At 56.0% G+C, this 138,805-nt stretch overlaps 2 protein-coding genes across 3 annotated transcripts; both read left to right on the top strand.

Annotated features, from left to right (window-relative positions):
* Window positions 1-21,190: 21,190 nt before the first annotated feature.
* LOC111144274 (POC1 centriolar protein A) lies at window positions 21,191-89,895 on the top strand. The gene is made up of 11 exons (XM_022498507.1): window positions 21,191-21,238; window positions 23,280-23,364; window positions 24,550-24,721; window positions 25,122-25,301; window positions 26,840-26,947; window positions 28,130-28,245; window positions 36,070-36,203; window positions 45,321-45,389; window positions 47,252-47,350; window positions 70,587-70,730; window positions 89,750-89,895. The coding sequence occupies exons 1-11, from the start codon at window positions 21,221-21,223 to the stop codon at window positions 89,846-89,848; spliced, it is 1,224 nt and encodes a 407-aa protein (XP_022354215.1). The 5' UTR covers window positions 21,191-21,220; the 3' UTR covers window positions 89,849-89,895.
* Window positions 89,896-107,165: 17,270 nt separating this feature from the next.
* On the top strand, window positions 107,166-113,191 carry LOC111144273 (dual specificity phosphatase 7). 2 transcript variants are annotated; one of them, XM_022498505.1, is made up of 3 exons: window positions 107,166-107,690; window positions 109,122-109,556; window positions 112,342-113,191. In XM_022498505.1, the coding sequence occupies exons 1-3, from the start codon at window positions 107,174-107,176 to the stop codon at window positions 112,647-112,649; spliced, it is 1,260 nt and encodes a 419-aa protein (XP_022354213.1). In that variant the 5' UTR covers window positions 107,166-107,173; the 3' UTR covers window positions 112,650-113,191. The 2 variants fall into 2 exon arrangements, with proteins under 2 accessions (XP_022354213.1, XP_022354214.1); XM_022498506.1 differs by lacking the exon at window positions 109,122-109,556.
* Window positions 113,192-138,805: the final 25,614 nt, after the last annotated feature.

Raw genomic sequence — 138,805 nt, 5'->3', positions numbered from 1 at the left:
AGGGAGAAGCAGACTCCCTACTGAGCAGGGAGCTGGGCAGGGCTGGATCTCAGGACCCCGAGATCATGAGATCATGACTCAAGCTGAAGGCAGATGTTTAACCAACTGAGCCACCCAGCACCCCTGGACAGTTTTGAAGAGAAGCCAAACCTACAGCCTTTGCTACTGATGCTTTGTGTTGGCCGTGAGCCAGCTGTGCTCCTTGGGGTGGCTGGCAATGAGTGGGAAATCAGCCTTGCAGGATGGCTAGAGATTCTGGAAACAGCTCAGTTCTGCCCTGGAGAGTTGGAAATGTGAGCTCCAGGGTTTATAGTAATAGGGCTTGAGAATTACCACAAGAAATAGAATTTAAGGGTTGGACAGAGTAGGAGGGTCCTGAGATCCCCAACACCTGCTTTATGCTGGCCTGTCCTTTGGAACCCTCTCAGGTTCTGGCCCACCAGGTACAGGCCTGGACTTGGGTTTGTAAAGCCAGCTTTGGAGCAAGGGGTGCGATCTGACCAGCTAGGGGAGAAAGGGGCTAGGTTGGGGCAAAGCCATCAAATGCTCCAGGTTGTGTGTGTGTCGGGTGGGGGGAATTACAGGAAACAGCATCACCCCCCAAAAAACAAACTCTATTCTCCCAGAAAGCCCCAGAGGACCCCTGAACCTAGTCTTCCAGGATAGAACACACAAACTGTGGTCCAGACACGTTCTCTTTGACCCACACGGGGATTTTTAAAAATGTGAATTAGTTGTCAACATTCAACAGTCAGGAGATTGTTAAATTGAAAGATTTCTAACTTCTCTTGAGGGATCAGCAGGCCTAGAGCCCCTGAGCTGGCCCAGGCAGGAAGTGTATTCTCCAGTTCTCTACCAGCCCTCTCATCAGTGAGTCCCTAACCCCAAGGACACGTGATGTCTAAGCAGTGACGTATGTCTGCTCTATAGACAACTGAGTGTGTGTCTTTAGCCCTAACTCACTTTAGAGCTAGGGTGACTAAGAACCAGAGGTGGGAGAGGACTCAAGGTCATATAGCAAGGGAGGTTTGGGCTGTGAGGGAACCCTAGGGTCCTGCTTCTTAGGCCACACACGCTGGGCTCTTCTGCCCTCACAGCTTCTAGATGACAGTCAGAGGCAGGGGTTTGGGGGAAGGATCGGGCTGGCTGTGAGAGGCTTTCTGGAAGGGACTGACCAAGAGGTGGGTTCCCTGATGCTTGTCGTCCTTCATGCCCCACCTGCAGCTCCTGCGTGTGGATCAGGCTGGGACGGGCCCCACAAGGTGATGGGCTGGTGATGGATAGAACAGGCTGAGCCCTTGCCCCTCTGGCCCATGTTGGAGGCAAAGCATGGAGGAGCCTCCTTCCCTGCCCTTCATGGTTGTTGTGGAGACAGATGCCAAGAAAGTAGCTATTTTTGAGGCTATGACCAGTGTGGGCAAGTGTTCTGGGACAGCGAACGGCAAGGAGGGGCACCCACCTTGAAACTGGAGCCTGGTATCCAAGAGATGCCACCTTGAACAAACAGCTAGGCTGAGGGGTGCCCAGTGAAGCGGTGCCTGGAGGCATTTAAAGGCCTGCCCAGCACCCCTTCTGTCCAGACATTGAGGAGCTGGAAGAAAGGCAGAGGGATGGGGAAAGAGTGAGTGAGCCCCAGAGAAGTGGTCCTGGGTGGGCAAGGGTAACTAGGAGAAGGCCAGGGAAGATAATAACACAGTGAACAAGTATGGCAGCAAGAATAGCTCTACTCAATGTTTCGGCCTGGTGCTATGATTATATGGACAACCTCAGGTCCCCTTGGAGCAACCCTACTCCAAGGTCAGTGGAATGATGAGCCCCATACACAGGGCAGTAGCCTGCCCAAGTTCACACAGCCAGCAAGTGGAGAGTGTGGCTCACCTGTTGGCCTTGGACTTTCTGGTCTAGTGCTCCATCCTGAGGAGGATGAGGCAGCTGGGAGGACACTGGGGCTGTGTCAAGGGTCAAGGTCTGAGTGGAAGCTCTTCTCTACTTCTAGGATATGTGTTTGGTTTGGATAGGCAGACAGGAGTGCCAGGCCAAGGAGCCATCCAGCCCAACCTTTAGTGGGAGTCACCTCTTTTCAGGGACCTCTGGGCAGCCAGCCATGGCCTCAGGGTCCTTCCAGAACCCACACGCTGGTGGGACACTACATTCCCTCTCTATCCCCTTCACTTGGGTCAGTGGCTCTGGGCCCAGATGCACCATGGCTCACAGCCTAGCAGAGGCCTCCCGCTGCCCTCCTCTCTCCTTGGGGCACCTGGAAGGAGGAAGGGGGGTCTGGGCTACAGGTTTTCTGTCCCGTACTCCAGAACCTGCCTCCCTTCTGCCTCCTCTCCTAGACTACCTGCCCCTCTGCCTGGCCCTTGGCATGTCTCCACATCTAATTTCCACACATGCCCTTGAAATGGCAATGAGCAGCCCCATTCTTAGGGAGTGGAGTTGGGCTCCTGCCAGTATTAGGCTCCCAGCTCCGTTCTCTATGTGCTCCCTGGCCTTCAGCAGATGGCACAGTCTCTCTGAGCTTCCATTTCCTCCTGCACAAAAAGGCAGTGGTACTTTCTGTGATGGTGGAATGTTATGGGTCCACTTGACCTGGCCATGATAATGGAGGTGGGCCTCATACAATCAGTTGAAGGCCTCAAAGAACAACAACCAGAGTTTCTTGGAGAAGGGCTTTTGCTGCAGGCTGGAACATGGGAACCCTACCTGAGTTTCCGACTTGCCGGCCTGCCCTGCACATTTTGGATTTGTGAGGCTCCGCCATCATCTGAGCCAATTCCTTAAAATGAAATAAATTTCTCTCTTCACGTATCTGTATCTTTCTGGCTCTGTCTCTCCGGGGAAGCCTGATTGATCCAGTGCGTACGCGCAAGGTTGACACAGGGATTCCCTGGGCAGCAGGGATCAGCCTGTGCAACAGCACGCAGTTTGCGTTAACGGGTGGCCACGGATGAGCCTTGGAAAAGTGACTTATCCCAAGTATCAGAGCTGGAGTCAGTGTTTGGGCCAGTCCTGCCTCCTCACTGCTCAGTGTGTTTTTGCCCCGTCACCCTCCTCCTTGCCAAGAACCTTGAGTGGAGGTGCCCAAGGGGCCACCGGTGGCTCCCTCTCTCCAGGGGTTCCCTTGGGGCTGAACAAAAGCCCTCAGGACCGGGTGAGGGAGGTGAGACCAGAGGCACTGTTGGAGCCTGGCTGGGACTAAATTAACAGCTTCTTGTGCAAGACTAGCAGGCTTGTGACATGCCGACATTCACCGGCCCCCAAATTGCTGTGGCCCTGCTGTGGCCTTTGGAGTGGTTGGAGTGAGATCAGCACAGGAGCGATAGCCAAATAACCACCCTTTCTCTTGGGGGAAGGCTCCTTAGCCCTGCCTCCCCCTTGCAAACCTAGCAAGCTAGGACCATTGCAGCATGCACTTGGGGTAGGCAGCACAGGGACCCACGGGGGCCAGCTGGGGAAGGGCAGTGGGTGCCCGGGGCCCTCCTACATCTCATCCTTGCTCACTGTATCCCCAGGAACACAGCCTAGTGTGGCCAGGCCATCTTCCCTTTTCTCAAGAAAAGCCTCACATCCAGATTGTTATGTGAGCACTCAGAATTCTTCTTGTATTTTTAAACAACAAAAACTTATTTGAGTAGGTAATATTTGCATATGACTAAAATGCAAATAGTATGGCCAGGTAAACAAAGAAATTTTCCTCTTCAGGGTCTGTCCCAGACACAGCTACTGTTCCTGAGTTTTCGTGGGTCCTTCCGGAAAGATTCTGCTCATTCATTCAACATTTACCAGTTGATTGCCTGTTATAACTGAGCTCCATTTATAAAACATATTCCTCTTTATTCCTTGTTTTTTGTATTTAACACTATAGCTTGGAGAGGGCCCCATCATGAGCAGAGAGCCTTTTTATGGCTGCATAGCACCCCACTGTCCTGCTGTTCCTAGTTCCCTGGCCTAGCCCCTCACCAGTCCTTTGGTGGTTCCCAGTAGGTTGCCCCTACAAGTTCTTGAACACGCTTCCTTGTATGAGGACGTGGGATATTTAGAAAGGACATCACTAGGTCACAGGTCAAAATCTTTGATTCCAACATTGTTTTCTCCTCTCATGATGAATTGCATGTGTTCTTGTAATAAGCAGCCTCAGACCCTTGATGAAGTGAGATAGCTTTCAGGAACTGGGTGAATAGGTTTATAGATTCAGCAAATACTTACTGTGCACCCACTAGGTTTTAAGACAGAACAAGGCAGATGTAGTCCTATTCCATGGGAAGTTCTGGTGGGGGTAGACTGTATATACATATATATACAACTTACATATATTAATATAAATATATATTCAGTACATATATATTAAATACAAGCCCACACAAACGTGATCGCAGAGTGAGCACTCACATGGGTGGTCTGAGTGACAAGGACAGGGACTGCTTTACTTGGGGGCTTGAGGAGGCCTCTCTGAGAAGGGGATGTTCGAGGTGAGTCCTGGTGGATGAGAAGGAGCCAACCAGGTGATGACTAGAAGTGGAGAAGGCCGGCCTGCAGGATCCATGCTCTTGGCCGCCTCCAGCTCTGGCCAATGCACTTTATAACATGGGAGGTTGGGACCGCCAGCCATCATGCCCAGGACTGAGGTCTGGGTATGTTTCATTATATTACTACTATTATGACAACGATGTGATCAAGGGGGCATGGATGAGAAGTCTCGGGAAGGCAGGCAGCACTCAGACGGGCTCCCTAGACCTTTAAGGACTGGAGGAGGGAGAGTAGGGAAGAGTTAGAAGGCCTCCTGGTCCTTTGAACCCTCCATGAAGTCAGCGTCTGGTGCAGCTGGTGGGAAGGAGCATGACAAGCGGCCAAGGCCACTTGGGCCCAGTGGAGGGGTCCTGAGAGCCAGGCTAGAGATGAACCTTGTTGGATGGGGTTTGGGATTGAGGGACGGCTCTGAAACCTTGGGGCTCAGTCTTAGCTGAGGCAGACCCTGGGCTTCAGGCAGAGTGGCAGTGCCATACCCAGCTGGGGGGCCTGACATTGGAGGGAGGCCACCCATGACATTTACCCAACCTCCAGAGCCCATCCGGCTTGACACAGCCTCTGGGTTGTGACACCCGCTCAGTGCTTCCCCCTAGCCAACGGCTGCCATGCTATCTAGCCCCGAGGTTCCTCTTTTCTGAGCTACTCACATCGAGGTTCGTTGGGATTTTGCCTTTATTGCGCTGACTTGGTGGGATGGGGTGCTTGAGGGGGTCAGCAGAGCTGGTGGCTCACAGGAGTTCCTCAATGAGCATTTGTTGAATGGATGGATGGATGGACGAACAAATGCATGCACGAATGAAGAAATGGAGTGGGTAGATAAACAAGGATTCCCTGTGGACTGGGTGTGAGTGCATGTGTGTGGGTGGGTTCCCATCTCTGAGGCAGTTTGAGGGCAGGTTGTGTCAGCAGAGAGGCAAGTGTGGAAAGCAAGAAGCAGATGGTGGGTCAGCAGATAGCCCAGAATGGGCAGGGGAGTTCTCAAGGTCATTGACCAGGCACCTGTCGGCTTGGGCATTTGCAGGAGCCTGCCCTGGGGAGACCTGTGAGTGCCCACGTCCTGAGCATCCTGCCACCACACTTCCTCTCATCCCGATACAAGCACACACGGACCCTCGAAGGTGTCCACGTGGTCCTCCTTCCGGCCTCCCTCTGTGCTCATCCTGGGTCAGGCCATTTCTGATCCTGACCCTGGTCTATGGACCGTGTCTGTGGCCAGGAGCCCACTGAGCCCCATGGAGCGAAGCTGGGGTGGGGATTGCAGGACAGCCCACAGGGCAGGTGGCCAGTCTTCCCCATCCCAGGCCTTCACCCCTTCTCTTTGTCTTCCCCCTGCTTCCTTCTGGGGCTGGCACATCGGAGGATAGCTGTGGGCCATGCAGCAGGTAGGCTCTCCCTCTACGTCTGGCTAGCTACATTTACAAAATCTGCTTTCCACAGTTGGCTTGTGTCTTTGCTGATAGCTCTGAAGTGACGCATCACGTCGGTGAGTTCTTAGGGCCAAGTTTCTGCTGGAGCAAGCCGCTAGTCACATTTAGAGGGGCACACACTGGATAGCTCTCCAGGGGTCCCAGGCCCACAGGTGTCAGGATTACTGACACCCCCTGCACAGCCACATGCCCAGCCACTCTGATCAGAGGGACAGCAACACACACGCTTGCAGCCTCCGGAGCTGCGAAGTCACGTTGTTACAGGCAGACACCCCAGGATGGCCGCAGGGGACCACTGCCATGACATTGTCATACATGGTGTCGCACATGCGTGGAGTATAGGGTCACAGAGTTGTGCACACTGCTTCATCCTCCTTCCTGCCGCTACCCACCCTCCCCGCAAGGGCTCACTAACTCCCTGGGATGGGGCGTGATGCCCATCCCTACCCCCACCCACATCCCTGATGAAGCCAAAGCTATCATGAGCCCTGACCGTCCCTCCCTCGGCCTGCCTTTTTGGTGGCCCTCCTACTCACAAATCCCCCGATGGCCCTGTGCAACTCCGAAAATTCCCCAACGGAACTGTGTGGCCTAAGGGAGCTCCCTGGGGCGTCATAGGCCGGGCGACAATAACAGTTTCTTCTTTTGGGGCTTCAATTTCTTTACCTGTTTAATGGGAGCATGGACCTGGTGGCTCCAAGTCTTTTCTGGTACTCGTGATAGGGACAGCTATGATCGTGTGGCCCCTCTGGCAATTCCTGAGCCATGGGCTCCTTGGGGCCATCTGGCTCCTGAGCCTCTACTCAAACTTTAAGGCAAATACCTCTCACTAATGACTGGGCCCCCATTGAAGTTTCCTGGGAAACAAAGCAGAGCCCAGCTGCGCATCAGGCCTCACAGGGGTCACTCACGCAGGCCTGATACCTGGCTGTCTGCCAGGACCTGAGGAGGAGGCGCCCAGCTTAGAGCCAAGGGGCCAGTAAGACTGACCTCTGGGGGCTCACCCAAGACTTCTATGAGCAACACGCTGGCAAAAGAACCTTCTAGAAAAGCTGCCGTGTAACTCAGCCATGAGCTCAGGCAGGGTGTCTCAGCACCAGAGACGGTCATTGTTCTGGAGAGGCCAAGTGGCAGCCCCTCTTCCCCTTCTTGTTCCTGATCTTCTCAGACCCCTGGGGTTCTGGGGCAACACAGAAGTCAATATGTCTCCCCAGAGCTCGGGAAAGGCCAGTGGGTTTGGAAATCTCCCAGGTCTGGTAAGGGTCACCACGGAGAGGTTCGTGTACTTTCCAAAGGGCAAGTGTTGAGAGGGCACTGTGTACCAGGCTCAACGCAGGAACCCAGAGAAAATAAACCAAAGTGCACCCTGAGTAGCATCGGTGCAGGACGTTTAACAGTGTTCTCTGGGGGGGGAAAAAATCTGTGGTCAAGTAAGTTAGGAAAGCCTATTATATAATTCAGCGGGGCTAAACGAAGGCAGACTGGTTTCACGCTTGTGGGTTTTGGCAGAGCCCCTGTCAGGCTGTGTGCCGCAACTGGGTTCCGGGGGGTGGGTGGGGAGATGGCTTGGGTCTCCTTTCCACCCTGCTCTCTTCCCCAAGCCTCCGGTGGGGTAGGAGACCTTGAGCAATGAGGCTTGAGGGGCACAAGGATTCCAGATAAAGCAGGGTGCCAAGGAATCTGCATTTCTGCAAGTTCTGCCAGGACATCACGGGGAAAACCACCGATTTTCTCTCAGGGCAACCAGAGGGATCTATTTAAAGCCAAACCCCAGAGGTCCTCCTCTGCTCAAAGCTCTCCTGTGGCTCCCTCTCGCTCAGGAGTAGCCAAGTCCTCACAGAGTCGGTAAGGTCTACCCACCTCGCAGACACCCTCCCTCTGAAGCCGACCCAGCAAATATCCCCACGTGGGGCCCTTGTTGTGGGTGTTCCTTTTGCCCTGTAATGCTCTTTCCCCAGATCTTCCCCAGAGGGGCAACCCTCCCCCACCTTCCTTCTCATCCCCCTCACCCAGCCTGGTACCCCTGCTCTTCCAAGAGACCCCCTGGGAACCACGGTGGTTTCCACAGTGCTGGATGTTGGCTCCATGAGGCCGGGGCCTTGCTGTCTCGTGACTGTTCCCAGCACCGTGCACAGTGCTCAGCAGAGGTTGAGGGCAGGAGGTGTTGGGGGGACTATTAAGTGAATGGAGCCAGAGCAGCTCAGAGCCCCAGCAGGGCTAAAGCTGGGGCCTCCCAGGCCAGGCGGCCCTGGGCAGCAGGGAACTCTTTCGCAGGTGGACTCTGGATGGGGCTCTCTGGTCTGAGGTCAGGACTGGTGCCCAGGGAGGGGCTGGAGAGGTGGACAGAGGTGTCCGGGCTGAGGCTGTGGGGAGTAGCCCTGTGGCAGCCGGGCTCTGTCACTGGCTCCAAGAGTCTTATCAGTATCTATCCTTGGAGTACTCAGTGCTCCTGGTGATTCTTCCCAGAGATCATGGCAGTGCTGATGAACTCTGCTGCCCCCAGTGATCCTGATGAGCTCAGAGGGTGTCCTGTGGCAGAGACCAGAAGGTTCTGAGGAACTGCGGCCAGGTGTGTTCTCCCCGCTGCACCCTCCACTGACTCTGGCTTGGCCTGCAGGTGACCCCAGTGGGCAGCTAGGGGAAGGAGGGTTAGCTGGACCTATTTGACTGACAGGTGCAGAGGAGTTACGGGGAGGGGGTGGGGGAGTGGTAGACCCTCCTCTCACCTCCTCTTCCGTAAGGTGGGGGATGGCTGCCCAGGATTTTCATTGCGGTCCCCGGGGCTGTCTGATTCTGTGTCTTGCCTTCCCTGCAAATCGCCATGCTGGCTGTACCCCTGTGACTCTCTGCCGTCATGCCAAGGCTGTGTTTGGGTGGCCTTGAGTAGCCCCCCTCAAGGACTGTGTGAACTTGCACATGATGTCAGTGGTGGCCTTGTTCAGGAGTCCCAAGGAATTTTCTGACAAGCAAGTCTTTGGCTTTGGGCCTCCTGCCCAGTGAGTTGACATTAGGCCCCGAGCCTTGCTCTGAATGGCTCTGCCTAGCGGATAGACTGAGGGGACTGAGGTCCCTGGGCCACCTGTCCCAGCCTTCCAGGGTGGGTGTCACTCCCTGAGCAGTGTTTTGCTTCCCGGGCACTCATATATGCCCAGGCACACACAAGCGTGCATGTGTGAGTACACGGGTACCCGCAAGGAAAGTCTGCCAGTCTGAGCTCCCACCATCTCCGCCCACCGGCCCCGCTTTTTTAAACCACCCTTTATTGAGAGCCTACTGTGTGCCAGGCCTGTAGTTCAATCCTCACGGCAACCCTATATCCTAAGGTTGTGTTCCCCAAAGGGACATGTTGAAGTCCTAACCACCCCCTTCCTGACCCCATACCTGGGAATGTGACTTTATTTGGAAATAAGGTCTTTGCAAATATAATCATGTCAAATGAGATTGAACTGGATGAGGGTAGGCCCTGATCCCATGCCTAGTGTCCTTGCAAGAAGAGGGAAATTTGGATACGTAGAGAAGACAGCCACTTGAAGAAGGAAGCAGAGAGTGGAGTCATGTGGCCCAACACTGAGGAACTTGGGGGCTGCCAGAAGCCGAAAGGGGCCATGGAGCGTCTTCTGCTAGAGTCTTCAGAAGGAAAGTTGACCATGTCAACGCCTCAGCCTCTGACTTCAGGCCTCCAGAACTACGACGGAATAAATTTTTGTGGTTTTAAGCCACCCAGTTTGTAGTACTTTGTTACAGCAGTGCTAGGAAACTGGTATACCCAGTTTCTGTTACGAACGCCACAGGATCTCCATTACATGAGGAAACAAGGCTCAGAGAGGTTAAGCTCTTGAACACAGTCACATAGCAAGTCAGTATTGTACCTGGGATTAGAACCCAGATCTGCACAGCTCCAGCCTTTCCCTTATGGACCCCAGAACTGTCACCTTCTTCCTTGTCTCCATCCCCTGACCCACTAAAGCACACCACCCCCCAGCCCCTGGGGAGATCCCATGCCCTCCCTGCTGGTGGTCTTCTGTCTTCCTTGTTAGCTACTAGACTGTTTCAGTGTCCCGGCTTCCCCAAGCTCCAGCCCTAACCTCCTTCCTTTTCTCCCCCAGCAGGCTGGCTTCAGGGGCACATCTCTCTATCCCCCCAACCCCCGGGCGCCACAATGGCCTCAGTTCATGTGGGGATTCTGGTTGTCCCACAGCCCAGCGCCCCACTGCTCTTCCTGCCATGTCCCTGTGCTGTCCCGATCTCCCCACAGCTGGACTCATTACTCACTGTTCCCTAGGTCTGAACCACCCAGGCCTCTCCGTTCCCGGACCACTCCCTTTCCTGAAGGGGTTTCTTCGGGGCTGACCCCTGCTGGGACCTCCATGCTCTCTCTTTGCCAAGGACCACTCCCCTGGGTCACTCAGACTCCTGTCTTACCCCAGCTCCTCACCCAATGGCTATCAGACCAACTTGATGAGACCAGCAGTTCCCCTTTCCCCATTCTGTAGTCCCCTGACCCCAGCTCTGTCCTGCAGCTCTTGAATTCCTAAACGTTGCTCAGACAGTAACTGGATACCAGCCCTCCCCAAAAAGGAGTAGCCTGCTGGCCAGTGTCACCCCATGCACATGTCCTTGAGCCCTGGCCCAGTCACCTGTCATACTTAGGGCTTTGTCCAATCTGCCCAGTTAAGTGTCTTCTCTGAGCTCTCGGGCTTCCAGGTTCACAGAGTGGTCCTCCCGAAGGGGAGCACCGACTGTACCCCTCGCCAGCACACCAAGACTCTAGTGTCCCCCACTGCTTATAGGACAGAGGCCAAGTTCCTCTGTGCAGTCTGTGTGGCCTTTCCCACTACTGTCCAGGCTCCCACGGGCAGCAACTTTCAGCCAGAGGAGGCCTGGGTTCTAGCCCTGTTGCTTTCTCTGCGATCAGGCCTTCCTGGGTTCCCGGCCCTACACCTGCTTTGGTCCCCCTGACCCTCTATCCTGGCCCAAGGGTGGAAGTTGCCACAGCCCAAAGCAAGCGCAAGTCTGTTTGGCCTCATTTGGTACAGGTCTGACATGATTTGGCAAATTGAGCCAACCTGGTTGGGAGAGGGAAGGAGGGCAAGGCCAACCTTTGCCCAATGCACTCACCTCTCCTGAACCAGCAGAAGTTTGCACAGAGAGGTCATCGGAGTCCCTGTGTCCATGTGCCCCAGCAGGGCATCAGCACACACACGGGGCAATAGTTCACGTGGGTGCTCTCCCTGGTCCCCACCCCATACACTGACCCCTGTCACACACACAAGCCTGACTTCCTGGCTGGCACCCAAGATCCTGTACTGGGGGCTTTCTTCCCCCAGAAGACCCCAGGCCTGGCCCAGGAGAGCCTGGAAGCTCCAGGCCTCCACCATGATGGTGCCGTAAACCGTGACTCCCTGATCCTCAGGAGGGACGGCCCTGAGGCCAGTTCTGTGTCATATCTAAGAGCACTCCAGTGTGACTGGGCCCCTGTCACCCAGAGCAGTCACTTGCTTCATAACACACCCTTCACTGGCTACTTTCCCTTCTCTGTTTCACTTTCCTTCTCCCTACGCTGTTTCCCAGAATCACCTCCCAAATAAATGAGTTACCCCTGAATCTGTCCTCAGGGTCAGTTTCTGGAAGAATCTACAGTGAAATACGCAGGTGCACACACACGGCCAGCCACACCCAGATGTGCGCACACACAGACACACGCACACACCCTCAGTCACAATGCAGACAAACACACACACAGCTATGCACACACCTGTATCCAGTGCGCTAGAGAGGGGACTAGACTCAACTGACAAGACCTTCCCTCTGGGAGCCATGGAAGTGGAGAATCTGGCCTGAGGGAGTCCGAGCTGCCTGAGTCCTGTGGGGACCTGAGGGAAAGCAGCTGTTTGTTCGTTCTGCTCATGGAAGATAAGGGCATTTGAACCAAGCGTAGAGGGTAGGAGTTGCCCTGAGGGGCTGTACAGGCAGAGGGAACAATGTAGACCCAACACAAGGCTGGGGAGGGTCTGGCCCCTGAGGTGGGGTGGGGTGTGAGGCGAGCCTGGAGCAGGGGAGGGCAGAGACACTGTGGGGAGCCTAGCTTTATTCTGAAGGTGGGGAGCCGTGGAAGGGTTTTATGTGTGGGAGCATAGGCCCAGCCCCAGGGAATACAGACTGCCAAGTGTAATCATCCCGCATCTTCGCCAAACCCCTTCTCGCCCTGCCACAAGGAATAGAAGACAAGCCCCATCCTCTCTGGAACTCAGTATCTCCCCTGCACGGGATGGCTGCTCTGGCCCTGAGCGTGTGACTGACCCATGGGGGTTGAACCTACCCAGAACCCGAGGATGACTCACCACAGGAGGCCTTTGTCCCCTGGGTGGACCTCTGGGCTCCTGGCCGCTGTGGTGGGAGTGGCTGGCCCTCCGTTACATGGTCAACTAGGCAGTGGAGGTGAGTCCTCACCAGTCAGGCCGGTCCCTGCCCACCTCAGCCTGGAGGAGCTGTGGATCTCTTCCAACCCAGCCCTTCTTCTTCTGGGGCCTGCGATGCCATTTCTCTGTGGAAGATCTGCTTGTTCTTCAAGTCCGCTTCCCCACCCGCCTCCTCCTGGAAGCGCCCATCTTGTCAATAGAAGGACACCCCAGGGCTGAGCTGGAACCCCTGGGAGGATACTCATGGACCTTAGCCTGCTTGATGGTTCCTTCCCTCTCTGAGTCCTCTGAGGAGCCAAGCACAAGGGCTATTATACGCCTGACTCTGCATAATGTGGTGATGCCAGAAGAGGGCTAGGCACGCAGCAGGCACTTGACAGATGCTTGTAGAATTGAGTTGCTTGCTTCCCAACCCAATAGAAAGTCCCTCCATGAGTCTGAGCATCACTGGGGGCCTTGAAAGGATTTGCTGGTGAATCACTCAGGCCCAAGTGACCCAAGGACTGAACTGTCAAAGTCTGGGTGACATTTCCCTCTGTCAGGCCAGGGATGAGTGTCCAGCACCCCCTGTGACCAGCAGGGGTGGGGTTCCTGCTCTCTTGGAGCTCATAAACCAGGGGGAGATGCATGAGAAAGCAATGGCACACAAGCCCGAGGGGGATGGAAGCAGGAGAGAGTCAGAAGGCATGTTTCTGAGGAATTACTGTTCAGGTGGAAGCCTGAGGGTCCAGGCCTGAGACAGGCATGATCTCGGGGAAGGGAGGTCGAGCAGAGGGAACAGCCAGTGCAAAGCCCCAGGAGGGTCTGAGCTTGGAGTCTGGGAAGCCAATGTGGCATGACGAGGAGGGGGAGACCAAGGAGGCCTGCCTAGGCGTGCCCCAAGCCCGTTGCCTCGGGGAGTCCGCCCAACCACATATACCCCGCTGAGACCAGAAGGGCTTTAGAAGTCCCCTATGGATGTCTTTACTGGACAATGGGGAAACTGAGGTCCGAGATGGGATCACAGAGCAAGTTAGGGTCAGAGTTGAGACTTGGCTAGTCTTGGGTCCCTGGCCAGAGCATCGGAGATGGGTGAGAGCTCCCCTGGAGGGCAGGGCTGTCCAGAACCCCACTGTGCCCAGGGCTTCTTGGTAAGGTACCAGGACCATCACAGAAGAATTACCCAGACCCATGGAGTCAGGCTCTGTAGCTGGCCTAGGAATAGACATCTAAACCAGCCGCACCCTGGATTCTGGAAACCCTGAGTCCTAGGCCCCAGGAGCAGGCTCACCTCCTTGGATGACCTGCTGAGAGAAGCTTCTACAGCCCACTTCTCACACTGATGGGTGGTGGAGGGGGACAGGAAACCGCAGGACACACTGGGACTTAGTCCTGAGTCTCAGCGTGACTTGCTGTCAACTGGTCCATCCTCAAAATATTAATTTTATATTAAAAGGACATTAAAAGAGAAGTAGACACTAAACTTACTTGCCCATTTACAATAAAACACAAGACAACAAAGGACTTTCTAATGTGGGGTTGGCCACTCTGGGACACTTTGGGTCCCCATCTCTGCTGTTGGGGATCACAGTCTTTTTTTTTGTCCCCCAGAGAGGGAGTGAGGGAGGGGCAGAGAGAGAGGGAGAGAGAGACTCTCAAGTGGACTCACACCCAGCACCAAGCCTGACGCGGGGTTTGATCTCACAACCCTGAGATCCTGACCTGAGCTGAAATCAAGTCAGACACAACTGATGGAGCCACCCAGGCGCCCTGGGAGTGAAAGTCCCGAGGCCCTTTTTAGTTCATCTGAGATCTGAACTATTTCAACATTCTTAGTTTTCCGGTTCTAATCCTCACTTCCCACTTCCTCTGTACCTCAGTTTCTCCACCAGTAAAATGGGCAAAATGCTGTATCGCTCCTGGGGTTGGGGCTAAGACTTCATGTGACATGTGGTGTGGAGTGACTCTGTGGTAAATTAAAGTTGTCAGTTGCTTTCTTGGTCACCCCTTCCCTTGCACCACAATTCAGGATCCCAGGGAGGAGGGAAATCCAATTATCCTCTGATTCTCAGGTGTCTGGCCCCATCTTCTCACTCCAAATGCTCTGGGGTTAGCCAGCAAAGTTCTGCTATGGGGCGTGAGGGGGCTGTGGCTTGCATCTTACTGTCTTGGTCCACATCCCGAGGGTTGGGCTGGTGTCTCCCACCACCCTGCCGGATTTTCCCGCTTCTCCCCCGCAGCTGGGCAGTGGGGCATGGGGACAAAGAGTTACCTTGGCTACTGCGGACTGAGCCTATGTTCCTCACGGCCAGAAGACTGAAGTTTAAGAGGCTCAGTGACTTGCCTAAGACCATGGAGCCAATTCGCAGCCTAAGGCTGTGCTGTCCAGTACCCCGGCCACTAGGTAATACGCCTGTTACATTTAAATTAATGAAAATTAAATACAATTAAAAATTCAGTTGTGTAGGCCCAGGAGCCACATTTCAAGGGTTCGATAGTCACATGTAACCAAGGGCTACTGTATTCGATAGTGTAGTTAGAGAACATTCCCATCATCATAGAAAGTTCTCTCATTCCCTCTGGTTTAGGGTAGTCTTGGCCCAAGGACTCACCTGGGGAGCTCTTAGACACCAGTGCTGGGTCCACCTGCAGAGCTTCTAAACAGCAGCAGGGGCTGAATATTGTTGCTTGGAAGCCCTGTCCGAATTATCTACCAGGAAGGTTCTCAGGTTCAGACCTTTTATGGCATTTGCCACCCACCCCAGTCCCCCTTTAGAGAGCCAAGGCCAATGGGCCTCAGCTTTGTGGGATTTGTTCTATCCCAGCTGGGCTTTTTTGGCCCCTTCTCTTTTTCCTGGACAATGCAAAACCATCCCCCAAGGGGTTGCTTGGGGTTATGGGAGGGAGGACACTGGTCATGCTCATGGGATGTGGGTAGAAAGAATCAGCACACAGAGGCTTCCCCATCTGACTTGAGTGGATGGTATGGTGTGGCCACCAACCAGCTCTGTTTCTTCACACCTCCTGGAAACTGGTTTCAGGTTCATTGACATCACTGCCCCCCAGGAATTGCCATAGCAGCTCTAGACATGCTGTTCACTGTTTGCAATATGGAAGGACAGGCTCAAGGTGGACGTTCACCCAAAGGGACGCCCCAGTGTGGGCTTCTTACCAGAGTGGCCAGTGCTGTTGGATGGAGGAGGAGGGCTGAGGAGGGATAAAGGCTTGGGCTTAGACTCCTCCCTACTTGGGGTTCAGCCTGGTCGTTAGAGAAGTTTGGCCAGCCGGAGCAAGCACACTATTTCCACAGCAGGTATGACCGAGGCCCAGAATTGCCATGGGATTTCCCTCCTACAGACATCACTCCCACAAGAGGAAGTCCTGACATCATAGCCTCATCTATGAGAGGGCCCTTTTGGCTCCTCTCAGCCCTGGGAGGGGACATGTGGTCAGCCCCTTGACCCACTGAGCCCGATCCCCACGATTCTTGTCAATGTGTGTGTGACCTTGTAGTCTAGCCTTACTTCTGAGGCCACCTGCTTTATCCCTGCTTTCCCAATACTCCGCATTCAACCCTGCCACCAGACCTTTGCCTAGTCTGTTCCCTGCCCTGGAATTGTCCTGTGTGTCTGACCCCCCCCCCCCATTAAAGTTCAGGTTTCCCTGTCCCCACAGAGAAGCTTTTCCTGATTACTCTAATCCCTTCCCCTTCTCTCCCACTGAGAACAAGTCCTGTCCTTCAGAGGCTCTGTAACCATCCATGAGCAATCTTGTCATGATTCATTTATTTCACTGGCAAATATTTACTGTGGGCCCACTCTGTCTGGGCCCCATGCTGGGTGCAGGAATATAGTCACATCCTTTCCCTGGAGCTGATGTTCTAAGAGGAGAGAAGATAATGACCCAAGAAGTCCGGTGGGTCAGATGGCAAAGTCACTGGTGAAAAATAAAGCAGTGAGAGGGAAGGAGGGTCAGCATTTTAAGTAGGGTGGCGGGGGAAAACCACAATGAGAAGGTGACATATGAACAAATTCTCGATGGGAGTGCTAGGGTGAGCCAAGTGGACACAGAGACAGTAGCCAGTGCCAAAGTCCTGAGATGGGAGTGTGCCTCGCACGTTCTTATTCCAGGAACAGCAAGAAGGCCAATGTGGCTGCAGCAGAGGCAGCCCAGGGGAGAGAGGTGGGAGCAGAGGCAGAGAGGTATCAGCTAGACGGTTGGAGCAGAGAAGACATGTGACGTGACTGAAGTCAGAGTAAAAAGTCAAATGTGTTAAGTGGCAGCTCCGTATCAAGCTCGTACATTAATTAGTGGCTCATGGAATCTCTCCTCCCCCTGTGGCAGATAGATTATGATTATAATCAAGGACATGGAGACTCAGAGATATGGCCGAGACTCCTGCTAGATCACCCAGCTTAGAGGTGGCGGGGCCTGGGCTTGTCCCAAGATGTGTCTGACACTGGGACAAGCCCTGAGCTGCCATGCTCAGAGTTTCAAGCCCAGGCCACAGTGTGGGGCCAAGTGATAGAACAGATGGGGCTTTCCAGGGGCAGGTTGGATTGGGCTGTGTGGACGGGTGTGATCCCTGCCTTTCCTCCTTCTTTCTCTGCTTCACCCTGAGGTGACATTGGCTCTTGGGAGGGGGTCTGGAAGTGATGAAAGGGGGAGAGTCTCTTGCAGGGGTGCCTACCCATGGGCTGTATACCAGGATAGAAACATTCATGCCACAAGGGGGTTTGAAAAAGCTCTCTTCCAGCTCCTCTCAACATGGAGGTCCTCCCAACATGGAGGCCAACAATGTTGGCTCTTCCAACATTGAGCATACTCATCCCCAATATGAGGGACTTAGATAGAAACGGAGTCCAATCTGATGGAGGTGGCACAGGGTAGGGGCTGCTCAGTCAGAAGGTGGAGGCCCCAATCTTTGTTTATACAGGTTGTGTCAGTGGTGGATCATGGCTTGTCTCCGTGGCATTGGGAGAATGTGGTGTTGCAATTTTTGGAGAATAAATGAGCAAGAACGGGTGGGGCTTCCCCAGCTCTTCTTCCGTGGGTAAGGATAGAAGATAGTGGGATCTGGAAAGACTAAGGAGAATGAGTAAAATCTTCTAGTGCCTGTTACTTTGAGCGAGCTCGACATTTGAAAATCGTTTTACCAAAAGGTTTCCCTAAATTCGGTTTTGTAGATTATGAGCTCCAACAGACCAAGGATATTTCACAGCTAAAATTATACAAACAAAAGAAAAAGACAAAACGAAACCAAAAACACTACCAATAACAGCAAGAAAAGAATTCTAAGTTTAATGGATATATTTTTCTGTATTATTTTTTTCTTCCTTAACTTTTTTTAAAAAAAGATTTTATTTATTTATTTGACAGACAGAGATCACAAGTAGGCAGAGAGGCAGACAGAGAGAGAGGAGGAAGCAGGCTCCCTGCCAGGCTCGATCCCAGGATCCCAGGATCCCAGGATCCCAGGGTCATGACCCGAGCCAAAGGCAGAGGCATTAACCCACTGAGCCACCCAGGCGCCCCTTCCTTAACTTTTTCACTTTAAGTGTTCAGACAGCAGGCAAGAGAATCGCTGAATAAGTTGTGAATGTTGGCGGGAAGACTTGAAAATCATTCTTTGAACAGTGTGGAACAATCTCAGGGCATGTAAATGATACAACACTTGTTTCAAGGAGAATTTCAGTTTCTGAGTTAAATGAGCCTGAACACTTGTAATGTGAAAAAACCAATTCTGTACCAAATCACCGTGAAGATGAGATTAAATGTATCTGTTTCTTCTGTCTGGCCCCAGACTTTCCAGATCCAAAAGAGAGACCCATTCCTCTACACGCCAGCTACCCACCTGTGCCAGCTTCTGAATCTGCTCTGGTTTGGAGACCCATGGAGATACCATCTTAGGTCTCGGGATGTAGTGAGAAATCTCTGGGCCTGGCCAGATCCTAATCAGTGTTGGAGTCTGGCCAAACTGCCCTGTCCAGGGAGGCGACAGCTTCCTGAATATTACAAAACATCCGGTCCAGGTCAGTTCCAGGTTGGGAAGATGCCCAGAACAGGGTAAAAGATCTGAACAAGGACTGCCTGGGTGTTCCAATAGCATAAAGTGAGCAGGGATGGCCCCTGGTGGCCAGGCCCTTAGAATGTCTCCTATTTATCTTCTTTTATTTTTTGTTTTAATTCCAGTATAGTTAACATACAGTGTTACATACAGCAGTTATGAATAGTTAACATACCATGTTACATACAGTGGTGATGTAGAGTTAACATACAGTGTTAGTTTCAGGTGTATGATATCATGATTCAACAATTCTACATGTCGTGCAGTGCTCATCATGGTAAGTGTACTCTCTTAATCCCCTTTACCTATTTCACTCCTCTCCCCACCCACCTTCTCTCGGATAACCATCAGTTTGTTCTCCATATAGTTAAGAATCTTTTTCTTTTCTTTTCTTTTTTTTTTTTTTTTGGTTTGTCTCTTTTTTTCTTTGTTCATTTGTTTTGTTTCTTAAATTCCACATATGAGTGAAATCATATGGTATTTGTCTTTCTCTGTCTGGCTTATTTCATTTAGGATTACACTCTCTAGACCTATCCCATGCTGTTGGAAATGGCAAGATTTCATTCTTTTTTATGGCCAAGGATATATATACACACATCCATACCACATCTTCTTTGTCCATTCATCTACTGATGGATACCTGGGTTGCTTCCATAATTCAGCTTTTGTAAGTAATGCTGCCATAAACAAAGGGAGGCATATATCTTTTTGAGTTAGTGTTTTCCTGTTCTTTGGGTAAATAACTGGTAGTGGAATTATGGGATCACAGGGTAGTTCTGAGGAGGGAACAGAAGGCTGCCTAAGGACAAAGCAAAAGCTGACACCCTCCAACTCCCCCCACCCTCCTGGGTGGGACAAATGTGACATTCTTTAGGAATCTCCCACCCATCTTAATGTTAATACCTTGCTAGAGGGCAAAACGACCTTGGCAATGGCAAGGCCTCTGGTATCTGGTATCTTTGTAGGTCCTTTTTAGCATATGAAAGTTCTCTTGAAACCTCCCTTTTCCTTACTTCACCCTCCCCCCCCCTTGGTACAAAACCTGGCATCCCTCACAACCTGGGGCAGCAGCTCTTCCTGCCCACGGGTCCTGTCCCCGCGCTTTAATAAACCACCATTTTGCACCAAAGATGTCTCAAGAATTCTTTCTTGGTCATCAGCTCCGGACCTCACCCCATCGAACCTCACCTCCTATACTCTAGAACTTCATCAATTCTATTTTTAATTTTTTGAGGAAATGTCATACTGTTTTCCACAGTGGCTGCTCCAGTTTGTCTTCCCACCCACAGGGCATGAGGGTTCTTTTTTCTCTGCAACCTTGCGAGCACTTGTTGTTTCTTGTGTTTTTTATTTTAGCCATTCTGACAGCTCTGAGGTGGTATCTCATCGTGGCTTTAATTTGTATTTCCCTGATGATGAATGATGTTGAGCATCTTTTCACGTGTCTGTTGGCCATCTGGAGGTCTTCTCTGGAGAAATGTCCATGTCTTTTTTTTTTTTTTTTCTTCCATCAGAGAGAGAGAGAGAGCGTGCACAAGCATGGGGAGCCACAGGCAGAGGGAGAAGCAGGCTCCCTGCTGAGTAAGGAGTCAAATGCGGACTCAATCCCAAGACCCCAGGATCATGCCAGGAGCTGAAGGCAGATGCCTAACCAGCTGAGCCGCCCAGGCATCCCAGAAATGTCCATGTCTTCTGCCCATTTTTAATTGGATTATTTTCATTTTTGGTGTTGAGTTGTATAAGCTCCTTATATATTTTGGACACTAACCCTTTAGCAGATAGTCATTTGCAAGTATCTTCTCCCATTCAGTAGGTTGTCTTCTGCCTTAGTTAATTACTTTCTTTGCTGTGTAGCAGCTCTTTAACTGGATGTAGTCCCAATAGTTTAATTTTGCTTTTGGCTCCCTTGCCTTAAGAGACATATCTAGAAATGTCTCCTTTTCTTTTAAACATGTAATTTATAACCACTTCTCAGGGCCGAGGGTTCTGGAGAGGCCCAGACTGCGTCACACTTCTCTGTATTACAAATGGGTAAACTGAGGCCTGGGCAGAGGTATTTCCCCCGAAGGTCACAGGTCACACAAGGAGGCATGACAATAACAGAATAGAACCTAGGTTTCTCCATCCATGGAGAATCCCACGGATGTCATTCCAAGGGACTGGTGTTCTTTTAAATCGACACTTGTTTTAAGTTCGGAGGAGCGGACCATTTAAAGAATCTCCGAGGGGTGACTAATTGGCCCTTAAGGCATTGGGCGACCACCTGATTTCAAGGGCCCTTTAAGAGAACCCCAAAGAACGACTCACGTGTCCTCCACTTCCGGCATCCTTGAGGCCCTTCCTACGCGTGGTTAATCCCGCCCGGCTCTCAAGGTGTCTTGGGAAAAGTAGTTTCACTTTCCTACATACCCTAGGTGGCCGCTATCTTGAAACTGCATTTCCCAGAAGGCTGTGCTCGTGGCCTCGTAAACCGAGCTAGGGGTGGGCGGCGTGAACGCCTCATCCTGCGTTTTATCATTTCTCAGGGGATTAGTGACAGTGGACAGAGATCTTTGGCCGCAACGTCCGTGGGCTGCTGGCCTGGCGGTGCTGTGCGCGGAGGCCGTGGAATTCGCCACACAGCTCTGCTTCCGGCCTGGGGTCAAAAAGCCGACGCGCTGCGTCTCCTTTAATCGCCGTGGGCGGGGCGTGACGACGCGACCCGCGTTGCTATTGGCGGCGGTTGGGGGCGCGGAAACTGAACGGGCCGCAACGGCCGACGCAGCTTTCTCCGGCGTCTTGGGCGCCCCCGGCCCGCCATGGCTGCACCTTCCCCTGTAAGTTCTCGCCGGCGGTGTTTGCCCGGCCTTAGTCTCCCCCCTGGGACTGTGGGCGCCTGGCCCGGGCGATGGCTGCGAGGGGGCGAGTGGGACGCCGGGTTCCAAGCCAGTCTTCTCCAGCCGCTTGACGGTCTGTGCAGGGGTCGCTGGGTCGGGACACATAGTGAGCACCTTCTGCGCGCCAGACCCTTTGCGGACTGCCGCGGCGGACCACCAAGTCCCTGCTCCCTGGATTCGCATCCTAGCTGAGGAGACGCTAGTACTAGTACGTTTCGACTGGAAGTCGGGCCGGAGGCCAGCTCCGGGCCTCGCTGGCCTGAGTCTCACCATCCTGAGCAGTGGGTGGCTGGTAGGGGCTTTTTTGAGCGAACACTTGCTCGGACGGGACAGCTCAGGTCTGCATTGTGTTCTGGGCTGGGCGCCCTGAGTCCCAGGTTCCTCCAGAGGGAAGTACTCCCAAACCCCTCTTTTTGAGAGATTGTGTAAACATGTTTGGTCTTTGGGCTGGATTGAGAGTCAGGAAGATCAGATGGTGCTCTGTAGAGCAGAGGGCCTAGACTTAGGATCCAGCTTTTTGATCCCTATTCTAGCCCTTTCCACAAATCCCTCCCCACTTCTTTCCGTATATAAACCACCTTTGTGGGAGATGAGGAACCATCTAGCCTGGTGGGATGAGGAGGTGGGAAGGGTGTTGGGAGGTCTCAGGAGCCCCCTGGTCAGAGGTGGAACTGAACTTGCCTAGAGGTGGACATTATCTTATTCTTGTTCTCCTAAGAGGTTCAGATGTAGCAGTTGCTGCTCTGTTGGGGGCCCTTTCCCAGCTGCCACTCCGTTTCTTGTTGAAAGGGGGACTGGGGCAGGTGTGTTGGGGGTGGAGCTGGGCACAGGGCCCTGGGGGCCTTTGTTCTGGTTACAGCTCTGTGAGGTGGCAACGGTCTTACTCTGTTCCCAAGGACATTTTTTTTTTTTTTTACCAAGAGGAGGTTTTGCTGGGCTCCATGGTGTGCCCAAAATGCTTCTTTGAGGTTTCTGATATTTAGGGAAGGGGAGATGTTTGCATGGCAGGACTGTAACTCTTCAAGTACTAGGAGAAGCTGCTGTTGGGTGGTAAGAGTCTCTGGAATATTTTCTCCATGTCTTCCTAAGCTGTGTCCTGAACAGCTGCTTCCTTGACCTCAGTAGAGGTCAGGTGCCCCTTGGGTCACTGACCCTTGGGGCCTGTCCAGGCTGACCTTTGGGTTCAGTGGCCCACACTGGCTGCCAGTGAGATTGAAAGTGCAGAATCTGATTCCCGAAATGGGAGTTGCTGAAAGGCCCCCCATTTCTTCTTCATTCTCTTCGAAAAATTGCTTTGTTGAAATACTCACATGTCCTAAAATTCACCTTTTTTTTTTTTTTAAGATTTTATTTATTTATATGACAGAGACCGTGAGAGAGGGAACACAAGCAGGGGGAGTGGGAGAGGGAGAAGCAGGCTTCCCGCGGAGCAGGGAGCCTGACATGGGGCTCGATCCTAGGACCTTGGGATCATGACCTGAGCCAAAGGCAGATGTTCAACCACTGAGCCACCCAGGTGGCCCAGATTTTTATTATTTTATTTTATTATTTTTTAAAGATTTTCTTTATTCATTTGAGAGGGGGAGAGGCAGGCAGAGGATGGGGAGTAGCAGACTCCCAGCTGAGCAGAGAGCTGGACATGGGGCTCTATCCCAGGACCTGGAGATCATGACCTGAGCCGAAGGCAGACGCTCAACCATCTGAGCCACCCACGCGCCCCACGATAGATTTTTATATATTGATTTTGCAACTTTGCTTAACTGGTTTATTAGCTCTATTAGTTTTTTAGCTATATGTTAGTTATAGTTATTTAGCTATATAAAAATAGTTATTTAGCTATATAAAAATCCTAAGGATTTTTATATATAGGATCATGCCTTGAGCATTTTTGTACCCTCCTGGCTGTTTGGAAGAGTCTTGACCCCTGGGGAAGCCCCTTCTTCATTCAAGTTTCACACATTTGACCCTGGCTTTCCAACAGGAGGACCCCTCCCTGGAGAGGCATTTTAAGGGCCACCGAGATGCAGTTACCTCTTTGGACTTCAGTCTCAACACGAAGCAGTTGGGTAAGAGGAGGCATCTTTTCCTAGGCACTAGGTTATGAGCTGAGAGGGCGGAGTCTGTAGCTGGGAGGTGTGGTGTGAGGGGAGTAGGACACCGTGAGGACCCAGTTGGTTTGTCTAGACCTGCATCTGGCTTCAGCTGGCCACTCTCTGAGTGCTGGGCTCTGTGGCTCTGTGAACTGCATTCTGCATGCAGAAGTGTGAGACTCAGAGAGTCTGGGGGCCTTGCCAAGGGCATGTAGCCTTGGGAGGGGGGCCCAGGGTCTGGGCTTTTTACTGCATATACCCCAGCCATCTCTTGGGTCTGGCTGGTGGAATGGCCCTAAACAATGGCTCCTTTTCCTTGGGTCCTCAAGTCTGTTGTCCACAGCAGTTGGGGGCATCCAGTGAGAAGGGCGAAGAGCAGAGCCACGTACTCCCTACCCTTGTGCAGCAGCTGAGTACTCCGGCTTCTTGGTCGCTTGGAGGTTCCTATGCAGCCATCATGGCTGCCGTTTTGTTGTTTCTTTTTTTTAGTGCATTTTTTTTTTCTTTTTAAGATTTTACTTATTTATTTATTTGAGAGCGCAAAAGAGCACGGGTGTGCACGCGCGCACAAGTGGAGGGGAAGGAAAGAGGGAGAGGGAGAAGCAGATTCCCAGCTAAGAAGGGAGTCCAGGACCCTGGGATCGTGACCTGAGTTGAAGGCAGGCACTTAACGACTGAGTCACCCAGATGCCCCTGCTTTCTTCTATGGACAAGGCTCCCCCTTCATCCCATGGTCAGGGTCCCCTGCCAGAGGCTGTTGGTCACTATAGATGAAGAACAAACGAAGTCATTTGATCTATCTTGGGGAATCTCTAGGTTTCTGATTAACTTGGCCCCTCTCAATGGTAAAAGGCCATTGGATTGGGCTGGGAGGACTTGCTGTTTAGTACCCTTAGGGTGTGACTATGGGGGACCCCACGGGGGATGAGTTTTGACAGAGGCCTGCTGGGTTGCAGCCTTGGGCTGGCATGTGAAGGGCATCTCTTGGCTTCGCTCCCCTGTGGGCCTGCTGCTCGGAGAGCTGACAGCCCATCGATGCTCCAAACCCAAGCTTAGCAGTCGCTGGAAGTGTGGTCTGTCTCCTGTCCCCTCACCTCATCGTCCTGCTCAGAGGCTCAAGGCCCACCAGAGCTGAGGGTCACAGCATCCCTCCTTCCTCAGCCAGTGGCTCCATGGACTCATGCCTCATGGTCTGGCACATGAAGCCCCAGTCACGCGCCTACCGCTTTGCGGGCCACAAGGACGCTGTCACCTGTGTGAACTTCTCCCCTTCGGGACACCTGCTGGCCTCAGGCTCCCGAGACAAGACCGTCCGGATCTGGATACCCAATGTGTGAGTTACAGGCTTGGAAGGGCTTATCTGAGCCTGGGGCCCTGGTGCCAGAGCTGTCCCCACTCAGGTCCCACCCTGGCTCTGGACTTGTCTCAGTGGGACATCTGCCCGACTTCTGAAGAGGGGCTGTCAGAAGCTGGGGCTCCGGTTGGGGCCCTCCTCGTCGGGTCAGGAGAGGGATTCGGGGCTTGCTGCTTCCATCCCGGCAGGGCTCCCATCTGATGCTGCTCATGCATGGCAAGGTGGGTGGTGCTTCTGGCCTTCCTTGTTGGGGGGCTGGGGCGACTGGCCTGCGCTGATGTCGGGAGGGGCCCCTGTCAGGCGGGGAGAGCATCAATGTGCTCACGGGCCCTCTGGTCACTGCTCTGGGTTTCCTGAGTCGAAGTACTCGTCCCCGCAGCAAAGGCGAGTCTACCGTGTTTCGTGCCCACACGGCCACAGTGAGGAGTGTCCACTTCTGCAGCGACGGCCAGTCTTTCGTGACGGCCTCCGATGACAAAACGGTGAAGGTGTGGTCAACTCATCGCCAGAAATTCCTGTTCTCCCTGAGCCAGCACATCAACTGGGTCCGCTGTGCCAGGTGAGCCTCGTCCTGGCCCAGGTCCCTCGGAGGGACCCGGGCCTTGAAGGGCCCTGAGGTGCTGCTGGGTGCCAGTGTAGCATGACCTTGGGCACACTAGCTCCTCTTTCATATTCCCGAGCCTCAGTTTCCTTATGGGTGAAATGGGAGCAGAGAAGTTGTCATATTGTGAATTGTCAAGGAGCTTCTAGCTCACACGTGGCAAGTAAGTGAGTTCATTGCCAGCCACGACTGAGCGCCTCACATCTGGGCTGATGTGGCTGGAAGCACATCAGCAGGGGCTGTTTTGGAGCAAGAGCGACAAGGTGTTGTCGCTTCTACCTCACTACGATTTCTTTTCTTTTCTTTTTTTTTTAAAGATTTTATTTATTTATTTGACAGAGAGAGATCACAAGTAGGCAGAGAGGCAGGCAGAGAGAGGGGAAGGGAAGCAGGCTCCCCGCCGAGCAGAGAGCCCGATGTGGGGCTCGATCCCAGGACCCTGAGATGATGACCTGAGCCGAAGGCAGAGGCTTTAACCCACTGAGCCACCCAGGTGCCCCCTCACTACGATTTCTTTTCCTTTTTCACGGCAGTTCTGCAGGCTACATGGTGTCATTCCCACTTTGTGGATGAGGACAGCGAGGCTCAGGACAGTGCAGTATCTTGCCCCTGGGCGCTCGCTGGGTTAGTGGCAGAGCTGGGATTTGAACCTGTGGTCTACCACTCAGAAGTTGATTTTGCTTGAGCTGCTGGGTGGGGGTCGAGGCTTCTGAGGAGGCTGGTCTGGAGGCTGGCTCTCCCTTTGCTGTGGTGGGGCAGTGCTGTGGGGATGGGGGCCAAGTGACCCAGAGGACATTTCAGGGGCCAAGGATCGTGGATGTAAATGTGCCTGCTTTTAGCTATTCTGATCCTTTCTCTGGAGATCTCCGTGCTCCAGAGGAAGAGGTTGGGAGGGCTGGGGACGCTGGGAAACAAAGGAAGTCGGAGATCGGGGCCTATTACAGTGTTCTTCTGGAGACCCCACGCAAGTTACTTGTTCTTAGGGCACCTGTGTCCTGGGAAGTCCCTGATTGCTCCGAGAGGCCTCACCATTGGGCTCCTGAGAATAGGAGGGGCCAGGCCAGCAAACAAGTATGGAACCTACACCAGCCTTCGTGGGTGGGTCCCTAGGACTTCCACACACTTTTGTCGTGAGATGGTGCTCCGAGTCAAAAGTGAATTCAGGGGACCTGGGAATAGGATAACGATGCTGATGGTGGCTTTGGGACACCTTCATGTTAATAGCATCAGCCATCAGCACACACTTTGCCACATGCCATGTGCAGTGCTGGGGGCCTCGTGTGAGCAACGCTGCTCCCTGCTCCCCACGAGGTAGGTCCCATTCTTACCCATCTCTCAGAGGGAAAGCCGCTTGCCCGGGATTGCTCAGGACCGGAGCAGGGCGCATTGCTTTGGCTGGTTCTGGAATCAGGTGGTGGGCAGGGCAGGAAGGTGGCTGTGGAGGACAGCGTGCCACGCCCACAGTGGTGGTGTGACTTGTGCCCTGCCTGGTTCAGGTTCTCCCCCGACGGGAGGCTTATCGTGTCTGCCAGCGATGACAAGACTGTCAAGCTATGGGACAAGACGAGCCGGGAGTGTGTCCACTCTTACTGTGAGCACGGCAGGTAAGTCACTGGACGCTGTTGTCCTCCTGCAGGTGTTCAGGAAGAGCATGGACCTAGGGACAAAGGGGCCCCAGTGGCCTTATTTGGGGCCACGTTTCTGCCCCTCTCTGTCTCTGGATTCTTTCCTCTGTGAGCAGGAGGTTCAGCCTCATCCCCATCCCCATAAATATGGGGGGCTAACTTCAAGGCATGTGATGCTTAGGGCCGCTCTTTTCCCTTCACTTCCCAGTTCTCACACTGGCGACTTGTCTCTCTCAAAGAAGGTGACCCCAGACCTCTCCACATCACATTAGTATGTTACTTACCCATGGTGATGGTTTTATCAATGACAGGCTTGTCAGGTTCTTGTAAGTTCTTGGTGGTGGTTCCCATTGTGCCACATCATCAGGAGAGGCAGGGGCCTGCACTGGAGCTGGACCTCCCCTGTTCTGGTCTCCTTGATGAACCCCCAGCTTCTGCCCTCCTCCAGTAGGCAGCTGGGAGCCCAGGGCCAAGCTCCTCTGGAGAGCCAGCCACGATGCCAGCCTGGGTGTCACGTGGGCATACTGGGGGACTGTGGCCTATCTCCTGGAGATAGGTCAACCAGCGGCCTTGGGGTCCTGCTGGCCCTTTGGGGCTGGGCCACAGTGGGCAGGGCCTGTCCTGCCTCCTGCTTTGATGAGGGCTCCAGCTCTGACTCAGAACACCCGGAGTCATCAGCTGATCTCTGGGCTGAGGACCACTTTCTCTGTTTGTATTTAAAGATTTTATTTATTTATTTGACAGACAGAGATCACAAGTAGGTGGAGAGGCAGGCAGAGAGAGAGAGAGGAGGAAGCAGGCTCCCCGCGGAGCAGAGAGCCCGATGTGGGGCTCGATCCCAGGACCCTGGGATCATGACCTGAGCCGAAGGCAGAGGCTTTAATCCACTGAGCCACCCAGGCGCCCTCTCTGTTTGTATTTAGAAGTGGCTGCTGGGATTTGCTCCCTGGTGAGTCCACGTCTGGTACCTGCTAGCTACTGTTCTCACCCTCTCCTTGCTATCTCTTGGCCCCCGTAAAGAAACAGGGCAAAAGGGAGGTCTTCTGTGTTTGGGGAACAGTCTGAGCAGATGTGCATGGTTAGGAAAGGACTGGATGTCTGGGGGTCTGTTCAGAGCCCGGATGGTCCTTCTCTAGCCTGTGGCGGCCCCTGTCTTTGCAGCTTTGTCACTTCCGTGGACTTCCACCCCAGTGGCACATGCATCGCCGCCGCCGGCATGGACAACACGGTGAAGGTGTGGGACGTGCGGACGCACCGGCTCTTACAGCACTATCAGCGTGAGTGGCCGTGCGCTGCCGTGGCAGGGCTGGGTGGGAGCAGGTGGCGGGCTTGTCACTCTGGTGCTGAAGCGGCCCCGAGGATGGCCCCGGTCAGTGGGGAAGAGCCCTGGGCCTGCTGGGATCTCTTGTGGTCAGTAGTCTGTGTCGTGGCCATGCTGGCTCGGAACACTGGCCTGGAGGTGGATCGTGGCACTAGCTGGTGTCCCCCAAGCCGTCTGGGAATCTTACACATGCTGCAGGGCGAAACGAGGAGCTTGCGGGGTATGTCTGGCCAGGGCCTTGCTCAAGGGCCACTTCTCAGGGGCTGCCTGTGCTACTGGCCTAAGGCGAAGGGGGCAGGTCTGTCAAAAGAAGTCAGTGTTTATGCGATCTTGGCCACCTCTGGCCTCATGGTGTCCTCCATAGATACAGAGCCATGAACCAGATGGAGGGTCCACTTAGGCTAGAGACCAGGCTCAGGAGGCAGCCCCGGGTCTGTGTGCCCTGATCCAGCGGTAGCCCTTGGGAGGCAGAGTGGCAGGCAGTCAACATGGGCCGCATCAGGCTCCAGCTGGGGGGTGGGGGAGGGACAGATTTGGTATGATTAGGATGAGCTAGCCGAGGGTACTGGAGTATGGAACTGTCTTGAGAGCAGGTGTGACTGGGCAGGGCCCTGAGCCACCTCAGTTGTGGGGATGGAGCCAGGGAAGGAAGCTGGCGAGGTCCATGGGAGGAACTGGGAGTTGTGCAAGGGGCAAAATGGTGGGTGGGCCCGTGGGCCTGGGCTGAGACTGGGGAGGGGTAGAGCTGGAGTTGTTTGAGGACCTGTGGTCCTTGACTTGGGACTAAGTTTATTTTTTTTTTTTTAATTTTTATTTATTTTTATTTTATTTATTTGACAGACAGAGATCACAAGTAGGCAGAGAGGCAGGCAGAGAGGAGGAAGCAGGCTCCCTGCCGAGCAGAGAGCCCGATGCTGGGCTTGATCCCAGGACCCTGGGATCATGACCTGAGCCAAAGGCAGAGGCTTAACCCGCTGAGCCACCCAGGCACCCTTGGGACTAAGTTTAAAGTCCACGGGCTATGTTCCAGAATTCACACCTGAAAATGGGGAGGATGTATCTGGACAAAGGTGTGGGACTTGGGGTTCAGAGCTCTCCTTTCTACCTGCTCTGAGCCCTTCTTAGCTGATTCTCAGATGTTGAGGATGGCACTTTCTTGAGGTAACCGAGGTGAGAAGATCTTCCAAGAAGAGGGAGAGGCTCCTGGTCTTAAAAAGCACGTGGTGGAGGGTGGGCTCTGCAGCCAGTCTCTGCATTCCTAGCTTCGTGATGTTAGGCAGGTCACTTGACTCCTCTGGGTCCCCTGGGACAGTGATGGGGTCTCCCTTGCAGATGGTGTTTGTAGGGTAACAAGGTGGTCTGGAACCAGGTGCTGTGTTCATGATGCCCGAGTTGCCAAGTCTGGGTCCTGGAAATCCCGGAGTAGGGAGTCTGGCCTGCACTGCCCTACACCACCACCAGGTGGCAGGGGCTAGCCGCATAACTGGTTCCTTCCTCAGCAGAGCCCAGTGTTTGTTACAGCCTCTGTCCCAGATGGAGCTTCCAAAACAGAGCAGCTGTGCGTCTGCCCTCTACTTGGAGACCACAAGTCTCCTTCCCCTCCTTCAGGCTTTAGAGGCCTCTCTTCTGCTCTGGGCCAGGCCTGGGTTAGAGAATGGGCACATCTGCATGGTTAACTAGGGGATGGTTGGCGGGTGTGGAGGAGTGCTGGGCCGGAAGGCGCTCCTGAGTGTGGGGTCAGGAGAGATGGGAAGGGAAGGTGACGAGGCACTGCAGGTTGGGAGTATAGGCTCTTTCCTATCTGTAACTGGGGTGGTAATAATACCTTATGGGGTTTGTGAAGCTCTGTTGGGGGAATCCACGTGAGTCCTGGAAATGTGGTTTGTAACACAGAAGTATTTTTCTTTTAATTTTTTGTTTAATTTTTTTTCACCACGTAAGTCTTGACACTGAGGGGAGAGGATGTCTAGGCGACCCTGGGAGGGTCCAGCTTCACCTCTGATGGATCAGGAGCATGAGTCTGGGTTTGTAGAATACACCAGCGGGTACCCATTGGGGAGGACCTTGAATGCCGTACTCTGGCCTGTGGTCCCAAAGATGCAGTCTGGCTGGCCGTGCTGGGACTGGTCCCATTGCTCGAGGAGTGAAGGTCTGTCTGGGAGGACAGCAGTGCTGGGAGGTCTGCATGGGCGGCGGGGGGGCAGTTGATGCATCTGGGTGACTGGTGGGTGGGCCGCTTGCACCCAGTGTCTGAGTGAGGGCCGGGTATGTGAATGGGGCGGGGATTGGGCCCAGAGGGATAGGTTTTGGAGATTGACTGGAGTCAGGAGGTCATGCTGTGGGTTGAGCAGCCAGCTGGGCCCAGGAATCGGGGGGCTTGGGAAGGGCTGAGGCCATATCCTGGGTCCCTGCGATTGAGGGGCTGCAGAATGGAAGGTCCACAAAGCAGCCAGAGTGAGGGGTAGGAGCCCTCTCTCCCAGAATGGGAGGGCTGAAGGGGCAGAGCCAGAGGCACGAAGGAGCACAGCGTCTCCTGAAGAGTGTGATTGGGAGGAGGAGTGATGTAAGGCAGTCGAGGAGGGTGCCGGGTGCTGGAGAGCGGTCCCTGGAGTTCTTGAGGGGGCAGTCTTGGCAGTGGGTGGGCCTGGGAGGTCAGTGACTGGCAGGGCGGGGGAGGTGGTGGGAGGGCTCAGGTGGTACCAGGAGCCAAGTCCTGAGGGGACCCGAGGTGCGTGAGGCTAACAGGCTCTGCAGAGAGATTTCAGTGTTTTTTTTTTTGCTGTTGTCCTTTGCTCCTGTGACAGAGCCACCAGTGTCTTGTTCCTAAGCCACCCCAGTATGGATCAGATGCCTTGGGTGGCTTGGAATACCCCAGCATTTCCTCAGCTCCCTGCCCAGTGCATGGTGCATGGGGCAGCAAACTCATTCCACTGGCTCTAAGCTCACCCTCTAGGGCTCCAGGAGAGCCTGGTGGATCTGAGGACAATTTCTGGGGGTCGGAGCCCTCACCTTTCTGCTGCTTGAGGGCATGGCTAGGTCTGCTTAGGTCCAGCGGCTTCCCTTAAGGGCTCCATGGCCGAACTTTCTTCCTGTGAGGCTCCCCCTCGCCCCTTCATAGCAGCTGCTCCCTCATCCTTAGAGGACCTGGGGCTCTGTTTGGAGGCTGGCTCCCGAGAAGGACTTCTGGCACTCTGGTAGCACATGCCTGAACTCTTTTTGGTTCCCAACCCCTGGAAGAATGTTTTTAAGGCTGCTGTGACATCTCATGTCTCTCTTGGTGACTCTGGATGAGTACCTGGCGTTCCTGGGTGGGCTTGGGGCACGTGAGGTTGTCGGGCTTTTCTGAGACCCTTTGATTCCTGGTACTGTGTGTGGTCAGCAAGCCCAGCCTGCCCATGTCCAGCTGCCCCATGGTCGCATGCATCACAGAGGACACTTCCTGTCCCGTGCTGGGTCTTCAGGACTTAATTCGGGCAACAGCAGGCAGCTGGCACCATTTGTCTCAGGCAAGGAGTTTTTGGCTCTAGCCTGTCACTGTGGGGAGCGGTTCTGGTTTCCCAATTCAGCAAGGAGACAGTGAGGCTGCTGGAGCCCTGGGGGTGCCAGGCCCCACGGAGGTGGGTTCAGCTCCATATGCTCTGAGCCCACATTAAGGCTGTTCAGACATCTGAGCAGCAACCCCCATCCGGAACTCATAATGCGGTTTGTGGCTCACAAGCACGTGCGGGTCCGCTGTCCAGTGATGGGCTGGGGGCGGGGGGTAGGCGAACAGGACAGGGCTACTCCCCATTTCATAGATGGGCAGTTTGAGGCTTGCCCATGGTCCCGCAGCTGGGAAGCTGGGGATCTGAATCTCCAACGGAAGGCCTCTGAGTGTAGCGACCACATGCTGCCTTCCTTACACCATGTTGAATCTCGTGATTTGCTTCCTGAGGTCCCTGGGAGGCCATGGCTCGGCCTTCTCCCGACATTCTAGTTAGAGCTCAGAGTCCCAGGTTCTCTGTCCCCTGGTTCCTACCACACCCCTCCACCCTACCCCAGATGTGGTCTTGGAGGGTGTTCAGGGGGCTGTGCAGTCAGTGGGGCGGGCCTGTATTCTTTGCTTGACATTTGGAGACCAAAAGCGTTGGTCAGGAGGGCAGAGCACTGTCCCACATAACCTGGCCTTCCCACATGGCATCCCTAAGTGGGCATTTATGGGACATTCACACGGAGGCAGGTTTTGAGCACCCTTCCCTGCTGGTATCAGAGCACTGTCATTGTGTGACTCCGTGGCCCCTGGAAACCCAAGGTCGCTGGTGACGCCAGTGGCACGTTGTGAGAAGCTGCCCCAGGTGAAGCGAGCCGAGCCCTTTGTGAGGGTGGTGGACTGGGCTTTGGCCTGGTGTGGCCTGCCTTACAAAGCTACCTCCTTACAAAGCTGCATCCTGGGTAGCTTTGTGTGGGTGCCTGGGACTTCTCCGGGCCCCCTGGTCCATCTGGAGCCCACTGGGGAGTGGGCTGGGTTTGCGGAGGGCTTGTACATGCAGCGCTGTGTGGGCAGCGTGGATTGTGGGTACCTAGGACTCTCCTTAGGCCACGTGCTGCCCATAAGCGATGGCCAGTTCCCGGTGCATAGGGTCAGGGTCTGCAACGGCCTCCGTCCCACCCTCTCTGGGCTCCTGGTGATGTGTAGAATCTTGATGTTGGCGTGTCTCTGACCGTGGGTTGGAATGTCTTCCCTGGGGCACACCGCCCCCCACCCCGGTCACTTGACACTGATCGCTGCATTGGAAGCAAGGAGAGGGCCTGGAAGCTTTGAGCTTGATCAGAAGTGGATTGTTTTGGACAGTCACTGCTTGGGACTTTATGGCGGGAGCCTCCCTGGGGGACTGTTGTGCGGGGCTAATTGTTCGGATGAGGCCTCCTTAGAATGTGTCTCCCACCTCCGTGGAGCGGGAAGGGCTGCCCCAGGCTGGCGGGGCGGTGGGAGAGGGAGGAGCATGGGGAGGGCCAGGCAGTGGGTCCTGGTATCTAATACATCCTCATCCCCCAGGCTGAATGCTCTTCTGGAGTAAATGGTTCCAGGTGTTTTCATCCCAGCAAGGAGGGCTTTGATATTCCTGCTGTTTAAAATGGAGCAGGACTTCTGGTGCCCGTCTCTGGGGGAGATTCCCTCTGTGGGGTAGACCTGTCCAGCTGGGAGGCCCTGCATGGTATCCACATCCCGACCAGCCGCCCTGGCAGTGCGGGGAAGCCCTGGACTCCGTGAGCTCGCCCTCCCCTGATCCACACCCTCCTGCTCCCACTGCTGCTCTGCCAGCTTTGCCTCAGCTGGGGTGGGGTGGCGTTCATTCCAGGACAGGCTGCCAGGGGCCACAGAAATGAGGATAGCGTGTCCTTCTCCAGGCGCAGGGAGGTAGACGTGCCAGGAGCAACATTTGAAGGGGTCCTGGGGAGGTAGAGGTGGGGCAGGCTTCCTCGCAGAGCTGTCCCGCTGGGGGGCTGAGGGGTTGAGGGTGGCGGGGCTCCCCTCCTCCCACCCCACGTCACTGCCAGCGTGAAGCAGCAATCTGGCGAGCATCAGTGGCCGCTCGGGAGTGCAGGGCCCTAGCTCTTAGCTTGTAGACGCCTGACCTAGAGGGCTGGTGGGAGGGTGCTGAGCCAGACTGGGCTCCTGCCTCCCTGGGCATGACTCACTCTTTGGGGGGAGGGAAAGATTCACTTTTTATCATTCACCCAGTTGTGTAATCACAGTGACTGTATTCTGATGGTTAAAAAAAAATCTGGGACACCTGGATGGCTCAGTCGGTTAAGTGTCTGCCTTCGGCTCCGGTCATGATCCTAGGGTCCTGGGATCGAGCCCCACATTGGGCTCCCTGCTTGGCGGGCAGCCTGCTTCTCTCTCTCCCTCTGCCTTCCCGCCCTGCTATGCACACACACGTGTTCTCTCTCTCTCCCAAATTAAAAAAAAAAAATCTGGAAGTATACAGAATAAATGAGAAATCCCATATTCCTGTCCTCCGCAGAGGACTCTATAGAAGGTCTCTATTTGGAGTTCTGTCCACTTCCCTCTGCATGTGCGTGTCCCCTTCCACATGTGGGTACTGGCACTCACATTCTGTGTTACGAACGTTCTTTCTGCTTCTGCTTGTGGCTGGCTCCTGCCTGTTCAGTTCCCGATGGGGTCAGCTGGGGCTGAATTCTTTGGCTCTCCATGCCCCAAGTCTTGGCAAACACTGAGAACCCTGACCTCGCCCACCCCCGACAGCCTCAAGTGTGGGGAGTGCCGCAGGCTGAGGGCTCTGTCCTCTGTTTCTGTGGAGCCCCTGTCAGTGCCTCTGCAGCCTGGCTCGCAGAGCTCTGGTGCCTGGAGAGTACTCAGACGGAAACACTGTGTTATGTAAAGCCCTGGCTGTCTCCCCTAAGTGTGCTTGGGAACTTGTACCCACGCTCCCCAGGCATGCTGGCACATTAGCTGGGCTGGTGTCTGGGGGGGCTCCCTGTATCCCTGTGGGCTCTGCGGACGGCCGACCTGTGGTGGGTGTGTTTCTGGCCTAACCCTTGTTGTTGCAACCTCCCAGGGCCAGGCTGAGGGGCTGGTTTTAGAATTTGTCTTTCTGTTTGTAGCAGTTCTGATTCGGCAGGCCACGGATGTCTCACCCTCACTGGGGTCCCCGACCTGGCCCACGGATGAAGGCACTGAGGTCTTCTTAAAGCAACTTCTTTAAGAAGGTGTAAGGTAGCCGGTCCTCACGTTGTCGTCCCCACATGGCCTGCCTGGGTCCAGCTCACCAGCTGCTTTCTGAGTCCTGCTCAGTGTTAGGTGCTGAGCCGGGAGGCCAGGACCTGACACAGCCCCTGCCTGATAGAGCACATAATCTCATGGGGGACCAGGCCACGAGTCAAAGAGCTACACTGAAACGTGAAAGACTGCGGTGAAGAGTGCACCCACCAGAGCCTCATGCTGCTTCGGGGGGACAATTCAAGGGGGTGGCTCTGATGAGATCGGGAGGCTTCCTGGAGGAGGTGACTGAGCAGTGAGCTTCAAGGTCAGGGCTGGAGGTGGGCAAGAGTCTCTCAGCTCTCTGTGGAACAGCTGGGGAGCTGACCGGCTGGGGTGGCTGGATTGCGCAGAGTGAGGGTCCCCAGGATGGAGGGGATCAGGCCGGGCCACTGGGGGAAAGAGTCACACAGATGAGGGGGAGCTATGGAGTGGGTAAAGCGGCAGGACCTGGAAGCTGTGGGTGACAGCCAGGGCAGCAGAGAGGCCCATCAGGGACAGAGGCCTCATGGGCAGGCCCCTTCCCACTGCGCCCCAACCCGTGGGTGCTGAGGTAGAGCAGGAGAAGCGGACACAGCATGTTAACGTGCTTGCTCAGGGTCCTACGGTGAGGGACAGTGGGGAGGCCGGATCGGAAGCCAGGCCTGACTGGCTCCGGAGTGTGCGTCTCACCATCTGCCCGCCTGCCCCGAACCCCCATTCGGTTTCCCCTAAGTAGTGGTCAGAGAGACAGAGTGGACGCTACATTTGAGCACTCTGTTCTACTCCAGCTCAACTGCTCCATGCGCTGAGGACAGGCATCAGGAGACACAGGACAGGCGGGAGCCCATGTGACAAGGGCGCGGGCAAGTCCTCTACCTCTCCCAGGGACTGTTGTGGGGCTCCCCTTGTCATCAGAGCTGTGGCCACCCTGGCCTGGTCCTGAGCTAAGCCTCGGCCTGCCCCAGTCGCCCATCTTCAGGCTCTGGCTGCATACCCGGGCCTCCTGCCAGCACCTGACTGACGTCCCCCCTCTAGTGCACAGCGCAGCGGTGAATGCCCTCTCCTTCCACCCGTCCGGAAACTACCTGCTCACCGCCTCCAGCGACTCAACCCTGAAGATTCTGGACCTCATGGAGGGCCGACTGCTCTACACACTCCACGGGCATCAGGTGAGGGCATCAGCCTGGTGCTCGGTGGTGTGGAGGGAGGCAGAGGTGCCATCTCGAGGCCCATGTGGGTCTAGGGAGTGGCCCTTCTCTTGGCACCCCCGCTGGGGATGGTTTCTGTGGTCCCCTCACAGCCTGGGCAGTGGGGTAAGATGCAGAAACAGGTTCACCCCTCACAGGACGTATGACCTCTGGCAGAAGTGCTGGGGCTGGTACTATAGCTGAGAAGGGAGTCCAGGGGTTAATTTTGGGGGTGGGAGAGGCATCTGGACATGGTCATACTTCCCCCAGGGGGCTGCATGGAATCTGTCCCTCAGTGACCTCCAGTGTCCCTTGGGTCCAACATTTGAATAGAGGCCTGGAACCCCTGCCCTGAATGGGGGTCTCTTGGGGGTTCTCCAGACACGATGCCTTTGGAGACAGAAACCACAGGTGTCTCTCTGGCAGGTGCTAAGGGAGGAAATCTTCGTGTGTGTGTGTGTGTGTGTGTGTGTGTGTGTGTGTGTGTGTGTGTGTTTGTGTGTGTTTGCGAATTCCTGGAATTGAATGGAGGGAGCAGAGACCTTTTCTCGGAGTGACTTTTACCAGTGTAGCCAGTGGCCTGGACTCTGTGGGCGGCCACTGACCAGCACTAGCCCCTGTGGGCAGGCCATGGAGAGGTGGGCCATTTGCAGTGCCCAGTCAGGAAGTGTGGCTGAGCAGAGCAGTCACTGGAATGTCTCCAGTTGGGACATAACTGCTACCACCAAAGGGGGCAGGGAGTGCGGAGACCAGAGCTTTCTTTTAGTTCATCCCTTTCTCCACCTGTGAGAGGGAGGCAGGCAAAGAGGAGAGCAGGGATGGACTCTTGAGGGCTGAGGGAGGCCTGCTGTGCTCACGCATCTCGTGCTGGCAGCAAGGTGTGAGGCGTCTAGGCTGGGGCTCTGGTTTCTCCTGCCCTCTGAGTCAGCCATGTGGACCATTGACCATGGCTTGGGGAGGGGGCGGGGAGTGTGGGCCTTTTCTTCTGCTCTCTTGGGACTTGGAAGGCTGCCTGCTCCCCTCAGCCCATGGTGACCACTTGTGCTCCCTGTCACATGTCTGGAGTGCAGGACCGGCGGTCCCCTCCCCGCAGTGGCCGGCCCATCTAGGTGTAGTATCTGGCCTCCGGGCAACTGCTGGGAAGCCACCCTGTCAGCCCTTTGGCAAATCGGTTGTTCAGACTCATGTGTAACCGGTTTGGGCTCTTCAATAACCAGGAGGACATTTTAAAACCACATGAATTGTGCTCTCCCCTCCAACTCCCCACAGAAAGAAAAAGCAATATCCAGAAACATCACGCAAACAGAGGCATGCCAAGTGATCACCTAGGGCTTTTGGGATGTGTGCGTGTGCGTGTGCGTGTGTGTGTGAGAGTGTGTGAGGGTTCTCTTTTAAACTGTTGACTCACCTCTCAGCCTAATAAGCCTTAAATGTGGTGTCTAGAATGCCAGTGCCATGTTCAGGCACAGCATTGAGCACGTAAAGGAAACCTGTTGACGTTCTCCTGGAGAAGTGACACAGGGAACGAGGGAAACTGCGCAGTGGTTTGTTGGCTGTGGAACCTGGAGATGTGGGAACTAGGCTAAGGGACAGCTGGCAGTTCATACAGCCCCGTGCGGGCGTGTTGTCCTCTTGGGCTCCCTGCTTGTGCAGTCCGCTCCCTGGCCCGTCTCTCTGGGGAGCTGTGCACCTGGACTCTTCGGGGACTTGAGCATTCATGTTCTGTTCCAGGAGGTGGCTGAGTGCCCCATCAGGCCCAGGTAGCACCAGCCACTTCCTGAAGCATGGGAGCAACCCCAGGGCTCCCGAGTGGATCATCGGTGCCTTGGGTTTCTGTCCTGCAGGTGAAGACGGTGGATTTGAAACTACTTCCGATCCCGGTGGGGGCAGCCGAGGCCCAGGGAGCGGTTTGGAACTGTAGGGGTGCACGCAGCTTCAGGTGGCAGGGCGAGGACTGGTGTTCAGGTCTCCGCGGTTCCCACCCTACTCACTTGCCTCACACATCTGGCTTTTAGCTGTCGAGTTGTGATTTCGCTCTTGTTTTGCGATTCCCAGTCGGTGTAGGAGGCCAGCAGGCTTTGTGACCACTTGTGTTCCAGCCTTGCCTGTGGCGTGACCTCATTCTGGTCCAGCAGGAGGGAACCCCGTGAAACTTAGGTTGGGACTTGGCAGCCCTCCTTGGGACAGTCCCCAGGCATGGGAGGGAAGAGCTGTGGGAGGGAAGGCTAGTGAATTGTTCTGCCAAGTGGAACGCACCTCCTCGTGCTTCTAGTTCCACACCTGCGAGAAGGGACAGCCCAGGCTCAGGGTCAGGCCTGCCGAGAGGAGCCAGCTGCAGGGGGCTAAGGCCGGCGGGAGGCAGTCCTTAGCCGGGAGGGCGCTCTGGGTGTATGCCAGGAAGTGTCTCTCTGTCCCCGTGTGAGGGCCAGGCCTGAGCCAGCCCCTTTGGGGGAACAGTGAGGGAGGGTCAGGGAGGAGAAGGAGGCTCAGGGCAGGCAGTGCTGTGGGGCTGACACTCTGACCTGGGTTGAGGCTAGAAGTCTGATAGGCCATTTCATGGTCTCCTAAAGGCACAAGGGCACCGGGATGGAGGTGCTTGCCAAGTGCCAAAACTAAGGTCAGGATCACCTGAGACAGCCCGGGTCTCCCATGCTGCACTGAGGGCAGCTCGTCAGCCCAGGAGTCTGGCCTCAGCAGCAGTTTGCTGGTTGCTGTCTAGCACACAGTTGGCCATAGCGCCCATCGGCCCATGTGAAGCTGGCTCCCTTTGTGGGGTCAGGGGTGGATGTCAATCCTAAGTTCATTGTGGGCCTCAAGGATTCTGGTGTTTCTCTCCTGCAGTCCTGGCCTTGGGACTCTGAGCTTCGAAGGCTCATTCAGGGGAGGTAGCCGGGGACTGAGAGAGGCTTCTGCCCCATGGGAGCTCGATGCCACTTTGGCTGTCCCCCAGGAATGGTTCCTTGGCTGCTGCTAGGGCCCATGGGGGCTCTTCAGAGGCTGCTGCCACATGAGTGTCTTCGAGTGATTGAGCACCGGGTGCTGGGCCGAGAGCTGGGCAGGCCCTTTGCTCTCTGCAGCCCGGGGGTCCCAGGCCCTCAGCAGCTCTGCTGCTCCAGCTGTGAGGGCTCTCGGCAGTGAGGAGGCAGCTGATGGGGCTGGTGGGACAGGCTGAGGGGAGCCCTCTACCTCAGCCGATCTGCCCTCCCCAGGTGGAGGGTGGACGCAGTAGGGAGGGCACTGGCAGCCTGGATGGGGCACATTGCCTTCTTTCCTCCACCCTTGTCCCCAGGAATACCAGGGCAGTTTCTCTCAGTGGACTGAGCTAGTAAAGAGCCTGCACCAGTCTCCTTTGCCAGCATCTTTGAGGAGAGTGCTAGGAGCCATTCTGGGGGGCGGGGCACAGCCTTGTCTGACAGGTGATGGTGCCCAGCTTTTTTAAGGAAATACCCCCATATCTCCAGGAACAAACAGCTTGTACCCACCCATTTCTGGTTTCGAAAAGCCACGGCTACTCTCCCACCTAGTTCAGCCGAAAAGCCTGAGCCTCAGGAGGCGGGAAGAAGGCTTTCAAGGTCACACCATTCCAGCTTCGCCTCTTACCCCGGGACATTGGGCAGGACCTTGAGCTCTTCCTTATTTGTAAGAACTGCTGCGTCTGCCTCATAACAGGGGAGCATGTGTCTACACTCCCCAGCACCTGGCATGGTAGGTTTTTACAGATACTGGTCCTTTTCCACTTTAGGTTTTAGGAAAGATCCCAGGCTGCTCTAGGTGAGCGCTCGTTAAAAGGCCATTGAACGTTTCTGTTATGGGCATGGTCCTGGCAGCCCGTGTGGGCAGTCCTCTGTAGGAAAAGGAGTCGCTGGTAGGGGTCTCTGATGGGCCCGGCCCATAGCCACCAGCCCTGCCCTCTCGGGGCTGGGGAGTGCCTGTTTCCCTTCCCTCCATCACCCACAGGGTCTTTCAGGGGTTTATCTAGCTCTTCGTTTTGTTTGGGCTTGTCCTCATCTCCCCTAAAACACCCTCTTGCTTTGGCTTCTCTTTGGCCACACAGCTCCTGATACCTGTCCTTGTGCAGGCTGTCTGCCTCAACGCACTTGTCCTGGCTGGTTGCTCTGAGTAGGTGTGGCCTGTTAGTGCCTTGGTCCACAGGTCTGCCTGCTGGGCCCTTTAGTAGTCCCGCCCATCAGGCTGTCTTTTCTAGGGCCTGCCTCCCAGAGGATGGGCCAGGTATATTGGCAGGAGGCTGGCCGGGGTGCCATTGCCCTCTCGGAGGCTCCAGAGGGTCTCACTCTAGGGTCAGCCATGGCGGTGACCAGTTAAGCAGAAGGAAGATGGGTCCCTGCTTCTTGTTGGATCCAGTGCAGACTTCAGGATGTCAGAATACAGGGGTCTCCTCTGGCATCCCTCACCTTGCAGCAGGGGAGAGCAAGAGAAGGAAGAGCTTTCCCACTGAGCACAGCTGTTGTACTGCAGCCCCATGCCCCGCGCGAGGCCCCCGTGTGGCAAGTGTGGGGGCAGTGTGCTAGAAATGCAGATTTATTTTTCTGTATTTTCTGAAACATAATCTCGAGCCATGCTCATTTGGTTTAAGTCCCCAGAGCTATTTGGGAGAGGATGGTGGGCGGGACGTGGGTGGGAGTTAAATCTGGCGTTTCTGGCTAGGCAGTTGGCATTCGTGCTGCTGCGGAGTGACTGAGCTGCACGGGGACCACTGGGCACGTGGTTCCGTGCACCCCAGCTGGCTCGAGGGCCTAGAACCCCAACCCAGGGCTGCTGTCCACACCTGGGGCTGTGCTCTGAGGCTTGGTGCTTGTGAAATCACAGGCTCAGGGTATGGGGTCCACCAAGGTCACTGGGAGCTTGGGCCATGCCAGAACCGAGGCTGGGGCTGGGGAAGTGGCATTAAGGGGGGTGCAGGGTTGAGGAGGAGAGGGGGCAGTGTGACAGAGTGGCCTGGAGCACGTGGGCTGCCCCTCAGGCGGCTCCAGGTGGAAGGAAGCTCTCAGAAAGTGCCCTGCCCCCTTTGTTTCTTCCAGTGCTCTGTGGCCCTGGTGTAATCATTTCACTCTGGAGAATTACTTTTATGCCTGGGAGGCTCAGACCCAGTTTGGATAGTTGGGCACCTCCGGGGAGGGGTGAGAGCACATCAAGAGGGAGAACGGCTCATTTACTTCAACTTGTGTAAGCCGACAGGTCAGCCTGGCCTTCTGTTCCCTGCCAGCAGCCCAGGGTTGAGGATTGGGAACCCGCATCCTTGGCCAAGGTCAGGAGAGAGCCTCAGCATTCCTGACCCCCAGCTCCTCCCAGAGGCCACTCCTTGTCCACAGGGTCACTACTCATACAGAAGAGTTAGCCACGGCAGGTGTCAGCGAGCGAGTGCAGGAGCGTCCCTGTTGTGGGGGTTGTGGAAGGAGCAGCCTGGGCGCATCAGAGACCAGAGCTCCCACGCCAGGGGCTTCTCAGGCCTCCTTGGTCTCCATATCTTTGTTGGATGGTCACTTTTCTACCTCTGACTTGAGACATGTGGTGTGACATTCCTGTTTGTTTGCTGGTGGCCAGTGAAAAACATTTAAAAAGCCTTGGGAGGTGGTGGTGGGTGGGTTACTGTGCTGGGTCTTCGGCAGCATAGCTGTTGTGGGCACCGTGGTCAAAGTTTCAAGTGCACAGGGGCCTCGGGGAGTCAGGTGGAAGGGCGTGAGGAGAGTGGAAGGGCCTGGACAAGCTACAAGGGCTGGAGAGGGAGAATCAGTAGGACCTATGGGATCTAAACACTGTGGGTTCCTTTGTTTTGCCTTTTTTTTTTTTTTCCCTTAAACTTTCTTGATTGATGCTTGATGCTTTGCCATGCGAGAGCAAAGAAAGCAGATTTTGTGGGTCCCTTGGGTTTGGAGGTTGTCAAGGCAGAGATAGTATGTGTTAAAGTGACTGGGTGGGAGGCCAGGCTGTGTCCTGTGCTTGTGACGACCGAGCAGAATCATCTCACCGAAGCCTGACTGGCCAGATCTGGAGAGGGAGGGAAGGATCTGGTTGGACCTGTGAGGGGTCTCTGCCAGTAGATGTGGCCTGCAGGCGGATGGGGACCAGGACGTCAGGCAGGTGGGCACCTCCGGAAATCAGAGCACATTGCTGAAGTCTCAGCCAAGAGCTCAGAGTCACGCTCGGGGGTCACTGCAGAGGCCCCTCTTGCCTCTGGTGCAGAGACCACTCCGCGACATCCCTGGCCCGAGCCAGTGAACTAATGCACCGAGAGTGACTAACTGAAAAGAGTAAGCCACCCTGAAGGCAGAACGATCTCAGAGAACGGCAATCCCATCTGATCTTGTCAGTGATAAAAGGGACCCCCCCACCCCAAGCCATGGTGGTTTGGAAGCTAGAATGCCCGCCTAAATGATTGCTGGGCTGAAAGAGAATCACAGTGGAAACACCGTCTGGAGGTGGCTGCCAGTCAGAGTACTGCATGTTGTAAACTTTGGGGGTGTAGCTAAAGTAGTAAATCGGAGGCACACGTGTAGCCTTAAATGAGTTGATTCAAAACTGAGAAAGATTGGAAAAAATCGAATCAAGAGCTCCATGCCGAAAGTCAACGAAAGATCCTGAAGGTAAGATGAGACCCTCTGGAGCTTGTGGTGAGGAGCAGTGAGCAGGCTGATGGGGCTGGAGCACCAGTGAGGGCAGGAAGCGGTGCAGGGTGGGGGGGTCTGGCGAGGTCAGTGGGGACGGGGGTTGTCTGGGCCCTGGAAGGGGTGGGATGAAGATTGTCAGTGGTGGAGAAGCCCGGGCTGTGTTCCAGTCCCTGCTGGCTCTGGCCCATGGCAGAGCTCTCTTTGTGGGCCTCAAACAGGCGAGAGCCTCCGTGGAAGGGTGTTCCCTCTGGGAACGGCAAGGTACAGGAGCCAAGCATCCTCTGGGTAAATGGGCATTACCGGGGAGGACTGGGGTCCCGCCGCTACTGCTTGCCTGCTGCTGGCACCAGCCCAGGAGTGTCTGGGCATTTGGACTCTGGGGAAACCTCCAGCACCTGCTCTCTGGTCCCAGCCCCCCACCAAGCCGCAGGCTGCTGGCTGCCTTCTTCAGGGGTGCTGCTACTGCTGGCCTCCGGCATCTTGTCCCCAACTTGGCATCTGGTGGTTGAGTGACAGCAGGAAAGGAGACTGATGAGTATTTGTTTGGTTCCTTAGTTGCTGTGACCTCGTGGAAACTGGCTATTCCTCCATGAGTTCCAGGCAGGCAAGAGCCTGGCTCCTTTGACACTCCCGTGCCCTGGTTTCCTTCTCTTTTCCCTCTCCCCTCTTTGTTTTTCCTCAGAATGAAAATAGTTTTGTTGTTTTGTTTTTATATTAACATAGCAACGCCACATACTCATTGTTTAAGAATTCAAAGTTTGGGAAATTACAGGATTTCCAAGAATCAAGTAAGAGTCATCTGAAATTTTCTCCCCCCACCACCCCAGAAGTCCTGTTCACCCTTGGGGGTTGCCACCCTGAAAGAGTATCTCAGGGATGCTCGAGCTGCCCCCTCCCCCTCCTGCACTCAGCCCCGCCCTGGCAGCCCGTGATTCCTTGCTGCTGGCATTTTGCACCGTTCTCAGTTATACAGATGGATCTCCTTTGTCCTACTGGATGGCCAGGTAGGGCTCCCTGGCTGCATTGATCCCCGGGTGCTTGGAGCCCCACCTGTGAGAGAAGGCAGGGAGAGGCGCAGGGGGAAGGGGCAGGACCTTTCAGGCCTTGGTCTCCCTTCTGGGACATGTCACCTGTAGGGAGGGGTCAGCATGCAAACCATCCTCCGAAGATTAAGTGGGTTAGTGCACAGCAGTGGTAAATGGCCCCGTACTACCTTCTTCCTCAGCACCCTCATTATGGGTATCTTGGAGAGGAGGAGCCATGGGTAGATTCAGGAAGTGGAAGAATGTTCCGTCCTGCTGAGGATGCTTGGGCCCGGGGGGTGGCTTTCCACCTGCCTGTCCTCTCTGGGCAGGCAGAAGCCCACAGATTCCTGTTTTAGCCCATAACTTGTCTGGTCTTTTCTGGTATCGAGTGGAAGGTGCATCCTAGTGTTGCCCATGGCCAGAGGCACCCACTTGGGCAGCTGGGTCTCTTGCTGCTCCCTGCTCTGGTCTGGAAGAACAGAGGTGGCCTTTGTGACGGGGGCCATGCTGTCGTCAGTTAGGAGAGAAGCTCTTTTTTCTGGTTTTGCTTGAGAGATGCCAGGTACTAGCAGACGGACTGTTTGGCTAGGAGGGATTGGTGGCTCACCGTGTCGTGTAAACAGACTCGCTTCGGGCATCTTTCTGCTGTGGATGTCAGGCGTGTGGGAAAGAGCCTTCCCCCTTTCCCAGGAGACCACGCCCTGCTCCTCCAAGCCTGGATGTGCTCCTGGGCCCTCCAGTGCTGCCGGCGCTGGTCTGGCATCCCCCTTCCCACAGTCATCCAGACCTTCAGCCCCGGGGAAGCCAGAGTGGGCCTTTCTCTCTCCAGGGTCCTAACATAAGGCAGGTGACGTGCATTTTAGGGGGATGTATCTTGTCGCTCCTGTGCTCAGGCACATTTGATAATCCCTTCCCCAGCCCCCTTCCTGCCCTGCTCTGGCCTCCTGTGTCCCCTGGACTCCCTGACAGCACCCTGCTTCTGCTCATCGGCTCCTGCTTGGGGCCATGCGCTTCTCTGCTCGGCTGTAGGGCGGTGTGGGGGAGAAGCACGGCCCTAGGCCAGGAGGACCAGGTTCTGGAGCCAGTGCTAGGCCCGGGATGAGTCAGGGCACCTCTCTGACCTCCAGCTCGCCCTCGGGAAGTGGGGACAGTGATGTCAACCTAGCAGAGCTGTCAGTGTGCACTGTCCTGCTCACTCCTCCCTGCCCACCATGACCCTGTGGCCTGGCCTTGTGCTGTCAGCGGTGCTTGGGAACAGAGGACTCAACCTTGATGCTCGAGGCTGAGCTCCGACAGGTGCCTCTGCGAAAGCTTGGGGAGGACTAGGGGCTCCATGAGGCCCAGCCCTCGGTCCTCCCGCTGCTCTTGTTCATGAGCTCGTTTTCTTCCTGTGCTTTTAGAAGCTAGAGTGACCTTTGGTGTTTGTTCTTTTCTGTTTGTTCTGATAGGGCCCAGCCACCACTGTTGCCTTTTCAAGAACGGGGGAGTATTTTGCTTCTGGAGGTTCTGATGAACAAGTAAGTAAAGGACAGTGTGAGCAACGTTGGCTTATACTTACAGAAGGGCACAGGAGGTCAAGGTGCCTTGAGGATGGACCAGTTCTTGCCAGCTTCCTTGGTGGCTTTGAGTGACCATGAAGGCTAAAACTTGGGCTGAGGTGCTCAGACCCGGGGTGCTCCACTTAGGAGCTCTTTAAGGGGCCCCATTTTCCAACTGTTTGGCTGCAGGGGGAAGACACGTGTGAGGAGGTCCTGTCCCATTTTGTCACCCTTTGTGCCGAGGCTTTCCGCCTGTCAGCCCTGGTGCCTCCTGCCCAGAATGTTCCTTCATTTGGTGCTGGGCCTCACAGCTCTGACTGCTCAGACCAGGAAAGTCCCATTGGCCTCCCAGCAAGCCCCAGCCCCAGCCCCATGGACAGATTCAGGTTGTCTGCCAGGAAAGCAGAAGGTGGTTGGAGGCTTTGGTGGCATGGCCTGGATAAGAGACCGTGGGCGTCTTCCCTTCCCAGCACCAGCTCCTGTGCTAACCAAACGAGGGAGAAGGAAGGCCCAGGGGACCCCTGAGCTGTCCCCGAGTGTGGAGGCCTGGCTCATTGCTTAAACAAGGGAAAAGTCGTACAGTAAGGTCACACTATAAATAGTCCTGGTAAAAGAAAGTCACAGGATACAAGAGGCGGCCTAGTAGAAAGTAGGGCTTCTGCCCACTCTGGCCCCTCCTCCTCAGGCCGTCCCTGTGAGCAGCTCCCTGGCTGCCTTCTGAAAGTCAACTCCCGAGAGCCTTTGCGGAGAGACATGCGAATCTGTCCCCCTCCCTGGAGTGTAGTCAGCAGCTGGACCAGTCCCTATAAACAGGGTGGGAGGGGGTGCTAATTCTGTTTGTAAACAGGAGGAGGAACAAAGGCCTCAGTGCCTGTCAGTCAGGGGGCAGTAAGCGGTGGGCTGCCCTGGGAGTGGGGTGCGGCCTCCCACAGAACAGTGCTTGTGGCTGCTTTGCAAGCAGGGAGGCCTCTCAGGTGTGGTGAGCTCGCATCTGACGAGGATTCAGGACTCTCTGGGGCCTCTGCTGAGCACCAGCCACACTCCGTAGCTCCTGACACATTGTAAGTGACCCTGGTGCAGGGTAGCCACCTGGGGCTGACACCTTCTAGCAGAAGCTCTCTTGCTCCCCAGCAGGGCCATTTTCCAGCCTTTTGCTGGGGGAGCCTCAAGACGCGACGCTCCTTCAAGCGGAGTGGGGAGTGATGGGTGTGTTACCCACGGCTCCTGGGCTACCAGTGTCTGCTGAGCTGTCTCCTGTGAGGTTGGAAGTAACATCATCCCGTCTTCACGGATGAGGAACCGGAGGCACAGAGAGGTTGAGTGCCTTGCCTGGAGCCACACAGTAAAGGGTGGACCCAGGAATTTAACCGCAGTCGTCTGGTGTACCTTAAGGCCAGGCCGCGGCCCTTGGGAGCGTCTGTTTTGTGGGGAGAGAGACAATAAACGAGGACTAGAGACAGAGAAATTGAATAATTGTTGAGTCTGATGCTATGAAAGAAATCACTAGAGGGCTATGATAAACATTAGCAGGAGACCAGGATAGTCTCTCAGAAGATGCTGCTGAAGCAAGCGCTATAGCACAAGCAGCTAGCAACGCTGATGCTGGGACACTCTAGGAAGGGACAACAAAGGGCAAAGGCCTAGGGACAGCATGCAGTAAGCCCACACGGTGGCCCATCCAAAAAGTCTGGGAGGTGGGGCAGGTCCCAGAGTTGAGCGGGGCTGTCAGGTGGGGACTGTCTTGCAACTTTGGCTGGGGTGGGGGGTGGGGTCACCTCTGGGCTCATTTCTTCCATGAAGTAGGGCTGGTGTGATGTCTGTGTGCTTGTTGCTCTCTGCAGGTGATGGTCTGGAAGAGTAACTTTGATGTTGTGGATTATGGAGAAGTCCTAAAAGTGCACAGGCCCCCAGCCCCACTAGCCACATCCTCTGGGAATCTGGTAAGTGGCTCAGCAGGCATGTCCCGAGCCCTGAAACTCTGGTGGGTCATGGTGAGCAGCAAATCATACTTTGGCACTTGCTGCACTTTGTTTCAAATCTAGAATGTACAAACAAGACATGAGGACCACTGGGTGCGAGGTCCTGTGCTGTCTGGTGGGGGGAGTGTTTGCATGGCTCAGGCTACTAATGGTTGAGGAGAGGGAGGACCTGTCCCATGCCCGAACCTTGGGCCGAGGACCCACTGGAGAGTTCCTAGAGGGCGTGGGGCCTGAGCCACAGCTGGGACGGATGGGAAAGGCCCAGCCTTGTTGCTTTCACTTCCCTTTTTTTTTTTAAACCATGGAAAGGAAGTTCCTCAGCCACAAACCGTTTTTAGTATCTTTGTCAGTAAAAGGGCATTTAGTGTTCCTGAATTAAAATAGTTAGCAGCAATTTTTGACAGATACTTTTGGGGAAAATTTGATAACTGACATGATCTCATTGAATAAGGTTGCATTCCGCTGTGGCTGAAGTAAGTTGTCAAGCCAAGGGTGTGGAGCCCTGAGGGTTTTAAGCCCTAGTGGCCGCAGGGTGTTTAAATCTCTCCCTCCCGAACCCTGGAGGCAGTGTAGCCTCTCCCACCCACGGAAACCAGCCTGAACAACAGGAAACGGCTTGCCCAAGGCCCCCAGCAAGTCAAGGCTGGCCCAGAATAGAACCAGGAAGCCTCTGAGTCCATCCTGGGCTTGCCTTGGCTCCAGCAGAGGGATCCCCCACCCCAGCCTGAGACGACACACACGCGCGCGCACACACACCCATTCTGTGTGTTGGAGCTACTTCTAGGAATAGGCCGGGTTGAGATTTAAAGCTTTTCTTTCGAGGGTGGCCCTGGGCTGGGAGGTTTTGTTCTCTCTCGACATTTGTTAACGAGTAGCCGATTCTCAGCTTTGGGGTTTGGTGGGGATGACTGGGTTGCATTGCGGCCTGCTTGCTCCTGTTTGGTCTTCTGCCTAGAAAGGCATTTCTCAAACTGCAGGACTGGGATCCTGTGGGGTGAGGACCCTCTCCCCTCTAGCTCCCCCATCCCTCTCCCCTCTAGTTCCCCCATGTACTGGGCATTCAGTGAGCCGAGCCCATGCTGGGCGGGTCAAGTTACTACTCTCATTCTCAGATGAGATGCCTGGGGCTTAGTCACCTGCCGGGATGCCTGGACCTGGGGGCTCACCACACTGGCCCCTCTGAGCAAGGCTGACCGAGCTAGAAACTGTAGGTGGCACAGGGCTGCCCAGCAGCTCGCCCCCATCCCAGGAGAGGGCACGGCCACCTGCCTCTTGGGAATGGTTAGTAATCAGCAGCAAGGGGAGAATCCCATATTCTTCTTGTGGTTATTGGGCAAGTGGCTTGGACAAGCTGCCTCTTGTCCCTTCAGTCTTGCTCAGATAAGGGGCATGGAGCATCCTTGCGCCCCAGAGCTGTGGGGCTTAATACTCTAGCACGAAGGCCTTCAGCGTAGGGGAAGCCAGCAGGACAGGGCAGTGTTTGGCAAGGATGGGAGACTAGCTCACCGGTACTCAGGAAAACCATGTGTTCCCATACTGCCTGCTGGCCCACGACGGAGCTATGGCCACAGTTCCCCTGGACATCACCACGTGGTGCTTACACAGGGGAAGGGTTATGGGCTCTGGGTCAGAGAACTGGGTCTGAATCCTGGCCGTGTGGTCCCAGACGAAGCACCCATTCTTCCCACACCTCTATTTCTACAGCGGGACCTGAGTACTCCCGCAGGCAGGCTCTGAGGCCCCCATGTGGGACATAGGTGAACTTTACTAATCCACACAGCGACAGGACTTATGAGTCCTAAAATTGTTGTTTATGGCTTTTCCTTTATTTGTCACAAGCACCTTTGCGACACCGAGGCAGTGTATGGGCCCTCATCCAGACAAACACCCATGCCCAAGGGTACACACCATGTGGAGTACACGTCTAGGGGTGTCTCTGATCTCAGGACTCCCAGGCCAAGAGGAGGGCTAAGGGGTTTTTGGTTGGTTTGTTCTGTTTTATGTACATGACATAAGATTTCCCTTTTGACCCATTTGAAGCATGCAGTTGAATGGCGGGAAGAGCATTCACCCTGTTGTACAGCCATCACCACTGTCACCCACAGTTTTTCCAGCCCCTGCCGCCCAGGAGAGCCCGTTGGCCCAGTCCTACCCCGCGGTTAGGTTTGCCCCTGTGGTGGGAAGGGAAGCTGACAAGTACAGTCTCACCTTTCCTGCCCCAGGGCTTCCCTGGCACTGAGTTGTTGACCAATCCCATGGATGGCCAGACTGTCACCACTCCCGCGGGGAGCCCAGGTCATCTGCAGCCACATGCCAGGCACTGGTGCACCCGATGAGCTCCCGCCCCTCCCGCGGACCCCACCCTGGCCCTATGAAGGCTGCAGCGGGGGCTGTCCTGGGCCTTGCAGGATGCTCAGCGGCTCCTAGACCTCTCCCCGCTGGCTGCCGGTAGCATCGCCCCACCCTTTGTTGTGACAGCCCCAGATGTCTTCAAACATTGACAGATCGCTTGGGTGGGGGGCAGGATGGCCCACCCGCTGAGAATCGCTACCCTAACTCCTGCCTCAGGAGTGATCCCAGAAAGGCAGTGAATGCAACAGCAGGAGGGTAGGAATCAGGTGGGTCGGGGGCATCTCTGTGGCAGAAACAGCACGGCCACTGTGCGGAGGGTGGTCTGCCCCGAGCACGATGACTCTGGAGCTCCTGCCCCTGCTTGATTGGGCCAGATTTGGGCTTCACCGGGCAGCCATGGCTCAGGTCTCTAGACTCTCTCTAACAGAAGTCTATTTTATAGAAATGTCGTTTCAGCCTGTCAGACTTTGGAATCTTCCAGAGGTGACGGTAAACAACAAAAAAAAGACCTTTAGCAACTCGTTTTTTTTTTTTTACTTACCATTGGAGTGCGTTCTTGCCCTTCCTGCCTGCCGGCTTCCCTGGCCCTGAGATAGTAACCGGTGAGTGGTTTGGTGGCTGGCCAGGGTGGCCTGGTTCAGCCCATGCCCCAGGCGCTCTTGAACCTTATGACCCCCTCCCCCTCCAGCTCTGTCTCTCCCCAGAGCCTAGGGCCCTAAAGCTGCCCGACACACACCTGGGCATTTGAGGATCTTAGGGAGCCAGCAGGCCAGATACTGTGTGTGTCACGGAGGATGGCATTCTAAAGCCGGAGGGCAGCCTCCCCCTCCCCGCCCCCGGTGGACTATGGCCAGGGCAGCCCTGTGAGCTTGTGACAGCCCCTGTGCCCTGGAAAGCCCCCTGCCCTGGACCCCTGCTCGGACTGTAGCATTCAGCTCTCTCTCTTGGAATTGAAGGCCATCCTTGAGCTCACTCTGAACAGAGAGCTCTGTTCGCTGCCAGAGCTATTTTCAACCTCTGGTTGAAATTCACAGCTTATTTTTAGGCACATTTCATGTTGAAAAGCACAAGCCATTTCCCAGCCCTTCAGAATGAGAATAATGGGTTCCATTTTCCCTCTATTCCTGGCTGAGTTGTGGAGGAGAGAGTTTAAGGCTGTGGCTGGGAGCTTTCTCTGCTTGGAAGGCTGCAGAGGAAGGGCTCCAGCCCAATGGCTGAGCTGGGGGCGGCCGGGAAGCTCCGTGTTCTGCCCTGTGACACGCCGCAAGGCCGGAGGGAGGTCGGGAGGGCTGCTTGCGGGCGGATGAGCACTTCCCAGAGGGGCACGTGTGGGGGCAGGGGGTGGGCCCTGCCAGTCTTAGGTAGCAGGTTCTCCTGCTGCTGTTTCAAGGGTCTGGTGCTCACCTCTGTCCTGAGCTGTAGTCCCCGGCCTTCTCTGTTCTCTTGGCACTCAGCCACTCAGGTTCTAGCTCCTCTTAGCTCCCTCCTGCCAGCCCATGAGGCATCAGGGTCACTGTGTCTTGGCTGACTTTGGATTTGGCCCCTGCTCCCCCAAGCCCAGCTGCCATAGGACTGATTTCTGCCTCAACCACAGAAGCATTTTTAAAACCATTTTTAACAGCAAAGATGCATTTGTTCCGATTTACTCTTCTTGCCTTTCCTCCACAAACACCTGAGAGCCTATTATGTAATTGCAAAGGAAGGTTGTGCCGCGCGGGGTGGGAGGGGAAGAGCGCAGAATTCCAGGTAATTCAGGAAAACTGAAAACCACTTCCTGCATTTTCGGGCTTGGCTGCCCTCCAGTTCAGACAGTAACCTTGAATTTTGGGGCCCCTCAACCTCAGATGGGAGGACGCCAGGCCTTCCTTCATGAGATTTCACGAGGTGGTGCATGCCAGGCAGCCACCTGGAACCGTGCCTGGCACATGGCAAGTACTCACCAAGCTTTAGCTGTTTTTAAAATGTTCCTCTTCCTTCCTCTGTCAGACCGAGAGCAGGATGAGCCCCCTGCCCAGTCGGGCTGATTGTGTGTTCCCCACTTGCCGAGCGGGGTGACAACATGCAGCAGAGGGAGCGATTCTGACAGAGATAATTTTTGATGTTGACTGCTCTCTGCAGGTCGCCTTTGTGAGGTCCAGTGAGGGTTTTAGACCCTTGCAGGAATCAGTTCTGCTTCCTGATGAGAGCCCCAAGTCCTCTGTGCTCCCAGATCCAAAAAGCCAGTCCATAAGGTGAATGGAAACAGGCTTCTTTTCTTCCACCCCATCCCCATGACTCCTCAAAGCAAAGTGGCTGCCCATGGCCCCCCGCCCCCATCCAGGTCCTCAGTGCTAGAGCTGTCCCCAGGAGGAGGTGGCAAGGTTGGCCAAGAATGCTTGACCCGAGGGCTCAGCGTTCCCTGAGGATGGCCTGTTTCTTCTTTCTAGTTTCTCTGTTCTGAGGGTGAAGCCCCAGCTGCCTCCTACACCCATGCTTCCACTTTCTGTTTTGGGGTGCTACCACGGGTGGGGCTTGATGTAGGGGTTCTTGGGCTCGATTCCAGTCTTGGCACTGCCTCTTACCCCATGCTGAAGATCTGAGGCTCCTGGGTTCTCACCCCAGGCATCTAGCCTAAGGAGTCAGAGTTGAGGTAGAGGACGGGGTCCATTTCTACCTGCTTTGTGGAATTCCCTCTGTATGGAACATGGAGGACTGGGGTCTCTTGCTGAGAACGTAGATTTCTGGCTGGCATTTGCTTTCAGTAGTGGGGAGAGGTATGCATTTGAGGGGATGCTTGGCAGACAAGGCATTGTGGGTGTTTATGGCAAGAATGAAGTCCGGATTTATGTGTCTTAGAAGGGAACCTCGCCTTTCTCCAGCTGACCCTGGTTCTGGCTCTGAATTTCCTAGGACTAGTTAGTAAAAAGGGCTCTAGTCAGCAGGTGAGTAGGGACAGGCCCAGGCACTTACGCGTCTTGGAAGAGGGTTGATTTTCTGGGGTCCAGACTCCTGACAGCCTGTAACCACTTGGTTGGCGGTTTAAGAGCTGTACTGCCCCTGTTTGCTGATCCAAGAGGAAGCTGGAGCCTAGCCTGACATGTTAAGTCTCTCCTGTAACCTCAGGCAGTCCATATTGCTTCTCTGTACTCGGATTTCCTCTCACCAGCCTACGGTGCATCCTTCGGGCATTCTCCATTTTCCCGGCTCACTGCATAAAAAGCTTCTCCTGCTGGCGTGGGGGTAGGGTGGCCACAGCGGCCTTTGCTGATTCTGGGCAGCAGCAGGCCCCAGACAAGAGGCCTCACTTCACACTCTGGTTGCATTTTCCTCACCTTTACTGGCGCGGAAGTCATGGAAAGTGCTCTGGGCTTCTTAGTTTCAGCGGGAAGACAGAGGAGAATAGAAACAAAGAAGATTCTGTATTTGTTACCAAGCTACAATTCTTTCTTTTTTTTTTTTTAAGATTTTATTTATTTGACACACAGAGAGAGAAATCACAAGCAGGCAGAGAGGCAGGCAGAGAGAGAGAGGAGGAAACAGGCTCCCTGCTCAGCAGAGAGCCCAATGTGGGGCTCGATCCCAGGACCCTGAGATCATGACCTGAGCCGAAGGCAGAGGCTTTAACCCACTGAGCCACCCAGGCGCCCCCCAAGCTACAATTCTTAAAGAGAGTTCCTGCTGGAGGCCGAGCATCCTTGCACAGTGGCTGGGGAGGGTAACTGGACTGTGCCCGGTCTAGGAGAACCAAAGATTCCGATGTTCCCTGCAGAGGGGCACCTTGGGCCTGGGGACCAGCATGGGGGGGTTGGACCCTTCCCTCAGGCTCTGACCTGTTGCATCTGCTCCTGGGAAGCAGGCCAGATCCCCTCTCCTTTTCCTTCCAGAGGCCACAACTGAGTTTCCTGGGAGGTGGGTCAGGGCTGCAGCCAGGCGCATGTTCAATAACGACTGTGTTTACTGGAAGGAGGAAGTTGCCTTTGGCAGCGCAGTGAGGAGACAGGCCTTTGACCAATTCACGTGGATTGCGATAAGCCTCTTGCTGTGGCTCTCAAACCTCCGTGTGCTTCCGAATCACCCCGAGGGCTTGTTAAACATAGCTTGCCTCATCCCGAGTTTCTGACTTGGTAAGGAATTTGCAATTTCTAGGTCATGTCGATGGTTCCGGGACCCACTCTAAGAGTCGCTAGTCTACTAGACAACAGTCTAGCCAGTTGTGACAATGGCTTCCTGAGCAGGGATGTAGCGGGAAGAAGAAAGTCTCTGACCATCTTGGGAACTTTCCATGGTTCATGGGGACTATAGTTTGGGAGAAGCATTTGGAGAACTGGTGTCCGTTTCAGCCCAATTTGGAGAATCGTAGTCCTCCTCTTTCCAAGAGAGGAAAAGTGCTATAATGGCTTTAGTTCTAATCTCTGTCTAGTGGTAAAAGAAATCCCGGTGCTTCCCTGTGGGCTCTTTAAACCTAGAGGCACCCACTGGGCTCTACAGATGGCTGGTTTTATTACCAACCAGGATGCACTAAGGGGGAGGATGGTACCCAGGGCAGCCCTCCATGGGCCTCTGCCGCCGGTCTTCCTGTCTCGGCTCCTGTTCTGTCCATTAGTGCTGCTGCACCAGTCCAGTGACCTGTTCTTAAACCCACATTCTGTGGTCACCTGCCTATTATCCTCAGTGCCGCTCCCTCCTGTGCCTGCGCAAGTGTGTACCTCCATCATCCCCCCTCCTCCAGAGCCTGCGGGGCCTCTAGGGAAGCCAGCAGGTGAGAGTCTCTGGCCCCTGAGCTTGAGATGACCTGGGTGCTGGTGGCTCAACATCTCAGGCCTCAGGTCAAGGAGGAAGTGGAGAAGTGCCTCCAGGTATTAGGAGCAGGAGCAAGTCCCAAAACAGCGGTAACAGCAGTGGCAGTGAGAGGATGGGGCTGTAGGATGGGACTTGGCTGTACACCCTTCTCAGAGTAGCCCCTTGGAGTGGTACTTTCCTGCCACTGGAAAATTCTCATCTGTTCTCCACTGTTCCATCTCAACAGTTCTCTACCTGTTCCAGGTAGGTCACTATATAGAGAAGAGTGGCGTGATTCTTAGAAAGGAAAGCCTATTTAATGACTTAAGCCAACAGCAGACATGTTCTCAGAAACCCCAGGCAAGGCATGGTAAGACATTCATGGTGTCAGGAAGATCCAAGAACCTAGCTCTGGAACCCACACAAGGCCCAGGGGACCCTTGCTTCTGGCTCTGCGTGCTTGGACACGGAGCATAAACCAGGCACGCACACACACCTTTCGGAGCTCTGTTACCTTTTTCAAGGGTCTCATAACCATTGAAGGTTTTCCTTTTCCCCCCATTTCTCTTTCTCCCAGATGACCTCTCCTCCATGCAGCCTTTTCCGGGAGGCCCACAGCTTGTGAATCCTTCCCGCCCCACCTGCCAGAGCAGCCCTTCTTTCCTGTAGTTGGTTATTCGCTGGCCTGTGGTCTTCCTGGAGGGCTGGGTACTTGGTCACTTTGTGGCGCCCAGCATGTCACCAGAACACAGAATGTTCTAGAAATCCGGGTTCAGTGGACACGTGCTTGCAGTCTGTGGGCAGCATGGATTGAGCTTTTGAGGCAAGAGGCAGGCTCTGGCTCTTTCTTTTAGTGTTTTTGACGGTCCCAGGTTAAAGGAAGGAAACCCCTTTCTGGCCTGGTTTGTCAGTTCCAGGGGCAGGTGCATGGGGTGGTAGGGGCAGTGACTGGGCAGCGGAGGCGGTAGAATCAGCATGTCTGCGCTAGAAGTTTCAGTACTTCTCATTTTCACTGGAAAAAAGCCTTTTGCAGCTTGAATTTGCCAGATTGGATGGCAGCGTTGGCCCATGTGGTGTAAGGGTGTTAGATAGCGCTTGTGTTTATGTTCTCATCGGTTACCATGGCAAAAATCAGAATAGATGGTTTCCATGGAGATTATCTTAAAATTAGTTTCTTTGATGGTCTGGACATTGCTGCAGGGTTCACAGAATGCCTGTGGTGCCCCTGGGGGATTTCTCTGTGACAATGCCAAAGACTGGCCTGAATGTTGACGGACTCCGACAAATCTGCATCCTGTGCTTGAAAATGCCGGGACACCAGGCTGGGGACATGTCCTCAGCTTCTTCCTGGGGTCTCATTCGCCTGGCCTCAGCTCCACGGCTCGTTCCAGCCACCTGGGAGCTGCTTCTTTTTTACTAAAAAAAAAAAAAGAAAAACAAAAAAAAAACCCTTTATATTGTGGAAAATTTCAAGCAAGCACAAAAAGTAGCGAGAATAGTGTCACAGACTCCCCTGGATCTTTCGTCTGGCTTTAGCGTTTTGCCGGTCTATTTTGCTCATCTCTCTCCCCCCATTTTTTTTTAGAAGAGTTGGAGTATTTTTATTTAATCCCAGATACATTATTTTACCCTAAATAAAGACTTTTCTTGGTTATATAACTGCAGTGCTCTTGTCACATCCAACAAAATTAATAATCCCTTACTATCAAATGCCTAGTCCATACTCATATTTTTCCACATTGTGTCAAGAATATGGCTCTGTGCTTTTTGCTCAAATAAGGACGTGGGAGGCTTTGAAAAAACCCATGTCTCCCTTCCCCACCATGGTTCTGGTGCCTGGAGAGACTGAGCAGTCTTGGCTAGAGGTGCAGTTGGGCTGGGGGCAAGAGAATCTCCGGGGTGCCGCTCTCCCACTGTCCTCGGGGACATTTATACCAGGAGCTCGGGACACCCTTGTTCCAGCCTGGAGATGGGTCCGCTAGTGCCGGCTGTCCTGGGCAGGCATCCGCTGGAGGGCGCTGTCCCTCTTTGCAGCCTGTAGGGGGAGGCAGGGAGAGAGGTGATATAACCTTGGTTCACAATAGCTGTGTGCAAGTTAATTTTCCAGGAGGGGGAGGCTGAGAGACCCCATAGGATGCAGCCTCCCTTGACTTCTCCCTGGGGGTGAGAGCTTTGGCCCAGAAGATGCCCGCTGCCTCTAGGGTAGGCAGAGCTGGCCGTGGTTATCTGCCTTGGCAGCCGTGCTCGTGTCCTGAGATGCTACACAAATTCTGAATTGCCGAGCTTGGGAGTGATGCCCGGGTGTGGTCAGTGCCTCTAACACTCTCCATTGAACTAAGTGCAAGGAGAGTTTAAAATAGCCAGCCTTTGTTCCCGAGGTTTTAAAAATTCAACCCCAGTAGTTACAATGAGCTGTCTTCAAGTGGATCTATAAATAAACCGCTACTGTTCCTCTTTGTCACCGAGAGCTTCGGCGTCTTCCAGAGACGTCGGCTCTGCCGCTCATCTTCATTAGCTGCCTCTCATCTGTGGGGCAGCTGTGGCCATCAGCAGGCTGGGCTGACAGCGCGGAGTTCGTAATGACAGCGACACGTTCTCTTTTTAAAAAGCCACATTTTACAAATAATACATTATATGTTAATAAAAATAATTTTTAAAAAGCCACATTTTAAAAGCCAAGATTAACTACACAGGGAAAGATGTATTTTCGCACTGGGGAAGCCTGGCAGAGCGGTCATCATCATTGGTCAAGGTCAACGCCACTGATAATATGTCCTGTGCACGTGAGTTCTGCGATGTCAGGTGGTTCGCTTCTGTGGTGTTCTCATAAAAAATGGATAACCTCGTTCCGATCATGAGAAAACACTGGACAGACCCACATCGAGGGACTTTTGACAACAGAACTGATCAGTACTCTTCTTCGAAAGTGTCAAGGTCATGAAAGACAAGGGAAAACTGCGGAGCTGACCCAGATTGCAGGAGACCAAGGAGAAGTAACTCAGTGCAGGGGGACGTCCTGGTTGGGATTCTGGAATAACAGGATCCAAGGACATTAGAAAAACTGGTGAAGCTCAGCCGGGGCCCTTAGTTTGGTTAATGGTATTGTCCCAAGGTTAATTTGCTGCTCTGATCATTGTCCTAATGGTTATGTAAGATGTTAGCACTGGGGAAGCCTGGGGGAGGGATATATGGAAATTCTCTGTACTATTTTTTGCAACTTTTCTCTAAGTCTAAAATTAGTTCAAAGCAGTCTAATTTTTTAAAAGAAAATCTCTAGTCAGTCCTTGGGCTTCATCTTCCCTGGGTGCCCCGGTTCAGGTGTTTGCACTGGGAGGGTAGGTGTTTCTGTCTGGAGGGAGGGGGCAGGTGACCCTAAGCCCCTCAGCACCCAGCCGGGGGTGGGCCTGTGGTCATATCTGTGGGACGGAGCTGAGCAAGCGCTGACCCTGGAAGATGCAGGTCCTGTTCAGAGGGAATGGTGTCACGGGTGCTGCTCACCGCTGTGGAGGCTACAGGGCGGTTTCTCTGCTTGTCAGTAGTGTGGCTTGTGCTAATGCTCCGGAGGTCTCACCTGCTCCAGGAGTGGACGACTCCACCCCACCTCTGCCCGCTTCCTTCTGGTCCCTGTCGCTGGCCCCTGACCTTGCCTTGCAACCCACCTCTGTGTGTTTCTGGCTGTACCCAGTATGAGGGCCTGGAGGGTGTCAGCCCCTAAAGGCCTGGGGTGTTTTCCTGTTCCCTCAGCACCCCTTTGGGGAGGAGGGTCAGGGACCCCCTCTGTGCTGAGGACAGTTCTTGCTGCACGATGGCCCGCTTGCTCTCTCATGGCCTCCACCTGTTTGCAGTCGCCAGGTCTTCTTTCCTGCCCCCTGCCAACCTCGGCTCATCCTTGCTCTTTTCTCCCCCCGCAGCTCCCCTCACCCGAGTATGCCGCTGTGGTGAATAGACCTCAGCTCCACTGCTTTCCCTGGGGGGCATATGTGGACGTTGGAATGACTTTCCAGTTCCTGCTTCTCAGGGCAATCCTTTCACTCCTCTAAAAACTCTGGCTTTATACATCAGCCCTCTTGTGTGGGGGAGATAACTTGGAAACTCCTGTAGAATGTGGCCGGCGGTGGGCAGCTGGAGGTCGCCAGGGGTGGAGCCCAGAAGTGGTCGTTTGAGCCTGGGTATGGAGACCTCAGTCTTGCTTTGAGCCTGGGTGAGGAGATAGGGTTCCTTGGTTTGTGCATTTAGCATCTCGCATGTGCCAGGCAGATCGGTGGGGGACGCAGGTATGATAGGATGCCATCTGCCTCCAAGGGACCGCTCTCTGAGGAGAGGACTGGTATGGGAGTGGGCCGAGCTGCCTGGAGTCCCAGGGTGGGTTAGCATGTGGCTCCCTCATCCATCTCAGACCCATCCTTCGACCCCTGAATTCTTAGTTCAGAGGACACCCTGTCCCCTTCTGATCGGTGGGGGCCTGGGATCAAGGGATGGCTCTTAGACCCAAATGTGACCCATTGTCATAGAACATTTAATTCCTTTCAGAGGCTGTTCTGCTGGCCCCAGACCCTGTGTTCTTGAGCCTCTTGGCTCCCTCTGTGCACACAGATGACCCAGCACCCTGCCCTCCTTGGGAGCCTGCTGCGGGGAACACACGAGAGCACCCTGCACATTCGTACTCTAGATAAAAGCCAACACGGTAACCAGATCCCATACTCCTACTTAGTCTGGCTTGGAAGAACATTGGCAAGATTGTTGAACAATTAGATGATTTGAAGACACCAGAGTTCCTCTTGGGTTCAGGGCTATGTTTAGAACCAGAAGTTTTCTCTCTTGTTGGACCCCAGGCCGGAACTCTAAATTATAGGGCAAACAAGGCTGTTGTGTATCTAGTCCACAAATATGCGCAGTGGATACAGTACCAGGTTTCTTCCGAGCTCTGATTCGAGAAAACGGCCGTACCTTTTTTCCGCTTGAAGAGCTGGAGAGAAGTGTGAGCTCCAGTGAGCTCTGTCCTCTTTTCTGCTCTCCTGGCTGGGATCAGGTTTAGCAAACAGGCAGGCAGACATAGACACCCATTAACTTTTCATGAGGGCAAATTGTCAGAGCCAAAGGCCCGAGGCAAAGACTGTAAGAAGCGTGCGCGTGAATCTCTGCACCCTGACTTAGCAGACTATGCAGTGAGCAGTCGGATGAAAGATTTTAGTTGAGAAAGATTTAATCATGGTGTGTGTGTGTGTGTGTGTGTGTGTGTGTCCATTTCTTCTAATTTCGTGCTCAGCCCTGCTTTAGAGACACAGTGATACGCTTTGGTGTTTTTAGTGGGCCGTGGCCAGCCAGACTGCCGCCCGGTTCTGTACAAGTTGGGTCCCCGTGAGACAGCCCAGATTTGGGGCACAAGTCACCTTCCTCTCCCCTTTCTGGCCCAGACTCTGGCCCGTGGACTAGTTCTGGGTGCTTTTGTCTGTGACAGAGTTTGTTTCCAGAACAGGCCGAGCAGGGGGCAAGGTCCAGTGTTAGAGATTAAAAGAAAAGGAGAAATTTCCACCTTGAGCAGGTGTTAATAATTGACCACCCCACTTACCAGAGCAGCCACTGGGTCACATCAGCTCACAGCATCTTCGTGGTAAATCTCCAGCCACTCCTGGCTGCTGGCCAGGTGTGTGCAGACCTTGCTTGCTGTAGGGACCTCTGAGCAGTTGGGGCCTGACATTCCACAGACGGGGTGGCTACTGTCTCGGAAACGCTGCCTGGGGACCTCTGCTGACGACCAGGGAAACTGAGGCTTTGGGAATTGAGCCGCACTGAAACGTGAGCTGGTTTTCTGCACCTGGGAACTGTAATCCCCAGACCAGTGATGGGCCTCATGGGCCTTACCTGGGGTCTTCAGCCTGGGCGTTTGCCTTTTGGTAATGTCCAGTGGAGAGTTAGTGATCTTCACCTTGAGTACCGAGTGGCCATGATGGGTAGTATCAAGTGCAGTGTCACGTGATGGGCAGGTTGGGCTTTTAGGGCTACTTCAGTTATGACTATATCTTTTTTTTTTTTTTTTTAAGATTTTTATTTATTTATTTGACAGCACAAGTAGGCAGAGAGGCAGGTGGGGGGGGGGGGGTGTGGCGGGAAGCAGGCTCCCTGCTGAGCAGAGAGCCTGATGTGGGACTCGATCCTAGGATCCTGGGATCACGACCTGAGCTGAAGGCAGTGGCCCAACCCACTGAGCCACCCAGGCGCCCATCTTTTTTTTTTTAAGTCAGGCTTATTAACATACAAATCGTAGCATTCACCATTTTATTTGTTCTTTTTTTTTTTTTCTTTTTAAGAAAGCTTTATGCCCAATATGGGGCTTGAACTCATGACCTTGAGATCAAGCATTGCATGCTCTACAGACTGAACCAGCCATGCACTTTAGCTTTTGCCATTTTAAAATATGAACTGCTGGGGCGCCTGGGTGGCTCAGCCGATTAAACATGTGACTCTTGGTTTTAACTCAGGTCATGATCTCAGGGTCATGGATCGAGCCCCAATACATCAGGGTCTGTGCTCAGTGCAGAATCTGCTTGGGGTTCCTTCCCCCCTCCCTCTCTTTCCCGCTCTGCTCCTTCCCCCGCTTGCATGCTCTCTCTCTCTCTCTCTCTCTCTCTCTCTCAAATAAATAAAATCTTTAAAAAGTGAATTGCTCTCTGAGTTTGGGCAGACATGTACAGTTAATCACCACCATGATCAAGGTACAGAATAGTCCCATCATCCCTAAAATTCCTTTTTGCCTCTTTCTATCAATCTACTCCTTCCACCTCCACCCATAGGCAACCACTAATCTGCTTTCTGTCACTACAGATCAGTGTGTGTGTGTTTCAGAATTTGATACAAATGGAATCATGTAATTACATATTCTCTCTGGTTTTTTTCACTTAGTCTTAATATTTTGAGATTTGTCCATGTTGTTACATGAGTCAATAGTTCATTCCTTTTTTTTTTTTTTTAAGATTTTATTTATTTGTTTGACAGACAGAGATCACAGGTAGGCAGAGAGGCAGGCAGAGAGAGAGGGGAGGAAGCAGGCTCCCCGCTGAGCAGAGAGCCCGATGCGGGGCTCGATCCCACACGACCTGAGCCGAAGGCAGAGGCTTTAACCCACTGAGCCACCAAGGCGCCCCAGTTCATTTCTTTTTATTGCTGAGTAGTACTCCATCGAATGTTTATCTGCCTGTTGGTAAACATCTGGGTTATTTTCAACTTTTGGCTATTGCAAGTAAAGCTGCTGTTAACTTTTTTTTTTTTTTTTTTTGCTTATCTTTATATGGACATGATTTTCCCTTTCTCTCGGGTACATATCTAGCTGTGGAATGGCTGGCACATAACAAGTATATGTTTAGCTTTTCAAGTAACTGTCAGACTCTTTTCTGAAGTGGTTGTACCATTTTACATTCTTCCCAGCAGTGTCTGAATTTGAATTTCTCTACCTCCTCACCAACACTTGGTATGGTCAGGCTTTTTAACTTTAGACCATTCTACTGGGTGTATACTGGTATCTTACTGTGATTTTTTTTTTTTTTCTAAAGATTTTATTTATTAGAGTAGGGGAAGCAGCAGTGGGAGAGGGAGAAGCAGACTCCTCACTGAGCAGGGAGCTCGACATGGGCCTTGATCCTAGGACCCTAGGATCATGACCTGAGCTGAAGGCTGACACCCAACCGACTGAGCCACCCAGTAGTCTCTCTGTGATTTTTAACTTGCATTTTCCTAACTGCTAATGATGGAGAGCATCTTTTATGTGTGTGTTTGCCGTCCTTATATGTTCTGGTGAAGTGTCTGTTCAAATCTTTGGGGTTTTTTTCTTTTCTTATTTTTTTTTTAAAGATTTTATTTATTTATTTGACACAGAGAGAGTGATCATAAGTAAGCAGAGAGGCAGGCAGAGAGAGAGGGAGAAGCAGGCTCCCTGCTGAGCAGAGAGCCCAATGCAGGGCTCGATCCCAGGAGCCTGAGATCATGACCTGAGCTGAAGGCAGAGGCTTAACCCACTGAGCCACCCAGGTGCCCCTGTTTTTTCTTTTAATTAGGTTGTCTTCTCATTGAGTTTTGAAAGTTCTTTTATATTCTGGATACAAGTCCTTACCAGATATGTGACTTTATTTTATATTTTCTCCCAGTCTATAGTTGGTGTTTTCATTTTCTTAACAGTGTCTTTCAAAGAGCAGTTTTGAATTTTGATGAAGTTCATTTTATCAGCGGTTTCTTTTATGGGTCATGCTAGTGGTATCATACCTAAGAAATTTTTGCCTAATCCAAGACCATAACGATTTTCACCTATGTTTTAGAAGAAAAGCTTATACAAATATTCTAGTTCTAGGATTGACATTTAAGTCTGTGATCCATTTTGAATTAGTTATTTTTTATATGTGGTATGAAGTATGTACCAAAGTTTGTTCTTTTACATATGGACATCCAATTGTTCCAGCAACTGTCTTTACTAAGTTGTTTGCATGCCTTCATTAAAAATTAATTGACCGGCTATCTGTAGGTATATTTCTGGATGGTGTTGATCTATGTGTCTGTCTTTTTACCAGTACCACACTGTCTTCGATTGCTGTAACTTTAAACTAAGTCTTGAAATCAGGTAATGTGATTTTTCTGATTTTCTTCTGTTCATCAAAATTGTTTTGACTTCTCTAGTTGCTTTGCTTCTATAGCTGATTTCAGAGAGAACTGTCATCTCAAAAACACTGGGCCTTCAGTATGCAAACATGATATATCTCTGCATTGGTACTGGTCTTCTTTGATTCTACTCATCAGTGTACTGTAGTTTTTTGTTTTTTTTTTTTTTAAGATTTGTTTATTTATTTGACAGAGATCACAAGTAGGCAGAGAGGCAGGCAGAGAGAGAGAGAGGAGGAAGCAGGCTCCCCGCTGAGCAGAGAGCCCGATATGGGGCTCGATCCCAGGACTCTGGGATCATGACCCGAGCCAAAGGCAGAGGCTTTAGCCCACTGAGCCACCCAGGCGCCCCAGTGTACTGTAGTTTTTAGCAGACAGATTTTGCATATATATTGTTAGATTTATGTTTAAGCATTTTGTAGTGGGTTGAATGGTGGCCCCCTCAAAAATATGTCTGTCCTGACCCCCAGAACCTGCATATGTGATCTTATTTGGGAAGGAGGTCTTTGCCAATGAAATTAAATCTCGAGATGAGGTTTTATCCTGGATTGTTGGGTTGGCCCTAAATCCAATGACAAGTCTCCTTACAAGAGCTACACAGAAGAGAAGGCCATGTGAAGATGGAGGTAGAGACTGGAGTTACACAGTCATAAGCCAGGGAATCCTGGAGCCTCCAGATGCTGGAAAAGGCAAGAAAGAATTCTTTCTCAGTGCTTCCTCAGGGCGGGGGCCCTACTGATACCTTAATTTTGGACTTGCAGCCTCCAGAACATGGAGAAAATAAATTTCTATTGTTTTAAGTCACCAAGCATGACCGTTTGTTAGAACAACTGTAGGAAAGTAATAACACATTTCATGATTTTTTCATGCTATAGAAAAGATAGTAACCAAGGATTTTTGAAAATTAATGAAAGGGATCAAACAACAGACCCAAAAAGCTCAGAAAAAGGACAAGAGGCTAAACAAAAAACCAAAACCAAACCCTGCACAAATTACATTCAAGCTTCTAAAAATCAAAGATTAAGAGAAAATCTTGAAGGTAGACAGAAAAGTGACATTGTTTACAGGATCAAAGGTTAGGGGGCACCTGGGTGGCTCAGTGGGTTAAAGCCTCTGCCTTCTGCTCAGGTCATGGTCCAAGGGTCCTGGGATGGAGTCCCGTGTCCGGCTTTCTGCTCTGCGGGGAGCCTGCTTCCTCCCCTCTCTCTCTGCCTGCCTCTCTGCCTACTTGTGATCTCTCTCTCTCTGTCAAATAAATAAATAAAATCGTAAAAAAAAAAAAAAAGTTAGAACCATTGAAGAATACTTATATGAAACTATACAATCCAGAAGTCATTGGAGTAACATCTTTAAAGTATTTAAAAAAAAAAGTGTCAACCCAGAATTCTGTACTTAGCAGAAATATCTCTTAAAAATGAAAGAGAAATAAAGACTTTTTTTTTTTCCGACAAAAGCTGAGAAAATTTGCTACCAGCAAACTTGCTCTGTAAGAAATGTCTCTTTTCTCTTTTCCTTCTGGGATTCCAGTCACACGTGTCAGACAGTTTGATCTTGTCTCACAGTTAAAGGATACTCTGTCCTGGGGTTCTCCCCCTGCCCCCTTACTGTGTCAGTTTGAGGAACTGATCAGTGTTGAAGGACATTGATTCATTTTCCTCAGCTGGGCTGAGCCTACCAATTAGCCCGTCAAAGCCATTCTTCCTCTCTGTTACAGGGTTCCCGATTTCTAGCATTTTCATGGACTCTTTCTTAGACTTTCTACCTCTCTGGTGGAATTCCCCATCTGTCCGTGTGTGTTATCCACACTTTCCAATACAACCTTTAACATAGTAGTCATAATTATTTTAAATTTCATGTCTGATAGTGCCAGCGTCAAAGTCATCTGATTCTGCTGATTGCTTTTTTTTTTCCCCAAGATTTTATTTATTTGAACGAGAGCGAGAGAGAGCGAGCATGCACATGCAAGTGTGGAGGGGCAGAGGGAGAAGCAGGCTCGCTGCTGAGCGCAGAGCCCAGATGTGGGGCTCAATCCTGGGACTCCAGGATTGAGACCCGAGCCGAAGGCAGATGCTTAACAGACTGAGCCAGCCAGGCGTTCCTGCTGATGCTATCTGACAGTGGGGTTTTTTCCCTTGCCTTTTTGTGTGTGTCATAATTTTTGATTAAATGCCCATACATCATGTTTAGGATAGTAGAGACAGAAGTAGATAGTCTTATCGGGAGTTGAGCTGAGTTTAGTGTTACTCCTTATCCGTATCTACATCTTGATGTTGAACCAGTGAGACCATAGTCAGCCCATATGGGTTGATTTCTTGTCACAAGGAAGACCTGCCAGCTGTTTTGTTTTTTAATAAATGTATGGGTTGGTGACCGTGTGTTCAAGTGGCTGAGATCAATCAGATATTTCTGCAGTTTCTACTATGCACGATGCTGAGCTCCTGGTAGCCTATGACAGGCTGGCGGCAGTAGAAACTGAGGCAAGCAGAAGATGAACCTGCTGTGAGAGCTCAGGATCCCATACCAGGGACCATACCAGGGGACCATACCAGGGGGCCCATGCGGACCCCAAGTGAGAGTTCCACGAAGTGAAAGGGATTTGTCTCTTCTGAGTCTTCACCTTTTTTTCTTCCGACGTTAGGAGGTTTGTATATGGCAAAAATGAAAGCTGTCCTCTCGGTGCCGCTGTGTAGGTACATAGTATGTGCTGATGTCATCGTCACTGAGACTCGCCAGGCAGGGCCCCCGGGACCCTTTGATGTTGAGCGGGCAGAGCCCTTATAGCCTTTCCCTGTCACGTGCTGCCCCGCTGTTCCGTCACTGTCATTACTCACAGCCTGGTACGTGCGTCCCTTCCCACTCCCCTTCGTCATCTCCTTATCTCTGCTTATCGCTTGCTCGCCCAGCGCTGGGAAACGCTGCATCTCCAGGGAGCTGGCGTGCAGGTGAGGGGCTGCAGCTCTCTGCGGGGTGGGGCTACAGCCTCCCCCCGCCCCACCCCCGGCCTTGGCAAGGTTTCATTACCCAGGAATGTCACCGTGGTGAGCTGGGCTCTCGGAGGCGGTGGGTGCGTGTGGAGGGCCTGCTCCATGTTCAGCTCTGTGCTGGGCAGGCGGGTGGGGGAGTGACTCAGTGTCTGACACCGGACCTGTGTGGCAGGCGTGTGGAGGCAGTGTCACCTCTCAGAGGCTGCCTGATGTCAGGGAATGGCCTCTCCTGTGGGTCCTGGTCCCAGCTTTCTCCTTTCCTGGGTGACTTTGATCAAGATCTCTAACCTCCCTGAGCCTGCTAACTGCCCCCCCAAAAAATAAGCTTAATGATGCCTGCTGTGAAGGAAGAGCCACTCACTGTAAGGATTAAATGTGTGTAAACGCTGGCATGTGGTAGGTAACAAGGGGACAACGGCTCTTGCCATCTTTATGCGCTGGCCCGGTGGCGTGTGCAGAGCTGTCATGTCCGCTGGTAAGAGAATGGACAGGAAGCAGAAAAGGGCTGCATCCTGGGGGAGGAAAGACAAGGACCAGACGGCGCAGCCAGAGGAATAGCCTGGGGCAGGCAGGACCCTGGGCTTGTGGGGGAGGCTTGAGGCTGGGGCCCTCCCAATGGTCATTTGCTCTCGGAGCTTCCGTCTCCTTTTTTGTCACCTGGTCGCAGCCTGTGAGAGGTCAGAGTGGGCAGGGGAGCATGGCGGTTCCCACAGCCGTGTCCTCCAAAGGCTTCCTCCCTGGCTCGGCACGTGGCTGCTGTCCTCAGTGCACCTTTGGAGCTGGCTCTGTTTGGGCTCAGAAGAAGGGTTCCTGGTGTGAGTCAGCGGTGGTCCCCCCTGCTCCCCCAACTCGCCGTCGTCACTGTGCTCCCAGGGACTCAGCTTGGGGCTGTCAGTTTCTGGGCCGTTTTTCAGAAACACTCAGAATTTCCATTCCATCCTTCCCAGGCAGCAGGCAGCCCCCGTCTGGCCACTCCTGGAGGATCCTGGCTGTTGGGACAGAGGGCTGCCTGGCTCCCACCCTCACTTTCATGGCCTTTCCTGAGGGAGCCACAGGGACTCACTGTCCAAAGGAAGAGTATGCCTGCCTGGAAGGGTGGCGGTGGCGGCGGGGGGGTGGTGGGGGGAATCCTTCGGGGCAGGGGGCGCAGGGCTGGAGCTACTTCTCAAGAAAGGCCTGCGAGTGATTTCAGAGAAGTGCCTTTCACAGCCCAGTCCTTTGGGGGGCAGGCCCAATTATCACCCCCATCATGCAGATGAGGAAGCAGAGGCCCAGGGAGGTTAAGCTTCTTGCCCAGGGCCACCTTGCTTATCAGTACTGGAGCTCAAATGTCCGCCAAGGCCTGTCTGAATCCCAGCTCTTCCCCAGCGCACTGGGCCGGGTCTCCTGACATGGCCGCCTGGGCCTGGGGCTGCTGTGGTGAGGTGAGGGCTATTCAAGGCTTCTGAAACATTTCCTTTTGGGGTGGACTCCTGCATAGGCATTGGGATCTGAAACTGTGTGCCGCTACCTGTCATGACCAACATTGTGGTTGAACCCGCCCTTATAGTTCTTAATATAATTACAGGACACCCTTCAGCAGTAACCATCAGGAACCTTTGGAAGAAATGAAGGGACCGGGGCGCCTGGGTGGCTCAGTGGGTTAAGCCTCTGCCTTCAGCTCAGGTCATGATCTCAGGGTCCTGGGATCGAGCCCCACATCTGGCTCTCTGCTCAGCAAGGCATCTGCTTCCTCCTCTTTCTCTGCCTGCCTCTCTGCCTACTTGTGATCTCTCTGTCAAATAAATAAATAAAATCTTTAAAAAAAAAAAAAATGAAGGGACCTAGAAATAACACAGCACATGTGAGGCCACACAGCAAGGGTGAGGGGAGAGGAGAGAGAGAGCAAGCACCTGGGGTTCCACTTTTATTGGGGTTGAGGGTAGAGGCCTGGGGGTTTTCAGGGCTCACTCGTTATTGGTGAATTTTAAACATAAGAGTGGGAATTTTAAGAAAAAAAACCACGTGGCCGTATGGTCAGTTACCAAAATCTGCCAAGATCTCGGAAACCAAGGAGCCTCTGTGGTGGGGGGTGTCCCAGCTCTTTGTCTGGTCATGGGCGGGCAGTGGGTTTATTCAAGATAGCCCTCTTCTAGTGGATGCCTCCCTGAAGTGGACGCCTGGGCAGTCCAGAAGTCAAGCACTTGCATTACAAACCGGAAGGAAAACCCCACACCTGTCAGGGCCTACGCTAGCCAAGCACATTGGTTTCTGGAGGCCCAGGGCCCCAGTCCTGGTGGGCACACATAGCACACAGCAGGCATGCCCACAGTGGGCTCGCGTGCTTGACACTGCTCCTGTTTTCGAGAACACCCCTCGAGCTCTGTGTCTGACCTTCACGTTCTCTTTAACCTCCAGAGCCTATATTTCTCCAGGTTCAAACTCTCCATGGGAGAGTTTGCTGTCTTTGAGACTAGAACACTTTCCAACCAAAGCAAAATGGGCAGTAGGGTCCAGGAGCCAAACTGCCCTCCTTGGCTGATTGGGAATCCTCCCCTGTGGTCTTTCTCTCCTAGGACTCTGATGTCCACCCCGGTGACCCTGGCCAGAGCAGAGCATCTTCCTAGGGCTGGGCTACTGTGGGTCCATCCAGGAGATGGGCAGACTGAGATGCAAGCCAGCTGCTGGTGGGACATGTGCAGGCAGCCTCGGGGAGCCCCAGTCGTAGCCAGTAAACACTGCTGGCCGGGTAGAGTAGCCATAGCTCTGTGGCACGTGGGTAGCTGGCAAGCTTTGAGCCCAGTGATACTAGATTCAGAAGGGACAGGGGTGATGAGCATAGGCAGGAAACAGGGAGAGGCACACAGACCCATGGACGGGCAGCAGGCCCTGTGGACAGGCCGGCATTGATTCAGCCCACTCGTGTGTCCTGGCACTGGAGATGGAGTGGCTGGAGGAACCGGGCAGGGCTGGGGCAGGCACGGGCATTCGGGAGCACAGAGGCGCTGCTGATCAGGTGTTCCAGGTTGCAAAGTGAGTAGAGGCTAGGGTGCTGGGGTCAGGGGGGAGGAAGGCTGGATGAGGGCCTTCCAGTAGGGGAGGACCTTGGGATCTGGGCAAGGGGGTGCAGAGGCAGGAGGGGAGTTGTGCAAGGAGGTAGCCTGGAGTGGGGTGCCTTGTCAAGGTGCTCAAATTTTCTCCCAAAGGCAGTAGAGAGCCCTGGAGGACTGGCAAAGCCGGGGGGTGACGTGGTAACATTTGGAAATTTGTTGAGGTCATGGTTTAAAACCCTGAGCCCCACGTGTGGCTGCCTTTATGGGTTACTGGGGCTTTGGGGCCATCCGAGAGTGTCAGTCTCACTAAGCACGTCATTCCCTCAGGGAGCAAGTCCGCAGAGGAAGGTTCCAAGACCAAAGCTGGGGCATCTGCCATCTGTGTCCTCGGGAATGGAGTGGCTCTGGGAGTTCCACCCTGCTGAACAAGCGCACAGCAGTTCATGGGTTAAGAGAAGTGCTGAGGGGCGCCTGGGTGGCTCAGTGGTTTAAGCCGCTGCCTTCGGCTCAGGTCATGATCTCAGGGTTCTGGGATCAAGTCCCACATCGGGCTCTCTGCTCAGCAGGGAGCCTGCTTCCCTCCCTCTCTCTGCCTGCCTCTCTGTCTACTTGTGATCTCTCTCTGTCAAATAAATAAATAAATAAATAAATAAATAAAAAGAGAAGTGCTGATACGTACATAGAGTGGTGCCTGAATCTGGGGAGACCCATGTTGGACTGGGATGGGTCCCCTTGGGAATCGCCTGCGCTCGGTGATTGTGAGTGTGTATTTGGTGGGGGAGTGGTGCAGAGCTTAGGCTTCTGCATTTGGGGACTGAAGCCTCTCAGGCAGGAACACTGATCCCTCACGTCCCCGGAAGGCTCTCTACAGCAGCTCGGGGTGCCTGTCCCACCAGGCACAGGATTCCCACCAGCCATCTGGATGCTCACACACAATGCCTGTTTTCCCAGGGGTTCTGTACTAGGGCGGGGTCGGAACATCCCCCCAGTTCTAGGCCAAGCCCACACTGGGGGTGGGGAATGGGCCTGGGGCTCGCCAGGAAGAGGGGTGACGTCAGAGCCAGCCTGGGCTTCAGGGTCTCCGGACTCAGGGGGCCTACTGGGGCCACGGGCTGCATGAGGAACCAGCGGAGGGCACTCTGCGGCCCACCTGCCCCTCCCCCCAGGCTCCTCCAGCCCTCACTGCCATGTGCTCGGATGGCACTCCTCACTCACGGCCTCTGCTCAGAAAGGAAGTCCTGGAAGGGGGCGCGTGGCCCGGATGTGGGAGTACCGCCACACTGCATTTCTCACCAGTATTTAGAACTCATGTTTTCCAGGTTGTGGGTAGTTTTCCACTTTATCCTTTGGAGGGGCTGTTCCTCTCTCTGTGTTTCTTTAAGCCCTGAATGAGGACTGAAGGACTCCCTTTCTTTTCATTTTCCTTAGCCGGAAGTGGATTTCCCCATCCCTCCAGGCAGAGGCAGGAGTCAGGAGTCAGTGCAGAACCAGCCCCAGGAGCCTACCAGCATGCCCCAGACGCTGACTAGCACACTGGAGCACATCGTGGGCCAGCTGGACGTCCTCACCCAGGTAGGCCGGGACGTTCGTTCACCCCACTTGGCCTGGCATTTGGGCCGTTTGAAGTTGGGCAGCAGGTGCTATATTTAAAAAAAAAATAAAATCATCATAATGGATCTATTTTCCAGTCCAAATTAATGAAGTTGCAGTGCCTGTCTTGAGGTCCTGGCTCTCAGAGCCATCCAAGCTCCGGCCAAGCCACTGGACCCCAAAAATCCCCAGTGCTGGTCCTGCCAGGGTGTGCCCTCCCAGGGCCAGCCTGGGCCACAGCAGAGCTTTGAAAGAAACACTGTCCATTCATCCCGCTCATCGCGGGGTGGGCACCCTCCAGGGGTGTGCCAGGGAGCTGTGAGCGGTGAGTCAGGCATCTGGGAGCCCAGGCCCTGGCTTTGAGCTGGCACTGCTCTTATCCTCCAAGCAACCTTGGCGAAATCCCTTTGGCTCCCCAAGCCCTGGTGCGCTCCTCTGTGATATGCAGTGTTCGTGGACTCCAGGTCCTGTTCGTGGTCAGGATTAAAGAAGATGTGTGGGAAGCATTTGGCTTACACCTGGCTCGAGGGAGCTGTTCAGTAAACATAAGCGGTCGTGCTGACCAGCGTCATCAGCAAGGTAGACGTGGACCCAGGCCTCTGGAGCGTAGATACATCTGGCAGTTGCTAATACAGAACTGGAGTACAACAGCTTCCCTAAGAACAGAGTGCCCTGGCAAGAGGTGGCTGCTGGCACCGCAGGCACGAGAGTGGCCTTGGTAGGGGGAAGCAGCCTGCCTGCAGGACTGGAGGGGGCCATGGGCACATCAAGCAACAAGCAAAGCCCAGCATGGCTGGCATGGGGTGTAGGTGGTGGGGGTGTGCCAAGGCAGGATTTAAAGGTCGTCAGGCCCCTTCCCTACCTCAGCTGTGGGTGCAGACTGCCTTCTCTTGTGCCAGCTCGTGGGTAGACCAAGGGTGTAGAAAGAAGACAAAGGAGCCCTGAGTCCCTGGTAGAAATAGAGCTGAAGTGGCGTACCATCCTTTCCCTCCCTCTGGATCCCTGGCCAAGCGAGAAAAGCTCTATCATGTCACGTGGCCCACGGCGTGTCATGGTGTCCCAGCTGGCACTGCACACCTTGGGCCCAGGGAAGGAAGGAGCTTTGAAGGGAAAGGTCTGGCGTCAGTGGCTGGGGCTGGGGGGCTCCAGGGGGTGGGGAAGACAGGCACATCAGACAGACATTTCTGGAAGCCTGTTAACCCTTGAGAAGAAGGCCTGTGCTGAGAGAGGTATGAGCAACATGCACATCCCCCATCTCACGCGTCAGAAACCGCCAAGCCCGCCTCATGTTCTTCACAGCCTTGTCAAGTGTGAGAGATCAGGGGAGGTGGAATCAATTAGAACTTTATAGGATAAAATTGGAAATTAAGTCTGAGAAGATGGTTAAAAATAGCTTCATTGGATCGCTTCATTGGAGTATAGCACTAGAAGCATTTCCCGTCACTGTTTCAAGGGGTGCACGCGGGAGGTTTTGTTACGTGTTAGCAGTTTGGATTGTGATAGTAACTTTGTGAGAAACCGCCATCGCCGAGAATAATGTAGGCTTTCAGGTGGCCTGGGCCTCTGGCCCCAGGTCTGGATGGCTGTGTGGCACCGTCACCCTACCTCACACCGTCCAGCCCCTTTGCAGATCCAAACAGCACTCCACCCCCGACCAGATGCCAGGCCCGTCAGCCAGGCACCTGCTCTGCCAAACAGTGTACATTCCTGAATGTTCCTGATGGACTTGACATATCCTGAAGAAGAATCTTGGTTTCCACAGTTGAAGCCCCCAGTCGAGGCCTCAGCCTAGTTTCCAAGTGGTAGGAGGTGCATTTGTGCTCACTGGCATGCTGTCCTTGAGTTTGGTGCTGGTTGTTTTCCAGATGTACCTCCTCTCTTCCGGGGCTCTAGCTGAGGTGTCCGAGCTACAGCCAGAGCTGTCTCTTGTGGGATTGGGTGTTCCTTTCTCTTGGGACCAGTGTGGCTGTGGGCAGCCCCACCTCTGAAGCCCAGAGCCAGGTGACCCTGTGAGCTACCCATGTGGGTCACTCAGCCAGGCTCTGAGCCTCCTTTGCCTGTGGGTATTGGCCTCACACAGTATCCCGTCAGTGAGCACTCCTCTCCATCTTGACGTATGTCTATACTCTGGAGGGGCAGGGGTATCTCAGCTACCCCCACAAGGACTCCTACCTCAGAGTCATCTGAATCATGCTGTTCCCCTCTGTCCCAACCCCCTCACTGCCCCTTCCCTCCCCCACAAGGAAGTCTACTTCAAAGAGGGTTCTGAGAGGGAAGTTGCCTTCTGGGTCCTTCCATCCTCCATCACCCAGAACATCCTCCAGGGAAGAACTGTGGGGGCTGCAGTGGCTGAAATGTTTACTGAGTGAGTCACAGAGCCTTCCGCCCCTGGGTGACATGAGCAGGATACCCCATTGCGGAAGCCCTCAGTCCTCAGAGCCTGCCTTTCTGCTCAACAGGCTGGGATGGCCCAGTGACTGATTCCTCCTCTCTGGATGTTCACGGCCCCTTTGTGCCAGTCTGAAGGCCCAGGACCAATCTCAGTCCTCCTCAGTGGCCCAGAGATCAGGCGGCTGAGCGCGCCCATGGAGAACAGTGTGGATCAGCTTGCTTGGGTGTACGTTCTGGTGACCTTGGGCCAGGTGCTTAAGCTCTGTGCCTCAGTTTCCAAATCTGGAACACATTGCTGATAAGAGTAGCCACTTCACGGGTCTGTCGTGAGGATTAGATGTGTTAGCTTGTGTGAAGCTCTGCGAACAGTCCCCAGCAGCGCCGTGTGCTGCCCTCATCATTAGTCAGGGTCTGGTGGGGATGGCGGGGGATCACAGCAACACCAGAAACACTTCCCCCAGTTCCCCTCTATCTCCCTGCCCGGAGGAGCCATGCCTCAGCCCTCGCAGCGGGGGCGGCGAGTTTCCTTCGTTGCTTGAGCTCTCTCTGCATCTGGGGCCAGCAAGCGTTCAAAAGGCTTGTCATCGCCTGGGAAGCAAACTCTCCTTGGGCCATGTGTAGCATCCAAAATCCAGCCCTTTGACTACCCAGTTGAGGTTGTACCGTTTTGTTTTTTTAGGAATGCCCTTTCTCTAAAGTGTTCTTCAAACGGGTACTCCTTGTTCTTCAAAAGTGTACCTGTTCAGGGTGATAACTTTGGAATGGTTGCAAGGTTCACAGGCCTTTGTCCATCTCCCGCGTGAGTGTTCTCACTGGCCTGGCCTGGCAGTCCTCCCTATGGTGCTGTTTTAGATGGGAAGTCCACAGAGGGTAGGGATCATGTCTTCGTTGTCATCTGCCTCCTCCCGCTGTTTATCTGAGCCCTGCAGCTTCCCACAGGCACTCTTACCTGACCCTCATATCATCCTCCTGCCTGGCGCCCAGCAGCTAGCGCCATGCCAGGCGTGGAGAGGGTGTGGGTAATGGCTTGCTGGGCCTGGACCAGCCCCCAGGGCCGCTCAGCCTGGGACTTCTCCAGTATCCCGGGTGATCCTGAGCTCAAGCCACTGTAGGATGGGGTTCCCCAGCTTCCCCTGCTGGAGATTTTTGGTGTAGTCAGGGTTGGCTTCCTCGAGGAGCCCAGGGGTCTGTCTGGCCTTACACTCCCCTGCCAGCTGTGGGGAGCAGAGTGACCACCTGCCCATCAGCTTGGACACACCTGCCCTCCCGGATCTGAGGACCAACCCCGTCATTCATCAGGTGACATTGTTCCCCAGAGCCTTATAAAGTTGGGATAGTCGAGCCAGCTCATGTTTCTGAGCGCCGTTGGGAAGCCCCTGGTTAAATGGATGCGTTAGACTGGCACCAGCTATTCCGTGAAGCACAGCACGAAGTCTGTGTGTTCCCAGGAGAGTGTAGGAAAGCACCAGGCTGGCCAGGTAACACAGAAGTGTAGGGAGTGGACATTCCACAGGCCTCCGCAGCTGCTGGACTTGAGTCCCAGGAATGCCCTTGAGCTGCCAGTGAGACTCTAGTGGTCTGACTCGGCAGTAGGATGAGAGGGAGAGAAAGAAGAGCTCTTTTCCCAGGTCCAGGGAGGGGAGCCCAGGAGGTGATGGGGGACCGGGGTGCAAGGGGTTGTTGAAAATCAGAGATGGGTCATGGGGCCCATTAGAGATGGGAGCCTTGAACCTGGACCCAGGCATCTGGCCAAGATTGAAGCTCTTCAAAGACTTATACTTACTGTGATAGCTGCTCTTTGAATCCAGTTATCCTAATGGTTGTTGGGGGAAATGTGTTTCCTAATAATGGCATTTAGGTTTTTCTTTCTTTCTAATTTTTTAAATTGTATTTATTTGAGAGAGTGAGAGAGCCTAAGCAGGGGGAGGGGTAGAGGAAGAAGCAGGCTCCCTGATGAGCAGGGAGCCCAATGTGGGGCTCGATCCCAGGACCTTGAGATCATGACCTGAGCCGAAGGCAAATGTTTAACTGAGCCACCCAGGCACCGGGGTGTAGGTTTTTCTTTGGAAACTTTTTGCTCCTCAAAACCCAGCATGGGAATTCTCAGGAGCTGCCAGGGCTGAGTGGGTGCCCCGTCTTCCTCTTGTGACCCTGTCCTCACACACACACACACACACACACACACACACACACACACACACACACCCTGGGGAGAACACACACCTGTCCTGTGGCTACCACGGGGTCACTGCCTGTCCCAAGTCTTCTCTTCCTGAGAAAGTTGGCTCAACCTTAGAGGACTATGAGGTCCAGAAAAAAAACTGCTCTGGCCCAGCTTTACCTCTTTCTGTCTGTGTAGATCTGAGTAAGCCCTGGTTTCCTCCTCTATAGACGGGAGACTTTGGGCACTGCCCATCTGCCTGTCCCATGCGATAGGCAGCAGAGGTCAGCACCTCACGTGGGGCCGGGACTTCCCTTAGGGCCTTCTTTCCATGAGTCGCCTTCCTATCTCTGCTCCCCTTGAGGAAGGACTCCAGGGTAGGCCCCGTGGCTGCCAGACCTGCCTGCTTGGGGATGGGCCTTCAGCATGTATCCACACAGAGACCCTGACCTTTCCTCTCATGTTCTTGTGGGGCTATGTCAGGTGATCTAGGGGCCACCACTTTCCACCACTGGCCTGGCTGCGTGAGCTCACCTCCCACATTGTCCCCCTTTGCTTCCTTTGCGACTCCTGTGTGACAGAGCTTTGGGTGCTTTCTGGGATTTGCAGAGTCCCTGGATCTTCCTCAAGGGCCAGAAGTAGGGCGCTGAGGCGTGGACAGTACCCAGGAGCTGGGGAGGCTACAGTGAGGGGCCTGGGCCCAACAAACAGCTTGGAGGTTTTGCCTCTGAAGCCCACAGCAGAGTTATTTTCGATTCTAGTTTCACATCTTGCTGCTTTTTAAAAATACCAAACCATGAAATTCCTGCTCCAGCTATGTTTTTTTTATGGCACCCATGCTTTGGGCTGGCCACAGCAATGCTGTGATGTCACGTTCAGGTTCCTGTGACTCACCAGGGGCCGCTGGGCTCCGGGACTAGAACATGCATGCAGTGGGAAGCAGGCGGGGGCAGGCCCACCCAGCCCCTCCAGTTTGGGCCTCTGACATTTGAGTTCGTGAAATAGCCAGGTTGTAACTCTGCTGACCTAACTCAGCAGGGCCAAGGATTTATGTCTGTGTGCTTTGGGGAGTTAGACTGTTGGGGAGTGGCCTGTTTATTTTGAGACATCCCGACCCTCCCCACCATAGTCCTGGTGGTTCCCAATTTGATGGGCTGCTTGGGTGAGACACCTAGTTCCATGCTGGCAGGGAAGGTGGGAACGCAGGGCCCGCCTGACCCCTCTTGGGGGCTCTCGGTGTACCTCTTTCCTGGGCAGATGAACTGTTGTTTGTACAAACAGACTCGATTTTAAAGCAGTTGTGCCATTTTAGCTGGGGGCTGGCCCTCCCAGGTGCGCCTGGACTGAACTCTTCGGGAGGGTGTAGAGTGAAAGTCAGCCTGCCCGGCTGCCCCATCCCCTGCCAGGACTCCCGTTTATAGGGTGTGTGCAGCCCTCCGATGGCAGCGGCCTGGAGTGGTGGTTGTGGGTTCCCACAAACGTGGTGCCTCTCTCCACATCAGCTTATCTGGCCACCAGGCCTACCTAGTCCAGAGAGGGTCTAGCTGTCCTCCTCTGTACAGACATTCAAGAGCTGCCCTTGGGCCAAAATCAAGTTCAGGACAGCCTGCGCTCCCGCCACTTGGGGGTTTGGAGACGAGATTTGTTTTTCCTCTGTCAAGAGGCTGCTTCCTGGGGACAAGACACTGTGGTCTGTGTCAGAGGCATACTTGGAGTCTGACTCCAGCCGGTTGCAAAGGGGCTGGGCCCTGGCCCTTCCCCCACCCTGTTGCTCTTTTGGGCCATGTATCCACAGGCCCCTCTGGCTTTGCAAAAAGCAAAGGCTGGCGCTGCTCGAGGCACTCAAAGACAGGCCAAGCTCACGTTCATGAGTGCATGGCAGCTCTGTCCTCTCTGCCGTCTGCGGTTGTGGCAAAAAGCATTCCTCTCCAAAGAGGCTGCAGATCGGAGGCCCCCCGCCCACCAGATGGGCTTGGGACGGCTGTGGTTACCTCCGGGGCCCAGAATGTTCACGGTCCCAGGAGATTTCTCCTGTGAGGCCCCAAGCCTGCTTGGGGTGGGCGGCGTGGGGGGAGGGGTGGGGGAGCAGGGGCTGAAGTGGGATAACAGGGCCCATGCAGGGGCATCTCTTTCAGACTGACTCCAGGATTGCTCTAGAGGAAGGAAGAAGGGGACTGCGGGTGGTTTGCTCGCACTCTTCTCGGGACCCAGGCGCCTTCCAGGGAAGGGTTAAGTGCTGGCCACAAGAAGGGCCCTATGACTTCTGGTTGGACAAGCAGTGCCATATAGGCCTGCATGGCTCTGCGATGAACCAAGTCACAGCTGACCCTGTGGCCATTTGGCACTGTCCCAAATGAGGCACCGCTAGAGCAGGGGCAGGGAGAGCTACAGTCAGGCTGGCCCCTTCCTTCCCCCAGCCCCTCGGAGGGCCCTCTCCGGGCCTGGACGGCCAGTACAGATCCTCTCCTTGACGGGGGAGGAAAGGCAGAAAGATGCTTTAAACTCAGGGAGGCATGGCTTTTGGAGGAGCGGGTCCATGCCTGCCTCCTTTCTGATTTGGGCCCAGCTGATGGCTCCAGAAAACCATTAAAGATGAGAGGCTAGGTTTCCTACCATGGATCAGTGGGTCCTCGGCAGGGCAGGGAAATCCTGTGAGCCCTTCTTGCCTGAGCTGGTCCTGTTGGGCTGGGGCTAACTGCCTGACTTGCCCAGCTGTCCTGAGGCCTCCAGCAAACCACCTGACAGTCTGTCTGACTTGGGATGATGGTGTTTTATTGGGTTGTGGTAAATTAACTACCACGTTCATTTATGGATTGTTGGAAAAGTCAGCTTCCAAAGAAACAGAATGCAGGAGTGGTCAAAAGCCAAGGTTCACGCCCCATGCTCGGCCCTGTTTGGACTCACCCTGGGGTCAGAGTACAGCAGAGCCTCTGGCCCAGCAGTGACTAGCATCCTGCACTTTGGGGCTGTCCCGTTAGACCCTTGCCTCCCTGGTGGCCTGCCCAGGGCTGACAAAGAGATGACCTTGCACTCAGGCCAGTGTGGGTGGGATACGCAGCTCAGATCTTCTGTTGTGGTGCAGGTAGGCCCCCATGGGTCCCAGGAGCATTTGGTTTTATGGATGGTAGTGAGTGGACCCACTTCTAATAGCTTCTCTTTTGTGGGTAAGTAGTAAGATGGAAAAGCCTGTGTTCATTTAAAAGGAGCTGCTTTTAAGCCACAAGGAAGGTAAATTAGCCAAGATTCCTTAATCCCATGGCTAATCCACCAATAGAAAATAGTGTTTCATGTACTTCCCGAGGAGAGCTAATCCTCCGTAGAGGTGGGGGTTGGGGGATGCAGAAACGTCAGAGAAATCCTATATCCCTGAGATAATGTGAAACAGAAACATGGACCTATGGGCTCAAGAGACAAAGGCTCATTTTGTGTTGTTAGCAGCAAACTGGGGGGTGAAAAGGGTTGGGTAAAAAGACAGTTGCCGAGCCTGGAGATATTGGGAGGAATTTCTTCAAAAACACATTTTGTTGTGTATTGACTCTGTGTGATCCTAGACAAGTTAGTCTGTCAGATGTCAGCGTGAGAGGGAGTCTCCTTCTTCCCCTCTACAGTTCAGGGCTCGGAGCTGTTAGCCCTCATCAAATGAGGTCTGAGGTGGGAAGGGGAGGAAATGGGCTGCTTCCTGGACTCCCAGCCCACTCTGTGCACCCCCACATCCTGCTGAGGCCAAGGCCAGCTGACAGGGGCCCCTCCGTCCTACCTACCCTCCAACCCCTCCCCCACTGTTCCCTCAAGCCTCCCAGGTCCAAGGCCCAAGCTAGGGGGAGGGGAGCGGGTTCCTTACCAGCCAGTCGGGCTCTTGGGGACCTGGGCTGGTTGGGGCAGGACCCAAATTCTCTGCATCTCCGTGGCACTCAGGGCCTGGCATTTGTCCATCCAGCGCCCCGTGTGGCACCTACTTTGTGCTAGGAGCTGTGCCTGGAAACAGGAGGACAGCGATGAGCAAGAATTGACAAAAACCCCTGTCCTCGTGAAGCTGACGTTTAGATTGATGGAGGTCAACAGGTTGTCAAAGGCCAGCATCTGCACATTCAACTTGAAGGCCCCTGTGCCACAGACGATGGGGCGCCTTACAGAGGCTGGGACAGAGAGCCAGAGCCCTGGCTGGTGGGAAGGGCAGGGCTCAGACCAGCAGCCCCGTTCTCAGGAAGGTGTGCTGGCCCTTCCAGCCCGCATTTACCCCGCAGACATAGGGCAACTGGCTGGCCCGGGCACCATCCCCAAGATAGGGCACTGCGTGTGCACATGCACGTGTGTGTGCTCACACAGACGTACACCAGCAGACAAAGCTGGAACTGGCAGGAGACGAGGCAGAGCTGTGCGGGCGCTTAACCTGGCAAACCCACTTTGTTTTGATAGCTCACAAGACCCCACAGCAAAGAGATTCCCCTTTTCTTGCATCTGTTTTAGATCTTTAAAATCTGAGTGAAGTCAAAACCATGCTATGGGGGAGATTAATTCCACATTTTTCCATCTTTGCAATGAAACCAAAGGAAAGTTCGACATTCTGTGCGGCATAGTCAAGATAGGGGCCTTGAGCCAATGGCCAACGCCAGGATGTTTCCCACAGCCTGGCATCAGGGTCCCCAGTGGTGTGGTTGGGCAGCTGTGCCCTCTCCTGAAGCCCCAGGGCGCCTGGGACACTACCACTAGTAATCTGGCTTCTGGGGTGGGGGGCGGGGGCTGGGATGCCCCCCCCACCCCGTGGGAGACCGAGGAGCCCAAAGCAACCACAAGCCTGGAAGTGATTAAAAGGAACTTTCCGTCACAAGAGAACTTTAAGGAGCAGCCAGACCACCACGTGCCCTGATGGCTCAGTCCCTACCAGGCCTGACCACAGGCTGCCTTCTTCAGGGCCCCATCAAGCCCCATCTGTGTGCAAGGCCCCCTGCAGCCCAGAGCTCCGCCATGGCCACTGTGAGGTGGGGAGCCATGTTGCCCATAGTACACTCCCGTGTCCAGAGCAAGGGCCACATAAATATGAGCTGTTAGTACAGGATTACAGTGGAGCCCAGAGAGATGGATTGTACAGACGAGGAATCTGAAACCTTGAGTCCGGTAGCTTGCCCAAGGCCGCTCAGCAAGCTAGGAGTCAAGTTCAGATCTGAACCCAGGAAGAACAGCCCCGGAGCCCGTGCTCTTACCACAGGATAAAGGTGGGGATCGGAGGTTACCATGGCAGCATTTTCCAAGGGCCCGCCCCCGTGCTGTGGCCAGGACATCGGCGGAGAGGAGGAGGACAGGCACCGAGTGTGGGATGGGACCAGGAGGTCTTCAGGGGGAAGACGGCTGGAGTGGGGCTTTGGTCAGAGAGAGCCGTGGTAACAGGCAGTGCGGGCCTGGAGTCCAGCCTTTAGCCCTGAGCTCCTGCACAGGAAAGTGACATGGGAGAAGCAGGTGGAGGGGAAGGGTGACCCAGGAGTCCCGGGAAGGTGAGGCAGCAGAGGGGGTGGCCCTGGGGCAGGGGTAGCCTGCCTGGATCCGGTGAGGGCAATCCTCGAGCAGAGCCCTGAGGTGAGGGCGTTGCCCAACCTGATTCAGCAGCCCAGGGGTCGCGGACAGCACGGTCCAGTCACGGGACTGGTTTCCGGCACCGGTCAGCCCTTTCTCCAGCCCTCCTCTGCTCCAGCACCCCCCTGTGCTCACCACTCCCCCTGCCCTCTCCCAGCCTTTGGGCCTTTGCCCTGGGCTGCCTCCGCCCTGCATACTTCACCTACCCCCCTCCGGCTTTCTCCCCACCCGGTGGCCCTGGCACACAGCTGCACAAGTGGCACCCCCCACCCCAACCGCGTCGCCCTCTTGCCTCACTGCCCGTCTTGCCCCCTTCAGGCACTGGTGGCTCCGTCTCTTGGCTTTCAGCTACACTGCTGTCTTGGGACAGGTTTAGTTCCCCTCACCACTGTGCCCCGAGCCTGGCAGAGTGCTTGTGGGGGTGGGGGGGTGTCACTTCTGGGCCACCTGTCTTCCACGGTCTGGGAGGCCTGGGAGGGGCCCTGTGCTGTACCCAGAGCTCTACTGAGAGCAGGAGGGCGGAGGTGGAGAAGTTCCCTGGCTGGGGTGGGGGGCTGTGGGAGAGAAGCCTGGGATGGGGTCGGGGGGTGCTGTGGGAAAAGCTGGGGCACGGCCTCCATATGCAGGAGCGTTCTGTAAGGAACTGGCTGGATAGCTGAGAAGTGCACATAGAACGGCTGGTTGGTCTCCCTCCATCTTTCTCCCGCCTTCCAAAACGTTACTCACTGTTAGTCGTGGCCGAGCTGCTTCGCCAGAAGCCAGCCCAGACAGGACAGGTGCGGCAGCCACGCCAGTGCCTAGAAGCCCCCACGAGCCAGAGTCTCTTGCTGGCGGCAGGTGACAGACCTGATAGATGTGGGGATGTCCGGAGGGCCCCACTGGTGTACTGTGGTGCCCTCGGGGCTTTATGGAAGTTGGGCTCCGGTTTTGCTGCTACATTTGCCCGCAGGCTATATAGGAGAGAGACTTTCAGCAAAGGTCGAGGTAGCAGCCGTGCTCTGGGCGGAGGAGCAGCTGCAGAAGGTGCCCTGGCTCGGAGGGTTTGCCCTGGGTCTGTGTTCTGAAGTGCCAGGTCACTCCCTTCCGTCTCACCTCCAGCTGAGGCGCCACTTGGCCATGGTCAGTTCCCGGGCTGAGCCTCTTGCCCAGACTCGCTCTGGAATCAGCTTTGAGAACTGGCCACTCTGAAACTTGCTCAGACCTGTGAGTGTGATAAGGCAGTGCCAGGGAGTGGAGGCTTCCCTGTTCCTGTCCCCTGTGGCTGAGGGCCCTGGGGCCCCTCCTCCACCTTCCCCATGGCCACCACACTCTCTTCCTTGTTCAGCCACTCCAGACCAACCACACTGAGCTCCTTAATGGTTCTAAGTGCACCATATTCTTCTGTGCCTCAGGGCCTTTGTACCTGCTGTACCGGGGGTTTGGAATTCGTTTCCTTCAGCCCATCTTGTGTTGTCTCCTCACAAAGGCCTCCCAAGCCCTGGTCAGAGTTGGAGGTCTCCTAACCAGGTCTGTCAGCCCCAGAGTAGGTGAGCCGTGTCAGGGTCCTGGACTTCACTTGGATCTCACTTTGTGTGAATACATCCTGCTCCTTTTCTTGCCTTGTCCCCAAACACAAGTGAAAAGGGGATGAAAAATGACCTGAAAAGCAGGTAGAAACAAGGACTAGGGAAAGGAGCTGAGGAAAAAAATGCAGGACAAGCCCGCCTCAATAGGAAACCAGTCTGGGGAGAAATAAGAACCTAGCAGGGCTGAAAGACGGGGAGGTCATTCCGTGAGGAAGTTGGGGGCCAGGAAGTAGGCAGAAGGGACAGAGGAGAAGCCCACCAAGCCCAGGGAGAGCACGATGGCAGAACTGGTAGGGAGAGAGTGGTCCCCAGAGGACTGCACACTGCTCCATGGGGCGAGCGGGGCCTCTGAGGGTGGAGGAGTCCTTCTCTCAGGGAGCACTGGACTCTCACCTCCACACGATGCCCGTGCAGAGCCCGTGGGCGCATCCTGGCTCCCCAGCCTTGGCACCAGCCCGCTCAGGCAGATGCCCTGCAAACCCACTTTGGCTTCTGACGGCACTACCGTTTCCTGAGTCCCTGTCACACACCAGGAGTCGGGGCCTCCCCTTGGCCACCTCGGAAGTTAGTGGAGATGCACACCCCAGGCGCTGTACCTCGTAGGGCACCTAAACTGGCCTGTCTGAGCCCTTGGGGGGCATGGGGACAGTGTGGGGTGAGCTGGGCTCTGCTGTTCCAGCTGCCAGAGCCCCACGGCCTCAGGCAGGCATCGGAGACCTGGATGCCTGTCGGTAGAAGGCATCTAAGGCCATGAGGTATGGAGCCATGGTGTCTGTGGAAATGTCCCCCGTGCTGTGTTGTCTCCCACTTGGAGTTGGGGGCCCTGGGTGCCAGACGTGTGGCTGAGGACTGGCATTTTGGTGCGGCTTCTTTGAGCATCACTCAGGTTCTTAGGGGACTAAAAATACAAGCTTGTCACTTTAAAATCGGTTATTTTTAGACCCCACTCAGAAGGCCCTTCAGGGTGTTACATGAACCGTCTTACACGTCTTGAACTGTGAGTGAGAGAAGCTGCTTGCCTGTTAATGTTGACTTGACAGGGGACAGATCAGTGTCTGCTGTCCCCTGAGGGTTCAAGTGGGATGCCCTTGTTCAGCCTCTCCCGGGAGGATTTTCCTCTGGAGAGCTCAGGCAGCCAAGTCAGGCTAGAAACAGTTCCCTGCCCCAGCTGGAGCTGGCCTCCCTCGTGCTCATGGTTTCGGTCCCCAACACCTCTATCACCCTCCTCCCTGTCTGGTCCCCTGTGCTGGGCTGTCCCTTCTTCGTCAACCACTGAGGGGCCAGGCTGCTTTCCAGGGGGCTTCAGCGGTGTCCCTGACATCCTTGTGCCCCTAATTCTGTCTGAGACCCAGGGGCTTATGGGTCCATTGCTCTCCCTGCTTGTGTCCCCCACTCTGACCCCAGCAGTGAAGATGATGTCAGCAAAACAAAATAGCCTTGCTGCTGGCTCCGGGCCCCCTCCGGGCTCTCAGAGGGGCCTCACACTTAACCTGTCCTCTCCGGAGCCCATTCTCACCTCTCTTGTGGAGGGCTGTCCCTTCTCCCACCCCCCCCCCCCCGACTTACCACCAGGTGCTGGCAGTTCATACCTCGTGGGTGTGTCTGGTTAGGCCTCTAACACGCCTAACCAGGGCCATGCAGGCCCTCCCCAGAGAATCCCCGTGTGGCAGCCAGAGGGGTCTGCTCCCCACTCAGCCTAGGACCACCAACACCATCCTGTGCTCTAAGGCTGAAGACAAGGCCGCCTGGCGTGGCCAGCAGCGCCTTGCCCCATCTCCTGCTTCCATGAGTCCCTTCCTCATTCCTGCACAGGGCCCTCCTTTGCTCTGTCCCTCCTGTTCCTTTCTTTCCCTGCCTCCTCTGGGCTCTGTGCTCACTGATCCTTTGGGCCCAGCACCCTCCTTGCCTGCTTGCCTGGTGAACTCCTTCTTAGCCTTTGCTCACTCCTCCCTTCCCGCACCCAGACCCCTCGGTTCTTCCCAGCACACCCTCCTGCTCTGTCCTGCTGCTTAGTGCTTGGCCTCTGGATGGGGTGTGTACCCCATGGGTCCCGCCGAGTCTGTGTGTGCCCTTGTCAACCTCGGTGACCTAGGTCAGCCCAGGGATCACGTGCCGAGGCTGAGCGTGAAGAGAGTCTGGGGCAAGGGTCTGCAAACTTTCTTAACAGTAGCTATCAGGCTTTGTGGGCCAGAGGGTCTCTGTCACAACCGTGCAACCCCATCCTTGCCAGAAAGCAGCCATAGACCGTATGTAAACAGGTGGACATGGCAATAAAACCTTATTTACAAAAGTGGGCAGCAAGCTGAGTGTGCCAGGCCTCAGTCTAGAGGAACAACAGAATACTTTGAACAGCAAGCAGGAATGTTCCTAAGGGCACTATTTCCCATGACCAGGGCTGTGGCATCCTGGAAGTCGCCAGTGACAGCAGCAGCAGAATGTGGTTCAGAAACAAGCCCTCCAAGGTGACCCGCTGACCAGGTGTGACTTTGAGAATGAAGATTCTGGGTCTCCTGTGACCTTGCCCCCCTCCAATGAAGCTCCCCTGTAGCTGGCAGGTGAAGGCTGTGACCTTGGAAGTAGAGAGTGTTAGATGAGGGGTGATGGTGTCCAGGCGTGGGGTTTGATTTTTTTTTTTTTTTTTTTTTTTGACAGAGAGATCACAAGTAGACAGGCAGGCTGAGCAGAGAGCCCGATGCGGGGCTCGATCCCAGGACCCTGAGATCATGACCTGAGCCAAAGGCAGAGGCTTAAACCACTGAGCCACCCAGGCGCCCCAGTGGGGTCTGAATTCTGCTTCCTGTCACTGTGGTTCAGGGAGAGAGTAGTCAAGCCCCGTGTTGTGAAGGGTGGGGCACGAGCAGGGAATGGGGTGAGTTCCATGGCGTGTTTGGGAATTGGTCACTTATGCTGAGTGACACGGCCCCCAGTGAAAGAAAGCATCTAAAATTCAAGTTTTCGGGTGGTTTCTCATCACATATCTATTAAAAGGTTCTTGTTGATAATGTCCCTTTTGTCCATATAACATTGCCTTTTTGTAGCCAAAATTGTGACTTTGTGATAATTCCAAACCTAAATATCCAGTCAGGTGAGAGAATGCTTTGTGGGGTTTGGGGGCATCTGAGGCCTAGGAGCCACCTCTGAGGGTGGCCTGATGGTGTGAGGAGGCTGCTGGGTGACGCTGGGGGAGTTGTTCGTTTCCATTTAATCTGGAGCCACTGGGCTGGGTGACCTGGACAGGACAGAGGTGTCTTCTGATGGATAAGGACAGACTGCACGAGGATCTCCTTAGACTGCCTGAGTTTGGGCTTTGGGTCGGGGGACACACAGGCCTCCTGGGGTTACATGGCTGGTACCCTTCAGGCATGGCTGGAGCAGGGGGAGGAGGAAGGCCAGGCCTCACCTTATTCGTTCACCACAGGAACAGAGCGAAGGTGCAGCTCACGGTGCTTTAGCCCAAACTCTGAAGCTGGGCCCCCTTAGTTCATGGCCCTGGCTTGTCATTCATAAGCTGTGTGACTTCAGGCAAGCGCTTAATAGCAGCGTGCCTTGGTTTCCTCATGTGAAAAATGGGGATGATGAAGCCTCCCACCCCGGAGGGTTTTTGAGGAGTGCTTGGAGTATCATGAGCTCTCCGTGAACGGCAGCTACCAAGAGCGGCCCCTGGAGCCGAGTGTGTCAGAAATCATGAGATGACCGCCACCCCCCCACCCACCCCACCCCTCCCGGCTCCCCTGAGCCTGTCCTGGGTCTTCCCACCATTCTCCCTTCAAGTCTGGACTCCTCACTCCATTTACAGCGGGGACTCGAGTAAGCTGCCCAGATGGCACAAGGCCCAGAGAGAGGGAATGAGTTGCCTGGTTTCTCCACAGTCCACAGACAGGAGGGACCTTTCCGAAGGAGTTTGGACTCCAGCATGCAGGAGGCCTAGGAGATGGGTCACCTTGCCCAGACAGGTCTGCCCAGCAGCCAGAACCCTGGCCTCCTCAGCCGCTTCTCCACTTTCCCTTTGCCCTGCTGCAAGGGCAGAGGCCTCCAGACAGCTGGGTCAGTCAGGGCTGCTTCCCTCATTGGCATCTGCCACCAGACCTCCTTGGAGACTTAACAAGCTATGGGACTTATAAGGGGGAGAGCCTGGGACCAGACCTCCGCCCACCGCTCCTCTGCACAGAGAAAGGGGAGGGGCCTGTGGGCCTCGGGGCTGCTTGCGAGGCCAGCCCTCATTTGCCCTGAGTGGAAGGAGGGTGAGAGGTTGGGTTGGGGGCAGGGGTGACGGTGTCTGGAAGACTGTGGGGCTGTTTGCTTCAGTAGTGCGCCTCTCCACCCTCTGGAGCAGGTGGGCCTCATCTCTGGGCACCATGTGGCAGGACCCAGAGTGCAAGGCAGGGTGAGCAGCCTGCTTGGCATGGCCCTGGGCAGCTGGAAGAATGGACTACGGCCTCTGCCTTCTGAATGCTGAGGCAGCATGTATTTACTGAGGCTTGTGGTATGCCTGACATGTGAACAAGGCCATGCAGTACGGCCTGGAACCAGTCCTTGCTGGGGACGCCCTTGCCCACGCATGTGCTATCCCCAGTGCTTTCCCCTTCCGCCAGAGGCCCCAGCAGCTGGGAGGCTTGGTGGCACCATAGTGGCCTGGGCTGAGTCCCTGCAGATGGCCCACCCGCCCTCTTGCTGTCTGTACCGCCAACCCTGAGCATGTTTGACCTCTGTTCCTTGAGTGCCCCAAAAGCACCCATTCGGTCTCAGGGGAGATCTTTTTCCGTTGCGGAGGGAAGGCACATCAGCAAAATCAGGCATTGGGATTTCTAGGTTTCACTTGACCTTGAGAGCCACCATTTTCCATGAAAACGACACCCCATGCTTTATTAGAATAGGATTATTAAGGAAAACTTGTGGAGCAGAGAACATCAGACAGCATTCTAACATACAGATAATCCAAAAATCGTCCTCCTCTCCCTGGCCCATCCTTCCGGCTCAGACGGGCGTCAGGTGGGATCAAATGTGAGTGCGAAGAGCCTGGTGGACCTCATCCCCGGATGGTGACTGTCACTCAGCATCTGGGCAGAGCCAGGGGGCGCTAGAAGTAGAGACCAAACAGAGATGATGACTCTTCCAGAGTCGGTCGCAGCTGGAAAAGGGGAGAGGCAGGAGAACGGCAGGGAGGAGGGGAGCTGCAGATTTTGAGAAGTCGTGGACATGAAGCCTTTCTGTCTACAACAGACCACGAAGCACGGCCTCAAAGCTCCCCAGGGGAGGGCCCACAACCAGCAGGCACCCTCCTTCAAAGGGAGAGATGGATGTGCAGTTATGTTTAAAGAAGTATAATATGGACAAATGGCCATATTTCTACTGAGCAGAAGCATGGGCCCCCCGCGGAACTAAGTGAAGGCCTCGTGAAATGCGTGGCACCCCCGGTTTTGACACTCGCCCCGCACCCACTGCCTCCACATTTGCGGATTCGGTCCCTGTGGAAAGTTAAAAAGGGCGGGGAAGGGTTGGGCACGGAGGAAGAGCAGGCTGGCTCCCCCACTATGACCTGGAGTCCAGGGCCATCGGAAAAAGTCTGGATGGGGAAGGATTTTGGAGCTTGGCTCAGCGCGCGTTTCACAGCAGCCAGTGGAAACTTCCAGGAATGCTGCTCTGGGCCAGCCAGGGGCTGTTTCCGCCGCCCCTTTTACGAGGTACAGACCCCTCAGCGGCTTCTGGCCAGCACAGGGGGAGTGTGACTGTTCCCTTCAGCCCGGCTCTGCCTCTTGGGGTGCAATGCTCCTTTTCAGGCTCAGGCCTGTACCCCCGGGTTCAGAGCCCCTGCAGCCCAGGTCAGTTCCCTCAGGAACGGCCAGCCGCCCTGAGGAGCAGCCTCTGTGAGCAGCCAACATCCATGCGGGATGCTGCGAGAATTTATAGCTGCCCGAGAGGGTAAACTCCTTCCCAAAATGTTTCAATGGTTTATTAAATGTATGAAAGGAAAGTTTCCTTTTCCTTGGACCAAGGCCCAGAGCCTCTTTGGAGCCTCAGGGAAGGTGGCAGAACCTCTTGGGAAAGCCCATAGACAAATGGGCAAAATTAATAGAAAGTGTTGTTTCTTAACCTGACCCCTTTCTGCTGGCTGTCAGCTAGCTGCACGGCACAGGGACCAAGCCTGCCTCGCTTATGGCGGATTCACCCGGGGCCTGGTGCAGGCCTGGCACTACACAGGCACTCACCCAGCCCTCGGGGAGGAGGTGAAGAACTCAGCCATCATGGCCAGCTTGGCGAGGGCTGGGCCTGGCTGTGTGACTGGTGGGCAGGTCCTGGGCAGGAGTCCTTGAGGGCAGTGAGCCAGCTGCTCTGTGGGGAGCACACGGGCTCCCAGACAGCACTGCCCCTCTGCCAGCACTCCGTCCCAAGCCAGAGAAGGTGGGCACGTTTTTTACAGCCTTGTCCAGCAGCCATGTCTGTAAGACTGGCCCCGGCCCATGAGGCACATGCCTTCCCGGCACGTGGGACTAGGGGCGTTTGGCAAGCCAGACGGCTAGGTCCACAGGCCAGCCATGCTGGGGTGGGCAAGAGAAGACAGGGAGCCACGGGCTCAGCCTCCGGAAGCCAACGTGATGACAAGCGTTGCCAGCATGGGTCAAGCTAAGAAGTGCTGGCCACCATCTTGAGTCACCTCCTAGGCTCCGGGATTCCTGTGACCTTGGCATTGTCCTTTCCATTACAGAGGAGAAAAGGGGCTCAGAGATGGAGTTAGGGCCTGTGTCTCAGACGACCTATTCCTGCAGTGGTCCTCATTGGACTCAGATAGGCAGAGGCCCTCCTAGGCTCAGAGTTGCTCAGTCTCTCACCTCCCAGCCTGGGAAGCCCCTCCAGGTGTGGAGGTGAAGGGCCTAAGACGTGGGCAGGACCCAGATGGGGTGCCTTTATTTGGGGGTGTTGTTTTCTTATCTTTGGAATGGAGATGGGTGGTGATCTCCAGTTGATTGTGGACAGAAGCCTAGTCCAAATGAGGAAGTGGTTCTGCTCTGGACTCCCATCTAAAGGCCAGACTTCCGGGGCTGGAGATCCTGACCCTTGGTTGTCTTGGAGAATGACCAAGGCTGTGGGGCCCGCTGCCTCCCTTCTCTGTGTCCTCCCCTTGCCTGCAGACATCAGAGGACAGCCATGCAGAACCAGGAGGAGACACAAAGGCCAGAACTGTCCCTAGCAGCCATCGGAGACAGGGACCTGGCAGGACAACAGGCTGGGCAGCCGAACAGGACTGGTTGAGGGGATCCCCAGGGCAGCCCTGTAGCCCCTCTGTCCTCTGAGGCCTGACTGTGCCATTTGTCTTACAGACGGTCTCCATCCTGGAGCAGCGGCTAACGCTGACGGAAGACAGGCTGAAGCAGTGCTTGGAGAACCAGCAGCTAATCATGCAGAGAACACCACCGTGATCAGGGGAGCCAGGATCAAGAGCTTGCTCGATTTGGGCGGGGGGGGGATGGCAGGCCGGGGATTTGTACTGGGGGACTTGGGTCAATAAACGAAAGGGATTCAGCTGAGCCCCCGAGGTTAGGCACTTCTGTCCCCCACCAGCTCTCTGCCCCCGGAGGCTTGCCACCTGCCAGCGGAAGGCCCCTCTGGGCAGTGCCCGCACAGACACAGAGGACTGCGTTTGGTTTAATGGGAAGGAGTCACTTGAAAATGTTTGCTACCTCGGAGTCCTAATGGGCCCGAAGATCACAACACACCCTCCCCCCAGAAGAGGTCGCCCCCAGGCCACCTTATGGGGTTTTGTCGCCCTCTCTGCTGAATGCCTGGCTCTTCGCACCCATGACAGCTTAGGAGTGGACTGACTGCCCATTGGATGGGCCAGCCAGGAGTTTCCTCTAAATATGACAAAAGGCTCCATGGGGGCCATCTGAGTCAGGTTAGTCCAGGAACAAGCATGCGGTGGGGCGGCGGTGGCTTCACGGTGGCCTGGATTTCTGCCCCACACGTGTTCACTGGGGCCCAGTGGCTTCCTCCTCTGTACGCCTGTGGGTGAAGGAATCTGAAATTAAAATGGACTTTATTGAGCTTGTCATAAAAGTGACTTGTTCTGAGTGAGACCTCATCAGTGTCCCTCCCACTCCTCAGGGCCCCTAAAGGGAGAATGAAAGCAGTGGCTTCGGAGGGCCCTTGCCAGGTCACCTTGGGCACTCGGGACACTCTTGTCTGCATCTGCTCAGGGAACTGGGGGAGCCAGGGCAGCTGGAGCCCCAGCCCAGCACTCACCTCCCTCTGGCTGGCCTCAGCCGGCTTTGTCAGTTGGGTCCTGGAGGACTCAGGCAGCTGCATTTCCATTTACTCCGGAGGGTTCCCACAGGCTTCTTCCCGTGCACTGCACAGAGAGAGCCGGGCGAGTGCCCTCCGCATGTCTGGGTGCCGTCCTTGTCTCTGGCATTTGGCTTCTTGGGGCCCAGCCAGCCAGGAAGGTATTTATCCTTCAACCTACCTGCTGTGCCCTGGGGGGCCGGGGGGGCCGCGTTAGATCTCAGGAGCTGTTGGTACCACACAGCTAATGAGCTTCCCAGCCTCTGCAGCTTCCAGCTGGGAGCAGAGCCTGAAGGCTGGGAGTTGGGGCTGACATGGAGGCGGCCTCCACGGAGCCCAGATGAACGGCAAGAATGGGGACGCTGATTCCCCCAGATGGTGGGGGAAAAGCCGCAGTCCAGGGTCAGGCTTCAGTCAGCTGTGTAGCCTTGACATGGTCACATAACCTCTCTGAGCCTCAAGTTCTTGTTTTAGGCAGGGCTGGTAAGTACCCTCCAGGGGCTTAGGAGGTAGACCCCCTCCCCTGGAGCTCTGTGAGTGGGGAAGAGGCTGCCAAGCAGGCCTGCAGGTCTGAGTTGGCAGGTAAGGCGCTCAGATTGCTCAGGAGGTCAGGAGCTCCCCCTGTGTGAAGGCTCTTAGGGATTCTGGGCAACGCTAAGGGAGCTTGCTCAGGACGCCTTTGTGGGGAAGGTCTGGTCGTCCCCTCCCATGCTGGACCTGTGGGAGCTTCCAGACCTGAAGCTGGAGACCCCAGTGTTGGGGCTCTGGTGATCTGAGCCACCAGTCCAGGGGGAGGTCATCTGCAGGGACACAGATGGTACCCCTCACTGGGGACGGCAGGACAGAAACCACGTCTTCAAGCAGCGTGTGGCCGCTCTTGCTCGGGCCAGGCCAGGTTACCATCTCCCTGCCTTCAGTTTACGCCAGGATTGAGCTGTGAGTTTCTCTGTGAAGAAAATGTGGATTGAGAGCCTGTCAGGGATTTGGGAAATGGCCTGGGGGTAATGGTGTCTGGGTCCCTGGAAGCCCCAGCCTGGGCTCTCCCAGAGACAGTCACAGGCCGTCTGAGAGGCAGGGCCCTCCTGTCGGGCTTCCTGCACACTCACACACCCGCCTGGATGCAGCCACCAGCTAGACTCGGAATGGGGGGCAAGATGGTTCTCGGAGAGCAGCGCTTGTCTTTGAATCACCACAGAGACCCACCTCCTCCAAGCCTGAGGGTCAGCATGTGACGCACAGGCCAAAGCTATGAAGGGGCCAAGTTCTTGCCCAGAGTTCCTTTTCTTGATCCTGTGGGGCCTGACTTGGGACCTCACTGCTCTGAGTGAGGATCTAGGGGCCCAGATTGCCCCTGAGAGAAGGGGGACAGAGGACCCTAAGGTGCTCTGACCCCCCGTTCCCCGCCCCGTGAAGGTACTACAGGACCCTGACTTGGGCAACACTGGGCTGGTCGGCTGTGGGGACCTCACAAGCGAGAGAGGAGTATGGGGCCCGGGTGGGCTTGAGGCGGCTTGGCAAGGTTGGGGGCCACGGGACAGGGCCTTTCTTGTGATGGTGTCTCCCTGCCAGGCCTCGCCAGCAGCTCCCCTGTAGTAGGGGCTCCTACCAGACCTCCCGCTAGAGCTGCCAAGCTCAAAAGCAGCCTTCTGGAAATGCAAATGCCTCTGCTCAGCCACCATCTCTCCTGATTGTGGATTTTGATAACCGAGCTCCGGAAAAACCAAATTGCATCTCTCTCTCTCTCTGTTTGCTAGAAGGGTGAGGTGAGGTTAGGGGGTTTTGTTAGGTATATCCCAGTGGTAATTCCCACCACCCCCTCCTCTCATGGCCCAGTTTTCCTAATGTGAACTAAAAGAACAGGTGTCAGTGATTGGTGATTTTTTTTTTTAAGATTTTATTTATTTTGAGAGAGCGAGAACACGAGTTGGCGGGGAGGCAGATGGAGAGGGAGAAGCAGACTCCCCACTGAGCAGGGAGCCGGATGCGGGGATCGATCCCAGGCCCCGGAGATACTGACCTGAGCTGAAGGCAGATTCTTAACTCACTGAGCCACCCAGGCGCCCCCTGTTTGGTGATTTAAATTGTGATTCCCCCACCTATGTTTGCCAGATTCTTGGGGTTCCAGGATGAACCTGTACTTCTGCCAGAGACCCTGGGGGAGGTCCCTCAGGCCAGCTGGATGACCAAGCCAGTGAGCAGTGGCTGAGTCCTGTTGTCACCCATGGCAAGCCCAGTCCCCTTTCATTCCCGAGTGTCTGCTCCCCATGAGGTCCTGACAGACCGGCCAGGCTGACCTGGAAACTGCCATCTTCCTACGGAGCACCGTCCTTGTCCATCTGTCCCAGGATCGGCTTGCCACAGATTCCCGACCTCGCCGTGCTGGTGGGCTGTGTGTCTGTCTACCAAGAGGGCGGAGCAGTGGAGCCAGGGGTTCGCTCTGGGAGTCACGGCCCCATGACCCACTGCCCGAGTCCAGATGCTGACTCTGACACCTGTTGGCTCTGAGATCTCCAATGAGTTCCCTAAGCTTGTGGCATCTCCATCTGGAAGGTGCTGCTGGTCTAATTGGGCATGTGAAGTGCTCAGAGCAGTGACTGGCACAGAGCGTGACTGTGGTCCTTGTGTGATCCCCCTCCACCAGCCTGGGGTGCTGTCACTTCCAGCAGGTCAGGCCCCTTCCCCGGAAGTTGGTCCATGTGTCCATGTGCTGATGGTCCCAGGGTCCCTCTAGCTCTGGAACTCTGGGTGGCGAGAGTTACAATCTTTTGATGCAGTGGGCCCTGCCCTGGACATCCCCAGGGGTGCAAGAGGGATTTGGGCCAGCTGGCAGGCAGAGGGGCTCAAGGCAGCCCCTCCCCCGCCCCAAAGGCAAGCACTCTTAAGGCCACCTCCTTGGCTGTCACCAAGGCCGCCACCAGGGCCAGCACGGGCTACAGGGTGGGTGTTGTGATGACCCGGAATCCCGGAAACCCAGCCCACTGAGCAAGCGAGAGCGTGGTGACTCACACTGGCCTTCTTGTCCTGGCTCACTGTCATTAACCTCATTTTCCTAGATGATGTGCTCAAGATGGGCCCCTGATGGCTCCTGCCTTAATTGGTGTGTGGCCATTTAAGGGGGCCAGAAATCCCCCCAGGGCTTCTCACTGAGCACCCCCACTCCACCCCCACCCGCCCCGGGCTGCTGAGGAGGGTTCCCCCTGGCCAAGACAGCAGTGGCAGGCCGGAGGCGGCCCAGGGGCCCAGGGTGCCGTTCCACTTCCTGTGGGCACCGGGCCCTGGCGCAGGGCCTTGTCCCGTTGCCTGACGTGCACTAGCCCACCCCAGCCAGGAGGCCCAGGCAACCTAGGCTCACTGGCTTGGCCACTCTGGGGAAGTCTTCTAGAGGCTTTGCCCCTGACTCCCTACCGAGGAGGGCCCAGCCTGTGCTCAAGATAGGACTGGAGCCAGGCCAGAGAGCCGGGGGTAAGGCATTAGGAGGCTTTCCTGCCAGCCCCTCCTGGGGCTAGGAGCCTCTGTGTGCAAACAGTCTCCCAAGAACCTATTTATAGAGCAAGGCCAAGGAGAGCTTTCACTTCAGGTGAGGCCACCTTGAGCCCCACCTGCCCGGGAGTGCTTTCTGGCTGCAGGAATGCATCTCCCGACCCCCATTCTCCTACCATCTAAGAAATCTGAGCACCTGGGTAGAGAACCTGGGTAGGAAAAGAAGCCCTGTTCTACAGCAGCTTCCCTTTCTTGGCTCTAAGCTTCTCCTTCAGGCACAGTGTGTGTTCCTGCAAGTGGGACTTGGGCACCTTCCGTGGGTAGCCAGGAGGCAGGGGGCTGGCCCACAGGAGCCGAGGCTCACACCAGCAGTGTCACTCTGCCTCGCATCCTGACGTCGGCCTAGTCCAGCTCCATTCTCCTCCGGCTGGGTACCTGGATTCGGCTTTGGAATCAGGACAGCCTTCGGGGCCGTGGATGTCCCTGAGCACTGGGGCCTGTGTTTATCCAGCCCATGTCACTCTCCTGGTCTCAGGTCTGGCCAAGGGCTCTGCGTCCCACTGATGCTCTGCTCAACTGGCCTCTTCCAGAATTTTCCCTGCCCTGGCTCTCCCTGGCACATCTCTCTAGAACCACCTAGTTCTAGAACTGTGATGCCCCACCCCACCTCTGCACTGAGCCCCTTAAACCCTGACCCCACCCAAAGGCATGCCCTCCTGCCCAAGTCGTGCCCCCCATTCCCAGCTCAGCTTTCAGAATCTTCCTTCTGTGACAACTGCTCCTAGACTGGCTTCGCAGAAGCTTGTAAAACTTGGAGCCAGAAAAGCAGTCTAATTAGTCCTCCCAGACCCTCCAGGCAGCCTGTCACATACGTCTACTACCTGGAAGCAGAAGGTGCTTTCTGTCGCAGAGGCTGGGGCCAGCCTGTGTCTGGGCTGCTGCCATGGACTTCTTAGCTCAAACCGTGAAGCTGACCTTTGCTCCTGGGGTTGCCCTGGTCCTAGGGTTGGGTTAGCACCCCTGGTAGTTAGGGTGTGTTTGAGAGCCATTTGTGATCCCCTATAAGAATGCCCATGCTTCTGAAGAGATGTTCTAAAGTCTCCCGTTGGGGGATAAGTGCCTCTGGTTTGAGGTATCCTTAGCCCCACAGGCCCCTCTGGTGAGAATGGGAGCCTCAGGTGGTGCAGGTCAGGTGAGGGCCCTCTCAACCTCCCCCAGAAGCTTGGGCCTGCCTACCACTCGGGCCATCCCAGAGCTAGCCCCCGCCAAGGAGCCAGAACCTGCTGAGATGCCTGATCATTTCCTGGTCTCCCACTTCTGCTCCCCCATCTGTTCTCATCAGAGTGGCCAGGGGCTGCTAGGCGATCAGAATAAAAAGTGATAAATAATAAGCAAGAACTGGGAAGATAGCCCATGCCATCCATGCTCAGCTGCTTCCAGTGGTCCCCCAGCCTCCTCCATGGCCAGTGGAGGCCCCAGGGCGGACCACGGCCCTGAGGCCCTCCTCAATCCTGACTGGCCCCCACCCCTCTCTTGTCACGCTCTGCCCTCTTCTCATGCCCCTCCAGCCATAGCAGCCTTGGCCATACCTGGTGCATTTCAGCCCCAGGGCCTTTGCACCCACTCTGTTCCTGCTGCCAGGAACGCTGGGACTTTACCTCTCTGCGCTTCAGCCTCCTCATCCAGAACATGGGATGGGAGCAGGAGTGGCCTCATAGGACTGCTGAGAAGATTCACTGAGACAATTCACACAAAGCTCTAAGGGCAGGCCTTGTCCTTGCTGGGCTCCAGTACATGGCCTGGAGAAGGGGCTGGAGGCAGAAGCTGAAGGGCTCGGCTCCTGGCATCGGAGTCCTGAAGGTGGGCCAGCTGGAAACCTGGGGCTCAAAACCAGTGCTTCTGGGTGGGGGGGCGGGGGCGGTTATGCATTGTACCCCACAAAGCCCCCAGACTCTGGCACTAACCACCATGGGTCTCTCTCACTGGACAACACCCCCACCACACGGACACACGTCAACATGGCTCCCTACACACCTTTCTTCTAATGAGGCTTCCAGCTGTCAGGCCAGTCTAGGTGCCTGTGCATGGCCCCCACCTGACGGGGGCGGGGACAGCCAACCTACAGGCCAGGCCTCCCTGCCCACCCCCTAGCCAAGAGCGGCAAAGGTGGGGGTCAGGGCTGACATGTCAGTGGCCTTGCTCGCCCCAGGGCTCTCTGGTGGAGTAGGGGAAGCTCCCTACACCAGCTCCAAGAGGGGCTGGATCCCAAGGAGCATTTTGCTGCTGGCTGGCTGTCTAGCTCTGAGGGAGCATCCTTAAGTCCCCCCCACCCCCCGCCAGCTTGTTCTATCTTGCCCCTAATGGCTCAGAACCCCAGCCAAGCAAGGCTAGGAGGTTAGGGCTTTCTCCACTTGAAAGAGGGTCTCTCCTACCACTCCCCCAAGGGACTGGTAGCCTGGGGCCTCCTAGAGGGCCTGGGATCCTGGCAGCCAACCTCGTGGTGGGGAGGTAGGCACCAGAACTTCTGGGGATAAAGATTCCTCCTCTTGCTGCTGTCATCCTTCTCCCCCTTTCCGCCTCCTCTTCCTCCTCCACACATGTTTCCAATCCTCTCTCAGGTCCCTCTCCCCAACCCCAGCCCCTTCCCGTTTCCTCGTTTCCTCTCCGAGGCATCCACTCACATGTGGAATTCATTAGGAGACCCTCAGGGCTCGTAACCCAACTCTGGCCTGGGCTTGCGGAGGGGGCCCTGTCCATGGCTCCCATGCTGAGACACGGCAGCCTCCCCATCCACCCCGGCCCGGCCCCGAGCAGCTTTGAGCCAGCGGCCACTGGAGCTGGACAGGGCCAAAGGTTGGTGCCTGCTGGTTGGGGGAGGCATGGCTGGGTGTCTGGCTCACCTCCTCCTTCTCCAGCCTGCCCCCCCCCACCGTGTCCATTTATCATCGCCTCCCCACCAGGCTACCGAGCCAGCTTCTGATCCCATGGTTTGGGGTTGGTGGGGGGGGCGGCGGCAGTATGGGCTGGGCCTGTGGTGGAAAATAGACTGCAGGGTCCTATAGCAGCCTGGAAGAGCGTGGGGCTCTGCATGATCACCTTGCCGACCCTCCGCTTCCTGTCTAAAGATGGGAAGGACACTCCAGGGAAGAGATGTGGTGTGAGAAGCCACTGGGCAACGTGAAGCCACTGGGCAACGTAAAGCCACTTTCTCCCCTGAAGGACACGCTGAGGGCATAGTCCTGTGAGCAGATAGTGGAGGTCATGTCAGCAACTGATGCTGTGGTCTCCAGCATTTTTTGGTGTTTTTTAAAAAAGATTTTATTTATTTATTTATTTACTTGAGGGGACAGGGAGACAGAAGGAGAGGGACAAGCAGACACCTCACTGAGTGTGAAGCCCGACAGGGGGTTTGCTCCCACAACCCTGGGATCATGACTTAAGCAGAAATCAAGAGTTGGGCATCCAACAGACTGAGCCACCCAGGTCCCCCCTGTGGTCTCCAGAGTTTGGGAAATGCCAGATGAACAAAATAAACCCAGCTAGATCCTGGCAGGACTTGTCAGAGCCTTTAACACACTTCTGTGCCAGACAGTTTGGGCCACAGCGCTCATAGTGTTTTCCAGACATTTGACCACATAACTTTTTTTTTAAATGATTTTATTTATTTATTTGACAGAGAAAGAGAGAGAGACAGAGAAAGAGAGAGAGAAAGAGCACAATTAGGGGGAGCGGGGGAGGCAGAGGGAAAAGCAGGCTCCTCGATGAGCAAGGAGTTTGAAGCTGGGCTCCATCTGGGGACTCTGGGATCATGACCTGAGCTGAAGGCAGATGCTTAACTGACTGAGCCACCCAGGTGCCCCCACATAACCTTTTATATCAAGGTGTACTGGGGAGGCCCAGTGTTCCATGGATCCCACTTTGGGAAAAGCCCTGAGGAGGTAGGAGGTCTGGGTCAAAACCCCCTGATGGAAAGGCTCTCTGAGTTCAGAGCAGGGGCTATTGTCTGCTGGGTCTGAGCGAAAGGTGGGAACTGAATGGGGTTGACAGCTGAGGAAGGGTGAAAGAAGGCAGCAGGGGGTTGGTGTGGCCGAGGCTTGGAGGTGGGATCGTGTTTGCGCGGTGTTAGGATCCTGAAGACACTGATTCCCTCCCCACCCTTCATCATGGGGGGGGCAGGCAGGTGGGTGGGCAGGCGTGGCCGCAGAGTCAAAGGCGTGAGGCCGGCGGGCAGGGCCTTGCCCCACGGGATGGGACCTGCACCGGCAGGCCCCAGGTGTTGGGAGCGTCCACACCACCGCACCCACCCCGCCATCAGCCTCGGGACAGGGCAGCCACCAGCGCCAGGCCCAGCAATGGTGCTCGGTCTTCTCTGTCTCTGTTTCACCTCCCTGTGGGGCCCGCCTCTCTGCTCGAGCCCCTTCTGCGCACACTCCCTGGCACAGCTGCCGCAGGCCCCTTCTCATCCCTCTGCTCCAGGAAGCTTCCTTCCCTGGGGTGGTCATCACCTGCCCCCAGGGCCCTCTCCCCACTGTCCCGGCCCAAGAGGGTTGAGCCAAGGGATACGTGCTCATCCCTGGGCGGGGCCCTCTAGGGGGTGGGCTTCTCCCGCCGTCTCGCAATTGGCATGGTATAGCGCACCCCCACTTTATAGAGGAGGAAACTGAGGCCCTGAGAGGAGAGGCTGGTGGTGGAATCAGGTCTCTCTTGGTCAGGCCCCCTCCACCCCGATCTCCACCCACCACCCCTCCTCTTCCACCCTGTCGCAACACGCACGGCACACTCACGCCTTGGATTATGCTTGGAGCCCTGAGAGTCAGAGTCCATTCGATTCTTCTCTCGCAGGAGATCTTAACCTTTGCAGGGATGGATTCTGCCAAGTCCCAGGGCACGTGCCCCTGTGGCAGGAATAGGGCGGCATAGGGCCAGGCCGGGGAGGGGAGTCTTCTAGACCCTTTCCTGGTGCTGCCCCTGGTGCCCGTCTACCTGGGAGCGTGGCAGCACGTCCAGTCCAGGCAGCCAGATGGCTGAGCACATGCGGGACGGCACCGGGTGCTGAGGCCTCAACCCCACAACCTCACACCTGGCCCAGGACAGCTGGGTCCCCGGCCATTTCTCCGGCCTTGTCATGATCATGTGGTCACCCTCACCAAGGCCTCGTAGGAGGGATTCCTGAAAAACAGGGCTGTGTGGGCTGGTGGGGAGGGAAGCAGACAGGCCCAGGCGGCAGGCAGATACTAATGAGGCAATTAGGCCTGGCGGCTACAGAGAGACCTAACAGTCTCCACCCCTTGGCCCACCCGCAGCAGACCCAGCCCAGGCCCCTGGCACTTCTGCCCGCCAGATACCCTGGGAATTCCCAGCCCTCCTCCACCCTCTCAGCCTCAAAGCTTGGAACGGCTTTACCGTCAGGACCCTGCCCGTGCTGGTTCTCCCGATGGGAAAACCATAGGCTGCTTCAGCCAAGACAGAACGGGACCCAGACTCGGACAGGACAGAACGGAAGTCAGGCAGCCGCTCCTGACTCCATCACTACTTCTGGCCTTTGTTCTGGCCGGCAGTGCCTGTCAAAGACACCCTCCTGCCTCCCACCCCTGCTCTAGACGCAGGGCTCCAAGCCCTGCGGGACAGAGGTGGCCTCAGAAGGATCAGAAGCCTGGAGCAGGAGGCCAAGGGCAACATGGTGGCCAGGGCAATAGATGGGCAGATGGCTTAGGACTCCTACTCCCCCTAAGCCCGGGCTCGCATCCCTCAGGACCTGGGTGGCCTGGGTACCCCCAAATTCCAAGTTTCACAAGAGGGAGGGGGAATCAACTCAGAGTACAGACTTTGGGAAGGAAAGGGCTCTGGCCTTCATGTGTGGCTTTGGGGCAGGGACTGGGTGGTCCTGAGCTCACTTGGGTTCTTTCCCCCTCTGCTGTTTCTTCTGAACACCCAGGAAAGCTGGCCTGGCCTGCCTGGTTTCCTGAGGCAGCTGAGCTGCTGTTGGCCCTCTAGGGATGACCTCAGTGTCAGTGGGTGGGGCTCCCAGCTGAGTCTAACCCCCAAGCCAGCCCCTCCTCCAGCTGGTGGGTAGTGGTATATACAGGACTGAAACACAGGCTGGGGACCCAGGGCCCTCTGAGTCCACCAAGAGGTGGGCATTTTGGCTTGACCTTTGGAGAAAGGGTGAGCCGCACCTGGATGGCAGGGAAGGGGAGCCCTCTCCAAAACAGGGAAACTGAGGCCTGCCACTGGAGATTGGGGACCAGGTGCTGCTAGGCACACTGAGAGCAGGAATCCATCCCTCGACAGCAAGGAGCCTCTTCTGGCTCCAGGTAATCTCACTGAGTGACTCCAGACAGGTCATGCAGGGCAGGCTGAGAGGCCCAAGTGGGAAATGGAGGTGGGAGGCTTCCAGAATCACCCAGTGTGCAGGGGAGAGCCAAAGGCATTTGAAATCACGGGACCATGGGCTGGTGGCTGACAACACAAAGTCTAGAAGGAGGCCAGGGTTCTAATGCTGGCTCAGCCACTTCCTAGATGCCCACTCCAGCTCTGGAAGACAAATGGGTTTGGGGAGGATAAGAAGGTATTTAAAGGCAAGAACTAGGAGAAGTTTCCAACAGAGGGACCAGTGAGTGCAAAGGCCCTAGAGACAGAGCAGGAGAACAACAAAGGGGGCGGGGGAGGGGGGCTGGGAGAGTGAGGGAAAGAGAGTGGGGGCAGTCAGACAATCTTGGCCCTTAGAGGCAGGGCAGTGGGGAGAGGGGCCAAGCTGCTTCATCAAGGGCCACAGTGGCCACGGAGAGGAGCTGGGACTCTGTCAGGACGATGGGAAGCTCCGGAGCGGGAGAAGGCCAAGTCTGATTCACATTCTCAAAAAATGCCTCTGGTTGCAGCTAGGGGAACGGAGCAGGGGCTGGGAACAAGGCTGGCAAGGTGGGCCAGGGAGAGGGAGGAGGGCTGGGACTGCGTTGTGACGGTCAGTGAAGGTGGATTCGGAAACCGGCTTATGGGATGAATCGGCCAGGTGTGCCTGGGACATGGGAAGAGCGTTTGATAGCACAGATGCTATGTGCAAGGTATAGATAGGCCCCTCTTGTTATGGGGTGAATAGGTTCACATGCCTCCAGTCTGTCCCCTGCCCCCACCTTCCAGAAATGGGAAAGAGCAAGGGTTCCCTGTGGACTGTGCTTGGGTCCCCTCCTGTGGGAGCGCCCCGGGAGTTGCAGTAAGAGCCAGCTGGGAACCTCTCCCCTGGGGGAAAGGAGCTCTGGGTTCTTAGTCTGGGGCCCAGCCCCTGCCACAGCTTGACTGGTAACCTCAGGCCTCAGTGTCCCCATCTGTCAAATGCGTTGACAGCCTTTCCAGGGCTGATTAAAGGCTGGATGAGGAGCCAAAAGGGAACGTGATTTGAGATAGTCAGGTGTGCACCTGCCCACTAAGCCCACAGGGGTCTGCGTGTGGGAGATTGTAGCTGGAGCCCGAGGCAGGTACTCACCCCCACCTCCAAGACAGCCCTTCCCACTTGCCTGTGTTTATGTGTTTCCTTCCCATCACCTGGGCCACCATGACTCACCTCAGGCCCAATGGGTGAGTAACTGGCTGGGCCTGGAGCCAGGTCCTTGGGCAAGACATTTCCCTTCCTGGACCTCAGCTTCCCCACCTGCAGAACAGACAAGGCCTGCTCTGGTCTCCTCGCTGGGGAATCTCCAAGGAACACAGGGCTGAGGATGTGAAAAAACGCTGTAGGACTTAGGAGGAGGGCAGCACAGGGTGTGACCTTTGTGCTGGGACAGAAACCGGGCCTGCTTGAAATCAGTCTCTAATCTGTCCTAAGCAGAGAGCATCCCAGGAGGCCCCCATCTCCCTTACAGGGACCCTCGTGCTGAGGAGAGCTTGGAGGAGAGAGGGCTGGGCCAGGAGGAAGGCCTTGCCGGGGGGAGTGGAGGGGGAGGGGCAGGACTCTGGGTGAGAAGCCAGGACCTGGGGAACTCCAGTGATAACAGGGGCTCACACAGGTGAAGTCACACAACACACTCCCTGGCCAGATCGGCTCCCTCCCAGACCCCTCCAGGCTCAACTGCCCTTAAGTGGGGAGAGGGTAGAAAACAGGGACAACACCTGGAGGATCAGAGAAGGAGCACACTCTGCTGAGGTCAGGCAGGGAAGACTTCCTGGGGTCAAGACCCCTCAGAAGCTGCAGATGATTTCAGAAGGGAGGGGGGCACAGAACGAGGAAGTGTGTGGAAGCAGGGGTGCCATGTCTGGGCACAGAGTAGGGGGCAGGAGGAGGCCAGGGTGACATGAGCCAGGGCTGGGGACAGAGAGGCCATGGCTGGCCTGGCTATGAATTGAGGCTTTAGCAAATAGGTTTTATCTCCCTTGTCTACCACAATCAATCAGCTGGTCATGCCTGCTTAGGATGGTTTTGAGGCCAGAGGGTGGTTCAGCAAGCGGGAGTGCTGTGATTGACTAGTAATGTCTGCCAAGGACAAAGCAAGGCAGAGTACTATAGGTTTGTCCTCTAGTCTGGCTTCTCAGGCTGGCCCCAGTGGGGGACACACATGGGGAGGTTAGCTAAGGGCCCGTTCTGCCGTTGTGGGAAGCTGGGAGAGGGAGGGATTATGCTGGTCTAGTTCCCCTTTGAGGTCCCAATCCCCTTCCCTGCACACGTCCTGGCCTAGGGCAGGAAATGTATAAGCTCGAACAGTGGGGAGGCTCCACAGTGGCCTGGTTCTCCTCACTTCTTACCCTTTATCTCCTCCAGGGAGCTTTGGAGAGTTCCATCCTGCCAGCTCTTGGTCTCTGCTTCTCTTGGGTGTGACCCTTTCCTATCTGCTCCCCAGGGCTCTATCCCTCCTATCCCTCTGCCCCACACCTGGGCAGGGTAGGGGGGAAGATGAATAGGCATGTGGCTCCCCAACCTGAGAGCTGTCCCAGGCAATAGCTTCTCCGGGCCACACTGCCATCACCTAGGGTCTGGTGGCTCCCTCCTGGAAGGAAGGGAGGGACAGAATTTGGTTCCATTTAGAACGTGTCACCACACAGATCTAAGCAATAGCCAATAGCCTGTAACAAGCCCTCTGTGACCGGTCTGTGGATACCCCTCCAACAAGAATGGAAAATGTCCAGACATTACAGGGTCTGTGTATGTGTGTAGCTAACGGAGAGTGTGTGCGCACATGCATGTTGTGTATTTCTGCACACACCCATATTTCTGCCTGTGAGCATATGTGGATACAGGGTAGGTTTGTGTGTTTGGGCCTGTATTGTGTGTGTCTTTACCTGAGTGCATGTGCATGTACAAGCTCAGGCGTGCACAGCCAGAGCTCTGCCCAGGGCAGGAGAGTTGCCAGGCCTTTCACAGTTCACTTCTGGCCTGGTTTAGACATGACCTGTTCTGACGGCAACCCAGGCAGGCACCTCACTGGGGGATGGGGAAGAAGCTGTCCCACGGTTCTGGGACAAGCATAGTGACCCCCAGTCTGGGTCTCAGACACAGATGGGCTGGAGTCGCCGGAACTCTCCCCAGCCCCTGCTCAGCTCTCATGGCAGGGTGTGAAATCGATCACCGTTGCAAACTGCCCTCCTGCAAGCAGCAGGAGCTCACCTGAAATTTGTGTTAGTTTCCTAAGGATAGGAGGAACAGACTCTCCTCCCCTCCTCTCCCTCTGGCATGTGCTGTTCAAAACATGTTTGCCCATCTCTAAGAAATCCATGGACAGTGGTAGGAAAAGGAAAGTCTGCTTCCAAGATGCTTAAATTATTCTTACTTTTAAAAATATTTTATTTGAGAGAGAGAGCAAGATAGAGAGAGACTGTGCACCCATGAGCAGAGGGGAGGGGCAGAGGGAAAGGGAGGAGCAGGCTCCCCACTGAGCAGAGCCCTGGGATTCTGACCTGAGCCCAAGACAGAAGCTAAACTGACAGAGCCACCCAGGCGCCCCAATGCTTAAATTATTCTTGGCGACACAGTTCCTGGGTCACCAAGCCACGTGGATGGGGGAGGGGTGGACGGCAGGGGGGCTGCACACCAGCTCACATCTGGCTTAGTTCACATCAAACATCCCACTATCATAGCCAAGCCTTGTCGTGCTGGAAGTGCCCTTCACTGCTCGGTTCTGGGGCTGGATATGAGCAGATAGGGAAGGTAGCATCAAACACGCCTCATGGGTTCAGGCCTAGCACTTGGGGGAAAAGGGATGAGACTTGGGGAGGTAGACATGCCATTGGGTATCCAAAGGGAGAAAGTCTGGTGGGGTTGCTGGACAACGACAGTGATAATTCCAGTGCAAAATTGGGGGCAAGGGTCCCAGGGGCATGGAGCAGGGGTATATTCTAGCAGAGGAGGCCTCCCTGAGGGTGACACCGAACTGGGATCTTCTGGAAGGCTGGCAAACGGTGAAGCCAAAAAATGTCCAGGCCATGGGGGTAGGGTGTACAAAGGCCTGAAGGTGTGTGGGAGAAAGGGACAGCCCTGAGACAGCCCACCCATACTCCACCTCCAGCTTACCCCCAGGGACCCGGACCTATTCTGGGGGTCCCCACCCTGCCCCCTCAGGGAAACCCTGATGAGGGGGTAGGGGGGGAGGTGGGGCACCTCTCCTGGGGGCTGCAGATGGGGGAGGGCCTGAACCCTGAAGGGCAGGAAAGGCCACATTCCTGAAGAGGAGGAATGTCTTTGATCCCAGGACCTTGCTCAGGGCACAGGGCTCCCTCTTCCAGGTATCTCTCCCAGCATTCTGGAGGGAGACTCACCGTTGTAGGGCAAGGTCCTGGGCAGAGGTGGTCCTGGCCTCCTGCTGTCTGACCACGGGTGAGTTCCTGCTGTGCTCTGTAAGTCAGAGGGTTCTGTGTCCCCCCTTGCATGCACGTGCACACTCATGCATATGCACCCAGGGCATCCCGGATATGATCCATTTATGCCTTGTGTCTAGCTGTTCAAGACTGGAGGCGGGGCTTCCACCCAAGAACCAAGGCTTTGGGCTATGCCTCCAAGCTGAGAGATGGGGGCCCAGGGCCCCCGCAGGCAGCTCCTACAGCCAGGCTAGTTCTCTTCCACTCCTTTGCTTCACTGTCACCTTCTCCTCAGGTGCCTCCCTCCTCCTGGATGCATCTGAACCCTGCCTCTTCCTCCGTGCTGGAGGATGCACCCACCTCCCGGGAAGTTTCTCCATTTCCTCACATCCTCACAGGTCTCTCCTCCAGCCTGTAAGGTTCTCCTGGAGGAGTCCTGAAGGGGAGACAAGGGAGCCATCACGAGCTAATGGGAGGGGTGGAACGGCCTCCCTCCTCTGTCCAGGGAGACAGGGACTGCGGGGACACAGCGGAGGCTCCCATTTCCCACTAGTGAGAGCAGTAACCAATTCACCAGGCACTGCTGTCCCCGAAGCTCCAGCCAGCCCTCAACAAGCCCGCTGAGGAATGATTCATCAGCCAGCAGGTCCCCTCCTGGGTCTGCTTAGGCTTCCTTTTCCAGTGCTGCCGCCGTCCCTGACAACCAGCACGCGACTGCCAGTCGAGGGTCTGACCTCAGAGAAGTGCCCTCATCGCTGGATAGATTTGTGACGGGCCCGCTGGGCTCTGTCCAGGCAAGGTGGATGTGTGCTAACCAGCCTGGGGCAGAGTGGGAGATGGAAACCCTGAGGAAGTGGAGGCACTCCGCCCGCTGGGAACGGACCGGGCGGACCGCAGGGCCCGGCCGTTAGCTCCCTTCCTGGGCAGACGACCCTGGTTCCGTAGGGAAAGAGCTGCACTCCGTGCGCACGCGCTTCGCTCCAGTCAAGCCGCTTTGTTCCTGCGCTACCTGCGGTTCCATTCACCTCCTCCGCCCCGCCCGCCTGCGAGCCGGCACACCGCGCTCGCGGAGACCCCGCCCACTTCCCCGCGCAGGGTGGAACGGGTGACGAGCCGCGCCTCCCTCCCAACCGTCTCCTTCAGTCACGATTGGCCATCTGCGCGACGCGCTCCCGCCTACCGCGAAAGTTGGTTGGCGCACTGGGAAGGAGGTTGGCGAGGAGAGAGGTTGATAAAGGAGAGCTCCCCGCCCACCCACCCCTCCGAGAGAAAGTCACGTGGCGCTTCACTCCGAGCCTGTCACCTCCCAGCTTGTAAAGCTTTCTTAAAGGGCTAGCTCTGTCTTCTTGGGGCTGGCCCTTTCCAGGATTTTTCCGCTCCTGCCTGCGGAGTGTGGGGCGGCCCTGGGTCCTCCTAGTCCTCTAGTCCCCTGTTCGCTGATTCCCCATCAGGCCTGCTGGGGTGGGACCCCCTTTCAGGTCTCGGAGCCTGTGGCCATCCTAGGGACCAGTCGGTCGCCTGAAACGGTGACCTTATCCTAAGTACAGTGCCTGGCACGTAGTAGGCGTTCAGTTTCCATTTGTTGAATGAACTCGTTGAGAAAATGAATGAATGGGGTTGACAGACAGGAGGAGGGGGATGTTGCCTCAGCGTGACCGCCCCCACCCACCGCCCTATCCCTGGGGAGGCTCTGCTTCAGGGAAAAGTGGGGAGGGGATGCGAGGCGCAGGACGTCCCTAGGGCAGCCCTTCACGGTAGGACTCGGAAGCGCTGAGAGCGCGGGCATAGAGGAAGGGTCTTGGCCGGGCACCCCAGGCGGGTCCTAGCCAGGTCCGGGTTGAGGTGGGGCGAGGGCCCGGGCGGGCGCAGGTCTCAGGGTGCACGGGGCCGCGAGCGCGCTCGCGTACTCTGTGGGGAGGGGCGGCGGAGGCGCGGCGCCTTTAAGCTCGGGCGCCGGCCCCGCGGCCCCGCCCCCCCCCCCCCGGGGGCGCCTCCGCGCGCCCGCGCGGGCGCCCGTTTAATTGGGGCTGTCAGGCCGCGGCGCGCGCGGAGGGCCGGGCGGGACGGAGGCCGGGAGGCCGGGGCGGCGGGCGCGCAGCTCGGCGGGAGGCGGGCGCCCGGAGACGCGGCTGGGGCCCGCGCGGCCGGGGCGCCGTCCCAGGGCAGGGCTGCCCGGCCCCTGCCCCGGGCCGCCCGCGCTCCCCATGAAAAACCAGCTCCGCGGCCCCCCAGCGCGGGCGCACATGTCGGCCTCGGGGGCGTCGGCTGCTGGGGACACCGGTGCGGGGTCGGAGCCCGGTGCGGGGTCAGGGTCCGGCGCTAGCACCGGCGCGGGAGCGGCGACGGGTGCGGGGGCCATGCCCTGCAAGAGCGCCGAGTGGCTGCAGGAGGAGCTGGAGGCGCGCGGCGGCGCGTCCCTACTGCTGCTCGACTGCCGGCCGCACGAGCTCTTCGAGTCGTCGCACATCGAGACGGCCATCAACCTGGCCATTCCGGGCCTCATGCTGCGCCGTCTGCGCAAGGGCAACCTCCCCATCCGCTCCATCATCCCCAACCACGCCGATAAGGAGCGCTTCGCCACGCGCTGTAAGGCGGCCACCGTGCTGCTCTACGACGAGGCCACGGCCGAGTGGCAGCCAGAGACCGGCGCTCCCGCCTCGGTGCTTGGCCTGCTCCTGCAAAAGCTGCGCGACGACGGCTGCCAGGCCTACTACCTCCAAGGTGAGGGCAGCACTGAGACCCCCGTCCGGGATTCAGGCTCTCCCGCGGCTCCCTGACGCCTCCGCCGGAGGCTGCTTTCTCTCCATGCGCTCCGCCTGCCCGGCCGGCGCCACGTCGCCCCCGGCTCGCATCTGCCTCTAACGGGAGCTCGGCCCCCATGGTGAGGGTTTAGGCTGGCGCGAGGGTCCCTTCTGCACCCCGTCCTCGACACAATTCGAGTGGGCTGAAGAAACTTTTGCCAACCTGGGCTTTCCTTTTTTTTTTTTCCCCCCTCTCCTGTTGTGGGGCCATGGCAGCGCCTAGTCTCCTGCTGAGCCCCTCAGAGGAGGAAGGGGCCGCCTCCTGGGACCCCCAAAGGCGACAGGACACCAGGTCCTGCTGCTCCAGTCTAGAATGCATGTCCCTAGGAGACCAGAGTCAGGATATAGGAACCTTTGGCAGCATTATCCCCGCCCCTATGGTATAGGGACCGTTTGGGTTGGGGAACTTTGGGCATCTGGGCTTTGGGCTCACTGCTTGGGGATCACAGCCTCTTGGAGACACTTGGGGCAGAACTGTAACCAGGGTCCCCTGCCATGGCTGTCTGGGACCCCCAAGTCCCCAGCCTACTACCCTAGAGCTTGTGGAAGGGGGAGGCAGCTGGGGGGCGAGTGGCTGCAGCCGGTGTTTCCAATTAACATTCCAAAATGGCCTCTCGCTGGCAGCAGGCGTGCAGGCAGGGAGGGGAGGGGAAGCCTGCGGCACCCTCGGGCGCAGGGCCCATGCCTAGCTGCAAGGCGCTCCCCATTTCTTGTCTCTGTAAAGCCCCAGCAGCCCTCCTCCTGTGTTTCCAAAACTGGGGTCCTTGAGATCTAAGCTGGGGAGAGGTGGATTGGGACCACTTTTATGAACTTGCCACTGCGGGAGGGAAGGGCCAGCCAGTACTTTCACACTGTCCTCCCTGACTGTGGTTGGGGTGGGGGGCAGGGACGGGACTCCCAGGCAGGAGGCCCAGGACCTCTGTGCCTCTCACTGACCTAGACATAGCTCTGGCCCCTGCAGTCCCCTCTGTAAGAGGGGTTTGCACACCCACAGGTGCTGGCCGGAGACGGGGTTGTCTTCTTTACTACTGAGCCGTTACTCAGCACCCATGGGTGCCAGGTGTGCCTGGGTGCTGTGGAAGAGAAATGAGCTGGGGCCCTGAAGCCTAATGGTTCAGGATATGGCACTCAGGCATGTTACTTCACCTCCTGGGGCCTCAGTTTCCCATTCTGTCGGGGGTCATAAGCTGGATGTAGAGAACACAGGAGCAGGTACACGTGTAACCCAGTTGGCAGGGCCCACGTTGGCTGTTGTCGGTGTTAAAGTGCTTGATGTGGGCAGCCCACTGGTCTGGGGGCATTCCGGTGGCATGGGCAGTCTCTCACCCAGGCCCTCTTACCCTGGCCACAGGTGGTTTCAACAAGTTCCAGACGGAGTATTCAGAGCACTGCGAGACCAACGTGGACAGCTCATCCTCACCCAGTGGCTCACCACCCACCTCCGTGCTGGGCCTGGGGGGCCTACGGATCAGCTCTGACTGCTCAGACGGGGAGTCCGACCGAGAGCTGCCCAGCAGTGCCACGGAGTCGGACGGTAGCCCTGTGCCATCCAGCCAACCAGCCTTCCCCGTCCAGATCCTGCCCTACCTCTACCTTGGCTGCGCCAAGGACTCCACTAACCTGGACGTGCTCGGCAAGTACGGCATCAAGTATATCCTCAATGTCACGCCTAACCTGCCCAACGCCTTTGAGCATGGTGGCGAGTTCACCTACAAGCAGATCCCCATCTCGGACCACTGGAGCCAGAACCTCTCCCAGTTCTTCCCCGAGGCCATCAGCTTCATTGGTAGGTGCTGCTGCGCTCTGGGCGGGGTGGGTGGGCAGCTGTGTCGAGGTGTGTATGGGACTTGGGTGTCACTGGCGCCTGGCTGGGTACCTCTGGGCCTGTCGAAGCCTGTGCGTGCCCTGCTTGTGCTGGCATGTGCCCGTGGCCGAACCCATGCCTGCTGTGAGTCACCGAGGCCCTTGGGACCCAAGTGGTCCCCTGAGTCCTGGACGCCCCCCCCATCGCCCCACCCACGGACCCTGCTGTCCAGTTTGTGTTTTTGTGGCTCCGCTGTTTTGGGCTCGGCCAGCTGAAGCATCACAGCTCTCAGGCCTCCCACAGGTCTTGCCTGCTCGTCCTCATGCCTCAGCACACGTGTTTTCCGGGAGGGGGCTGCCACCGTGCCTCTTTGGGCTTTATTTTGTACCTGAGGGGGCTAAAGGGTGGTGCTGGAGCCGAAGGCCGACCCCAGATGGGCAGCTATTGGAGCGTGGCGGGCCAGAGTGACTTGGGAGGGCCCTGGGTGCTCCTGGCAGCCTGCGGGGCTTGCTGGGAGTACAGGAGGCCTCCCTCAGAGCAGTACGTCCCGCTGTTGCGCTTAGAACCGTCAGCCCCCGATGGCCCCGGCTGACTCAAGCTCCATGAGCTGCCTTATCTTCGACCTCCCCATCCTGCTTCCTCTGCGGCCAGCTGGAAGCTGTTAGCAGGTCATCTTCCTGGCCCCAGCTCTTACCCGGGGTGCGGGGAAGGGCTACCAGATCAGCATGAATGTAAACCCTTGGCTCTCGGAGCCTGGTGACCCCGTGTTTCTTCCCAGCCTCCAGTGGCAGAGAGGAGGTGGCCTGGGCAGTCCTCTCCCGCTGGCCGCTGTGTCCAGTGGAGGGCGTTTTGGTGTCAGCTGGGCCGGGCTAGCTTTAATAACAGGAAGTGGGAGGCTTCCCCGCCTCATCCGCCTCATCCGCTTACTGGGAACCAAAACTAGGTGCCTGGCTGGGAGGAAGGAAGGAAGCTGAGGCCTGGGGGAGGGGCTGCGACCAGGGCTGTTGGGAGCTTCCCAGCTCTGCCCAGGGAGGGACAAGGCCAGGAGGTCTCTGGGTCCTGCCTGAGCGTTCACTCTTTCTCCCCAACAAGACAGGGGAGCAGAGAAGGGGGATCCCAGGCTCCCAGGGTTGAGCCTGGCTCATGGGTGCCTTTATCCTTCTTGAAGGTCCTTTTGCATCTGGGGAGGGAGACAGAACAGGGTGTAGGAGTGGGGGAGGGGGACAAGTGAAGGAATAGAGGCCTGAGCACCCCCCAAGGACTCGCTGGGACTGGATCAAGCCCCAAGCCCCACGCTGCTCAGCCACACCCTGAGAAGGCTAAAAATAAAGCCCGTGGAAGCAGTTTCACTTTGGATCACCCGGGAGTGGGCTTGGGGGCCAGGCGTTCCCCATATCCTGGTGTGTCACCATTGGGGGGCTCATCTCCACTGCCCCATTAGCCCCAAGTCTCAAGGTCAGACCGTACCACTCTGCACCAGGTTGCAGCTTCTCTCTCTTCCCCAGCTACTCTTGCCCCCAGGCAGTTCCTGGATCTGGATTAAGTGCCTACTGCATGCTTAGCCCTGGGTGCCCTCACGGGGATGAGGAGGGGAAGCTCTGCCAGGGCAGAGGGAATGAGCACCAGAGGCGGAACAACCTGAGAACCTGTGCATCATCTTGTGGGAGTGCACTGATTGAGTGCCAGCTGTATGCCTGGCTCCCAGTGGGCTCAGAATCAGAGAGCTAGGGACCTGGAGGGCCCCAGAGAGCTGCCTCTTGTTAACCTCCATCCTTGACACAGCTGTGGCATAGAGGCCCTAGAGCCTAGGGGAGGAGCGATTACGGGACTGAGTTGTTCAGTGGCTTAGCTAGTGTTTATTGAGCTCCTACTGTGTGTCAGGCCGAGGAGACTGAGAGTGACACTGGGAGAAGCTGGGAGGGTGGGCAGAACCTGGTTGTTGGTGGTGGGAGAGGTCACTGGTGCATGGGCCTTCTGGGGGAAGTCTAGTAAGTGAGGTGGGGGAGGGGGCTCACCTAAGCGAGCCTCCCTGGCGAAACCTCAGGTGTGGCCTTCCTCCCAATCCCTGGCTGTTCAGGAGTAAGGCTGAGGGGCAGGGGACAGGGCAGAGCTGGGTGTAGGGCTGGGGCCCTCCATTCCCTCTCCAGAGCTCCCCTCAGGCCTGTTTCCCAGGAGGCCTTCCGGGGATCCCCATGGGAGCCGCACCAGAAGAGTGAGCTTGGCCCCTGCCACCAGTCGAGGACTGACCGTGGTATGTGCCAGGAGTTAGGAGGAGCCTGTTTGTGGCCTTGGGCTTGTCACTCTCTTTGTGCCTGCGAACCTCATTTATAAAATGAATTTGCTGACCATCTCAGGTGCAGATGGCCTGAAAGGACACAGGTGACACCCTCAGCGCAGGCTGGGCACTCCGCTGTTGTAGCAGTGGGACAAACCGTGACTGTAGCCATCACAGGCACCAGGGTTTGGAGAGCCCTCTCTTGGCTCAGGTCCTTGTAAGAGCACTGGGAACATGGGGGCCCATTTTATGGATGAGGAGACTGAGGCACAGGGACGTCCAGTGACTTGAAGCTGACGGGTGGCAGAGCCCTCTCCACAGTCATGCTCTTGACCTCCACCCCAAGTGGCTGTCCCACCCATGTGGGCCTTCACCAGGTCCCTCAAGTGTTGGGCAGCACCAGCCAGTGACCCTGCTGCCCTCTGTGCCCCAGCCCCCCACCTCCGGCTCCCTGGTGGAGGTGTCCTCCTGACCCATGCCTGTGTGTTGCAGACGAGGCCCGCTCCAAGAAGTGTGGTGTCCTGGTGCACTGCTTGGCAGGGATCAGCCGCTCGGTGACGGTCACTGTGGCTTACCTGATGCAGAAGATGAACCTGTCGCTCAATGACGCCTACGACTTCGTCAAGAGGAAAAAGTCCAACATCTCGCCCAACTTCAACTTCATGGGGCAGCTGCTGGATTTCGAGCGGACGCTGGGGCTGAGCAGCCCGTGCGACAACCACACCCCCAGCGAGCAGCTCTACTTCTCCACACCCACCAACCACAACCTGTTCCCACTCAACACCCTTGAGTCCACGTGAGGCTGGGGCACAGGTGGCGGGGGCCGGCCCCTCCCCAACCCACCCCCCCCCAGCCCCTCGGGCGAGGTGGGTGGCCCACTCCTGCTACGTCCAGCCAGAACCCAGGCAGCCTCGGACATGGCCAATGCCCGGAGGCCCCCGGTGGGCGGGCAGCCGAGCTTCCCTCACCGCCTCGGGGCGGGCGGACCACAAAGCGAGGCCTCCCTCCACAGGACTTTCTGGAGAGGCCCTGAGCTCTGGGACACATGGCCTCGGGAGGCCAGCGAGGCCTCATCCTTGTCCCAGGACACTCCATCAGCAGATGGGCCAGCCAGTTGGGCTGTTTTTTAAAGACCCATCCACGGACCTGAGTTTACTTTTTACTTTTGGCAGGTGATCCAAGCTCCCCGGAGCACGGCAAGCGTTCAAGCTCTTCTTGATTTTTCTTTTTTAATGAAAAGTGTTATTTTCAGGCTACGCAACAGTGGATTGTATAAACCAGTATTTCATCCCTTCCTTGATCCTGCGAGAGAGAGAGAGAGAGAGAGAGAGAGAGAGAGAGACATGTTTTCAGTTTTGTTTTTATTCCTATTTCAAAAAGCAATTACTGTATTTTTGTTTTTGTTTTTGTTTTTAATGGAAAAGACAAACCCCGTGTTGATCTTGACCAAATGCATTTTGCACATGTGTGAAGCCTCCCATTTCTGCAGCAGCAGGCCCTTCTCGAAGGGTTGGCTTGCTGCTCTCTTAGCGTCAACACCCCCCCGCCCCAGTCGTGTCCACATCTCTTGGCCCAGCCCCCGTGGCACTGCACTTGCCCATGATGACCTCTGCAAGTCACAATGGGTGGGCTACCGGGTGGCCTTTGCATTCTGGGCCCTCCAGCGGCCCCTGCAGACTGGGCAGACTCCCGGAGGCAGGAGATGGGAGGCCCTGCAGCGGGCCCACTGGAGGCAGAGCTCTGGGGGATGCCAAGCAGTAGCATTAGCCCTCTGGGCTCAGCCCGTAGGAGGGTCTGGGCCCCGGGCCCTTTCTTTATGTACCCACTACTTCTGTCTTTCTCTCTCTCTCTCTCTCCCCCCGTTTGTTTGTGACTGAGAGTGGAGGCCGGGCGGGGGGCGGGGGAGCCTGGGTGGCCGAGGCCCAGCCCCACCTCCTAGTTTCTGTCCCTTACCCTGGCTGATGCTTCGGTCCAGCTGCCACTCGGAGCCCCCGTGTCCCATGGAAGCTGGCCCTGCACTCCTCTTGCCCATGCCTTCTACTACCAGGAAACTCGTACCAGGAAAATACCAGGGCAGGGGCAGAAGGGGCAAGGATGGACAAGAGAAAGGGGCGTGGGGCTCTGTCCACCCCCCTCCCCCCAGGATCCACAGAACAAAGCCACGGATTCCGTTATCCTCCAGTTTCGTTCCTTCTCCAGCCTCAGTCCCACCAGGTGTCAGGACTGCGCAGGGGCCCAGGGAAAGGTGAGTGGTCAGGCCGGGGTCCCTGAGTGAGCCAGCACTTGGCCCGAGAGCGAGGCCGAGGAAGCTCTGCCCCACTGCGTCTTACCTCATGGGGCGGTTTTCAGGGATTCTTTAAGGCAGCGGATTAAAATCTTGCCACAGTCGAGAAATTGACAAAAAGCTTCCATGCTGTACATGGTTCTTTTCTCTTTTTTACCTTTAAAAAGAAAACCCCAGAAAGATGCATCAGATTTGTGTACGTGAGAGTATGCGAAGAGGGTGGCCAGTTTTGCTTTATGACCTTATGAAGGAAAATTTGTGACCCTACATATACACACACACATACATATATATATATATATATATCCCGAACCAGCAACGGGACTTTGTTTATATTGCAAATAAATATTATTTTTTCTTTAAAACAAAGTGTGATGTCCAATAAGGGACTGGCAGTGGGGAGGGAGGTGGGGAGGAGAGGCGGGAGGCGTCCTAGCACCTGTTCTGTGTGAAGTCCGCTAAGCCAGGAGGAGGAGGGGCCCAGCCTGGTGGGGAGGAAGGGAGGGGTGGCATTGCCCCAGCCCTGACACACTGCAGGCAGGGACCTCGCGACTTTTCTCCGTGGGCTTTTGCTGATTGGTTGATGGGAGATGGAAGCTTGGAGAGGTTTTGTGGACCAAGGTCATACAACTGAGCCAGCCCTCACTCACCCTGAATGGCTCAGGGCTGTCCACTGGGCCTTGGCCAGAGCTGCCCCAGGGCCTCAGACTCCTGACCAGGCCCTGGGGGCCCTGACCTTTTCCTCTTGCTGCTCTTGTGGGTGGAACAGGGGCTGTGCATTGGTCACCTCAGCCTTCTGCCCAACTCCCACCCTCCCCCATCCCCACAGTCCCTGGGAAGCCAGTGGGACTTGCAACCTGGCTGGTGACGGATCAGCCCCACTTTGCTCCTCAGGAGCTGGGCGGTCCTCAGGTCCCTCAAGCCTCCCTTAGCCTCTGTTTCCATCTCTGAAGCAGAACCAATGGCACGAGATACCCAGTGCCTTCTGTGTTTGGGGCACGAGGAGCATGTTCTATTCATTTCCTGGTCTGGGCCTGCAGAGGAGAGCCGGGGGCCATGCCTGGCTTCTCCAGAGCCAGTGAGCACCCCCTCACCATGCAGGGCCCCCCTGGGGGCTCCAGGCCAGGACCTGGGTGGAAGCAGGGAGCAAGAAAGAGGGAAGGGGACTGGAGAAGGATGGTGGTCATGGCCTGGGGGTGTGAGGCCCTCCGTGGGGGCATAGCTCCATGTGGAACGGAGCTCCAGAATGGGGAACAGAGGCTCCAGAAGGCTTTATGTCTCCTTTGCCTCTGCCGGATGGAGTGAGCCCTCGTCGGGGACTAGCTGCTGACTCCGTTTCCTCATCTTTGCCTCTCATCTGGTTTTACCCCTTCCGCTGTGACCACACTGCGCTGGCCGCAGGTAGGGTGGTGGGTAAGGGCAACTTGGCCCCTTTTCAAAGACTCCCCGCTGGGCTGTCCAGCTTCAAACAAAGGGACCTTGATTCTAATCCCAGACTTGTGGCTACCAGCTCCTTGCCCCTCTCAGCTTGCCCATCTCTAGAATGGGGGAACACTGGTGCAGTCAGCAGGCCTGCAGGAGAGGGATGGGGGCTCCTCACGGCCTCAGCAAAGAGGCGGGTGCTCCCTCTGGGCCCTGGTCCCTCTGTGCCAGGGGCGGGCAAGGGGGTGGGGGCCCGAGCAGGCAGAGACTGGGCTTTTGTTCCCTCTTGCTGCCCTTGGCCAGGGCTGGGGAAGCCCGCGGGTGCCGGGCTGGGGGCTGGGCTCTTGACAGGCCGAGTGAGTGCCTGGCAGTACCAGCGTGCCCAAGCACAGGCTGGAGGGTGGGAGCAGCCTTGCCTCCCAAGGCGGCTCCTCAAATAGAGGATGAAGGGGCTTGACCTCCTGGACCACAGGCGGCCTCAGTGACCCTCCGTGTCCTCATCTGAGGAAGTTCAAACCTCAGCACCACTCCTGGCTGTGGGTTTCCTTCAGCTTCTTTCCAGTGGGGACAGGGGACCTGGTCACGGCTGGGCAGCTGGGACTAGGGGTCCTCACTCTGTGACTCTGGGCTGGGCCATGCTTACTCTGGATGGACCAGGAGTGGGAACATGCCTGTTCCGTGGCTCCCAGGTTCCCACCTCATAGTCCTCTCTGAGTTTCCGTTATTCTACCCTGTTTCTGCTGTCCTTTCCCCGCTGGGCCCAGGCCACCTTTGGCTGAAGCCCTTAATGCCAGTGTCCCCTGAGCTCTAGAACATTCCCTCTCTGAGGTGGATCTGCTTAGTCCATGTGTTCTCAGTCCCATCTCTCCTCCTGATCCCCTCTTTGCCTCCCTTTGGATTCCTGTTTCTGTCTCCATCTCAGCCCAGGCCCCAGGAGCAGCCCTCTCCCTCCAAGTCTTAGCCACTTCCCAGCCTTCTCATGGGAGGAAGATCTGAGCCACTCACTCATGGGCACATTCATCCCGTAGCCATTTCCTGTGTTGGCTGGGCTGCCCCAGGAGTGGGAACATGCCTGAGGGCAGTTTGGTGATGTCAGGCTGGGTGGCAGGATAATGGGGCCCTCAGCTTGTCCTCTGATAAATGAATCAGGTGCAACAGCAGGAGTGACTAAGGCTGGACACGAGAAAGAACTTGCCACACTATGGAGCAGTCCCTGCTGTGGGGCCTCTGACAAGTTGACCACAAAAGGGATGAACATTTTCCTAGGATAGCCCTGCTCTGAGCCTGGGGGAGGGGCAGGCAGCACTCACGAGAGGGGCTGCCCCCTCCCCCCCAGGGCCTCTCTCCAGGATGCAAACATAGAACCCGTGCTGGGACCTGTGCCCTCCCCTATCACCCCCCTGCTGCCTGACATACTCAGACCTGCTTCCAGACACCGTGTCTATATCAGGCCACCTTCCATGTCAGTCTGGACGTGGCTGGGACACTGGCACCCACACCAAACTCTTAACAGAAGCTGGAAAGCCTGATGTGGGAACCAGGTGTCCCTGGAGCCTGGGTTGCGCAGGGGTAATCTGGGTCCTGATTGATCTATTTCCCCTGTTTGCTCTGGACCCCACTGGAGCACAGCCCTCTCACCTCCTCCCAGAGGTCTTCTGGGGTCGGTCCCATCTGATTCCTGATACCCAGCAGACCTGAAAGCCTGGAGACGGTTCTGAATGGCCCTGCTCCCTCCAACCCCATGCAGATAGGGAAAGCGAGGCTTAGATAGGGTCATAGAGTGAGTCAGGGAGGAAGCTAGGCCTCCCCACACTGCTGCCCTGAGTCTTTTCGTCCAGGTCCGGCCTACCCCCTCGGGCTGGGAGCCTTCTCTATCCGGCCCTGTGAAGGACCAGAGTCATAAGTGTGTGTGCACGTGCTCACACGCACACGCACACACACACACATACACGGCCCCCTCATTTCTCAGACAGGACAAGCCCAAGCAGATCCCATAGTGATGGAGGAGCCGCCTGCCTCTGACTCCAGCCTTTTCTCATTAGGGCGAGGGCGGGGTGAGGTCATCCCCTCCCAGGCAGGGCCATTAAAGACCATCATTAACAATTCTCAAGGGGCCTCAGCCCCATTGTCTCTGGCTGGGTCAGTTGAGCCTCCACAGGCAACCGGGGTCTCCAGTGCCTCCCATAACACCCTTTGCTCAGGCAGCCAACCCCCTTCCCTGGGCTACCCCGTCACATACCTCCAGGGGCATCAGCTACCTTGTGGCTACTGTGCATCTGTAGGAGCTCCATCAACCCGCTCCATGGCCCCACGGTCCTTACACCCCTGCTGCAGGCAAAGGAGAAGCTGCAGCCCCTTCTCCAGGGCTGGATGGGCCGGGGAGGACGAGGTGCTGTCCAGAGAACCAGGGTGCCCTAACAAGCTTTAAGTCGAGGGCTGTCACTAGAAAGATCCCCTAGCTACTAAGTGGAGAACACCCTCAAGGGGAATGTGCAGAACAGGGGACAGAGAGGAGGCTGAGCTGGCCACTTGGCGGGGAGGATAGCCCCCCATGGACAAGGAGAAGGTGAGGCACATCTGCAGAACGAGCAGGGAGGGAGACAGCTCATGCGAGGGAGGGCCCGTTGTATGGACAGAAGGTCCCAGCTTGGGGTACCTGGGTGGCTCGGTTGGTGGGGCATCTGCCTTCGGCTCAGGTCATGATCTTAGGGTCCTGGGATCGAGCCCCACAACAGGCTCCCTGTTACTCTCCTGCTCCCCCCCTTCTTTGCTCTGTCTCTCTTTCTTTCTCTGTCAAATAAATGAATAAAATATTTTAAAAAAGTAATTCCCGGGGCGCCTGGGTGGCTCAGTGGGTTAAAGCCTCTGCCTTCAGCTCAGGTCGTGATCCCAGGGTCCTGGGATCAAGCCCCGCATCGGGCTCTCTGCTCGGCAGGAAGTCTGCTTCCTCCTCTCTCTCTGCCTGCTTCTCTGCCTACTTGTGATCTCTGTCTGTCAAATAAATAAATAAAATCTTAAAAAAAAAAAAAAAAGAAATTCCCAGCTTGTCTGACTCCACGTCCATGACCCGAAAGACGCCACCATGGGTCTTTGCCAGGACATGTGGAACCCTGGCCACTGGAGTCTGAGTTCCCCCTTACCTGCACCCCCCTAATGTTTACTCACACGTCAAACACCCAGAGAGAGTCAGGGGTCACCACGGTCCTCCCTCCTACTGCAGACTTTCCTGGGACAGCACAGCTCTGATGGCCCCTCTCAGAGCCTTGCTTTTTTTTCTCTTCTGTACATCAGAGACATGAACCGTGGGTCCCAGGGCGCCTGGCTGGCTCAGTTGAGGGAGCACGCAACTCTCGATCTTGGGGCTGTGGGTTCGAGTTCCATGTTCAGTGTAGACATTACTTAAAAATAAAATCTTAAAAAACAACAACAGCAACAAAAAAGAACGGTGGGTCCAAGAGGAGAAAGCAGGATGAAGGGCCTTCCTCCCGGTGAGGCCTTGGGAATGTGAGTCATGATGATGCCACTTTACCTGTGACCACCCTCCAGGGGCCACCTCCCATGGCCAGCTGTTGCTGATGGCTGGCTGGGTGATCTCAGACAGGCTTCCTTCTTATCCAGTCCCCAGGTTCTCTGTTTGCACAGGTGAAAAATGAGAATGACTCTGATGGGCCCAGCCTTCAGACTCAGAACTTGGGGATTATGGCCCAGACCTTCACTTCTATCCCAAGGGCTGGACAGCCTGGCATCAGGAGTGGCCTAGGAGCCAATATCCCGCCTACAAGGAGAAGGCTGGAGTTCAGGGCTGGGGGGCCTTGGGCAGGGGGCCTGGCTGGGGAGGAACGGGCCAGACCAGGCCCCTCTCTGCTCCAGTAGACTCCTTTGCTACAGCCCCTTAAGGACACTTGTTCCTTCCATCTACCTGCCTAGAGGACTCTCTCACAGTGTCCCCTGGTCCTGAGAGGCTGAGAAATTTAGAGTGTTGCTCCCAGGTGAGCCCTGGTCCCGGTCCTACCACTATGGCCTGCCCATCCCTGTCCCAGCCTGCCCAAGGATGCTTTGATCTGGGAGTCTAGATGTCTTCGTGGGGTTGTCAGAAAGGGCCTCCTACCCCCTCCCTCTCACTCTATTTCTTTGCTCAGACTGTTTGTTACCCCATATTGCTTATCCTCACCAGTCCCTCCTCACCAGCCCCCCAAATTCCCAAGTCCTGCCCATCCTCAGCCCCTCACCTGGGCGCCTGAGACCTGGGCTGGCTGGAGCTGCTTCTCTTCTCTCCTCCGCAGAGGGTAGGGTGTGGTGCTCAGGACAGCACTCCAAGTCGAGGCACAGCAGGGGCAGAGACCTGCCTCACGCTTTCCCTCAGATCCCTAGAGCCAGGCCTTGCAGCTCTCTCCCCTGCCCCTGAGAAAGAGAGGGGCTGGACACCACCTCCCCTCCTTGGTTGCTGGGCACTCGGGTTGTCTCCAGTCTTCCTTGTCCCATCAGGACCTCTGGGACAGGACTCTAGGTGTAGTGTTTTCTGCATTTCAGGCTCTTTCTCTGGGCCTTGTGCCCAGAAGTGGCATTTCCGGGGTAAACACCTGTCTCCATTTTGCCGCTTGGTTTCTGAAAGGAAAGCAGGATCGTTTACCTTTTATGTTTTGGTGTTGTTGTAGCTGATTCGGAGAAGCCGAATGTCGGTCGTGCTAGTCACCCAGCAGGGACCTGGCAAAGCACTGGGGGTTGAACCATCCCTCAGCGGGAGCCCCTGCCTGGGTCACCAGCTCCAGCGGTCCCTCATGGTCGCCCTGCCTGGGGGTTTTGCTGAGTGTCTCCTCCTCCGGCAGTAAGAGTAATAATAGCAAAGCACGTACGTGACTGTTGCTCTGGGCCAGGGTGCCCTGCCGACTTTACATGATAAATTCAACAGATCCTCTCAGCAACCCTCAGAGGGAGGTGCTGGATTATCCCCGATGAACTGAGGAAGAAGCCAAGACAGAGCAGCGAAGCCTGGAAGGTGCCCGTCTGGGGTCGGCTAGATCGGGAGTCCCTCCTCTCAACTAACCCAGGCCTGAGAGGCAAAGATTAGCTTTGAGTCCTTGACCCAACCCAATTCAGATCCCACCTGGGCTCCTGCCTGTGCCAACCTCAGGAAAGCAGCATCTCAGAGGAGGGAGTCTATAGCTCCCTTTCTGAAGGGATTGGGATGCATCTGTGGGTTCTTCAGGACAGGGCAGGGGAGGTAGAGGAGGAGAGCTGGCAGTAGGTCAGGAGGCTTGGGGAGGAGTGTTGAATCTGGGCTGTCCTGGAGTGTATAGGCTGGAGGGGCAGAGACTGGGGGATACCAATTCTAACAGGTAAGGCCATCTGGCAGGCTTCCCAGAGAAGGGGATGTCTTGTGGTGGAGAACCTCCTGCTGTTCCTGCCCCTGGGGCTTGCATATGCTATTTCCTCCTGCAAGAATACTCACATCACCTATAGCCCCTTCAGTTGGCTACCTCTCCTACTCTTTCCCTGAGCTAAGCTCAAATGTCTCCTCCTCCAGAAAGCCTTCCCAGCCTCTTCCCTCAGCTGGGCTTCTGGGGCCTCCTCTAGCTCCCATGGACTTCTGTGCAGCCCCATCTCCTGGAGACCTTGCTAGCTACCGCGCTGGGTCCAGCCGGACATCATCAGCTCTCTGGCCCTTGTCTGGGGGCACTTCTGGAAACTTGCCTGGCTCTGGATGTCAGGTCTGCGTGACCCGTGCCCGTGGAGGTGGACCTGGGGTACACGCCTCACTGTGGAAACTCGCGTGCCCAGTGTTGCAATTTTGCAGCTGCTCAGGCCTATGGTGGTGCCCAGGAGGTGGCCCTGGGCCCCTCTGCACCACTGGCTGGGTCTCGTACAGCCTCTGCGCCCACCGTGATCGCCTGCTTTCCCTTTCAGTCCCAGCCAGCCGGAGAAGGCTCTGGAACTCCTGTTTATAAATATCTGCTACTGCCACAGCTAAGTGGAGGGGTCTGGAGGCCACGCTAATTGATTAATTAAACCCTCTCGGTTAATTAGCTCCATCCCTCCAGGGAAAAAAGTCTAGAGCTAGAGCCAGAGCCTCGCCTGGGCTGAGGGAGGGTTTAATTAGCCTGGGTCAGGCTGAGCCTGATGCCAGCTGCTGGGGGCAGTGGCGAGTCGGGGAGGAGAGTAAGTTCTAGGCCCCGGAGCCAGTTGAGCCCCCGAGGTGAGGAGAAGGGGCTCCAATTTGGGCCTGGACCAAACCCCTCCTGACCACCTTCGCCTGGCTTCCTGGACCCCAGTGGCTGGAGGCAATGGGACCTGGACGAGCCATGGAGGAGAAGGGGATTCTTCGAGGGGGCAGGACCTGTGGGAGCAAGGAGTGAAGGCTGGATCTGGAAACGGAAAGTAGTCCCTGCTGGGTTCCGTGCTCCCACACAGGGGCTGAGGGATGCTCTGTACTATAGACAGAGCTCTCCGTCTGACAGCTACGGCACAGTGAAGGCCTTGAACGCCAGCACCAAAGCTTGACCTTTGGTGCTGGATAGGGGAGGCCATGACAGGTTGGAAGCCAAGGAGGGACGTGGTCAGGTTTGGGTTTTGGAAAGATCTCAGTGTCTGCTGCTCAGGGGAGAAGGGACTGGAGGGGGTGGCAGAAGGGGACTGGCAAGGAGGGGGCTTCAACGGTCCAGAGGGAATGGAGGTCCATCAGCCAACAGCTCCTGCTGTGTGGCTCAGGGCCACCTAGTTCCCCTCTCTGGGCCTCTCTCCCCTCATCTGGAAGGTTGAGGGAGGGGTTCCTTGAGGCTGTTCCTCACAGCCTTAGGATGTGAATGTCACTGACAGGTTGCTTGCCCCAGGACAAAACACCTTCTTTACCCCTCAAGCCCGCAGGCATCCTGCCTCACACGGTTTCCATGTATGCAAAGAGAAGAGCCCCCCACACGGCGGATGCATCCCATTCATGATCCCCAGTATCATTCCAGCTGCAGAGCGCAGAAGAGGAAGGGGGACAGGATGCTGTGCGGGAGGACCCCTGGGCTCAGTCCGGCCCTGCGGGGCGGTGGCCACGGGTAGGAGTCGGAGAGCCCAGGCCACTTCGACAGCCGCCGCAGGCCGCAGGCGGGGCTGCAGCCTTGGCATGGAGCCCGCTCTGGGTCGGTCCTCCAGCTCCCTGAGTGGCCGCCCAAGTGGGAACAATGACCCTTTCACGTCACGCCTCCTCCAGTCACAGTAACTTTGGCGCCGAAGGACAAAGGGGCCATTTCATCATTGTTGGGCTGGATCAACAGCCCGCCAGCCCGAGCCGGGCTGCCCCCACCCAGCTAGGCCCGGGGCAGGGAGGCCGACTACCCAGCCTGGCCAGAGCCCGACACCTTCACTCCACCTGGCCTGGTCCCGGCTGTCCCGGAGACCCTCCTGGCCTTCCTTACCTCTCCCTTTCAGCTCAGAGCTGGGGCAGAGCCAGCCACTATGAGGGCATCAGGCCGTGCCCCCGGTTCTTTCCCTCCTGGACTCTCGGTCCCCATATTTGTGGGAAGGGGGCTGGGTGACTGGGAGCCAGAGGGGTAAGACATCCCCCCGTGTCCCTGCTCCAGCCTGGTGAGAGCAGAGGCAGGGAGGGGACCCTGGCCCAAGGGGAAAACGATGAGGTCTCTCCAGTTCAGTCTTCACCAGGCCCCTTCCCAGCCTCTGCTCCCAGGGACCTTCCATGGTGTGAGCTAGCTCAAGGCCACCTTTGCTTGTCCTTGAGCTAGCCTCAGCTCCTCAAGAGCACCTGTCTGTACAGAGGCCAAGACAACCAGGGCTCTCTCTTGGCACGCACAGCCTCAATCTCCCACCTCCCTTTGTCAGAGGCTGGAGGTTGGAGTCTTGAACCCCCAGGCATCCTCTTTTTTCTATCTGGCCAGACTTTGCTAAGCTTCTCCAGTGGGAGAGGGGTGGGACCTTGGGGAAGAGGTCCCAGACCATGGGCCAAGACAGAAACTGCCTTTTCTACCCGCTGTGGTCAGAGCCGGGTCATAGAATAGTCTGAGAACCCGGACATCAGGGGCCCAAGGCACACTTGGAAGCAGGGGCTGGTGCTGGGGAGTGGCCTGGGGCAGGTGCCCACAGCCTGAGCCTGTAGGCAGCTGCCGTATTGATCAACCACCAGCCGGTGGAGGGCAGGGAGGCTGATTGGTCTGGCACCCAGCCAAAGGTGGGGATGCAGAGAGCTCGGCCAAAACTAAGAACGGGGGATCGCTGTTGGGCATAATTACACAATAAAAACTGTTGGAGCAACTAGTTCTTTTTTTTTTTTTTTTTTTTTAAGATTTTATTTATTTATTTGACAGAGCAACACAGCGAGAGAGGGAACAGAGGCAGGAGGAGTAGGAGGGAGAAGCAGGCTCCCCGCTGAGCAGAGAGCCTGATGAGGGACTTGATCCCAGGACCCTGGGATCATGACCTAAGCCAAAGGCAGACACTCAACGACTGACCCACTTAGGAGCCCAGAGCAGCCAGTTTCTGAGAGGTCCCAGGACTACCCCTTCTGCTCAAGGAGGGCAGAGACTCTATCCTGCTCCACTTTTTCCACAGGACCCTGGGGGTGGGCCAAACTGATGTTGGGGCAGGGGAAGGCCAGGGGCTTATGGGTTCCCCAATTTTCCCACTTCATGGATAAGAACCCCAAGGCTCAGAGGGTTGAAGTGACAAGTGTAAGCCACACGGGAGGTGAGCAACAGAGCAGAGACTCAGCACCTGGGTGAGAGGGAGTTGGAATCAGGGGCTAGTCGCCGCAGGGGCCTGGTCTCCAGGGACCTGCCCGCGTGCACGGTGGTCGGCTGACTCTTGAGGGCAGCCGTGGTGGCATAGCAGTCTGGAAGGTGCAGGGCCCGGGCTGCTCCCTGGCTCTGACTGCCGCCGTCCTCCCAGCCCTGCCTGCCGTGCCCAGCAGCCCTGCACACACATTGCCCATTTGCCCTGCCTCACTTCCTCTGACTAAGACTAAAGAATCATGCCTTCAGGGGACTGGAGCCTGGCACCCGTTGGCAGGAAATGCCCAGCCCAGCCCTCCCTGGAGCCTGACTGCCCTGGCACCCCTTCTTCTGGGCTCCCAGGAGCATGTGGTGGGGGTGGGGCTAGAGGGTGCCAGGTTACCCATCTTCCTGATCCCCAGCCCCCAAATCCCTCATGTCCAAGGCCTCCCCAGCCTACTCGGGCCCGGGACCCTGGGAGGACTTAAGGGCTGAGCCCCTACTGTAACTCCAGCCCCCAAAGCTCAAGACCTGGACTCTGAGGACAGACAGTTCTACAGAACTTCGAGTCTGAGGCAACCCCTGAGCTGTGTCCCTTCAGGGAACAGAAAGCTTGAGGCTGCCACGAGGGACCTGCAGCTCTGAGCCCGAACTCCAGGCTGGGGTAGTCTTGGGCCCTCAGCCAGTGGCCAGTGGGCTCAGCCACCCTCCCTTTCCCCGGGAGCATTCTGCTTCCTGGGTGTCTGGGGCCAGCATGGACCCTTGCTCAGAGCTGGAGACTTCCCACAAGCTCTCCAAACTCCTCCACCGGGTCCCCGTTTTACTATATGGGTGGAAACTGAGGTCCAGGGAAGTTCAGTCCAGGTTAGGGGCCGGGTGAGGCTGTGGGCCTGGATGTCCCCACAGGTGGGCTCTACCACAGGGCGGGGAGCTCAGGTGACTCAGTCTCAGGCCACAGGTAAGACTGAGCTGCCAGGGCGGGGATGGGGTAGCTCCTCCCCTTTGGATTTGCCTCACCACCCGCCCACCCACCGTGGGCAGGGGACCCAGAGATGCTTTCCGGAGGCCATTTGACGACTTGAGTCAAGAGGCCTAAAAAGAGAGCCTGGGTGGCTCAGTCGGTTAAAGCCTCTGTTCAGCTCACGTCATGATCTCAGGGTCCTGGGATTGAGCCCCACATCGGGCTCTCTGCTCAGCAGGGAGCCTGCTTCCTCTTCTCTCTTTGCCTGCCTTGTGATCTCTGTCTGTCAAATAAATAAATAAAATCTTTAAGAAAAAAAAAAAAAAAAAAGGCCTAAAAATACATATAACCTTTAACCCCGCAGTTCCTGGTCTGGGAAACTGCCCTAGGAAAATCTCTGCTTGAAGGGAAGTAGAAGCAGTTAGCCTCTAACTTGCTCTGTGATCTTTGGAGAGTTCCCCATACAGTTCCCGCATCTGTATGATGAAGGGCTGCAGATATACAGCCGTCAAAACTTACCCAGTCCATGGGCCACCTTTGTCAGACTCCTTCAGGGACCTGAGTTCTGTGTCTTCTGATGGGCTCCAGAGGCCCTCGACCAATGAACCAATGAAGCAGAACCCTCCCTTTACTCCCAGGATGGTCCTTCCAGTGCCCTCCAGCTGGGGTACTCTGTGGGGTCTAGAAGCTTCTGCGGGACTCAGCAGACCAGGCCTTCTCTGGGGCTACAGGTGGGTGGGGCATGGCAGTTCTGCAAGCTGTGGGGAAGAACACTGTCCTTCCAGAAGTACCACTCTCGTGGTGAGGGGTGGGGGCACCATGTCTAGAAGCAGGACCTGAGTCTTGTGACCCTAGAAGCCACCCATCCTTGGCTCACATCAGTCCCAGAGACTGGTGTCCAGAGTCCCCTGAGTGGGTAGTTCCCTCCCACAGGAAGAAGTGCTCCAGTCACACCCACCAGCTCCCCACTGCTTGGGCCTATGTCCCATATCTGTGGCCCTTCCCGGTCCTCCCTCTCTCCTCTCTGGAACTCAAGCCTCCTGTCTCCCCAGTCATGGGGCTTTCAGAGCTCCCCTCCTCTAGGGAGCCTGCTCACACTTCACCTTGAGTCTTATACCCTGTTGCCCAACCCCCACCCCCACCCCCTGTGGAGGCCACTAGGGAACCATGCCCGGCCTGTGGGTGCTGATAAGGGCTGCAGTGAGGGGGGTGGGCTCTGCTCTTCACAGAGCTGTTTTGGCACTCCCTGCTTAGTTCCCAGACTTTCTGGGAAGGCATGAGGCTGATGTCCTCCAGGAGGGGCTGGTGGCCACATTGACAGCAACCCCCCAGCCCCACAGGGATCCATTTGGTGATCACTGGGACCTGCCCTCATGTTCCCCATCTTTGGCCATTTCCCCAGCCTCCACATGGCATTAGCCCACTGCTTCCCCTACCTGCCTAGGTCCTGAGAAGGTGAGGGCTGGGCAGGACCTGCGGAGGACATTTGTCCCTTCCTTGCCTCCAGGCCCTGCTGCCTGCAAATCCTTTGTTTTCCCAATAGGAGGAGAATGGAGCTTCTGGCCTGTGCACTCTGTGTGGGTCCGTGGAACAGAAACACAAGCTGCGGGACCAGGAGGACAACCCAGAGGTCAGGTGATGAGCCCCCAATCACCACAGGCTGCCTTGGAATGTTTAAGCCGTGACACCTGCTCCAGGGCTCTCAGGTCGCCTGAGTCAGGGATGAGGCACCTGCATGGATTCCCCTCCCTGTGTGCCAGGCTCTGTTGCAGGCACATATCACCTCATTTCAGCCTCATAGGGAGGGCTTCTTTGCCCCCATCTTTTGAGCAACAGAAGGGAGGTTGAGGCACTGAGCCATGGAACTGAGCTGTGATCCCATAGGCCGTGGGGAGGAGGCCCCCGGGAGGCTGGAGAGCAGGCGGGGTGGGGGTCCTTTAAGCACCCACCGCACCCACCCCACTGACGGTGCTGCTGTGTAGGTGCTGTGGGGTGGGGACAGTTCTGTTCCGGCCTCTATCTGCCGGCCGTGCAGCCCGGGCCCTGGCTTCAGCCCCGCAGCCTCTGCGGCAGCCTCTGGATGTGCCTGGAATTCCAAAACGGAGCTGCAGCCTCCGCCGGCCCGGCAGCCCTGCGGCTCCAGGCCAGGTCCTGGCTGCTGTAGTCTCTGCCCAACCTCAGGGATCACCATACCGTACAGAGAGAAGGGGAATGAATTCAGCCACAGCCTGCTGCCCCTCCCAACCTGGGAGAGGGGTGTGTTGGGGGTGGGCAAAGGGGGCTCCAGCAGAACCCTCTCTGGAGGGCCACACTGAGCCACGAAGCTGTGCTTCACGACCGGTGGGTTCAGACCCTCTTGTGAGACAGCCCTGAAAAGCTGGGACAAAATTGGTCACCCTGGGCTGAGGACCTCCCTGTGTGGGTTGAGCGGGTTATAGGCATAGAGCTGTGGCCGCAGGCTAGAGCTGGGTGACCTCGGGCCTGCTGGCAACCCTGCAAAGTCCCAGATTCCACATCGGGGGAATGGGGAATGTCAGACTGATACCTCTGAGGTTCCCATAAGCCATGTCTGGCCTGGTGTGATCACGAGGACCCTCCCCTGTAGTGCAGCTCTGCTTTACACAGACCCTGCACCAAGCATTACGTACGCTCGATCTCACTTTAGCAACACAAAAATCCCATGACAGGGACATCATTGTCCCCATCTTACAGATGAGCAAACTGAGGCTTAGCAAGGCTGAGCCACACCCTGTTCTCAAGAAGTGATGGGAGTGAGGATGTGAGGGAGTGCTGTCCGAGGGGGCAGCCTGCTGCACCTTAGGCTGAGGGCAGGAATGGGGTGTGGGTAGGGGCATGGGCCCTGTCTGGGTTACAGGAACAGAGAGGAAGCAGACTAAGCAAGCGCTGGTATTAGACTAGCTTGTTGAGAGTCTGGGGTGGGCCTGGTCCCAAACAACCTCCCACACTGCTGAGGAGAGAGGTAGTGCAGGCAGTGGCAGAGGTCCTGGGTCTAGTTTGAGGAGACATGCCCCAGAGGCCTCAGGCTCTGCTGTCAGGAGACCCTCATCCTCATTGCTCATTAATGCAGCTCAGCCTGGCCAGGCACAGACAGGCAGGATCACAGCTCAGGAGGAGTCAAGCAGACCCCAGGAGTCCAGGAATGGGGCCTGGTCCAGACTGAGGCTGCCCCTGGGGCATCAGTACAGTCCCTGCCTCACCCCCAAGTTTCAGCCCAGGAGGATGGACAACTCTCCAACATGCACATGGGAGCTGATCAAGCTCCCAAGGAAGTCATGGAGCAAGAAGGCACCCCCTCCATGCCACCCCCGCCCAGCAAGGGCAGAAACAGCCAGCACTGGGGACCTGGGCGACCGCCGTGAACAGGCACCAACTCCAGCCTAGAGACTGCAAGTTAAGGGCCAGCCTCATCTTCTCTTCCCGAAACCCTGCCAAGTGAGTGTTCTGAGTTAGGCTCAGAGCAGCAGAGGAGAGCAACAGTACCAAAGTGAAGGAGCTGGAGGCAGGGAGGGAAAGGGCCTGGTTCTGGGTAAGCCTATGGTGTTTGGGGTGGTTGGTTGCTGTCCCTCTGGTTCCTGGTGGACATCTCCAGGACCTGTGTCTTCTCCTTAGGACATCTTCATCTTGCTTCATTTAATGGATGGGGACACTGAGCCTAGCATGGTGCCCTGACTGGCCCAAGACCACAGGAAGTCTGCACCAGAAGCTGCCTAGCTTCCTGCCGCCTCTGTGTCCTCAGGCTGTAGGGAACAGCCAGGCAGGCACTGGGCTAGAGGCAGAGATGGAGAAGCATGGGGGCCATGACCTGCCCCGTGGGAGTCCTATCTGCAGGGGCACAGACCTGCCCCTGCCTCACCCCAACCTCCATTTCACCCCTCCACTCTCACATCCTCTCCATCCTCCATGCTCACCCTGGGCACTGCCCAGCCCCCGACCCCAGAAAGCTTCCATCCTCCGACAACTACCCCGGGCCCAGGGCTGACACAGGGGGATGGCGACATCAAGGCCAGCCAGGCTGGAAGTGTAGCTTGAGTGATGCTGCCATCACTTCTGGTCACGCCACAGGTCAGCCTGACTGCTGATGGATGCCTGGAGGCCATGAGGGACTCCAGGATGGGAGGCAGGACTGTGTGTGCCTGAGGCAGGGTGACCTGTCGCCTGTGTGGCTGGTGCCACTGAGGGGAACTCAGAACCTCTCAGAGGAGAGAGGGTGGTGGGAGCAGGCAAGAAGGAAGGAGGAGAGGGGACAGGAAGCTGCTAGGGGAGGGGGCAGCTCTCCAGCCCCAGCCAGGATCCCTGGACCTGGACCCAGAGAAAGAGGGGAGCGGGCCAGGGGAGGGGAGAAGGAGAGACAGAATGCGCAAGAGCACTGTGGCAGGATCCTTGTGAGCAGTCCTTGTGTGAACAGGCATGCCCAGGCTCCGGGAGGTGTGGGCCTCGGGTCTTATCTGGGTGCCCCCAGCGTGTGTGTAGGAAGGAGTCCTGGTGTCGGCCTGGGGCTTACACAGCACATAACATATGTGAATGGGGTCCCTCTGGGTCAACTGCAACTATCTTCCCCCAACGCTGGGCCTGGACTGCTTTCCGCACCCGCTTCCACGCCCCCCTCCTCGAGGTCCTGTCCTGGGCATGAACCTGATTGGTGGACATGTTGGGTTACCCAGGGATCACCCCTCCCCAACCCATTAAGTATTCTGAGATCCCAGATACCCCAGTCAGGAGTATGCTTACTAGCAATGGGACATGCCCTGGAAAAGCATCATGGACCCTTTGAGGGTGTACACACGTGCCTTTAGGATTATTGACGCTCTGTGACTCTGGGCCAGGATTTTTTTTTTTTTTTTAAGATTTTATTTATTTATTTGACAGAGAGAGATCACAAGTAGGCAGAGAGGCAGGCAGAGAGAGAGGGGGAAGCAGGCTCCCCACCGAGCAGAGAGCCTGATGCGGGGCTCAATCCCAGGACCCTGAGATCATGACCCGAGACGAAGGCAGAGGCTTAACCCACTGAGCCATCCAGGCGCCCCATGGGCCAGGATTTTAACCCCTCTAGCCTTTGGCTCTTGTCTGTAAAACAAGGATGAGTAATTGTGCGAACCTCACAATGAGATTTAAATGAAATGGGAGAGCGGCAGGGGGGTTCAGCTCAGCTGTGACTGGGGTGTGGAGAGCTCAGCAGTGCTACTCCCCAAGATTTTTTTTTAAGATTTTATTTATTTATTTGACACAGAGAGAGAGATCATAGGTAGGCAGAGAGGCAGGCAGAGAGACGGGAAAGCAGGCTCCCTGCCGAGCAAAGATCCCGATGCGGGGGCTTGATCTCAGGACCCTGAGATCATGACCTGAGCCAAAGGCAGAGACTTAACCCACTGAGCCACCCAGGCACCCCGTTTTTTTTTTTTAAATCATCAATATTATTGTCATACGTCTGGCTTATACCCCGAGAGGCTGGCCCAGCTCAGCGCTGAGTTTGCCAACCCTTGCCCCTCTTCCCATATACCACCCCTGGGGTTGCTTCCAAAGATGGGCAATTTTCTGGAGAAGGCCTCCCAGGGCTGGTCTCCGCTGGCTCAGGGGGCAGCCTGGTGCTTATCTCCTGAGGACTGGAGGCCTCTATCTTCCCTTGGGTTGACATGAAGTGACCCAATCAGTGTCAGAGGGGAAAAAGCCCTTCCACACCTGAAGTTCCAATGCCCCCGGCCAGACTGAAGGCAGGGCCCCCCTGGACATGGGGGACCCCTGAAGGGCTGGGGGATGAAGCTGGTAATGCTGTGCTTGTCTGTCATCCTCCCCTCCCCAACACGGTCCCCTGTAACCTCCTTTTGGCACTACTGTCATGTTCACAGCCTACCTCCTCAGCCCCCAGGACCCTCTCCCGCACCATCCATATATAGCCCAAGCTAAAGGGTACCCAGAACCCCCTCACCTTGAAAGGTGGTCATGGGTCATGGGGCCCCAGTCTTCTCAAAAGCCACCCCCCTCACCCCAGGACCTGCCAGATGAATTCCAAGGCTCCCTAGCATGCTCCCTTCAACACTTTCCAAAAAAGCCTCTGCAGTTCTGGATCAAATCACTGCCTGGGACCCTGGGGCTGAGAGAGGAGAGCTGCGGTTCATCCCCATACCAGGCCGGTCCCTGCAACACGCTGAAAACACTAGCCCATAGAGCCTCTGCTGGCGAGGGCTGCAGAGGTGCCCACATGGGGCATGAAGATGAGTCCAACCCCAGCCCAGGAGAGGGGGCTTCTCCTCCTCCTTCCTCCTCTACCTCCTCCTCCTCCTTCCTCCTCTGCCTCCTCCTCCTCCTCCTTCCTGCTCTGCCTCCTCCTCCTCCCCATCTCTGCAATCCAAGGCCTGGGCTCACTTTGGCTCCCAAGGGTAACCCTATCTTTTATGATCGAGCAGGGGATGGACAGGCATGTCCCAGGCAGGAAGATAGCGAGACCAGTGTGAACAGCCCCCCACGTGGGCCCGACCGACTCCAGGAGCTCAAGATATATCTTGGGGATATATCATTATCCATGCCCCTGTGGCAGCTCATTTTTGACTTCTTAATTTCAGGAATATTTGCTGAGCCCTACTGAGTGCCAAGGTAGGGAGTTGGGGTGAGCAGGGCAGCCTCGGAAAATTCTGACAGTTTGGGGGTGTCAAATTTTAGCTGGGCAGAGGAATTGCAGAGCTGTCCTTTGCCCAGTGGCTTGGTTTGGCCCCTCCAGGCAGACAGTACTATGCAGCCAGCCAGCTCAGGCTCTGGAGGCATCTCTGAGAGCCCCAGGTTCAAATCCTAGTGGAGCCCATTCCCAGCGGCTCAGCCTTGGGTTGGGGACCTCACTCTTTGGTCATTGCCTCTATCTGGAAAAGCCACATAAGGCAATGCCTGCTCCACAGGGAAGAGGGGACAGGAACAGAGGCCATGCACGAAGGTACCTGGGACATAAGAAGGACTCACTAACACAGTACTGTGCGGATCCCCCTGCCTCAGTTTCCCCATCTGTAAATTAGGTGAGGCAGAATCACAGGGGCCCTGCAGTGGGAGGCGTACTCCATGCCTGAACGACGCAACGAGCTCCTTGTTCTTGGAAGACAGCAGCTTTTTCCATGAGGCAAGACAGTCAGATGTCTGAGGCCGGCAGGTTTCAGGGCAGGTGTCTGAGCAGGGTCTGGGGCAGAGCCTGGTTGGCCTGAGGTTGGGGACAGAAGCCCTCCCGTGTCCTCTGGGTGACCGCAGGTTATCTCCTGCAGACAGCTCCTTCCGCCAACTCTGCCCTCTGGCTACTGCTTATCTCCCTGATAAATGGCCCCACTGTCCTGACAGGAAGAGCGGTCTGTGTCCTTCAGAGCCCTCACTGCCCTGTCAGGGCATAGCTGGGTGAGGACTGGTTGCTCAGCACGTCGGCACGGCGACTGAAGGGTCCAGGCCATTGACCCGAGAGTCTTGCCAGGTAGGGATGGGGGCTCTGGTCTCATTTTCAGTCATCTTCCTGGTGAAGGCCCTTGGGGCCTCTGGTCTGAAGCAGAAGACAAGGCCCTGTCTGGGGGAGTGTGAGGGTACGGCAAGGCCTTGTTCTTCCGGAGCCCCCTCTGTCCCCTGCGTGTCCCCTACCCGGATACACACCTACACAGCAGGACTCACTGAGCCATGATCTAGGAGCGGGGAGGGGCTGCTCTGAGCTGTGACCTGTACCTGCCCCTTATGTGACCCTCGGCAGAAGGCGACAGGGGATTGGGGGGTGAGGGGGTTGGGGGGTGTGGGAGGGGGCTGGATCCCAGGCACAGGCTGTCGAGTAGCACCCTGGGGAAGGGGAAGGCGGTGAGCCTACCTCTGTGGGGCCCATTGGCCCATCCCAGCTCTCACTGCTGCTTGAACACTGGCCCTAGAGCATAAGGCCAACTGGCCTAGGACTGCACCTGGCCAGCAAAGGGACTGGAGTCTCCAGGGTCCCCGGCTGGCCTGGGCCTTCCAGGGCCCCCCCAGGACAGGGTCAGTCTGTGCCTCTGTGCAGACAACAGCTGTGCTCAGAGGTGGCATGTCCTGTGGGAGGAAATGTCTCCCCTTCCCTTGGCCAGAGGGCCGGCAGGAAGGACCACGGATCCTGCTTTTTGCTCCCGGCCTCAGGCTGATGCAAAGGCAGGTCTGTCTGTCCACCGCCAAATCCTCCGGGCTCAGCCAACCTTTGGCACGCAGTGGGTGCTGGAGAAATATCTGTTGATGAATGAATCTTGGCGTCACAGGAAGCTTTGATACCTTAGGTTCTTGCATCCAAATATAATGTTTCATTGAAAAAACATTCTGTACTTTCTTAGTGCTGAGGTAGCTCCCAGCACATGGCCGGGCCTGCTAACTTCAAGGTTGCCTGGAACCAGCCACGGCCAGCCAGGCTGGGGAGGGCCAGGGGTTGGTTACATTTTAGGAGCCTGTGTATCGGTCTTTGCAAAGTCCCAGCACACGCTTGTTCTGATCTTACCAGCCCCATGGGCCTGAACTTAAGTTTCTATTAATAGAAACAACTGGTTTTTATATCTATTTATTCATCACTCAACATGTGTCGATTAAGCCTGGGGTCTGGGCTCAGCTGGGGATGAGGCAAAAGGATACAGCAGGGACCAAGAGGAACCTGCCCCTCTTGCTCTCCAGGATGGGGCCAGATGCCAATCAAATAAGCACAGGATTAAAGATCTGATGGAAGGTTCCATGAGTGCTCCAAGGGCAGTGCAGGGGGCTGCACCAGGGGGCCGTCATGGTCTGAAACCTGGGAAAGCTGCCCAAGGAGAGGGTTGGGAAGCTGAGTCTGGAGAGTGAGTAGGAGTTAGCAAGGGAAAGGGAGAGGACATTTTCCAGGCAGACAGAACAACATGGGAAAAAGCCAGAGGGCCAGAGAGACCATTAAAACCTAAGAGTGTCCAGGAGAGGCTGGGATTGGGGGGTGGAGGGAACAGAGAGTACACAGGGCCTCGGGGGCCCTGCGACTGGGAGCCCCAGCAGCTCAAGCACAGGGAGCAGGAGGCCAGAGGTGACTTAAAGGTCCCTCTCTTGTGGCTGGGTGGAAGCTGGATTATGTAGGATTTTGCTCCCAAAAGTCTGGAGCTGATTTTGCTGGTAGGGCTGGCAATGCAGGCTTTTTCTTGGGGTCTGTTGTCTCCCCTGTGCCTTTCCGGGCCATGGGCTTCCAAGGGCAGGGCTCAGGTTGGTGATTGATTCATTTCTGAGCATCCTAGGACCAGACGCAGAAGCCTGCTGAGTGAGGGAGTGCTCTGATCTGCTGCCTGGCCTGTCTGTCCCTCCGTGCCCCTAGAATGGTCTGTCGGGGACTTCCTCTACCCACTGGCCCATGTTCTCAGCCAGGCCAGGTTGGGCCATTCAGAATGTGCTGGACAACAGGCCAGGCATCCGGGAAGCAGACTGATACAGAAGCCCAGGGCCCTGCCCATGGAGTCTACCTTGGCCCCGGCCTCACCCCAGGCAGGGGTGAAGATGATGGGCGAGGGCAGGGCAGAGGTTAGGATGCAGAGAACCTTGAGTGGGAGCTGGAAGCTACTCAGGAAGAATGGCCAAAGAGCTTCAGCTGGTCAAATTCACCCCAGGCAAACGGGAAGCAGTGAGCTCTCAGTCCCAAGAGGTGTGTAAGCAAGACCAGAAGCTGGAGGAGCTTCCAGGTCCTCTCCTCCTCTCCCACTGTGAGAAATCCCCCACCAAGCGTCCTCTGCTCCCGTGAGCCCTGGAAACCACCCCGCCCTCTCCTGCTCCCCCCGGGGGACAAGAGCTGAGGTGGGGCATCTGTGTGGCCTTGTCCCTCCATCCCTCCGTGTCCCCGCCTCCCTTGCCTCTTCTGCCACACAAAAGTGGGCGAGCTCAGGGCGGTATTTCTTTCACTCCGTGCCTTCAGCACCTTATTCTCAGCATCTACAATAATTTTCTTCTAAATCAAAAACAGGAAAAATCCCAAACTAATTAGCAAACACATAGAAAATCACCCTCGTTTCAGGACACAAAGAAATACAGTCATGCTCCTGTGTTTTCCTTGCAGCCAACTGGATTATTTCTCCAAAGGTCTGAGGCTGTCTGGGGAGAGGTCTGAGAGAGGCCAGTGTAGGAGGTCCCCAAGCCACCCCCTTCAGTCCCCTTTCCACCTACCAGGACCCCTCAGGCTGGGACTATGGGTCCATCTCTGCTTCTGCACACGACCCCCATCCTCCTCCTCACCCCTCCTCCCAGATTGCCTCCTCCCTCGCACAACATCGCCAACAAGACCCTGAAGTAGGATCAGACCAGAGTCTCCACCCACTTCTCGAGGCCACCCCCTTGCTCTGCTCTTGGTCTTTGCACTAACATGATGTTCTTCCTTCTGGAACTGCCCCCCCATCTTTCCCCCTGGCCAAGGAGAGATTTAGCTTATAAACCGCTTTCCTCTAGGAAGCTCTCCCTGATCCCACCAGGGACTCCCACAGCCACTGGGCAAACCACCCCCACCACTACCACAAGCCTGTTCATTCTGTCCCTTGCCTGCCTGGTCACATGTCTGTCAGCTCCACGCCGCTCAGGGTCTGAGGGCCCAGCACAAGACCTGGCACAGAGAATGTTTCCAGAAAGTACTGAATGAATGAGTAACCCCCAAAACGTCCTCAGAACTCTGAACTGGCTTTGACTAGATGTCCTGGTTCCAAGCTCATTGTCCAGTCCCAGGAGAGCACGGCTAGTCCTGAGCTTGGATGTTAGTCTGGGGCCTGGGACCTGGGGATCCCTTCACCCTGGGGTGGGAGAGTGTGCGCACCCAGAATTCTTTCCTAACGTGGTCCTGTTATTTACGGATGGACCAACTGAGAGTCCTCGGGGAGCAGGAAGTGGGAAGGAGAGCTGGGCCTCTGTTCTCCCACCCAATCCTCAATTTGGAGGTGATGCAGCCTGTAATTTGGAAGGCTAATTTGGTCTGGGGTTAGGAGGGAGCTCTCTGTGGGCTGGATGATGCCATACTCTCCCAGGGGAGGAAGTGTCCTCTCGCTGGAGATCTGGGGCTTCTGCTCTCAGGCCCGGGCCACACGGCTCTAGTGTACCCCCCTGAGGTCTGGTCTGAGGACTGGGTAGCCAGCCCTCGGCCAGAGAGAGGGAGGGAGGAACCTGGGTCCCATCTCCTTGGCCACTGACTGCTCAGACACAGTTTAACTTGAGTCAGTGGGTCCCAGATACCAAACAGAGCTAGCAGAGGGCCCCCAAGGGCCAGGGCTGCATGGTACACAGTGCCCTAGGGGCACCCAGCAGGTCCTGCCCCTTCTTGGCCTGCTCAGAAGAAACACGGAGGGGGGGCAGATGGGCACCATCATGAGCTGGCTCAGAAGCCGTCCTCCCCAGCAACCACCTACCCCAGACACCTGCTGCTCCCTGAGCCCTGTCACAGAGTCACTTACTCTCCCTCCAGGCATGATGGGGCCATAGTGCCATTTCCAGCCTTTGAACACATTTCACCTCCTTCCCTGTGAAGCCCTCCGTGACCACCGCCCTGGATCAAAGGCCGCCTCCAGGCTCCCGCAGCCTGGGGCTCCCCGCTTTATGGCACTGTGCATTCTGCCTTGGTGCTTGGTTGCCTCCCACATTGGAATATGGGCCCCATAAGAGGAAGTCTGGTCCTGGTCACCTCAGTGGGTCTGGCTTGGCACAGCTGGTGTGACGGGATGGGCAGAGGGGCTGCTCCACTCACGGATCTGTGGCCTTGGGCCTCAGTTTGCTTGTCTAAAGGCCAGGCACACACAGTATTTCAGCACTTGATGAGCAAGTGATTGAATGAATGAATGAACGAGAAGTTGGACTAGATGGTTTCTAACCCCAGGCAGCTCAGACCCTCTACAGTGTCTCCCTCCTCACCCGAGCTGTAGGGTCTCTGCCCAGGTCCGCGTCAGCAGGGACTGGCCGTGGCCCTGGGATGAAGTGGGCAGAAGCCCCGGGGGATGGGCAGACAGGAGCTGCAAGGGAGCCGAGAAGCTGGGCCTTGCGTAAGGCAATGGGTTGACAAGTCTGGGGTGGGGGAGAGTAGAAAGACTTTGGGGTGACAGGTGAATGTGCCTCGTGCCTGAGGACCCCAGCCTGCCCGCACCCCGTCCCCAGCTCACCCACACCCCGGCAGCTTCTCCCAAAACTTCTGCTCAGCTCTGACAGTCTGTCACTGGAGCTGGTGATTCACACGCGCCGCTCTTCTTTCCTTTTACCAACTAATTATAGCTCCTGCGTGTTTCTCCCCCTGGAAAATGTCTTCTTAAAAAAGTATATCCCCAAGCCGGCAGTAATTAATTTGGTGAGCACCATGGTGTGCAATTCAGACCTACTCTGAGGACAGGAAGGTCCCAGTGTGGGGGGATGTGTTCTGTTCCCCAGAGGAGGGGACAGGCATGGGACTCGGGATGGACATGGGACACTACAAGCGGCCGAGGTTCAGCCCATCCCCCACTCTACCCATCATGGCTCTGGGGACCCTGGGGAGTTACAGTCACAGTAACAGGGACTCTCTTAGTACTACTACGTGCCAGGCATGGTGCCAAGTACCTGCCAAGTGTGCTGACATTTGGTCTTGAGGCACCTGCTGCAGCAGGCGCTGTTGGCCCTGGGAAGGAGGAAACTGAAGCTTAGAGCCCGCCCAGGGTCCCACAGCCGCAAGTGGAGCAGGAAGTTGGGGTCCTGGGCACAGATCATGGCCAGTGGCCTGAACAGAGGGAGACCCTCTGAGGGACAGGCGAGCACACGGCCCCCTGGTCTATCTCTCCCGCCTGCCTTCTGGGAATCACAGCCACTCCCCTGGAGCTGGGCCAGAGCTGAGACCACAAGTGTCGTCTGAGCTCTTCCTAGGGGCCCGGCAAGTGGCTGTCGGAGCAGATGTCTCAGAAGGCATCCTGGCCAGGTGGGGAGAGAAGACACTACTAGGACAGGGTCCCAGAGCAACAGTGACAGGAAGGCCGAGTATCTGAGACTGGGTGGGAGAGAGCCAGAAGGGGAGAGAGGACTGAAGATGGACACTGAGACAGAGTCACGTCTGAGTCAGCAAAGGACAAAGAGAAATGTGGACAGAAGGGACAGAGACGCAGGGGAGGAGACTGAGCAAAGAGGTGGCAGCTGGAGCCCCGGCCGAGCAGCAAGGACAGAGGAGGTGGGAGCAGGCCCCAGAGCTGGTGTGGCGGAGGGGCTGGTTTGGTCTGTGAACTGGAGCCAGGAGGGAAGGAGAATTGAGAGGAAAATGGGAGAGGAGAAATGGAGGCCCAAAGCCTTCCTAAGGTCAGGCTCTGCTGGCTGGGGCTCCAAGGAAACAGGGAGGGCAGGGTAGGGACACTCCAGGCCTGATGTGGGAGGCATCCTTATTAATCCAGGAAGACTGCCTGTGGAGGAAGTTCCAGACGTGAGCACATGGGCGTTAGGAGAGCTGAGGGTGCATGGGGATGAGTGAGCAGTGGGGCTCATTCTGGGAAAGGCGCCTCCGGAACCAGTTCTCTAAGCCTGGCCTGACACCCAGGGCAGAGGTAGAACCCTCCCTCGGGACAGGAAAGTCCGGGCAGGGCTAATCCACCTCCTCTCTTTTGGAGGTGCTGTGTG

The sequence above is a fragment of the Enhydra lutris genome, unplaced genomic scaffold (assembly GCF_002288905.1).
Source record: "Enhydra lutris kenyoni isolate GAN:26980312 unplaced genomic scaffold, ASM228890v2 scaffoldscaffold10, whole genome shotgun sequence".
NCBI classification, from domain to species: Eukaryota; Metazoa; Chordata; class Mammalia; order Carnivora; family Mustelidae; genus Enhydra; species Enhydra lutris.
Note: the sequence above shows the minus strand (reverse complement) of the source record. Positions and strands in the feature narration are given on the sequence as shown.

What these genes read in the sequence shown, in the direction of transcription:
- LOC111144274 (XM_022498507.1), top strand. An exon ending in AACTGGGTCCGCTGTGCCAG is followed by an intron (nt 25,302 to 26,839) that starts GTGAGCCTCGTC and finishes TGCCTGGTTCAG; the next exon opens with GTTCTCCCCCGACGGGAGGC. An exon ending in ACACACTCCACGGGCATCAG is followed by an intron (nt 36,204 to 45,320) that starts GTGAGGGCATCA and finishes TTGTTCTGATAG; the next exon opens with GGCCCAGCCACCACTGTTGC.
- LOC111144273 (XM_022498505.1), top strand. Translation starts at nt 107,174, where the DNA reads ATGAAAAACCAGCTCCGCGGCCCCCCAGCGCGGGCGCACATGTCGGCC. An exon ending in CCAGGCCTACTACCTCCAAG is followed by an intron (nt 107,691 to 109,121) that starts GTGAGGGCAGCA and finishes CCCTGGCCACAG; the next exon opens with GTGGTTTCAACAAGTTCCAG. An exon ending in CGAGGCCATCAGCTTCATTG is followed by an intron (nt 109,557 to 112,341) that starts GTAGGTGCTGCT and finishes TGTGTGTTGCAG; the next exon opens with ACGAGGCCCGCTCCAAGAAG.